Source organism: Triturus cristatus, chromosome 6, assembly GCF_964204655.1.
Source record: "Triturus cristatus chromosome 6, aTriCri1.1, whole genome shotgun sequence".
Taxonomy (NCBI): Eukaryota; Metazoa; Chordata; class Amphibia; order Caudata; family Salamandridae; genus Triturus; species Triturus cristatus.
Window position 1 is genome coordinate 614830035 of NC_140589.1, and position 144179 is coordinate 614974213.

At 43.6% G+C, this 144179-nt stretch overlaps 1 protein-coding gene across 1 annotated transcript; it reads right to left on the minus strand.

Moving 5' to 3' along the window:
• Window positions 1-12787: 12787 nt before the first annotated feature.
• Window positions 12788-69220, minus strand: LOC146817639 (trypsin I-P1-like). Its single transcript, XM_085611100.1, has 5 exons — window positions 69162-69220; window positions 31035-31212; window positions 21065-21324; window positions 20444-20580; window positions 12788-13387 (listed from the first exon to the last, which is right to left on the minus strand). Exons 1-5 carry the CDS (start codon window positions 69202-69204, stop codon window positions 13238-13240), a joined length of 768 nt encoding a protein of 255 aa, XP_085467226.1. The 5' UTR covers window positions 69205-69220; the 3' UTR covers window positions 12788-13237.
• Window positions 69221-144179: the final 74959 nt, after the last annotated feature.

Below are 144179 nucleotides of genomic sequence, written 5' to 3' on the forward strand. Positions count from 1 at the left end.
ACTGGGTATACTACTCACAGCCGGCAGCTGTAGCACTGGGCACACTACACACAGCCGGCAGCAGTACTGGGTATACTATTTACAGCAGGCAATAGCAGTACTTGGTATTATACTCATAGCCCCTTGTAGTAATATTGGGTATTTTACTCACACTTGGCAGTAGTAGCAGTGTGACAATGTGGCAATTGTAATAATGATGTATGTGTTTATATTTGTTTTAATATAGTTTGTAATTTTTTTAATGAAATATGTTTTAATTATTCATTTTTAGATTTAGTAGCTGGTTGGGTTTGGAGGGGATTAAGGTAGTAGGTTTAAAACAATCATTGAAAATGCAATAGGTCTCGCCTTTCATTAAGTTAATGCCATTTGCTTTGCTATACAATACCATTAGCAAAGCAAATGGCTTTAACTTAATCAAAGGCGAGACCTATTGCATTTTCAATGCTTGTTTGTTTGAGTCATCACGAAGAGGAAACCGCGTCATATACTCAGCTGTTGGCGGTTAATACAATTAAGGCACATATATATACAGCGTAAGGAAAGGTGTTCATTCATGGCGATGCAGGAAGAAGGCACGGTCACGGACTACGGTAAGAGAGAGTCTAAGAGGGGCAGTGGATGCTCCATGATCTATGTTCGTTTTTTCTTTTTGTGGTTAGAAAAAACGGACTAAACGGCTACTCGCAGCATGCGTGATTTTTTTATCATTTAAGTAAACCATAAGCTATTACTGTGGTAGGAAAAAGTCTTGGCATTCTTGGATTGGTGGGGTTTGACACCAACTGGCTATTTTTTACTAACAAACAATTTGGGATCTGATTTTAGCCTGTCGTAATGCCACTTTACAGAGTGTGTTTTGGTGACTGCTGGTATGAACTTGATGAATCAAGTGTATCGTTTAAAGCATTTTTGATGACTGGAGCTCAAATATTATGCTTTGGTTAACTGACCTTTTATATAGTACGTTCTTAGTGGTGGCGGACATTATAAAATCGAAACGACCGGTTGTTCTAAACAATTTCTATCAATGCTCGGCAAGCGCAGTGTAACTGGCGGTTAATATATATAAAAAATCTTTTCCATTTGATGCTAGGTGGCTGTTTCCTTCACCCCTGACCGAAAGGATTATTATATCCGGGCCATCCTCTTACACTTTCACCTTCTGATTTAATGATACGGTGAGGAAGGATAGATTTTTAATCATATTGATTATAGTGGTCTATGTGTCACTGATAGGAACTGTACTTTTTTTGGTACACTGTCCGTTTATTGAAAATGGTTGAACTAAGTTTTCTTCAACATGAAAATTGAATCCTTTTTCTTTGTAAATGTATAATATTTTAAGTAATTTTAAAGGCATTCATGTTCACCCCACAGAGATCTAGAGTCGTGGAAAGTAATGGGTTTTTCCCCTTCCTCATGTGTTTAGGTGGTTTTAGTTAACCAATCCAATCGGAAGAAACATACCCTACTTTGAGGATTATTGTGTTGCACAATTCAGCTCTTCAATATGAATTCTACTTTTTAGGTGAGGTTAACGCATATTATGCCACTGTCTTATCCATGCCACTTACTATTGTTTATAAACAACAGTATTTTAATTATTCTCAACCAGTTGAGGATCTACGCAGTATTACTTTCCTGGATGATCTTTAAATCCAGTCACTTCCATTATACCTCAATATCAACTCTTCGAGGTTTAAGGTGAGGAATTCTAATTACATTTATTTAAATACAAGTATGCGTCCCTCTTTTTGACTTGATGTTCATGTTTCCCCACTTCGTACGTTAGATATTCACGTTCCCTTATAAACTTCTTTTAAACTCTTCAATTTTGTTTACACTTTCTTTTTTCCCTCATCCTGTAGGACACTTAATATATTATTTGCCTCAATGGAGGTTTGTCAAATGATTGTGACATCTTATAATTCTTAAAATCTAGAATAAGTTAGTGAGGTAGAGAGCTTACAGAGGCAGCTAGTTTGGGATGGAAGACCGCGCATTGCTCTCGCTAAATTGACCCTACCGTGGTATGACGGTGGCATAGCTCTCCCTGATATTAGACGATATTATTGGGCGTCCCAGTTGGTGGCGGTGAATCATGGGACATACGGCCCGGCGGTGAACCCCGCGTACGAGATGGATAAGCTACTGTTGCCGGGCAGAGATTTCAATAGGGCGCTTTACTCCACGGAGGGAAGTACTAAATTGACCGGTCCTACGAAAAATGCGGTGCGCGCCTGGCACTGCGCCACCGCTGCTACGGGATGGACGGGCCGTCTGTCTCGTGCGACTCCACTGTATGCGTCGGATGCGTTGGGAGGTTTATGGCGTTCGAAAGGCTTTGAGAAGTGGGATTTGATCGGAATTAGTCGTGTGGGGGATCTTTGGACGAAGGGCGCTTTTAAATCGTTTGAAGCTCTTCAGACGGAATATAAGCTGAGCGATTGGGAGTTCTTTCAGTATGCGCAGATGCGCCATGCGCTACTTTCCGCTTTCCCGAATCCTGCAGATATCCCCGAAGCCTCCCCGTTGGAAGATCGTCTGCTTGATGGTTACCTGCCAGATAGTACTATTTCCCTGATCTACAAAAAACTGATTAATACTCGAGCGGACCTTCTCACACATTTGCGAGAGGTCTGGGTCGCTGATGGCCTAGAGTTGGATGACAAGGACTGGGTCGCGGCCGTAGCCTCACCGAGGGAGGTTGCTATACCGCCTCGCCTTCGATTTGTGCAGTTGAAGATACTACATAGGGTCTATGTCACCTGTCCCCGCTTGCTTCACATGGGTTACACAAGTGATGGTCTATGTCGGCGCGTTGTGGCTTGCTTGGTACTTTTCTTCATATTCTGTGGGAGTGCCCGAAGGTGATACGTTTCTGGACTGGTGTACATGCAGTGATGGAGGAGGTTACGGGTGTGGCTCTGCTCCCTGAGGCTCGGCGATGTGTGTTGAATGTGTGGGAACCGACTGACTGCGATGTGGCACAAGAACGTTGGGTGACTTTGGGCAACATGATCGCTAAAAGGGACATTGCGCAGCTTTGGGGGTCCGGTCGGCCCCCCACAGTTACAAAATGGAAAGAAAACATGGATTGGTGCATGTTCCGAGAGAAGACGGTTTACGTGGCCAGGGGCAAACCTAGGGCATGGAGTAAGATGTGGGGTCCCTGGAATTCATATCGGGGGGATATCTGCGCCCCCCCCTTGGTGGTCGCACCAGACGTAACGATGTCCCCTTGACTTTGATGTTCCTGGTCGCTTTGCGGGAGTGATGATCGACCCTCTCCCTGCCCCCCCTGCCCTTTTTCACGCGAATAAATGTGTAATTGGCTGCGTTGTCGCTGTTGTCCCCCGCCCATGAGAGAGCAAGTCCCTGTTAATGGAGTTCTTTTGCCTGGTATAAGTTTTGTTGTTTTTAGTTATGAAAAAGTTAATAAGAAACCTTTCTGTAGTATTATGTTTAGTTGTGGGCGGCTGCAGCCGTTATGCGTGCGGCTCGCTCCGGCTCTTCTGACTGCTGTGTTATTGTCTTCCTCCCTTTTCTTTACATTAGCGGCCGGCCCAGGCGGTTGTAGGCCCATGACTGTGAATATTCGATGTTTCAATAAAGGTTTAAAAAAAAAAAAAAATCTAGAATAAGAAGATTTTTTATAAAAATATTTTTTATGTAATTAGATGTAAATATGGTCACTATCAAATAGACACAAGATTTTTGTATATGCATGTTTGTTTATAGTGTGTTATTCTTTTTTGTCTCTTTGTTTTGTTTTCAATTAATAAGTATGTAAAATGTAGCGCTTTATTATATGATGGAATCAGTATTAATTAGTGTTGTATGTATGTTTGTAATGTCTGAGATTTAAGTTATGTTGGGCAGTTATTGTCATTTTTATGTCGCTTAATGTAATTTCTGAAAATTAAAGTTGTGTTTGGCATTTGTTGTTATTTTTATGTCACTTATAAATGTTTTATGTCACTCTTTGTTACAGCCCTGATGGAGTTCTGAAAGGTTGTACCCTAAAGGAACGAAACGCGTTGGCTGTTTTTATGAACAAATTTTGGAATAAAAGAACGATTTGACAAAGCAAAAAACTGACTACTTGTACTATGTTCAGTGGACCTCCTATTGTTAATAGCATTTTTGGAATCTGTAACCAGGGGCACTAAAAGGTGACAAGTGCTGGAGATTTGTGCACGAGCAATTTGCTATGGTAGCAGAGATAGAGTGATAGTGCTATCCACTAAAGTCCGTCACCTAGGTTTGGTTGTTTGCAGTAGCTACTGCTTTGCCCAGCTGTCTTAAAGCCGTAACTCCCACAGGTGTCAGTATAGAGCAGTGCTAAAGCATTGTTATGGGTCATCCATTGACAGTTCTTGTCTCCCACTCTGTAGAAGTCATGTTAACACGCACCAGAACCCAATATCTCAGCAATAGTCGCCTCACCAAGTTAGAGCAGGTAATACTTGGTGTGGAGAATGTTACTGTGAGGAGATGTACTATACTTAACCCTGCAACTCTCCTGCCAATAGCTGGAAATGAATCTGTTGAAGGTGAATTGAGCATGACTGTCTTGATGTTACTGAACTATGTACCAAGCCAAGCCTGACTTGATGTGCCACTACCTGAATCAGATTATGTGATGTTTGATGACGGCTCCTGCTTATGAGACCATGAAGGGAACCTGAGAGCTGCATATGCAGTCTCTACTGTCTCAGGTGTGGTCAAGGCCTCCTGCTTCAAAGAGTATTTTCAGCACAAGGGGCAGAATTGATTGCTCTTACTAGAGCATGCTGTGTTTCAGATGAGTTGAGAAAGACCATTTTCACTGACAGTATGACTTTGGTGTTCTTCATAACTTCGGACACTTATGGTCACAAAGGGGTTTTATGACCTCATCAGGCTCCCCTATCAGAAATGGGGAGAGTGTCCATAACTTGTTGAAGACTTTATATTTACCTGCTCCGATTGTGGTTGTGAAGTGCTCTGCACACCGTAATGGAATAGACTCTGTGACAGTGGGCAACAGATATGCAGATGAGACCGCATGATACTGTGCTCTGAATGCTTGCACCTTTAGTGGGGAGTACCAAAATGAAACATCAGGTGAAACAAATTCCAATCTGTTGTTAACCGCAGTTGATACTTAGGCAGAAGTTAAGAGGTTACAGGAGGAAGTGTCAGAAGCAGAACAGCAAGGCTGGATTAGAGCTGGTGGTGTCAAAAGAGATGAGAGTGAGATTTGGGTTTCAGGAGTTGGAAGACATGTGTTGTCAGATAGCTTGTTATATCCATTGGTGAGACATTATCATGTGCCTGTACATGTAGGTTAAGATGTCAAAGTATGCTTTTTCAGGCAGTCATGGTGTAAGCCCAGGTTCAGATTGATGGCTGGAGGGTTGTGTCACAGATGTGTTGTGTGCCAGCAGCAAAATGTAGGCAGAAGGACAGCAGTAACACTAAGTCACATAGGGAGATCAGGAGGTTCATTCAACAGGATGCAACTGCATTTTATCGAAATGCCTGTGTGCAATGGGCTGAGCCATGTCCTAGTGATTGTGTGCATCTTTTCACTTTGGGTTGAAGCTTGCCCGAGCAGAAGAAGTGATAGTCTTGCAGTGGCTAAGTCATTGTTAAGGGAGTTAATACCACAGTTCAGTTTACCGACTTCTCAGGAGTCAGACCGAGGAACTAATTTTTATAATGAGGTCCTGAAGATGTTTAGTGCAGCATTACAAGTCAAACAGAGGCTACATTGCAGTTACCGGTAGGAGGCTTCCAGAAATGTGGAGCACGTCAATGGCATTTTAAAATCCAGATTGGCTAAAGTGTGTGCTTCGACATCCCTGAAATGGCCTGATTCTTTGCTTCTTGTGTTGATAAGCCTATGCAGTACTCCAGATAGGAGGACAAGATTGTCTCCCCATAAAATCATCATGGACCAAGCTATGAGATTGCCAGCTGTGCCTGCAAATGTGTTTGTGAACATTACAGATGACATGATTCCTGATTACTGCAAAGGACTGGCTGATGTGTGGTGTATTCTGTGTCTCAAAAGGTTGGAGAGGGTGGAGCCCCACCTCAACAAGAGCTGGGCCATGATCTCAGTCCTAGCGACTGGGTTATGATGAAGAAGCACATGCGCAAGTCATGCTTGGAACCTCATGGCAAGGACCCTACCAGTTTATCTTGGTCACTACAACAGCTTTGAAGTGCAGAGATCTCCCAAACTGGGTGCATTCTGCCCATACTCGCAGAGTCCCTTGTCCCCTTGATTAGATAACAGCAACCCCAGCACTTTTCCATGAAGTGCCGGTGGTTACAGTGAGGTAAAAGGAGACACAGTTTGTCTGAAGTGCATGTGCCACACACTATCCCAAAAGATACTAAAGGATATGGCCTAAGTGACAGTGATGAGGAAGGGCCAGCAGCAAGGAGATCAAAGAGAGCTAGAGTATCCTGTCGGAGGTAATCCTCACCTGAATGGACATACCTAGCTGTCAATGACTGGGAGAGAGCATTTTGCACCGTTTGCTGTTTACATTCAATAGAGCCTCCTTGAACTAAACTTTGTGGCTGAACTGAGTTTTGAAATTGCATTGCCACTAAACAGACTGAGTCAATGTATCCTGGATTTGATCATTAGTGAGTTTGAACTGCGCATTTATTAGAGAAAGAACCTAATAGATTTTGCCCAAACTTCTAAGAAGAGTACAGAGGCCCAAGCCTGCAGAAGGAGCTTAAGGTTATCACTTAGAGGAACATGCAGTAGGGCGAAGAAGGTCGCCCGAAGATAATTTGTACATATTTTGCTGAAAAATCACTCGAATTTTGCTTTGCTATTTGCGCTAAGGGAAACAACTGACAATCTTCAACTTAAACGGTCTAACATCGGAGAACTCATGAAGTCTAATCCTAATACTGTTAGACGTAGATGTTTATGTGTAGGAGTATTTGTCATTGTGACATTAGTACTAATGGCTTTGCTTATAATCTTGCGTTTACCCCACCCATCACAGGTGGAGGAGCTTAGATCTACAAGTGCACCTCAAACATCACTTCCTACTGATACTAGTTTATATGCTATAGATGAGAAAGACTTACAAGTAGATGTATCTAATGGAGATTTTACATTGACTGTTTATTCAAAATTGATTTATGAATATGTTGACACAATGGATTATAGGGATTGCTATATCTGCATGCAGTTACCTGCATAAGTTGCTGATCCAATAACATACCATCACCTCCCCTTGACACATGGAGTTACCTGTAGTTTATTGCTGAGCTTATTCTATGGAAAGGGTCACCTTCAATACTTTTACTCAAATCATGAGTTGTTTTTTTTCAGAAGTTCCTGTGATGAAGCATTTGAACCTGTAGCCTGATGCTAAACACATAGATATTGGGACATTTCTTAGACCCACCATGACATTAGACACTGCTTATGCACACATCATTTAACTTGTTCCTTAGGTGTAGAGAAGAAATTCAGAGCTTCAGTAGAAGACCGCTGAAGAGACATATTGGCTGAAGCAAATCATTCAAAAGTACCAAATGGGCTAAAGCGGAAAGTGAGCATAGTCTAGAGGGCAATTTAACAGCATTAGCTTTAGATTGGCAACACAAAGGGAAATTATGCATATTCATTAGAAAATCCACAGCTGACCCAAATGATGTGGGAAATAGTGAGTGTGATCATACCTTTGAAGTTCATGGAAATTGGGGATTATACTTGGATAGACAAGATCCTGCTTTCCCTGGAGTTTATTACATTTGGGGGAAAAATGCATTTTATAGGTTACCAAAGAGATGGTATAGGAGACAACTTTGCTGCTCTAATACCATCTGTAGGAGGGATGCCAAATTCGCAGAAGATTAGAAAGCTTTCTACTGTAGTTAATACGTTGTCTACTAGTACAGCTCTCGGATTTTTGGTAATAGATACTGAAATGGTTGCAATCACATCCATGGTTTTGCAGAATAGACTTGCATTCGTCGTCCTTCTCACAAACAAGGGCAGAGTCTGTTGGATGTATAAAGTTCAACAATTTTGTACTTACATTCAAGCCGAAAGGAAGGATTTGAAAAAATACATTAAGAACATTACTGACTTAAAGAGAACTTTTAAAGGTTAGAAGCAACAGGTGCTTGGGAAGCAATAGGAAATTGATTTTCTGCTATAGGCAGATGGTTTGGAAACTTAGGGAGAGGAATTTTTGGAAGCATTTTAAAACCGTTAGTGATAATTGGTCTTTGTGGATTATTCTTGTTTGTAATCTATAAAGGGTACTAATGTGCACAAGTGAAAATGGGATCAAAGCGAAAAAGAGCAGACATAGAATTGGAGGATAGGCAAAGCAAATACTATGAAAACATGAAATTCTTGGAGAAATCCATAAGAAAGATAATGAAAACAATCTGATTGTGATTTGTTCATCTAATAAGAAATGCCTATCTTGATGTGATGGCTTTATTTGCCACCGGATGGGGATTGGTGCAGCGTAATTTTGACTCCACCTTTACACGTCACGTAATGTGTGCACTGATGTTTTATATATTGTACTAAAATGTAGTTTTTAGACATACTTAGACATGAACATTCCAGATTTAATTGTATGTTACATGTAAGATTAATTTAATGTATACTGACATGATATATTCATTTGTGCTTAAATGTGCACATGCATATTAAATGTGTCCCATTGAGTTATTACTTTAAAGTTGCCCTGACTAGGCCTGTTTTCCATGATGCATAACATACGGTTTACCATTTTCTGCTTACATGACTTTTCCTTGCAAGTGTAATTCACATGGCTTGTTAGTTTGAGAATAGATGCAAAACTGTACTAGAGATAGAGAGAGCCTGAGAAAAAGACGTTGATGAAGAACATGGAGGGCCAAAACATTAACTGAAAGGTCTTATTTAGCAATATTGCAACATAGAGTGAACAAGGAAGCTATTATTCTCATGTACATTGTCGGGCATTTCGTAAATGTTGCAGCTTACAACATGAGAATGGAAAAGGACAATGGAACCCCAGATGATGCGAACAGAGGGATGTTGCTTATGAGACTCCTGTGTGTTATATCATGTGTTCACACTGTCTGAGGTTACAGCTCTTTCCTTTTATCTTTTGAGAGGTTTAGACTTCTATGCCTACCCTTGATTCTCTGCTAAGGGTAGGTTAGACTGACACGTATTTCCCTGAACCTCTTGACCAAGCTTCTGAAATTATGACACCTTCCGATTTTCCTTGCATTATTCTATTTTACTCCTTTATTGAGTTCCCTAACTTTTGAGATTTTTCTTTTTAGATACAACCATCCTCTTTGGTTTGGACTTTAACTTAGATGATTTTACAATTCCCTATTTATAGAAAAGAGAACCAGAAACTCTTCTCTGAGCATCAAATCTTGTTATTGAGCATTTGTATTTCTGTGGATGAACTTCTTGTTTGCCTAATACTGGTATGCCTAAACTTCTTTAGGAGGTTGGCTTTCCCAGTTGTTATTCTGTACCTTTACAGCACGGTGCTGAGAGTTGTGTACCTTAATTTGACTGCTAATTTGTAATAAATCTTCTTAACTACAGTTACTGATTCCTGGCCCTTATTGTGTGACCAAATGGGTTATACTGTTTATTGAAATGTGATTAATCTAACGTTAACTCCCATCACCTCCCAGACAACTAGAAAGGTGCAGCGGAGGACAAATGATACAAGGTTTGGCCCAGAGCACGGGAGTACTGGCCTGCATATCCATCAGCATTCCACACAAGTCATTGTGTTAGGTTTTAGTGCAGTACCTGCCACCAAAGTCAAGTTGGGACTGTTTTGCCCAAGCTGCAACTCCAGACCCAAGGTAGTCATATTGCATGCCAACTCTCACAAGGAGCATCATAGCAGAGGGTCTCAGCGAGTAGGATCATTTGAGGGGTGCATGCTAGTTTTTTCTGCGCTACCAGAGGCTCGGGATTTTGCACTTACCATCATAGAGAGCCAGAGTATATGTCAAGCAGTCAGACCAGATGGACCTCTCCCAGATTTGAAATATAATTTATCCTTATGTAGGACTCGAGTTTCGGAGGGCAAAGAGGATCTTCACAGCAGGATTTCCAGAGGACCGGGGCTCTGTCTCCACACTCAATTTAACATCCCTCGGACCCTTTTACCACACCAGCTCTCCCCAGTAACTATAGATCAATGCCGGTGTTTCAGCTGTACATTCAGCACCCCTGATGAGCCAGTGTGCTGGCTGAGGTGTTGCAAGGTCTTTGATCACTGCGTCCTATCTGACGTGCAGGAAATACAGCCATGCCATGCCAAGCTAGGCAGCACACCAGGCGCAGAGCTGCCAGCTTGCCTGCCACTCATTCTCATGCAAAAGACACACAAATGATGGGCAGAATGCAGAACAAACCAAACATTCCCCCCAGTCAAGAGATCTGGGTTAAATTCAACGTTCTTTTGCTCACCATTGTAGACCCAGCCATACGCAAATCACTCTTGACCCTGTTCCTCATGGGAACAGTCCAGTCCGAACTGCCAAGCCAGGTCCTTCCTGCACCAGAAACAAGCACCCTGGGACCAGTTTCGGGCTATCACCCCTCATCAGCCAGGCTAGCTTGAATCCAGTGGCACAGTGAACCCGGGGACCCATGTCTGGGTGTACCCGACACACTTAGGACGAGAAAGCAAAAGACACACAAATGATAGACGGAATATGGAACAAATGAAACATTCACCCCCAGTCAAGAGATATGGGTTAAATCCATTGTTCTTTGGCTCACCATGGCACCCTACTTTATACCCAGCCATATGCAAATTAGTCTTGACCCTGCATCTCATGGGAACAGTTCAGCCCGAACTGCCAAGCCAGGTCCTCCCTGGACCAGAAACAAGCATACTGGGATCCCTTTGGGGATATCACCCCTCACCAGAGAGGTTAGATTGAATCCAGTGTCACAGTGAACCCGGGGACCCATGTCTAGCGGAAAAACCCACAAAGGGGTAAAACGTGCTTCACAGGCTTGTAGCTCTTGATTAAAGATAAAAAATAATGTGCGCAGATGTCACAAATATACTGATTGATGAAGCCTGTGTTCGATTTTCTCAGAGCATAATCTTGCCGCACTACAAGAATTCCACGTGTTCAAAATGTTGTTGATTGCCATGGGATTGGAAGCAACTCTATGGTTCCGAAGGCAGTGCTTAATTGGAGCCGGTGGTTTCCGGCACTTCATTCTCAACACTGGTACTTGTCACAGTCTGCTACATGGTGGTGGTGCCTGTCTAATTTAGAGATTATCACAACAACAGTTGTTTATTAATTCAATATAGATTGAAAATGATCATTACCTACTGCCTAAGCCATTCTTATAGCTTTGGGGGCCTTGAATAGTCTGAATTGCTACATTTATAGGATTGTGATGGTTAGTAGTTGTGTTGGCACTATTATTGGCAGTGCTGACAGGGGCAATGTGTAGTGCAAGCTGCAGTGGTCTCTTGACCAGGGCCCAAGCACTTCTTTTTTTTTTTTTTTTTTTTTACAAATTAAGCACTGATTTGGAGTGTCTGATAAAGAGAAGATTTTCATGTTTTCTAACCCAGATGCAGAGTGGACTTTCTTGACTCGAGAGGAGAGAAGCTGTTGCCCCAATGGAATAAGATTATGAGACCTTTCCTGTCTGTTAAATGTGTACTTAGCCTATTAATATTTTTGGGCTTAGTGTGAAGTGTTCCCTTCTATGCGATTCTGTAGTTTTTAGCTTGTACTGTAAAGTATGTACACCTGTATCTGTCAAGAGAGACAGTAAGTGGATGTCTCTCTCTCTCCTATGAATTGCCGAGAGGAAGTCTACTACCTGTGTGCGATAGAGCAGGTGCTGTCTTTGCACCCGAACTTCCCTCACACTGCTTTCTCTAGACCTTGAGTGACCTCATGAATCTGCCACAGAGCCTCTGTATGACCCCCAGAACCTCAAGTCTACTTTTACAGAGCTCTGTCTTCGCAACCCCAAGCAGGTGTGGGTCCTCCAGCTTCTAGCCATGTGTGTGCGCGCTGTTGTTCTCTCTTTCTGTCTCTGGTTTGTGCCTTACAGACGAAAACGCCTTCTACTGACTTGGTCTCTTCCTTTGCAGTCCTGCTGGAGTTGTAGTGGTGCAATGGCGACTAAGGTACGTCGTGTTTCATTCACAGTATATTCCATGATCAGGGTCAGCTTCCGGGTTTAATTGATTAATGGCTGCCAAAAATCCAGATCTTATTTCAACAAGGTGTATCGGCTCAGATGAATTACCTGTTCAAGCAAAGGTAATGCTCATTGGTGGTCGTAGGACATGATTTGTGACCTATGTTCCATCCTCTGTTTCATGTATATTATCTAAATACTAATTGGCGTTTTTGTCTCTTTCCTTTGTTATGTGTTCCATCTATTTTTGAGTGTTCTGACTTCTCAAACAGAACCAGGAGCCTCCAAACATAGTCTGCATCCCTCTACATATAAATGGACTGTAACCAAATCTAACACACAGGGCCGGCCGCGGCCACACTCTAAGAGTTCAGCCCCCACACACAGGGCCTGCGTCCCCTAAAGTTATACCTGTGGCTCCACACACTTCATCTGCAGAGCCTTCATGCCAATCACAGAACTGTCAGACCCCCTTCTTCTTCCAGCACAAACACAGACTGGCTACCACACACCCTTACCTAGCCTTCATCAGGGGTTACACTACTGGTACACCCTCAGAAACACACTTAACAAAAGCACAACAGCCCATTTAAATTCCATGCAATATTTAATCTAGATCAACTACTTAATTATAGCGATAAGGTTACATCTTCTGTATAGCACGTCCCACCATGTATGCTGTACATGTTTCACTGAGGTTCAAATGTGTGTTTTGACATTTCAGACAAAATGTTCAACGTAGGTCGTTCATGGTTCTCTTTTGCAATCGTGTAATAGAAGCAACAATGATGATATAAGTATGTGGGCTAAATATTTGTATCATATTGTAGATGAATATAGCGCATACTACCTCCGAGAAGACACTGAAGCACTTATGACATCAACAAGTGGGTACATCTCATTTCTGACAGGGCCTCCTGGGGTATTGCGTGTTGAATAATTCATGGATACCATGGTAGGATATAATGTATGCTTGGTTGTGCCTTTGCCTGTTTATGTCAATGGTCACTTCAATATTTCCTGTAGTCTTTCAATGCATTAGTTATAATAGATGACGTCATTGATCCAAGCATTGTAGTTGCAGACTTTGGTGTACAGAGGTGGGCGGCCATTTGAGGCGCATGCGTACCCCCAAGAGACAAGTCCCTGAAGCTGTCCGTTGCACACCAGGGGTCCTCCAGAGTCACCCTGCAACACAAACAGAAAAATGATACCTTATAAAACGAAATGTTTCAACAAGTTTCTTAGTATTTAAAAAATGCTGTGATTTGAGATAGCTAAATTCTCTGTTTATGGCATTTATTAACTAATGTAGACATCAGTCAAATCTGGTCGATATCACTACCAATGTATTCTCTAAAAACTATACATTTTAGCCAGATGCAGGCACTTTTGCTCCAACGTACCCGCATTTGTCTGGGTTGCCCAAAAGAAAAGCTGGAATGTATTATGTTAAAGGGCCTCATGCTTACAAGCTGAGTGTGAAGACAACATTTTCATATGCATAAGTATAGCATTATTGCGGAGGGCTGCATGATTCGCAGGTGTTGCAGGCACACCCCTCTGGTCTTGAAAGAAGTCTTTTTAAGTGGATGCAGTAAGTGTGTATCTATTCTAGTATTTCCTAAGACTAGAATCGGCAAAGCACATCCCATATCCTGCCTATACAAAAGAGTGCTTTATGGCGCACGTTTCCTGGCTCTCAGGTAAGCATTTTGGGGCAGATTTACAAGCCCCTTGCGCCACTTTTGCGTCACTTTTCCCATGTTAAAAATGACGCAAAAGTGGCGCAAGGGCCATGTAAATAAGACCCTTTATGTGTCAAGCCTTCAAGGTAAAACATGTACCTGCATATTGGAGTCAACAAAGTCTCAGTTCCTGACCCAGACGTATAAAAGGTGCCCAGAATGTAGGGAGGCTGGGGCTGGATCTCATGATTTCTAACCGAGCCATTGCCAATGCAGACTTTAACCAGTCATCAAATTTCGGGGGGAGGGGATCTTTCCATTTAAGACATATTTCCCTTCGGGCCATCAAAATCAGACATAACAACAGACCTCTGTGGGATTGTTCCATATGAACAGTAGACACCTGATCATTGGCAAAAACAATCAAAGATCCATTCAAAACAATATCGATTCCGAAGGTCATACATAAATATCTACACACCCCTTCCCAAAATGTTTCTAATTTAAAACATTCATAAAAGGTATGTATCTCATTGGCTTTAGGGAGCAAACACCTGGGACATCTCCGTTCGGGGTTTGGGGCAAATTTCGAAATCTTCTCCGCAGTATAGTAGATTCGATTAGTAATAAAAATATGATTTTTCTTCAAACTGGCTGAGTTTGTATATTTATAAAGCAAGATCATGGAAGGTTCCAAAAGATTTCCGATATCTGCTTCAAAAGGAGAATCATTCCAAACTGACACATGATGTGGAATACCTACATCATCTGCGTTAATCAGGAGCCTATACCAAGTAGAGATTTCCTTCTTCAAATGTTGAGTATTTTTAAGCACAGCTTCCACCTCTCCATTGCCCCTTAAATTCTCCTTTTCTGTTTCGAACCAAGATTTTAATTGGATGAACTTAAATCTTGAAAACCCCGGGCCTATTCTTGCTTTTAATACCTCCCAAGGATGTATGCCATTTTCATCCCCCAAGTCAGACCATATAGCAACCCCGGCTCTTTTGATTGGAAGTGCCATACTGTCCTGGAGGCAGAGGGGGGTCCCAGGGGAGTCCCAGATCGGAGCCTGATCAGAGTAATAACCTATCCCACATCTGGAATGAATGCAATACCAGACTTCCAGGGCATTTTTGATCACCTTCAACCTTACTCGTTTAAAAAATGTTGACTCCAATATGCTGATGTTAAGGGTCGATAAATACCATGGTCCTATGATTAACACCTAAATCCCGGATGATAAAAGGGGATTGGTTGGATAACCTAAACAAGCGCAGGCGGTTGGAGGGCACCCCGTTATTAACGTAGACCGGATATGTCCTGTTAGCAGTTTATAGGTGAGATGAGGACAAAAAAAAAAAAAAACATGTACCTGCAGAGATGGAACAGGTACCACCTGTCCAATGCAAAGCAGATTAAGGCATTCTTTTCATTCTTTCTCCTGCGCCAACGAGTGCCTCTGATGGCGAATCCATCCACTCGTGCACCCATTGCAAAAAAGGCCTCGTTGCGACTCAACCTCTTGTGCTGTATGGATTTTCAATGAGCTCCGTTTGGCTATGCTGCTTTCTTGAGCCCTCACTAGTCAGATAAAGCTCCCTTGCTCCTCAGAGGTCCATGTCTGCCTCCAAGACCCCTGCAGATGGTCACACAGAAGCTATCGCCACGGAAGAAGCTGTTATGGTTTGTGCTGGCTTCCCATGCACTCTTGCACTTTCAGTCAGTAAGCAGCGCCTGGACGCAGTCTGTTTTAGAGGAGCCGCCAGGCATGCTGGGATCGTGACGCAGGCTGCCTCTGCCTCTGCCTCTGGGCAGCCACTGAGGCTGGAGACAACCCGTTTCCCCGCGCTCTCAATGGGTGAAGTAGCTGCCTGAGAAGGTGCAGCAGCAGCATGTAGTGTGAGTTAGGAAAGAGCGGGAAAACGTTTTTACCACACAAATACCAGCTATAAGCCTTGGTTATGTTTATCTTTACAGTGCCAAACAAAATCTGTGCACATGCCAGTCGAAGTCTGAACGGGTTTAGAAGCAAGAGGAATATTATCTGGGTATCACGAATTTTATTGGCCAGAGGGACCCCCGACAAAGCGTATGCAGTGAGCTTAGCAAGCAAGAGAACAAAGTACACATGTATAGTGTTTCACATATGGATTTTCAATGAGAATCACTTCGGAGTCTGAGACACAAAGGGAGTGCGCAGGTGCCAGGGCCTGACAACATGAAAAAGAAAGAAAGGCGACCTATAGTTTCTTCAAGAAAGTAAACATTTTCGGCTGAACAAGCAAATAAACGTTTCTTATCCTCCGAGCCAAGATGTGAAAGAGAGGCTTGGAACAGAGATGGCCACTTGTTTCAGGCCTGGCTTAACGTGAGCAAGAAAACATGGCAGCAGCAGTTGTACCTATGCTAATGTCTCACCTTGACAACAGTATAAAACATTTTGGGGTACCTGCTGTCCTTTTTACCTATACTCACTAGTCATTTAATCAGTGAGCTCAGATCAAATGAAAGCAAATGCTTTGCAGCGTGCAAGACTTCAAGATATGATTATGATTTCAAGATATGGGCAGCACAGAACATTCCCTTCCAGTGACACGCTCTGTATGTTTCTGTGCTTAGTAGGTTCTCTCCACATTTCTTTCAGGTTCTTTGGGACAATCTCTGTGGATACAAAGTTCATTATAATTGGTCTGATTGTCAAGGAAAGCCATAGAAGTGCCCTTGCAGGTCTAAGAACTGGCTGTATGTCAGAATATTGTCTAAAGAACTTTGTCTGACAAAGTCATTGCCCTGAATATCATTTACACATGTTTTGGTTCATTGGCCCCACTCTCCTTAAGCAACATGTGTTTATCGATGTTTCATTGAATGTAAGACAGCTGTCTTTATTAAGAATGAGGCAACCTACATGACTACACCATGAAATGGCGACAGACTTAGAAAGAGGTGGAAGCGATACATGGAAACAACGGAACAAGCATACAAAGTGCCCCACATTAAGTTTTGGTCACAGGTCTCACACTAAATTTTGACAAGCCTGCAATTGGTTTTGATATTATCATCCCATTGCTTTGATGCAGTTTTACTGGTGCCACTGGCTGCATTTTCTGTGGGACAGCATTAGTCAACAGTGTGTTTGGGGGGTGTGGGCACGTATGCATGGTGCTGATGTGACTGTGTAACATCAGCTTGGCAGGATGATGTCTCTGACGTCACATTAGAATATTCGGAGAAGAGTGCCACTGAAAGATGCATATGAGGTGTAGGCCTTCAGCAATGCTCTCGGGTATTATTTTGAAGAGCCATTGAACCTGTAGAAGATCCCAGAGCAGTAATAGTTAAAATATGGCCTTCATCAGCTCTCTTCCCCTGTGCTGGCCCACAAACCGACTGCCTAGCACCACACACAACCTTTCCACCATGTTGCAAAGGTGTACCCAGTGCTTAATTTGAGCCAGTGATTTCCGTTGCTCAGCACCGACACTGAATCATCAACATCAGCGCTATTCATGAGACCCAGTTAAGGACACATTTATTTACGGGGATATTAAGTGATTTGTCCAGAATCTCAGGATGTTGAGCCGACGCTGAGACTTGAACTTGGTTCCCCAGCTCTGAAGTCAGCAGCTCTGGCCATTATGCCTCATCCTTTGCCCACTTTCATGGTTAGTAGTTTATTCTTTTTTAGGCGGTGCCAACAGGAGAAATGGGCTGGTGCAAGTTGCCAACTGACGAGAGCCCTGGCACTGGGTTTGCCCTTACGGTCTAGTACATGGTTTGAACTGGAAGCATAGGCTTCCAGTAGAAAATTCAATGCTTAGACAAATTTAGAAACATTCCACACATTGTACCTGTGCTGCACTGTGAAGCAGACATACAATGGGTGGAATGTTTGGCGCAATTAAAACATTTCTCCCTGGTTGCACTCACAGGTGCTGAAAGTAGGGGCATGGTGGGTGCTGCAGCACCCCCACAATAACCATGCTGGAGTTTGGAAGGTGAATGAGAAATAAAAATATCTTTGCATTTTGTTTTTATCTTGTCACATTTGCTGTGCGTTCAAAGACAGGGTCAAATGTCAGGTGGTCTTATGACAAATTGCTGCTTTTTTTTTTAACATGGAGGCTTTCTTTAACTGCAAAGTAAGATAATTTTGTAAAGTGAACTCATAAAGAACTATCTCACAAATTTGCTTGGGTACATTGACTGTGAAGGAAAGGTTGTTCCATTTAAAATAGATGTACAGGGATTCAGAAGTGGATGAAAACAAAGAATCAACATAAATCAAAACATTTTGCTTGGTGATGTGCAAATAGTAAATATTTGCTGGAAACCCATTCCAACACATTTTAGTTTATGCTCTATGGAGTGATATTAGTAACACTTCATGTCAGTGCAAATGTTGTGGCCAAATCAATGGCACGTTTGCTATCTGTAAATGACAGTGCTCTACCACACCATGTTTTACTAATATATTTGCGACAGCGTGCTCAGAAATGAATCCACTCTTTATGCAATGAAAACATCAAATACAAAAAATGCACCACCAGCTACGTACCACAGCAGTTCCGCTATCCTGCTTAATGGGCATGACTCACTTACTATACTTGTTCTTTGGGTGATGCTTGGGTTTTCCTATGACTTTAATGATTATCATTGATGGCTGAGTCCCAACTCTAAATATTGTTCCAGCACCAGTGGTTGCACATGCTTCAAGGAGGCTTTATTTTGTTATCCAAATTTCGATCTGGCTAACTTAGTAGATTGGGCTGTGTGGCTAAAAAATGGGTGGGTGTTCTGATCTGCCCAAGATACACCCAAATAGTGCTTCCTTAGCCAAAATAATGCAAAGTACTATTTGCATCGAGAAAAGGTCACTTTTCTAGCACTAACTAACCTTTTCACCAAAAAGTAAATACCCTTGCAGGACTTTGTACTGTTTGCCTCACTTTGTGTGAAATTTTGCTGGTGCAAACACTTAGGGCCCGATGTAGGTGGCTAAATACCGGTCGATAACCCCGAAATTCGGTCAATTTCAGGGTTACCGACCGATATTTAGCCATTCCTAATGTAGGTGATGATTCGGTAAATACCGAATCTGTATTTACCGAATCGGTATCTACCGAATCTGTACTTACCGAATCGGTAAATGCAATTTAGAAAGCACGTAAAAGAGTGCTTATGTGCTTTAAGAATTCGATAATTACCACCAACTTAAAGTTGGTGGTAATTAACGAATTCCTTTAAAACTTCACTTTTGAATTTCTTTTTAAGTGCCATGTGGCACACATCCATGCCCTTAGGGCATGTATGTGCACCAAATGTGCACACAGGCACATTTCAGGGGTGCAACAGGGTGTCCTTTGGACACCCTGGCACCCTTGAAATACCTCACGGTATTACAGATTCAGTAATACCGAATCGCTAATACAGAATGGCTTTACATTCATTCCTATGGGCCTCCAAGCCCATAGGAATGAATGGGTAGGTATTCCTTATTACCGAATCGGTATTACGGATTCGGTAATAAGGAATAATAAGAAATTGGTATTTCTTACCGATTCATTGCCTACATAAGAAATACCGATTTCTTAATACCGAATCGGTAAAATTCAGTATTAAGAATTCGGTGTTTATGGATTATCTACATCTGGCCCTTTGTGCCTTTTTTAAATCTTGGTGGATGGAATTCTGCGTCACAAACGTGATGAATATCCAGTCTGCCGTATTACGATCTCCATAGGATATAATGGGATTGTAATACGGTATACGGGATATCTGTCACATTTGTGACTAAGTATTCCCCTCTCCAAGATCTAAACCAGGACCTTAATAAATCTGCTCCTGGTTGGTCCGATGCTGAATAATTGCTTATTGTCTCTCCTGGAAGACCCCCTCTCCAGTTTACACCACATGGGACGGTTCCCCATTTCCGCATGGCACCTACCAGCAACTCTGGTAGCACTAGGAGGATTTACTGGGTGAAAACCGGACTTGCTTTACTGGCCCTTCATTGTCAATTACACTGTAAGTATGAGGCCCACCCTGTCATTGGTTGTGGAGTGCTGACGTCCTGGCCCCTAAGCTCTGGAACTCAATGACCACGGAACTGAGACTGCTGAAAGATGAACATAGTTTCAGGAAAAAACTTAAGACATGGCTGTTCCCATGATTTTTCTTTTCCTATCACCTCTGCCTCCTCTCTTCAGCGCTAAGAAGCCCTTGGGCAGCCATGCGTTTTACAAATCCCCCAAACATAAATGTACAACACACTGCTGGAGAGCTGCAGGTAGCCAGGCTAAGCTGCACCTCTCCAATGCCCATCTCTAGATAAAAAGTGTATGTGTCATATACCGAGGGCGAACACTAGCCCACCTCACATGCCCAGTTTTTTCCTTTTTTCCTTTGAGAGTGTGGAATTGTGCAGCAGAATAAGGGAAATGTAGGGGTGGTGCCCACTCAAACTCTCTCATGCACAAACTGCCCCCACACTGTATTGTGGAGTGTAAAGTACTGCACTGCAGCCATGAACAGGGCCGTCTGTTATTCTTACGTGGCATGCGCTCTGTCCTCCCTGCATGAACCCGGAGCACATCATGTTGCTTGTGTATTCCGTTGGATAGGCGTGCTGGCACGCTGCAGTGGAGATGATTGGCTGGTTTAGGCACTGGAGGACATTTGCGTTCACCACTGGAAGGAGAGACACCATTATTTATTTATTTATTTTGAGCCGGCACAGTTTCTCAAAGAAACATCACACATAGCAACACAGTGGTACTTAAGAACATAAGCAGTTAAGTGTTCATATAGAGAGGTGCTCGTGATTATTATTTGAATAAAAATAGCTTCTTGTCACCTAGTACTTCATATCACAGTTTTTGCTTTTTTAGGCACTTGAAATAATCTGAGATCGGTACCATTGAATAGTGCTTAGAAAGAACATACATGTGGTTTGCAGCACTATATTAAAATCTATTTAGTGTTAAAATTAGGAATTTTGTAATTTCATCTACTCTTCTCCCAGATATTGGATACTGAAGATCATACACAGATGGACAGCAGTGTACAGAGAAAACATATTAAAAAGCAATGCCTATACTGCTGCAGAAAAACAAAACAAACATCATGTAATTGTTAATAATGACTCAAACCGAGAAGAATCGTCCAGTTTTACCTCCATTGGTTACAGTATTTCCCCATCCAGATACAGTGCACCAGGTGCCGGCGGCCGCACAGCTGGTCGGAAGAGGAATCGGTTGGACATACTGGTTGTACTGTGCCGGCTTAGCTAGTTTGATCAGCATGATGTCGTTATTGAAAGTTTGGGGATTGTAGTTCGCGTGCTGGATTTGTTTAGCAGCAGCTATTTGTTGTTCCATGCCTTCATACGCAGATAGCACATATTCACCCAGGTGGACTACCATGGTACCGGGTCTACCAAAGAAAAACAGATAAAACATTTGAGAGGGGGAGACATTTAAAGTGTCAGAGAGACATAGACAAATAGAGACAGAGTGGGAGACTTGATGGAGAAAACACTTGGAAACAAAGCCCCACCCTAGTCGCCCTCCATCCCTCTATTCTTGCACAATAAGCAAGAGAGTGGCCAGAAAATTAAAGTACCCTCCACTTTGATCTATATCTCAAAGGCTATCGGATGAGTGAAGCGACTAAGCCCTACCCACTCTAGATGAAGTACCTTCATCCTACCTTCCATCCATATATCTCTCCTTTCTTTATGCTTTTCTTGCCCCATCTATCAATCTGTTCATGCTTCTGTCCACCAATTCATCTATTCACCATTCCATCATCCACCCTTTCATTATTACAGTCTTCCATCCATCTATTTACACTTCCAACCATTTATCCATCCCACCCATCTATTCTTTTTCCTCTCTCCATCAACACACTCTTTTTTTATTAATCCTCCAATCCATCCTTTCACACTTCCATCCAGGTATCCATTCATCTATCCACCCATTCATTCAGCCTTTCATCATTCCTGCCACTTTCTTTCACCCGCCAGTGCAAATTTAGTTTTATCCTTCTATCCATCAAACCTGTCACACACGCATCCATCCTTTCATCCTTTTGGACCCTTGCTTCTTGTCACAGTTTCTTCCTTATTTTCATATGTCCTTCTTTTCACTCTTCATTTCAGCCATCTCTCACTCTCTCTTTTTCTCATAATTTCTTTGCTCTGATTAACTTTGAACCCCAGACCTCTGTTATTGTTTTTCCTTACTTTTGCTTTTTAGGAGCTTTTTTCCGCAGAGCTAAAACATGACAGGCTCATAAATCACTATAATTGTCAACTCCAGCCAGTTGAAGGCTGTTTAAGCATCTGGTGAAAGGGGCAAAGCCTCCATAGATGTATGGACTGCCAGGGGACATGTGCTGGTGTTCTCACATGGTTCCCTGAATACCAACCCAGGACAATAGCAACTTTTTAATTCCAGGGATTCCATCTCTGACAAGTGGATTTCCTGCAGGAATGGTAAGTGTGATTTCTTGATGTCAAGATAATGAAGGACTCTTATCCTTATAATCTAGTGTAACATGAATATTGGACATTGTCACGTCTGTCCCAGGTACCAGATATCCTGGTCGGAATCTACCTGTCTATCCAGTCTGTCTTCTACCACTTCCAGACGTTTCTGTGTTAAATCCAGCTATTTGTGGAAGGTTGAAAAGTCAGCTCTGATAGACTTGATTTTAGTAACTCCTTCTGATATTATAGAATCCAGTGATTAGGAAGCTTATCAATGAGTCTCCTTTCATTATGGATTCCAATGCTATCTCTTACTTTTTGGGTGGGTGATATTAAGGGTGTGTGTTGTAATTTATTAAATATTGTAAGTTCACAGGCATGTTTTTATAATGTCGTATGTATTACCTATGCAATGGTTCGCTCCGCTCCCCCTGCCTGTCCCCAGTTGTTGGTCCCTCCCAGGGAGCTCAAGTTAGAATGTTGGTGTACCATCCTGTGAGATGGAGAGTGGATGATCAGGAATAAAGATACTTGGACTCACCTGTCTTGGAAGCTGTGATTCATTATACCTTATAACACTGGCGACGAGCTGTGAAGCTGTGGAGGGGACAGCTGATCATCTCCCCTTTGTGTTCTCTCCAACGACGTTATCTTTGTGCTGCTCTGCTGGAGTACGATGTACTGACTAGTGGTCCGGTTTGTGAGGAGGGTGCGCCTTGATCTGCCTACACATCTTTTGATCCATTCTTAGGGTATCCGGGGGTGAAAGGCACATTGAGTCTTCCGTCTGGGATTTCTGAGGAGAAATACCTCCAAAGTCTTCACCGGTCCTACTCTTGCTGGGCGCGTGCTACGGCTGGTCAGTGCCTCCAGGAACCGTCCAGTGAACTGAGCGGCGTATGGCAGAGCTAGTCAAGCTTCCAGTACGAGGTACCTCCAACTCCGGAGTTCGCTACCGGCACCTTTGCCCTGGCCGGCTGTAATGCAAGAAGTGCCGTTGTGATCGTGAGGGCATCCGGCACCTAGGGCAGCCGCTGCTTCGGCTAAGGTTGCCGCCCGAGGGCATACGCAGTGGGATGTGCGACTGTGGTATTTCCCTTCGACTCCTTCAAGTCTACCGTGAATCTTTGCTCTGATTACCTCGGGGACCTCAGAGATAGGCAAGTGAAGGGAAGAGGAAGTCTCCTCAGAGTTGATGCTCCACCTCCTGTGCCGGGGGTGTTTCTTCGTCAGTTCCGTCTTGCAATCCGGCGCCTCAGCCTCTGAGGGCCGGGGGAAGCCGAGTCTCCTCTGCGCACCGGAGCCAGTCTTGTGGGCGTGTTGTCACAGGCGTAGAGTTCTTCCGATCCTGCGAAGCTCCGGCGCCCCAACCACTGGAGGGCCGTGCGGTGGTGAGTTTCGAGCGTCTCTGGCACCTGTGGTTCGGCGGCCAGGGAGAGAAGTCGGGGGCTTCAGTGCTACTAGCCAAGGACTCCAGGTTTGGCAGAGGGAGGCGCTGTCCTCGCACATCGTCGGACATCCTGAGGAGATTCTCTCAAGTAAGACGTTGGGGTGGGTGCGCAGAGAGTGTGTCAGCAGCCTCGCACATCGTCGGACATCCTGAGGAGATTACCACAAGTAAGACGTTGGGGTGGGAGCGCAGAGAGTGTGTCAGCCGGAAGTTAGAGCTTATGCTCTACCCACCCCAGAGGAGGACAGGGAATTTAGTAACTTTGTGAATTCCCCAGAGCACCTATAATCTGGAAGTTTGAAGAGGTGCGGAAGGGGCATCTGCCTTTCAAGTCGGCTTGGCATAAGGAACCTGCTAACATCACGGGTAGGATTGAGGGGTGAACTCAAGCTTTCTACCTACCATATAATTCCCGTGGGAGGTTATTTCAGCCGGGGTCTATAAAGGTGGTAACAGTTCTATATCCAATGGGCACCCCAGGTATCAGCCAGCCACCCTCCTTTCTGAATGAATGTGGGGATCCGGAGATACATTGGAAGGATTGGACAAAATTATTCGAATCCTACCTGATTGCAATGGGGGGGGGGAGAAATTCTCTGCCCTCCGGAAACAACACATTCTATTGCATAATTTGGGGGTACATGGTCGCAAAGTATACAAAACTTTACCGGAACCAGAAGTGGATAATGAGGATGAATATGACATTTACGATATCACTCTAATAAAATTGGAGACACACTTAGGGGACAAGGTTAATGTGGTCCTAGAACGACATAAATTTTTTAGCAGAGTGCAAGGGAAAAATGAGTCCATCAACAATTATATTGCGGCTTTGAGGGGCCTCTCCCAGCTGTTTGACTTTGGGGATCTAAATGATTCGCTCATTCGTGATCAGCTGGTCAGATGCACGAACAATAACAGGGTTCAAGAGAAACTACTAGCTAAGAATCCTATGCTAAGGGAGGCTATCTCGATTGCACAATCCATCGAACACACGGCTAAATGTGTAAAGGAGATAAAAGTTAAGGAGGAGGTAGCTTCAGTAGTACAAATGGAGGCCTGTGACAAAAGTGTACATAAGATTCTGGGCAAGTGGGGCACTAAAGATAATGCTACGGTAAAACATAATATGGAAGGGCATGCCTTGAAATGTTTTAGATGCGGAAGCAGCAACCATCTTGCAAACAATCCTGTGTGTACGGCACGTAGTGTTTTATGTAAAAAATGTAACAGGAGAGGGCATTTAGCACGGGTATGTAGAGATGGCGTAAGTAACACAGTCAGTGTGGTTAGCACTCAGGAAGAACCACAGGCCAGATTTGTGTTTCAAGTGAAAGACAGTGATACAGAGTCAAAGATTAACTATCCCAAATGTGTTGGTGTTATTTGATAACAAACCACTGGAAGTGTATGCGGATTCATGTTCACCTTTTACGTTGATAAATGTCAAGGATTTTGAGGGGTCTCTAAAAGGGTGTAAAATGAGGTTATGTACGCCGGATATATCTCCGGAAGGTTACACGAAAGAGCCCATTCCTCTGGTGGGTATGGCAAGCAGCCACATAAATTTTAAAGGGAGGTCCACAGTGGGCAAAGTGTATGTGGTAGAGTGTGGGGCCAACTTGTTAGGGTGGCAACATCAGAAAGAACTGGGGATCATTCTGGATCCAAATGATAGGAATCAAGTACTGCTAGTCAACGTTCCTGTCAGCAACGATCACCTACAAGAGGCGTTCCCAAAGTTGTTCACGGAGAGTCTAGGCAAGTTACGGGACTTTCAACACAAGATTAAGGTCAGGCAAGGGGCTAAACCCGTGGTGCATAAGACACGTCCCGTCCCTTTCCGCCTTAGAGAGATGCTCAAAGCGGAACTGGACAAACTAAGTGAGATGGGGGTCATCCAACCCGTAGAGGCCACAGAATGGCTCGCACCTTTGGTTCTGGCATCCAAAGGCAATGGGCAAGGCATCCGCCTGTGTGTGGATCTCCGCTCACTCAATGACAATATATGGGTGGAGAGGTTTCCCCTTCCCAATATAAATGAAATGTTGAGTACGATGGGGAAGGCCTGTTACTTTTCGGTTATGGATTTGTCCATGGCCAATCACCGGGTCGAACTGCACCCTGAATCAAGACCCCTAACTGCTTTCAGTTTGGGGCATATATGTTCAGTAGGATGCCATTTGGTCTCGCTTCGGCAGCTTCCATCTTTCAAAAAATAATGCAACAAGTACTGCATGGGGTCAGAAACACACTCTGTTTCCAGGATGACATACTGATGTATGGGGATACTGAGGAGGAACATGATAAGACGCTCAACAGGGTGTGTCATAAACTCTCAGAAGCTGGGTTGACAGAACGATTGGATAAGTGCAAGATTAAGGTCACTTTGGTCGACTATTTAGGCCATACAATATCCAAAGAGGGCTTTAGACCTAAATACAGCTTAATTCAAGCAGTTGAGGATGCTCCACACCCATCTAACAAAGATGAGCTGAAATCGTTCTTGGGCTTAGTGGAGTATATGTCAAAGTTTGTGAGGAATTTTTCTGACTTGTGTGAGGTTTTACGAGAGCTCCTCAAGAAAAATGCAGAATTTGTATGGGAGGAAAGGCATGAGGAGATGTTTGAAAGGATAAAACGGCAAATTGTTGAGTCGCCAGCTCTTGGCACGTTTGACCCCAAAAAGAAAACCATACTAACTACAGATGCATCCAATAAAGGCTTGGGCGCCATGCTGTCTCAGAAAGGTGATGGAGAAGAAACAGTCATCGCGTTTGCATCCCGCACTTTGAACTCATCTGAGCGCAATTACTCAGTCATTGAGAGGGAGGCATTGGCGTGTTTTTGGGCGGTGCACCACTTAAGATTTTTTCTGTGGGGCACGAAGTTTGTAATACACACAGACCACAAGCCTCTCACCTTTATGTTCTCACCCAAACAGGCTCAAAGCGTATCTGCACGCATAAGTAAATGGGTCCTAGGGTTAGAAAATTACTGTTTTAAGGTGGAATATTTGCCAGGTCCTGGAAATGTTATAGTGGACTATCTATCGAGGTCACCCTTAGGTGGCAGTCACAGTGAAGAGGGGCTAGATGTTCCCATATTTCCAATCCATCTCACGTCGATTACCAATGATGAGTGGGTGAAGGGAATGAAGGAGGATACAGCCATGGAGACATTAAAGGAATTCATCACCAAAGGATGGCCAGAGAAAATATCGGAAGTTCCTGACAGTATCAGAGACTTTTGGGAAGTGAGACTGGAATTGTTCCTCCTCGCGGGTCGCATACACCGGGGGGATAAAATCATTCCGCCCAGGGATATGAGGAGTAAAATAATTGACTTAGCCCATGAGGGGCATCTGGGCAGGAGCCTCACGAAGAACAAGGTTAGGAGCTGTTATTGGTTTTCTAGGATGGACTCCATGATCGAGGTAAAAGTTAAGGAGTGTATCAGTTGTGCCAGAAGTGATAAAAGTAAAATCCCACACAGAGCTCCATTGGCCCCAGTCAGTGTTCCAATGACCCCATGGACAAAGTTGGCCATGGATATCATTGTACCCATGGATATGTTAGGCCCACAGAAGCGTTTCATGTTTGTGCTGGTGGATTACACCTCCCATTGGGTCAATTTCAAGTTTACTGCATCTACAACGACCAAGAACCTCATCACGTTTTTTAAGAACATCTTTGTATATGAGGGTATCCCAAGCACCTTAGTCACAGACAATGGGGTGCAGTTTGTCTCTGAGACAATGAAGGAGTTTTTGGAGGAGCTTAATATAAGGCATGAGAAGACTGCACTCTATTGTCCGAAAGCCAATGGCTTAGTTGAGAGGGTGAATAGAATGGTGAAGGAACACATTCAACTGGCAATCACCAATGGGTTCAATGTGGAAGACTCGTTAAGAGAGTGGTTGTGGGCATACCACACCGCTCCCAATGTTGTTACAGGAGTGTCTCCCTTTGTGTTCCTAAGAGGGAGGGAGCCCGGTACCAAGATGTATCCCAGGTGGTTGGGAAGTGGGAAAAGTGTCTGTCATGATCTAGACCAGAGCAGAAGGAAAGTTGAGGGTCATCAACAGAAGTACAAAGCCTGGTATGATGTTAAACACGGTGTAAAGGATGTGGATTTCGAGCAAGGTACGCTGGTGAGGGTCAAGAAACCAACACATGTCCCATCAGGTGCGAGTAAGTACGGGGATTCCACACGGGTAGAAAAGGCAGGTAAGAACGTAGTTCACCTGGAAAGTGGGCAGACATGGAGTAAGGATAGAGTTGTGAACGCGACCTGATCAGGGAAGGGCATGCAGCTAGGTGACCACTTACACAGTAAAATGACAATTGGTAATGGGCTCAGGTTTTCCTCCCCTACATAGGGAGATGTGTTGTAATTTATTAAATATTGTAAGTTCACAGGCATGTTTATAATGTCGTATGTATTACCTATGCAATGGTTCGCTCCGCTCCCCCTGCCTGTCCCCAGTTGTTGGTCCCTACCAGGGAGCTCAAGTTAGAATGTTGGTGTACCATCCTGTGAGATGGAGAGTGGATGATCAGGAATAAAGATACTTGGACTCACCTGTCTTGGAAGCTGTGATTCATTATACCTTATAACAGTGTGTTTGGAGGCTGTTAGTGCTTCTGCCTACCGTATTGCCGTGCTGTTCATGACAGACGCGCAGTATGGCCTTTCATAATAAGTGTGTTTGTAGGTTTCAGCAGCAGGTGGTCTTAACCTGTATAGTTCAATAATATGAGAGCATCCACAGGAGACTATTATTACTAGTGTCCTTGTGTAGATGAATGAAGATACCACCATGGATAGTGTCGGTGCTACTGCAGTGCTCCTCAGGTAGCCAAGACAGCAGTGTCTCAGGTCAGTGTTGAAAGTGAAACAATTCTGTACTGCATTTGTGAAAACATTTCTTTGATCGCCAGTTTGTTGATTAATTAGGTGGTAGAGTATCAAAGTGTGGCCAACTCACTCCTGCCTTAGTCTGGAGAAGCAATGTGACTATTACGTAATCGTCAATGGTCAGATCAAATGTTTGAAGAATCTCTCAATAAAATCTTTTTAACCTCTTCAGTGCCCATGACGAGGTAGTCTCGTCATGGAGCACGGTTGCGCTGTGCCCATGACGAGACTATCTCGTCATGAACCCCGCCCGCTAATGCAACGCCCGGCACAGGGCGGGGAAAGGGCGGGGCACTGAAGGGGTTAAAACCTCTCACTTCTATTTATGCAAATATATTGGCAAGAGATGTTTACTTGAGTTTGCACCTAGTGGCACCTCTACAACTACCGTGTAGCCAGTCTTCTCTTGTACCTGATCTGGTGTTATACTCCTTATCACAAGGGCGGTTAGGGGACCAGAGAAAGGATTAACAACTCTTAGACATACAGCATCATCCTACTGGGGTTTCACAGGGACATGAATGACTTGGGGTTATGTGTTTTTTGTTGGTAGGGCAGAGACTTGTTGTCCCTGTAACACAGCCCAGAGAGCTGAATCCATGGGGGAGAGGCAGACTGGTCTGGGGCCCTGATTTTTTACTGTGCCACTGGAATCAAGCTATCCTGGCTGAAGAGGGGTGAAACCCCAAAACCGGTCCTAGGATGCTTGTTTCCGGTCCAGGGAGGACCTGGCTTGGCAGTTCGGGCTGTACTGTTCCCATGAGGCACAGGGTCAAGACTGATTTGCATATGACCAAGTCTAAACTGGGGTGGCATGGTGAGCAAAAGAATGATGGATTTAACCCAGATCTCTTGACTGGGGGTGAATGTTTTAATTTGTTCTGCATTCTGTCCATCAATTGTGTGTCTTTTGCCTGATTTTTCTGACAAGTTTAGTTTTCATTTTGCTGATCCACATTGCTCACGGGCAAACTGTTTTGGTCGTGGCACTGCTATAGGTTGTGTTCTTGCACTTTTCAATTAAATATTTGATATTTTATGCGTGTGCCACTGTCCTAAACATCTTGTCATATTAGAACTTTTGCCTACCTCTCTTCCTTGGTGCATAATCGTTGCTTTAATATCTTTGCCCTGCAGTCATGCCCAATCAGGGCCCCACTTGCTTCCAGTCCAGCTGCTCGGTAAAACATCTGTGCACGTAATCTGTCATTAGTACACTATGAGGCCAAATCCTAAAGGCTATTGCGGTCTTAAGTGTATTATTTGCAGCTGAAAAGGCTTCTATTTAACAGAAATTCACAAAAGGATTCCTGGTAGGTGTAATGATTTTTTTATGTGAATTTCTCCGCCACAAGTGGGAAGAAATCTGCAGTAGTATGGATGACAAAAGATGGGAAGTTGGCAGAACAATGTGTGGTTAGTCTTGTTAATGTTCACTGCAGCCAGGGACTGGGGCAACTTTCCTTCCAGGTTGGGAAGGGGAACAGATCACCTCCAGACTTGGTGAGATGGTTTCAAAAAGGACTTTCTCTAAGAGGTAAAATGGTTTCCCTGCAAAGAAAAAAAAGGAAAAAGAAATGGGTAGGTCAACGCTATGTAGAGTTACCGACAGCAGGAACTGTAGCCCCGGGGGAGATGTCACCTGACATTACCAGTAATACCAGTAGTGAGCATGGAAACATGTGCCTTGTGCAGCTGTCTAGTCTTACTAGTGGTAATTTACGTAAATAGCACAAAGTAATACATCTGCACCCGTAAGTAGCCATGCTTTTACTGGTTCATGATTACTAATATTTTGGCTAATATTGGCTCCTATATCAGCAGGCTCAATGTCACAAATGTTTAATACACTCGAGGCATGCCACCCAGGTTGGTAATCCATCTAAAATAGAAAACAGTCTGAAAATACCAGATGGTTGATTCCATTTTTCCATTGGTTATGGTGGGTGGACATCAAATTCTCAAGCTGTTGATTGATAGTTTGTAATAGACAATTACTAATGTGCGCGGCATGGTAAACCTTGTGGTAAACTTCAGTTATCTACATGTCATAAAATATCTCTCAACATGAATTTTGGAAAATCAAAGTAATATTAAAACAGTTAAACTGACTCAGGTACTGCTTTTGCTGACCACGTATGTACTTTTATAAATGTTACATATTGAGATTACCATGAGCAGACAGTAAAAAGATCTGAGGGGAAAATTTGCTTGAGATAAATGGATCTCATGTCTTCTATTGAACACCTTTAGGCGCGATGTATGTCCATAAATGATACTCACAGCCCCATGCAATGTGCAGCCGATATGACCCACCACTGATTGAGTAGGGATCCTCCACAAAATTTGTCTCCATTGTTTGTCTTGTATGCCAGATAGGCCTGCCAGGGCACGCTGCCCTTAGCACAGTTCATGCCATTGACTACATCATTGATATCTTCTACCTTTGTCGGGTATGCACCTGTAAAACACAAATCAAGAGAAATGTGTAAGCACTTAGGGTAGGTGTTCTAAAAGGCCTTAATTATAATACTTTTCGAGCACCGAAATTCAATGAAGGTGAGAGAAAAGTTGGCATATGTGGGGGTAAATGCCCAATCTTGTAGAAAAAATGATGATTTGCCATCAGCAGACTGTCTGTCAGCCTCTTGTTAGGCATTCAAATAGAAATGTACAATTTTCACAGATTTAGGTGGGCACACCTAGATATTTTTATGTGGCCCTAAAAGCAGCACCCTGTTGAAAATCTTAGGCATTGAGTTCAGGACTATTTTCTGGGCTAATCAACTTAGTAGCAATTGAAACAAATAGTTGCTATATATTCAACAGTGAGCACACACCACAGACCAATTAATGTGCATTAATCTTTTACATGTTTAGAGATTTATATTTATAATCTAGGCTCACTGAAGCTGTGGGGCATATTTACAAGCCCCTATCACCACAAGAACGTCACTTTTTACGACGTTCCTGTGGCGATAGGGGTTGCGCTTGATTTACAAGGCAGCGTACGCCACTTAATGTGGCTTAACGCTACCTTGTAAAAAAGGCCCCCTTTCACGCTGCGCTTACCGTGAAAGGGGAGGGCAATGGGTGTTGCTGTGGGCGTTCCACCACAACCCCCAATGATTCTGACGCTGCCCCCTATTTACAAGGGAGACATAAATAAGAGGCAGCACCAGAATTAAGACCCGGGAAAGCCTGGTCTTACCCTGGTGCAACGAGAAGAAATTTTTCATTTCTCCTAGTTTTTGCTTTTTTCATGTGTGATGTGTTGTGCAGCACACATGAAAACAGCAAGAGGCCAATGATTGTTGAAGTACAGGAAGGTCCCCCTTCCTGCACATAAACAATCATTTTTAAAAAAAATGCCGTTTTGCAACTTCTATCTGTGCTGCATCAAGCAGCACACATAGAAGATATAAAGCGGCATTTAAAGATTGTTTATGTGCAGGAAGGGGGACCTTCCTTCAATGTGTAGTGTTGTCATCACCCAAGATGGCTTAGAAAATGGCAACATAATTCTTTGATTGCCAAGTCTTTAATCAGAGTGGTGCTTCTATTTGACAGTGTACACTTGTATTAGTTGGTGTATTAATCTGGAGTTCAATCTGTCTGGTCGCCTGAATAGGTAAACAGTGAGTTATCATACAAACGTTTTTTTGTAATGCTTCTTACGAGTTACATCTTCACATTGAAAAATTCTGCATATACATTTAAATAAAACCCATTTGAATGAGCACCCAATGTTGAGCTCTGTGTTTGACTTTCTAGGTCCACAGGTCCACATAACAAAATATTCAGCTCAGCATTTTGTAATTTCACGGTCAAAGTGATGAGCAGTAGTTTAGAATGGGCAATAATATTTTCATATACAAATGCTGTAGATAAAGTGAGGTCGAGAAAAGTGCTCTGCTGAAACCTGACAAACTTTGCAAATTACTGTCCAAATAGTATCTGCAACTCACAGAGAAGATCATTAGAAAGGCTGTTGCTAATCAGCTGAAGAAGGAGATCATGAGCAGTGACCTCCTTCAGTTGCGGCTCATTGCAGCCATTCAACTGCACTGTGATACATTTCAGTTCTCTGACAAGAGTGACTCATACAGCCTCATCCTGCTCAGTCTCTCTGTGAAGCGCTCTGACCTGCTTAATTCCATCAATGCAGAATGCAATTGATAGTTAGACCAGTCGTGGTTCACATTCTACAGGAACAGCAAACACCAATGAGGTAGCTGGGTGGCTGTCAGACCTGGGTATTGATGGAACACCATGAGGTAATCTACAATGCCACAACCAGGTAATTAAATGTGTTGAGGGATCAGTAACAGTTAGTCCAGGGAAAATGCTGGATGGATGGGATCTTCTTAAGGAATAAAGTAACTGACATTTTGTAACCCTGCACTCCTTCATGTTATTTATGAAGCAACATACTCAGATTGCCACACTGGCGTAGTCGGCAGGATAAAAGAAACTCTCAACAGCTATGGAGGACTTGGAAATTCGTGAGCCCACGTCTTGATCTCACCTAGAGTGAGACTGCCTTTCTTCAGGACTGATTTGGATGAGATCAGTACTTGTTGTGACTGATCATGGCAGCTTTCTTGGGTTTATGTTTTCCTTTCTCCGTCATCAAGTAAGGAACATAACTTTATTATCTTTATGTTAATTTTAAGGGCTAGACTTTGTTGTGCTTATGTGATTGTCACCCCAATGTGATTTTTCGATGCCCTCCGTTTCCCAAACTGTTGTTGTGGGCTCCCGGCAGCACAATATCGGTGGGGTTGCTGTTGGTTTTCACGCTCTGGCCTTCTCAAGGCCTTGGGGATAGGGCTGAAAGCGGAATCCTCATGCGGGGGGCCCACATGCATGCCGGTTTCAGAGTGCGGCCGGATCTGCTCCACACGTGCACCGGTATCAGAGCGCGGCCAGCTCTACTAGCTGAGCCTTGTGCTGCTGGCAGAGCGTGGACCAACTGATCTCATTTGAGTTACTCACCGTCTCGTTGGTCAACTTCCTTCAGGGCAGGCTCTCCTCTCCTATCCTCCGTAAGTCTTCAAGGCACAGAGCTTCCTGTTGCATTGAGTGCGCATGCTGGGCACGTCCAGGAATGCACTGTGAGTTTAAGTGTCTTCCAGTGTTTCTTTGCAGTGATGCACACACTAGAACACTGACCTGCTTCTTGTTGTGGTGTTAACCTGCTGTTTCATTGCAACGTGTCCTTGCTGTGACGCTAATGCAAGAACGTCAACCTGCTTTCTGTGGCAGCATCTCCCTGCGGTTTCCTTTGCTGATACGCACACTGAAATCCTTTGAAAGCTGATTGCCTTGCAGACTTTTGCGCCTTTGTACATTGTTGGAGTGTGTTCCTGTTGTTTCTTATGCAGTGATACGCACACTGAAATTCAAGTTTCTTCACCTTTGCAGTAATAAGCACACTGATAGACATATTCTAATAGTTTGAAGCATGTCCCTGCTGATTTCCGTGCAGTCATTCGCACACTTACTCATCTTCAAACATTATGCTGTGATATGCATATTTGTAGCCAGAAGTTACAGACTTCTTCTGTCATTGTGTCATATTGTGGTAATGTTTGTATTTCATAAGATACACTGACTGTGTAAACTCTGTGAATTAAGTTGCATTTTTCCCCATTTGTTAAAGTGTACAACTTTTGGGAAGCCGATATTTGTTTATAATATTGTGTAGTTGACTAGTGGTATAGAAATGCAGAATATTCCCACACCTCCTTTCTTTCACACAAGTCCGGGGACGGCACCTTTGAAACGGTAAAAGTGGAAAAAGGTATTTTAGAGGTATGCAAAGGTGTGTTGTGCGTCTTTGAGCGCAGAGAGGAAAACGTCCCTCGTTCTTCAGTGTTTATGCTCAGAGGGTCAGGAAATCTTTGACCATCTTCCAGGGATTTCTCAATCTGATTCTGGTGACTTGAATGAGTATGAGGTATGTATCAAGAAATTGGATAACCACTTTCTACAGAAGGTGAGCATGATCCTAGAACGCTATAATTTAGCAAGAAGGTTTCAAATGAAACAAGAATCAATAGAATGCTATGTCACTGAGTTAAGAAGGCTTGCTGCATCTTGTCAATTTCCAGGAATGGTAGATTAACACAAATGTGATCAATTCATGGTAGGATGTGGAATTGAAAGAGTGAGGGAGGAGCTGTGGTTAAAAGATGAGCCCATTCTTGAGGCAGTTCCATTGGTTTTGAAACATGTCGAGCATTTATTTATTTATTTATTTAATTTATTAGGCGCGCAGCTACCCACAATGGGGTCTCCCGGCGCCGCCGATGACCAGGCGATAAGAGGATCACTATGGCTAAAATGTATTTACGGGGAAATAAACAGGTTTTTAAATTCTTACGAAAGTTCAGATAATGAGGTTCCAGCTTCAAAGACAGAGGAAGTGAATTCCACAGCTTAGGAGCGAGACATGAAAAAGAGCGACCTCCCATTCTAGACAGCCTAAAATGTGGAGTATGAAAATTGCCCAGTGAAGCAGATCTAAGCGAGCGAACAGGGACATAAGGATGAACAAGAGATTGCAGATTTGCAGGGGCAGTCTGATGTTTAATCTTGAACATAATACACAACGTCTTGTGTTCAATGCGCTTGTCAATACGGAGCCAGTGAAGATCATGAAGAAAAGGGGAGACACTAGTCCTACGGGGGATTTTACACAGGAGACGAGCTGCAGAATTTTGAACCAATTGAAGTTTCAGCAGAGTCTCCTGGCAACCCCCTAAGTACAGCACATTTCCATAGTCCAGGCACGATGTTATTAACGCCTGGATGACTGTACGCTTAGTGTTATCAGGGAGCATCCAAAGAATCTTGCGTAGCCATCTCAATATGGTGAAACAAGTGGCTGCCACACTCACCACCTGTTGCCGCATAGAGAGTGAATCGTCCACTATAAAACCAAGGTTCCGCACCTGCTTCACAGGCTGGGGAAGAGAGCCCATTATTGGAGGCCAGTGTCTAGGACCCCAAAGGTGAGTATTCTTGCCGAAGATTAGGACTTCAGTTTTTTCACCGTTCAGTTTTAATAGGTTAGTCTGCATCCACTCAGCCACCTTACCCAGACCATGCTGAAGCGAGGAGGGAGAACTTTCCGCTTCAGCTGAGAGTGAAAAAATGATCTGGGTATCTTCTGCATATGAGTAGAGAGCTAATCCAGAGGCCTCCACAATATCAGCCAGAGGACGTACATAGATGTTAAATAGCAGAGGGCTGTGTGAGGACCCCTGGGGAACTCCATATGCAGATGGGCGAGTGGATGAAGAAGCAGTGGATGAAAAAATTTGAAAAGAACGGTGTTGCAAAAAAGAAGCCAACCAAGACCAAGCTGAACCAACTACCCCTGCTGACCTAAGTGCCTTCAATAGAATGGGGTGCGACACGGTATCGAACGCGGCGCTTAAATCCAAAAGGATAAGCGCCGCCGTTTCTCCTCGGTCAAGTAACAAGCGTAGGTTCTCAATCACTCCCAATAGAGTAGTCTCAGTTGAAAAGTGAGGGCGGAAACCCGATTGCGAGTGATGAAGAAAACCTGAGGATTCAATATGTGACGAAAGATGGAAGCTAACATGTCTCTCAAAAATTTTAGAGAACATAGGAAGCCGGGAAATAGGACGATAGTTCGCTAGAATTTTGGGGTCAGCTGTAGGTTTTTTAAGAAGAGGGACCACCATCACCTGTTTCCAGTCTTCGGGAACCATTGATTCCTGGAGTGAAGCATTTAGCAGATTCTGAATAATAGACAAAGAATCCTGAGAGAGCTGACGCAAGATATTTACCGGAACCGGATCAAGGGGAGAACTGGACTTAACTTTGGATAAGCAGTCAAGTAAGGATTTTTGGTCTAACAAGGGCCATGTAGATAGAGTGGGTCCAAAAGAGACAGAGGCAGACACTAAAATTGCATATTGCATAGAAGGAAAGGGAGGCTGCGAGCCTAAGAGGGAATGATGGATCATTTCTACTTTGACAGTAAAGAAATCAGCGATCTCATTACAGCGAGATTCATCGAGAGATGGTGGCGGTGGAAGGGTCTTACAACCTGCCAAATTTTTTATCATTGAAAATAATGCACGGGGCCGGTTGGAAGATTTATTAATTTCATTAGTTACAAATGTAGATTTTGCTTTCCTACATGCTAGATGATAATGACCAAGTGCTGCTTTGTAGGTAAGCTTTCGTTGAGGGCTATACGTTTTTCTCCACCTGCGCTCCAAGTGCTTGCACTCAGACTTCGCAATTTTTAGGTCATCAGTATACCATGGTGCCGGTGGGTGGTGACCTAAGCTGCGTTTACAGCGCAGGGGCAAGTGCAAATCAATGGCAGTGGACAACCAAGATGTAACTGCTAGATTAAGAGGCAGAAGAGGAAGTTTAGGGTCTGGACACGTACCACATAATGTGGAGTTAAATGCAGTAAGGTCTAATTTTGACCATGCTCTGTAATAACTAGTATTGTCCCTTCCGTTGACTGGCAAGGTTCTCAAGATTTGCAAACTAAAGTAGATAGCATAATGGTCAGACCAATCCAGCGGAATGGGTGACTTACATTCGAAATTAAGAGTAGAAAAGATTGGATCCAAAAGGTGGCCTGCCTGATGGGTAGAGTCATGATTGTGCAAAAAGATGTTCAGTGCCTCCAGGTCCGTCAGGACAGCGCTGATTAACCTGTCCTGTGTATTTTCCAAGTGTAGGTTAAGGTCTCCCACTATAGTAAAATTAGCTGACTTTAGTGCAAAGGGAGCAACCAGCTCAGCCAAAGATGACAGCCAACTTGTGGATTTATCAGGTGGCCGATATATTAATATACCGGAAAAAGTCAACTGAGACGTGACTGCTAATTTAAAAAGGGCAGATTCACACATGGGAAAGGAGAGGGCTTCCAAGGTGCATACCGTATTCGATTTAAAAATTACGGCAATCCCACCACCTCTGCCAGAGCTCCTATCACATCTCACCATTACATAGCCCTCTGGAAGGGCACTGGCCACATCTGGACCGGACCTGGGATGAAGCCATGTTTCAGTCAGAAACACCGCATCCGGCTGCTCCGATACAAGCAGATCGAATATGTGAGCCTTATTTTTAGAAAGGGAACGGCAATTTATACTTAAGAACTTTACAGTTATGTTTGCTGAGTCTCTGGAGGTTTTGGAAGGCAAAGTATGCGGGAAGAATCTTTTTTTTGTGGGTTTGATCGAAAAATTACATTGTGGACACTTACGATGAGATATGTTAGCCATATCCATAGGCTCACACAGTGAAGGGTTACCCCGAAGACGATACAAATCTAGGGTGGAATACACATAGGAAGTTCCACTGTTTGGCTGCACAGAGGTATTATGGCTGGTCGATGGGCGCTCCTGGGCGCGGATGGGCGCAGACGGGCTTGCCTCTGGCGTGCCTCCGGCGCGCCGATGGCGCGCCCGCTCCGCGCGCGCTGCACGCTAGCATCCAGGCGCTTAAATGCGTCCGGTTGACAGGTCAAAGGGCGTGCCCAATCATCCAGCAAAGTCCTCCCTCTCTGTTGATGGTCTAGCAGCGAGAGGGAGGCGACGCCATAAGGAACAGCCAATGATTAAAATAGTAAGTAGATCGGCACAAAATGTACCGTGAAAGTAATTTTTAAAATGCAAGTTTGCGGACAAGAAAGGAACAGTTTTCACCCTTACACCTCAAAGCACAGTGATCCGCTAAGTCACCGCGCGCTAGCATCCAGGCGCTTAAATGCGTCCGGTTGACAGGTCAGAGCATTCAATGGTGTGTGTCCATATAGTTAAAAAGTAATAAGAGAAGTAACAAAGTGTGAGTGTTGTGAAGGGAAAGTTAAAAATCAATGTAAAGCATGAAGAGGGGGGATGTTACAGTTGTGACAAAACTGGTCTTTTAGTCAATGATAAAATTATCCTGCATTGAAGGCTACTTGTGTGAAATGTAAAAGAAAAGGACACTTTGCTGTGGCATGCAGAATGAAAGAATTTAACCCTAAAGTCAAGCAAGTGTGTATAGACGATGATCAGGAGGGTAATTATATAGATTTTGAGTGTGGGCAAATTATTCTTCAAGTAAATACCAAAACCAAAGTTAGACCTAGTCCTGTGGATAAAATTTTGGTTGATGGTCAATCCACTAAAGTATAGTTCGATTCAGAGGCAAAAATCACTATAATCTCCAATAGATGTCATCATAATAAGTTATTGGATAAGGTCACTTTATTTAGACCTTATATCACACCCTGTGCTTATGGGAGGAGTACATGTATATTTCATAGGCCTAATTTAATATAAACAATATTTGGTTTCAGGGAAATTATATGTGTCGAAGAAAAGGGATAGCATCATCAGTTGGATACATCAAGGTGACCTCAGAGTTTTGTTCAATCCTGTCAATGTCTCACCGATTTTCTGAAAGGATAGGGGAGAACTCTGCAGTGTTGAGACGATGTCTAATGGTAAGATGTTGGAACAACTCAAAAATGATTTCCTGAAGGTTTTCAGGAAAGAGCTAGGATGTTTAGGTGGTTATAAGCACATAATACTTTTAGTTTCTGGAGCGCAATCTGTATGTTGCAAAGTGAATAACGTTCCCATAATTATCAGAGAGGAGATGCATGAGGAAATCAACAAACTCAAAGAGAGTGGGATTATAGAAAAAGTTGAGGTAATTGAGTGTCTTGCACCTATCATGTAAGCTAGAAAGTCTAATGGAAGCTTGCGCTTATGTGTTGACTTAAGGCACCTAAACAGGAATGTCATTTTGTATAAGTATTCTCTTCCAAATATTACGGAATTGTTATTGCTTCTGAGTGGTGCTAAGGTTTTTAGTACCGTAGACCTCACCTCAGCTTACCATCAGACGAAATTGAAGGAGTCCTCTAGAAACTACACTGCGTTCATAACACCCTTTGGAACATTAAGGTTTCTGAGGCCGCCATAGGGATTGGTTTCTGGAGCCTCAGTGTTTCAACGTGTGATGGAGAACGTTTTGAAAGGAGCTGAAGGGGTTTGCGTTTACCAAGATGATATCCTGGTTTTTGGCAGGGATACTGAGGAACATGATACTCGCTTGAGAGAGGTGTTGAGAAGATTAGCTGACTGCAATCTCACGATAAGACCGGAAAAATGTCAATTTGATACTGAAACTATCAATTATTTAGGGCATATGATCTTTGGGAGGGTGTTTCCCAAAGCAGAGTTGGTGAACACTACCCTGCACATGATCTTGCCTTCATGCTGTGAGGAGTTAATGAAGTTTTTGGGGATGATAGAGTACTTTGGCAACATTTTAAAGAATTTTTCTGAATTAAGTGCCAATATGAGCAGTCTTTTAAGGAAGTGGGTTGAGTTTACCTGGAATGATATCTGTGAGAAGGAATTCTTGGTGATAAATGAACGGCTTAGCACAGCTCCTAAATGAAAACATTTTGATCATAAAAAATTATCTGTGATGACAACGGATGACAGTCTTAAAGGACTGGGAATAGTGCTACAACAAAAGGGGAAGGATTTAATGAATACCATTATATTAATCTCACGTGGCCTAAAGCATCCTGTGTGTAGGTACTCAGTTATTGAGAGAGAGTCCCTTGCTGTGCACTGGGCAGTCAAGGAGTTGAAAACATTCTTGTTCGTCTTGGACTTTGTAATTAGGACTGATCACTAGCCCCTTTGTGAGGTTTTCAACAAGAAAGGGATGGGTTTGGTGTCAGGAAGGATAACAAAGTGGGTAACTGCTTTACAGGAGTACAATTTTGAAATAGAATACTTACCGGGTGTAAAGAATACCATGGCTGACACACTTTCTAGATTGGTTCAGGAATCTAGTGATAACCAGTTGTGGATGATTTGTTGGATGAGGAAACTGAACTTGTATTTGCAGTGGATTGCAATATCATTTCGGAGGAAAGACGCCGTGAGGAGTTAGGAAATGATAAAGTACTTGATGAAGTGATAAATTCAGTGTGGAAGGAGTAGCTTAGTAAAAAACAAGGGTCTGATGTTGTCAAGCTTATTGGGGCATGAAGGATATTTTGAGGACTAGTAAAGAACTGCTGTTTAGAGGGACCAGACTGATACCACCATGCAGACTCAGAGTAAAGTTGACTAATCTAACACATGAGTTGCATCAAGGAATGTCAAAAAGTAAGAAGAGTTTGTGATCTTCATATTGGTGGCTGGGTATGAAAAAACAGGTTGCGAGAGTGGTGTGAGATTGATTACAGTGTGCACTTAGTGAAAAGTTTAAATAGACTAGGGTGCAACCTATGGTGGTCAGGGAATGTCCTAATGGACCGTGGGAGGGAATTGCAATGTACATTTTAGGTCTGATCCATGGGGAAGACAGCAAATGTATACAATAGTTGTAATAGACATGTTTTCATGATGGCCATAGATTTGTTTGAGAAGCACTATAGAAAGCAAGCATGTGATCAGGTTCTTGAAGGAACGCATGGCGAGGGAAAGGTTTCCAGACACCTTATTTACAGACAATGGAGTCCAACTAACGTCCAAGGAAATTGAAGAATTCCTGAGTAAATAGGATTAAGCAGAAGAAGTGTGCATTATATCACCGGAATGCAAATTGAATGGTTGAGGGGTTGAATAGGGTGCTTAAGGAAACAATCATGTTAGCAAAGTCAAACTCTTTAAATTGGAAAGAGTCAGTGAAGAGTAAGATCTAAATGTATAGAGACATGCCACATAGTACAACAGGAAAACACCCTTTTGAACTGGTTTGGTGAAGGCTTCTCACCAACTCTGTCAAACCTGTCTGGGTTAACAATTATGAGTCTGAGTTGGGGAAGGGAAAAGTGATGAAGTTTGGCTTCAGAGAGAGGAGGAAAATGTGATACTCGGAAAGAAAGGGATTGACATGTGGAAAGCTGTGAAGAAAATTGAGGTGCAAGTAGGTGATTTGGTCATGATCAAACAATCAGTTATAGGGAGTCTTGGTTCTAAGTTTACAAAGCCTATTCAAGTCATCAAGATGTTCAAATGCTGTCAAAACTAAGGACCATCGCATATGAAACCTCAACACAGTTGCCTTGTACAAAGGAACTTTATACAATAACAAAATGGAAAGTGGGGCCGGATATGATGGGGTAGTGGTGATAAGAAAATCTGGTAGATCTGTGGAAAAAAACAGTGAATTTGAAAGACTATGTGTGACCTTTTTAGAGTGCCAGTAAGGGTTAGTTAAACCATCACTATTATACTTTGTGTACTTTTACAAGTGTTCTTCTTAGTTTTAAGTTGTGTGTAAATTTAAAAAAGAGAACTATGATCTGTTTGATATATTAAGGAAAGGGGTGTGTGGTAGCTGGGTAGCTTGATGGCTGTCAGACCTGGGTATTGATGGAACACCATGATGTCACCGAGCACATCAGGACCAGGTGATGGAATGTGTAGAGGAATCAGTGACAGTTACTCCAGGGAAGCTGGTGAATGGGTGGATGGGATCTTCTTTACGAATAAAGTAACTGACTTTTGGTAACCCTGCACTCCTTCGTGTTATTTATAGAGCAACACCAACTCTTTGATGAGCTTCCCCAAAGCTGAGTCTTCTCTGTATCCTGTGGTATCCACCACAGCCACATCAGCTCACCTGGAATCTTTACCCTGTACATGGAGGCATTTAGGAGTCCTATGCACCAACAAAGACACCAAAACCCATGAGGGTATTGAATATCCTAAGCTCCACATGTAGGTAGCCGCAAGGTGTGACATTCCATGCCTGAAAGACTTCCAAACCACGTTCAAGCACGGATAGCAAAAGCCTACCTGAAGCTTAACTCAACAAATACAAAATGTGTACTCATTAGCTGTGTCAGGGAGTAGCAACCACTGCAAAGCTGTCTCTAAGCATTGATTCTTGAGTTGTCTAGCCCAGTGGCACTGATGCTGCAGCACCACCATAAAACTTTAAAGAGTTTAGAGGGACAATGAACACTAAAAGGGTCCTTCGATGTAATCTTCTGTCAGCATTTGTTGTGTTTTCAAAGACAAACTGTCACATATACACTGCCTTTAGTGAGATATTGTCGTTGGCCACTACCCCACTCTAAAAATTGTTTGATCACCACTGTCTGGGTGATACTATCAACACCAAATTCAGCTTCAGGACTCACATCATCCAAAAGCCAAAGTCTTCTTGGGACCAACTGTATCTGCTTCACAAAGTGACGGCCTTTCTACCTGAAAAAAATGATAACAGCTCCTCAAACACTGGTCCTGCCTCATATCACTGGAGGCCCCGTCAGTCCTGCTGATTGGTGTCCCTGAAACAAACGTGACCTCCTTGAAGACTGTTGTCCATTCTACGGCCTACTTAATCAGATGTCTCTGGAGGTACGGCTGAATCATCTGCAGCCTTCGAGAACTCCCTTGAATCCCTCTACCCTGCAACACCTTCAACACATCCTGCATAGTCTACAAGGTGATCAACTCAAGAACTCCACATATCTCCCAATCCAGATAAAGATGTCCAGTGGCTGTGGCAACACCTGCTGCACCCACACCACTGAAAGAAGAGCACCCCACATATCTCCCAATCCAGATGAAGAGGTCCAGTGGCTGTGGCAACACCTGCTGCACCCACACCACTGAAAGAAGAGCACCCCACATATCTCCCAATTCAGACCAAGATGTCCAGTGGCTGTGGCAACACCTGCTGCACCCACACCACTGAAAGAAGAGCACAAGGGAGCATGGCGAAGAAAATAAAGGGCAGGTGGCATGCAGAGTCACCAGCACAAGGGGCCTCTAATTCACAAAGCTATGGTCGGCGATGCACTGTGTCTTACTCTTGAATATTTAGTAGTAGATCACACTACAGCCAGGCATACAACACATCTAACACCTTGTGAATCAGGCCAAATAAGCACAAAAATAGAGGAGACAAACAGTCGGTATATGGACTCAGGGAGGGGTGCAAAGTATTGCAGTCAATCTATGTGCATATAAATATTGTGTGCTAAAGCAAAACACGAGGGGCACACTTGGATAACATCTGTACAGGCACAGCTGTGCCTGTCTGTTACATACAGTGCAGCTGGAAATTAGTTCATATTGAAAATCCCATAATGTCCACCACTGATCCAATGCCAGGTAATGCACTTCAAAATGTCTGTGGCAGAAAACAGAATAACATCTGAACTGGTAATATTTTATTGCCAAGGTTCTGTCAGTGTGCCAGAAAACAGAATACCATCGAAACTGGTAATAATTTATTCTAAGTTGCTGTCAGTGTGCCAGAAAACAGGACAACATCCGAACTGGTAATATTTTATGCCAATGTGCTGTTAGTGTGCCAGAAAACAGAATAACATCAGAACTGGTAATATTTTAAACCAAGGTGCTGTCAGTGTGCCAGAAAACAGAATAACATCAGAACTGGTAATATTTTAAACCAAGGTGCTGTCAGTGTGCCAGAAAATAGAATAACATCAGAACTGGTAATATTTTGTGCCAAGGTGCTGTCAGTGTGCCAGAAAACAGAATAATATCCGAACTGGTAATATTTTGTGCCAAGGTGCTGTCAGCGTGCCAGAAAATAGAATAACATCTGAAGTTGTAAAGTTTTGTGCAAGGTGCTGTCAGTGTGCCAGAAAACAGAATAACATCAGAACTGGTAATATTTTAAACCAAGGTGCTTTCAGTGTGCCAGAAAACAGAATAACATCAGAACTGGTAATATTTTATGCCAAGGTGTTGTCAGTGTGCCAGAAAATAGAATAACATCTGAAATTGTAATGTGTTATGCAAGGTGCTGTCAGTGTGCCAGAAAACAGAACACCATCGGAAGTGGTAATATTTTATGCCGCGGTGCTGTCAGTGTGCCTGAAAACAGAATACCATCGGAAGTGGTAATATTTTATGCCGAGGTGCTGTCAGTGTGCCAGAAAACAGAATACCATCGAAAGTGGTAATATTTTATGCCGAGGTGCTGTCAGTGTGCCTGAAAACAGAATACCATCGGAAATGGTAATATTTTAGGCAAAGGTGCTGTCAGTGTGCCTGAAAACAGAATACCATCGGAAGTGGTAATATTTTATGCCGAGGTGCTGTCAGTGTGCCAGAAAATCAGAATACCATCGGAAGTGGTAATATTTTATGCCGAGGTGCTGTCAGTGTGCCAGAAAACAGAATAACATCAGAACTGGTAATATTTTATGCCAAGGTGTTGTCAGTGTGCCAGAAAATAGAATAACATCTGAAATTGTAATGTGTTATGCAAGGTGCTGTCAGTGTGCCAGAAAACAGAATACCATCAGAAGTGGTAATATTTTATGCCGCGGTGCTGTCAGTGTGCCTGAAAACAGAATACCATCGGAAGTGGTAATATTTTATGCCGAGGTGCTGTCAGTGTGCCAGAAAACAGAATACCATCGAAAGTGGTAATATTTTATGCCGAGGTGCTGTCAGTGTGCCTGAAAACAGAATACCATCGGAAATGGTAATATTTTAGGCAAAGGTGCTGTCAGTGTGCCTGATAACAGAATACCATCGGAAGTGGTAATATTTTATGCCGAGGTGCTGTCAGTGTGCCAGAAAATCAGAATACCATCGGAAGTGGTAATATTTTATGCCGAGGTGCTGTCAGTGTGCCAGAGAACAGAATACCATCGGAAGTGGTAATATTTTATGCCGAGGTGCTGTTAGTGTGCCAAAAAACAGAATACCATCGGAAGTGGTAATATTTTATGGCGAGTTGCTGTCAGTGTGCTAGAAAACAGAATACCATTGGAAGTGGTAATATTTTATGCCGAGGTGCTGTCAGTGTGCCTGAAAACAGAATACCATCGGAAGTGGTAACATTTTATGCCGAGGTGCTGTCAGTGTGCCAGAAAACACATACCATCGGAAGTGGTAATATTTTATGCCGTGGTGCTGCCAGTGTGCCAGAAAACAGAATACCATCGGAAGTGGTAATATTTTATGCTGAGGTGCTGTCAGTGTGCCAGAAAACAGAATACCATCGGAAGTGGTAATATTATATGCCGAGGCGCTGTCAGTGTGCCAGAAAACAGAATACCATCGGAAGTGGTAATATTTTATGCCGAGGTGCTGTCAGTGTGCCTGAAAACAGAATTCCATCGGAAGTGGTACTATTTTATGCCAGAGGTGCTGCCAGTGATACACAAACCATCCAGCATGTGATGCAATGTTTTTTCAGCACTGGAGACACAAGAGCAGTTTAGGAGAAACAGTCTGTTTGGCACTAATGTCTTGGGGTGAATTGAGAGTCGAGGAGACGTGTGGGTTAAAGGGGGGGGAGGGGGTGGCATAGGCTGGAAAGGGAAGGTAGGCAGTCTATGTAATGAAAGAACAGCCAGTGGTTTAACCAAAAATGATTTGTTTTTCTCTCGACTTCACATCACCGCGTTGAAGTTATCTTAAAAAGACTAAACACCTACAAAAAGTAAGTAAATGTCTAATTAGGTTTGGTGTGTTCAGTTAGTTTATGTTAACCCGGTGAACTTTACATTTTACCGAGGGATTCCACCTTCCCAGCACCCTGAGGCGATGCCAGAGCAGCATTAGGCGCTTTAGAAGCTGTACAATCAGCATCACATTGCTTAACTAATGCCCAAAAACAGGCTCTGCAGCTAGAATTAATCTGAGACGGGCCAATGAAACTTCTGGCAGCACAGACTGGCTAAACTCTCCTGTTGATGGCTCTAAATAAATAAACGAAAGTAATCAGCAGTCACTAATTAATGTGAAAGAAAAGGCGTCGAATGCGTTACGCAATCAGAGATCGATTAAATGATCTGTTTCACTTGGTGTATGCTTTTAATTCTGTAATCACAAGTAGCAGTCCTTTGAAGGGCTGGCTCGACTTCAAACTCACGCAAAGAAGGCAGACGCAGCGATCACTGGCATTGCTCCCAGGCAGTGCACCAAATGACGGCCCCTGGCGAGGCCCCGGATGTGCCCTCCCAACTTCCCTCCAGATGCTCCTCTGTGGGGCGGCAACTGGCAAACTTTGCACCTCTACCTGATGGCAGCCGCTATTGCCCTTGCCAAACCAGGAGGCTTTTAAACTCCGCCAGCATTGGCAAAGCCGATAATGGCCTTTGGCCATGTTAAAAGTGTATGTCCTTCACAAGGGTCTTCGCTATGATGGACGTTGCAACGCGAACCTTTACAGAGCATGGAAGTACAACACGGGGCCCTTTGAAAGCGTTTTACAAAAAAGCCCTTGACAGGTCTTGACAAGGCAGGTAAGTATTTTTTTAAATGACAATTTGTCACATAAAAAAGGAGGGTTTAAGGGTTAACGGATGGGGTATTAAGGGTTCAGTAGTGAATAGAAGCAAAGGGGGCAAGGAGTTTTTAGGGTTCAGGGGCTGGTAGAGGTAAAGGGAGCTAAGGAATCTTGATGATACAGATAAAGGGAGGTAAAGGCTCCTTTTGGTTCAGGCATTGGTAGAGATAGAGTGACGTAAGATATCTATCTATCTATCAATCTATCAATCTATCAATCTATCAATCTATCAATCTATCTATCTATCTATCTATCTATCTATCTATCTATCTATCTATCTATCTATCTATCTATCTATCTATCTATCTATCTATCTATCTATCTATCTATCTATCTATCTACCTATCTTTCTATTTATGTGTCAGTCTCGGTCTGTCTGTCTATCTGTCTGTCTGTCTGTCTGTTTGTGAATATATATGTATATATTTTATATATATATTACCTACTGGCAGTCGCCAGTAGGTAGATATAGTTAGGACCTATTTTCCATAGGAAATCCGCAACATTCTATTTGGAATAACGTTGGCGCCGATTGACTAATCTTCGCGAATTTTTTTTTTTTGCCAGCTCCGGTCCGCTCCTATCCTGAGAATTTCACGGTGATTCGTCAAGCGGGAGCCGAGAAAAAAGGGGGGTCCAAAAACGCGTTTTCCCCATGCATTTTCCCATAGGACCTGTTGACACAGCTACAGCCCGAACTGCTGAACGGAATTACACCAAATTTGGCAAAGAGGTAGTCCTCAGTTCAGACTCGTGCTTTTTGCTTAAATGGTGTAAATCCGTTCAGTAGTTCCTGAGAAAATTAGAGTTAAAAAGATAGATATATCTATGGCCTTGGAGAATCCGCGCACCCTCCCAGCACCCAGCGCGCACCCTGCCGTGCACAAGCTGTATTCTAATTGGCTGTCAACACTCCAGATCAGGAAGTGTTGGCAGCCATCTTGTGCCTCGGTAGAACCGAGGCACAAGAAACCTATAAAACAAACGCGAACAATGCAACAAGGGGGCAGGGTAGAAACACCCTGACCCCCTAGGCCTGCTCAGGGGGTCCCACAAGGACCCCCAGGACCAAAAAAAAGCATTTTTTTAAAAAACAAATCGGCGTGATTCACACACCCAGCGCGAATTTCGGCCGAAAAAAAAAATAAGATGCGCGGGGCTCCCGCGCTTCTTTGGTAATTGACCCGGGGGGGGCCAAATCCCAGGGGCAGAAATAAAAAAGTGTGGGGGGTCCCAATCCCCCCCCACACTGCCCTGGGGACTGCCACCCCCCGGGGCTCAGGGGCTCAGAGATACTGTATGCGGGGGGCTCACGACCCCCCTGCAGCCCCGGGGACCACCACCCCCCTGGGCTTATAGAAAATGGGTGGGGGGGCTCCCAGCCCCAGGGACCGCCACCCCCCAGGGCTTGAAATTATTTGCGATGGGGGGCTCTCAGGCCCCCCCATCACCGGGGACCGCCACCCCCCCGGGGCAACTTGTCCGTGTGGGAGGGGGGCCACGCGGCCCCCGTCCTGGAGCCTTGAATAGGCCCTGGGGACCGCCACACCCCAGGGCCGGCTCCTGCAGTGTCCTGGGGTGCCCACCCCCGGGACACTGTAGTTTGCAATGACAGGGCGGGAGCCTCGCGGCTCCCACCCTGCCATTGCAAACTGCTTTGCTTCATATATATGGTATAACACTGTGTTTTGCTGTTTAGAGCCTCCATCGGGGTGTTTATTCCAATGTCTACTCAATCCATTATCCAGGAGGAGCAATATAGTTATTGTTTGTATGCCTATACGCGTATACAAACAGCAAAACACAGTGTTAAACTATATATTATCTATATAAACTACTATACCCACAATGCCTCATAATAGGCTATCAGTGTGCTAAAGTATAAATAACAGAAATAAAGGATGCACTCTGTTTAACTACCGTGAACAAGAACTGGGTGTTCGAAACGCGTAGGAGAGTTACTAATAAATATCTGCATCTGCCAAAAGGAGTGCTGCGTGATTCATTTTTGTGGATAATATATATATATATATATATATATATATATATATATACATATATATATTACCTACTGGCGGTCGCCAGTAGGTAGTTATAGTTAGGACCACGTTTCCATAGGAAATCCGCAACATTCTATTTTGAATAACTTTTGCGCCGGTCGATGAATCCTCGCGAATTTTTCAAAATAGGTGGGGCGCTACGCTCCGCTCCTTCCCTGAAAGTCTCGGGGGGATTCGTCAAGCAGGGGCTGAGATAAAAGGGGGGTCCCAAAACGCGTTTTTCCCATGCATTTTTCCATAGGACCTTTAGACAGGGCTACAGCCCGAACGGCTGAACAGAATTACTAGAAATTTGGCAGAGAGGTAGTCCTCAGGTCAAGGAAGTGCCTTTTGTAGGTTTGGTGTAAATCTGTTCAGTAGATTCTGAGAAAATACCCTTTAAATCAATATATATATCTGAGCCAGCTTACGGTGCGCTTACGGTACGCTTACCGTACGTGTACGGTGGCGTGCGCGAGCGCGATTCTGATTGGCTCTTAGATCTTAGTAAACATTCGAATCGGTCGAAACCAGGAAGCGGCGGCCGCCATTTCGTGTGTTTCACTCAGAAAAAAAAGAGTGATAACAAGAAAAGGGGGCAAGGAGGAGAGTTACAGACCCCCTAACATTTGTAAGGGGGTCAAAGAAGGACAGAAAAGTACAAAGAAAACATTTATTGATTTAAAAAAAAATCACGGGGTACGCGTACGGTAAGCTCAACGTACGCGTCCGGTAGAAAAAAAAAGAAAAAAAGAAATGAAAATCAGATTTAAGTGTTTAGGTATTAGGGGGCTCTAAAAAGAGCCGTTGTGTTTATGAAGTGATTTTTTTGTGGTACCTACAAGTAAGTACCGATGCAGAGTCTAAGGTTCAAGAGGAAGACTCTGTTCCCTTCATCATTGAAGTGTACACCATCTCCTCTATAAATGTCTTGCATGTCATAACGCAAGTTGTTGTGGTAAATGGAACCCATACCATAGTCACGGAGGAAAGCAGAAACAGATTTGTTGACGTGCTTTCTTGCTTTGTCAATCTGCGGACAGAAATGATTGGACCAGTTCCATTTTTGCCTTTGGCATATGTTAGAAAACACAAAGGCAGTTTTAGGGAAAAGTGAAAACAGTTGTGCAAAGGTCTCCTTCATAAGCATTTCCAGACCTACCCCAGTCAAAGTGCCTAGGTCATTGCCACCACAGTGCACTATTATGAGGTCAGGGTGTTGGATGTGCATGAAGGATTTCACCAATGGCATCAATTGGTGCCACTTTAACCCTCTCTGACCAATCCATTTAATGTCTACATTTGGCAAAGCAAGGTCTCTCACCATACCTGTTTTCTCTGCAAACTTTTCACTCCAGAAGACATAGCTGTGCCCTACAATCCACACTGTGAACATCTTCAAAGGAGAACTGGATGCACTCAGGAGGTGTCTTTCAGTAGAATGGCAATATGAAAAGAAAGACAGTTTGGAAATGGAGGCATACATATTTTTTTCAAAAAAAAAAGAACTGATTGGCTGTTTCATACCATTCTAGAATAAAAACTAGGCTGTATGTGTAAATTAATAGAAGCATGTTTTGTATTGGTACAGAAAAATGTGTTACCAAAGAACAGTACTATGGATTTGCTGTTAGGTTTGAAAAGTCAAGCACTCTTGCTCTGTGGAATTGAAACATTGTTTGGCGAACTTCTGACCTGACTCCACACAGCAGTGTTCCATGAGCTGTTGCTATGGTAGCAGGCAGAAGTCAAGTTGGGGGAAGGGTACTTTTGGAAAAGGGTTGGTTTTCAACCAATAGAAATGTGTGATTACATTTGAAAAAAAGGGGCAAGCACTGAGATTTGCAACTAACATGTATATGTGTGGAAAAAGAGAGGGAAAGTTTGCCATTATCTGGTTCTGCTGAGAGGAGAGAGGTGTAGAGAACAGAGATCCTGGCTCTGATAATCTGCTGTTTGAGTGCCACATTTCTTTCACAACTAACTAATTTTAAAGGTGAGTTTAGAGTCTGAGAGGGGATGTATATGGTAAATTAAGAAATGAATAATAGAAATGCAATTCTTTTTGTTGAAGTTGTGTTTATTATTTTCTGTTTTGGGAGAAATTTAAATGTGAGGAACATGTAAAATAATATGGACTATGTTTTCACAATAAATTAAGGTGTACTGGTATAATAAAAGAATAGTTTAAGGGTTTGAGGTTGGACTCAGTAATGCAAATACATTCAGCATCACTAAGGCTGGTTGCCCTTGCTGGAGTGTAGGCAGACACCCAGGTTACAAATGATGCTGGTCTGAAAAAGCAGTTTGGACATGTGCTTTGTAAAAAATCTGAAAAGTGGATTCATAATGTGTCAGTCTGTAAAAGTGTTTATCACTTGCCAAAAAAAAGAGCAGTAAGTGTGCTTTCAAATTGGCAAAGAAATTTCGTTTTGTGACTAATGTGAAAACATGACTCTGTGTGCAAATAGGAATTACAGGCAGAGATTTATTGCGTATTGCTCTGGTGATTTCACAGTTGCATTAGATGGAAAGGGGGAGACATTTTTTGGTGCAGAAGCAGACTCTTAGCACACAGGTAGCTGCTTACCATGTGGAATCATGCACAGTATTCACAAGCGAGTGGGGTTTGAGGTTTCAGTCAGTAATGCAAATACATTCAGCATCACTAAGGCTGGTTGCCCTTGCTGGAGTGTAGGCATACACCCAGGTTACAAATGATGCTGGTCTGAAAAAGCAGTTTGGACATGTGCTTTGTAAAAAATCTGAAAAGTGGATTCATAATGTGTCAGTCTGTAAAAGTGTTTATCACTTGCCAAAAAAAAGAGCAGTAAGTGTGCTTTCAAATTGGCAAAGAAATTTCGTTTTGTGACTAATGTGAAAACATGACTCTGTGTGCAAATAGGAATTACAGGCAGAGATTTATTGCGTATTGCTCTGGTGATTTCACAGTTGCATTAGATGGAAAGGGGGAGACATTTTTTGGTGCAGAAGCAGACTCTTAGCACACAGGTAGCTGCTTACCATGTGGAATCATGCACAGTATTCACAAGCGAGTGGGGTTTGAGGTTTCAGTCAGTAATGCAAATACATTCAGCATCACTAAGGCTGGTTGCCCTTGCTGGAGTGTAGGCAGACACCCAGGTTACAAATGATGCTGGTCTGAAAAAGCAGTTTGGACATGTGCTTTGTAAAAAATCTGAAAAGTGGATTCATAATGTGTCAGTCTGTAAAAGTGTTTATCACTTGCCAAAAAAAAGAGCAGTAAGTGTGCTTTCAAAATGGCAAAGAAATTTCGTTTTGTGACTAATGTGAAAACATGACTCTGTGTGCAAATAGGAATTACAGGCAGAGATTTATTGCGTATTGCTCTGGTGATTTCACAGTTGCATTAGATGGAAAGGGGGAGACATTTTTTGGTGCAGAAGCAGACTCTTAGCACACAGGTAGCTGCTTACCATGTGGAATCATGCACAGTATTCACAAGCGAGTGGGGTTTGAGGTTTCAGTCAGTAATGCAAATACATTCAGCATCACTAAGGCTGGTTGCCCTTGCTGGAGTGTAGGCAGACACCCAGGTTACAAATGATGCTGGTCTGAAAAAGCAGTTTGGACATGTGCTTTGTAAAAAATCTGAAAAGTGGATTCATAATGTGTCAGTCTGTAAAAGTGTTTATTACTTGCCAAAAAAAAGAGCAGTAAGTGCGCTTTCAAATTGGCAAAGAAATTTCGTTTTGTGACTAATGTGAAAACATGACTCTGTGTGCAAATAGGAATTACAGGCAGAGATTTATTGCGTATTGCTCTGGTGATTTCACAGTTGCATTAGAAGGAAAGGGGGAGCCTTTTTTTGGTGCAGAAGCTGACTCTTAGCACCCAGGTAGCTGCTTACCATGTGGAATCATGCACAGTATTCACAAGTGAGTGGGGTTTGAGGTTTCAGTCAGTAATGCAAATACATTCAGCATCACTAAGGCTGGTTGCCCTTGCTGGAGTGTAGGCAGACACCCAGGTTACAAATGATGCAGGTCTGAAAAAGCAGTTTGGACATGTGCTTTGTAAAAAATCTGAAAAGTGGATTCATAATGTGTCAGTCTGTAAAAGTGTTTATCACTTGCCAAAAAAAAGAGCAGTAAGTGTGCTTTCAAATTGGCAAAGACATTTCGTTTTGTGACTAATGTGAAAACATGACTCTGTGTGCAAATAGGAATTACAGGCAGAGATTTATTGCGTATTGCTCTGGTGATTTCACAGTTGCATTAGATGGAAAGGGGGAGACATTTTTTGGTGCAGAAGCAGACTCTTAGCACACAGGTAGCTGCTTACCATGTGGAATCATGCACAGTATTCACAAGCGAGTGGGGTTTGAGGTTTCAGTCAGTAATGCAAATACATTCAGCATCACTAAGGCTGGTTGCCCTTGCTGGAGTGTAGGCAGACACCCAGGTTACAAATGATGCAGGTCTGAAAAAGCAGTTTGGACATGTGCTTTGTAAAAAATCTGAAAAGTGGATTCATAATTTGTCAGTCTGTAAAAGTGTTTATTACTTGCCAAAAAAAAGAGCAGTAAGTGTGCTTTCAAATTGGCAAAGAAATTTCGTTTTGTGACTAATGTGAAAACATGACTCTGTGTCCAAATAGGAATTACAGGCAGAGATTTATTGCGTATTGCTCTGGTGATTTCACAGTTGCATTAGATGGAAAGGGGGAGCCATTTTTTGGTGCAGAAGCAGACTCTTAGCACACAGCCAGCTACTTACCATGTGGAATCATGCACAGTATTCACAAGCGAGTGGGGTTTGAGGTTTCAGTCAGTAATGCAAATACATTCAGCATCACTAAGGCTGGTTGCCCTTGCTGGAGTGTAGGCAGACACCCAGGTTACAAATGATGCTGGTCTGAAAAAGCAGTTTGGACATGTGCTTTGTAAAAAATCTGAAAAGTGGATTCATAATGTGTCAGTCTGTAAAAGTGTTTATTACTTGCCAAAAAAAAGAGCAGTAAGTGTGCTTTCAAATTGGCAAAGAAATTTGGTTTTGTGACTAATGTGAAAACATGACTCTGTGTCCAAATAGGAATTACAGGCAGAGATTTATTGCGTATTGCTCTGGTGATTTCACAGTTGCATTAGATGGAAAGGGGGAGACATTTTTTGGTGCAGAAGCAGACTGTTAGCACACAGGTAGCTGCTTACCATGTGGAATCATGCACAGTATTCACAAGCGAGTGGGGTTTGAGGTTTCAGTCAGTAATGCAAATACATTCAGCATCACTAAGGCTGGTTGCCCTTGCTGGAGTGTAGGCAGACACCCAGGTTACAAATGATGCTGGTCTGAAAAAGCAGTTTGGACATGTGCTTTGTAAAAAATCTGAAAAGTGGATTCATAATGTGTCAGTCTGTAAAAGTGTTTATTACTTGCCAAAAAAAAGAGCAGTAAGTGTGCTTTCAAATTGGCAAAGAAATTTCGTTTTGTGACTAATGTGAAAACATGACTCTGTGTGCAAATAGGAATTACAGGCAGAGATTTATTGCGTATTGCTCTGGTGATTTCACAGTTGCATTAGAAGGAAAGGGGGAGCCTTTTTTTGGTGCAGAAGCTGACTCTTAGCACACAGGTAGCTGCTTACCATGTGGAATCATGCACAGTATTCACAAGCGAGTGGGGTTTGAGGTTTCAGTCAGTAATGCAAATACATTCAGCATCACTAAGGCTGGTTGCCCTTGCTGGAGTGTAGGCAGACACCCAGGTTACAAATGATGCAGGTCTGAAAAAGCAGTTTGGACATGTGCTTTGTAAAAAATCTGAAAAGTGGATTCATAATGTGTCAGTCTGTAAAAGTGTTTATCACTTGCCAAAAAAAAGAGCAGTAAGTGTGCTTTCAAATTGGCAAAGAAATTTCGTTTTGTGACTAATGTGAAAACATGACTCTGTGTCCAAATAGGAATTACAGGCAGAGATTTATTGCGTATTGCTCTGGTGATTTCACAGTTGCATTAGATGGAAAGGGGGAGACATTTTTTGGTGCAGAAGCAGACTCTTAGCACACAGGTAGCTGCTTACCATGTGGAATCATGCACAGTATTCACAAGCGAGTGGGGTTTGAGGTTTCAGTCAGTAATGCAAATACATTCAGCATCACTAAGGCTGGTTGCCCTTGCTGGAGTGTAGGCAGACACCCAGGTTACAAATGATGCTGGTCTGAAAAAGCAGTTTGGACATGTGCTTTGTAAAAAATCTGAAAAGTGGATTCATAATGTGTCAGTCTGTAAAAGTGTTTATTACTTGCCAAAAAAAAGAGCAGTAAGTGTGCTTTCAAATTGGCAAAGAAATTTCGTTTTGTGACTAATGTGAAAACATGACTCTGTGTCCAAATAGGAATTACAGGCAGAGATTTATTGCGTATTGCTCTGGTGATTTCACAGTTGCATTAGATGGAAAGGGGGAGCCATTTTTTGGTGCAGAAGCAGACTCTTAGCACACAGCCAGCTACTTACCATGTGGAATCATGCACAGTATTCACAAGCGAGTGGGGTTTGAGGTTTCAGTCAGTAATGCAAATACATTCAGCATCACTAAGGCTGGTTGCCCTTGCTGGAGTGTAGGCAGACACCCAGGTTACAAATGATGCTGGTCTGAAAAAGCAGTTTGGACATGTGCTTTGTAAAAAATCTGAAAAGTGGATTCATAATGTGTCAGTCTGTAAAAGTGTTTATTACTTGCCAAAAAAAAGAGCAGTAAGTGTGCTTTCAAATTGGCAAAGAAATTTGGTTTTGTGACTAATGTGAAAACATGACTCTGTGTCCAAATAGGAATTACAGGCAGAGATTTATTGCGTATTGCTCTGGTGATTTCACAGTTGCATTAGATGGAAAGGGGGAACCATTTTTTGGTGCAGAAGCAGACTCTTAGCACACAGCCAGCTACTTACCATGTGGAATCATGCACAGTATTCACAAGCGAGTGGAGTTTGAGGTTTCAGTCAGTAATGCAAATACATTCAGCATCACTAAGGCTGGTTGCCCTTGCTGGAGTGTAGGCAGACACCCAGGTTACAAATGATGCTGGTCTGAAAAAGCAGTTTGGACATGTGCTTTTTAAAAAATCTGAAAAGTGGATTCATAATGTGTCAGTCTGTAAAAGTGTTTATCACTTGCCAAAAAAAAGAGTAATAAGTGTGCTTTCAAATTGGCAAAGAAATTTCGTTTTGTGACTAATGTGAAAACAAATGTAGTAATATATTTAAATAAAATAAAGGGATTTTTTTTTAGTTTTTTTCAGGTATTGCTGAAGAGCAGTGAACAAAATTTAAGATGCCTACAAAATCCAGAGTAAAAAAAGAGCAGAAAAAAAACCTATATTTGAAGACAACTGGAGGACCTAAGTTAGTTGAAGATGCTCATGTTGGGAAGAAGAAAAAATCTTCTGGTAAGCAAACAAAAGATTTTCTAAGGAACATATTCAAAAAAAGGAAAAATGTACAAACTGTCTGTACTGGAAAGAATGATTTCAATCGAAAAGGACAGGAAAAAATTGAGAATTTAGTTAATGCAAATATACCTTCTGCAACTAAAAAGATAAACTTAAACAGAAAAACAGCGTTTAAAGAGATACGTAGAAAAATGTTTCAGAGGAGAGTTATGTCCAATTTGATAAAGGATGTGAAGAAATATAAGCAAAAGGCAAAGTTTTATAAGAGAAAAAAAGAAATTGAAGCCATTGCAGCAAATGCATTAGAATTAAAAAGGAAACTATTCATTTTAATTTTGAATAGGATGCGTACATTAGACAAAATGGTTAATGTACTGAAATCACATAGCAAAAGGAAAAGAGTAGTGAACAGAACAAACTTTTGTAAAGTGTTTTTAGGAAAATGGATGCATAGTTCAAGTAGTGAACCTTTTTTTAATGAAGAGAGTTATTTTCAAAGTAATAGTTTGCTGCATGCAGTTGACACCAGAGGTCGTGCTTATGAAGTGAAAAATGGTTGCATAATGGAGAAGGAGATAATGGTTCCAAGAGATGAGGTACAAGTGATGGCAGATGAGGCTATGGGGAGACGTCCTAAAGCCCCAGTGTACACTTGGAATTGTAGTAGTATTTGCACTGTGCGTCAGGAATCTATTGATAAATTTCGTGAGTTTCTAAGAGAATATAGCAAAAAAAGTGTGAAACAGAAGATTAAGGTGCTTCAAAGTCTAGATCCATGCAGAGTGAGAGAGAATACTGGTTTGCAGGGTCATTCTCTGGCTTGTCTATCTAGAAAAGTGTGTAATAGTGTTTTCCATCATTTTAGGATGCTGGCTGTTCATCATACTGAAATGAGAAAGTTTGTGAGACGGTTGTATTTTGCTAAAAGTCCAGCAATAAAGTTAGATGAATTGAATAGGGCTCTGTTCCGTGGAACGGTATCAGATGTAGAGAAGGTTGTTGATGAAATTCAGTTTTGTTACTTTGGTCCTGAACAAAACAGTGCAGAGAAGGACACAGTAAATGAGGAAGAAGTGGAAGAAAATGTAGAACCCTCTGTAAGTAAGACATTTAATGATCACATAACAAAATTTGCAATAATCTCTAATGAAAGACCAAATATTACTTGTATTTGTTGCCGCAGAACTCATTATAGAAAACAAACCAGGTATGTTGATCTCTACAGAAAGAGTGAAAATGAAGATAATTATAAGTGGAAGGATTTGCCACCTATATATTTCTTGAAAATTGTTTTGAATTGGGTGAAGTTCAGCGTATTTGTAAATACTGTTACAACAAGTTAGAGGAAAATAGAATGCCGACCAGAGCTGTACATAATAATTTAGAATTGGATGCTATTCCTGCAGAACTTTCTGAATTAAATACATATGAGTCTATACTCATTCAATGTGTTCATCCGTTCCAGACCATAGTACGTATGGAGCCCAAAACTGGTAAATTACCTCCTTCAGATTTACTGAGAGGTTTAAAAGGTAGAGTGGTGTATTTGCCCTTGGATTTGAAAAAAAATATGGAAACTATTGATGCGGATACTTTGGAAACTGAACCATTAATTATTCTGGTTAATGGTGTACCTACAGAAAATAAGAAGATTTGGCAGGAGCTGGTAGATGTACGGAAAGTACAAAGAGCAAATTTGTATTTGAAAAGGAATAACAAATGGTATGAATCAATTTATATAGAAGAAGAAGAAGAAGAAGATTTACAAGAAGACACAGAAACACCAACTGGACAAATTGAAAAAGTGGACAAGTCAAAGGAAGAAGAAATTTATGAACATTTTAGCATACATCCTCTTCATTCAAAAGAAGTTATGGGAGACAATATTGATCTCTTTCAGATGAAGAAAGCAAAAGGAACTCCCGTGAGTGTATGGGAGGAGAGCTTGGAAGCTCGATGTTTTCCCCAGCTGTTTCCTAAAGGAAAAGGAGGACGATACGATGAACGTCCGGAACAGATTCCAGCTTCTGAGTATCGGACTACAAGACTATATGCTGAAGATCCCAGATTTCGACAAAGTATTCCTTATTTGTTCCATCTTTTATTTGAAAGCAACTTGTCTGCACTGTCTTATGCAGTAAATCACATTTTAAAAAGTGGAGTACATTTACAAAATGTGTCTGCTAAGGATTTTATGGAGAAAGTGAAGCACCGAGATGATCATTTGGAAACACAACTGATCAATCTGATGGCTTGTCAGCGTGGGACAAATGAATATTGGTACCGACGCCATGGTGAATTAAAATGCATGTTATGGAATTTAGGAACTCCAACATGGTTCCTTACCCTAAGCTGTGCCGAGTACGCTTGGGATGATTTACTGGATTTTCTACGAGAGGCAAATTCAAACATTAAAAACATCGAATACAAGACAGCAGGAGAACTCTGCTCATTGGATCCGGTTAATGTTTGCAGATATTTCAATCATAGATTTGAGGCTATGATGTCCTTCATCTGCAATAAAAAAAATCCACCTCTAGGAGAAGTAGTGGATTTCTTTTGGAGAAAAGAGTACCAGGCAAGAGGTGCTCCTCATATTCATATGCTGTTGTGGATCAAGGATGCCCCAAAGTTTGGAACAGATACTGATGAAGCAGTGTTATCTTACATTGAAGAATATGCAACATGTGCTATACCAAAAAGCACAGAAGAGAAAAAGTTAAAGGAGCAAGTTTTACGTTTCCAAAGTCATCGGTGTGGAAAATACTGTCGACGGAAATACAAGAGCAAAGATAAATACTACACTAAATGTCGATTTGGATTTCCTAGACCTGTTCTTTCAAATGGAAGAGTTAACAGTTTTATGTCAGCTGTGAGACATACTATCACAAGAAAATCACCTAAGAATACCTACAACCTTAAAAGAAAAGAAGAATCAAAAAATATAAATGACTACAACCCAGTGATTTTATCCATGTGGAACGCTAACATGGATATACAGTATGTAGCTGACAATTCCATTGCTGTTGCTCGATATGTAACGTCTTACATTACGAAATCAGAAAAAACAGAATTGAAGGAAATGTGGGAAGAGATTTCTCACGAGAAAACTGTCAGTAAGAAGCTGTACAGTTTCAGTTTGAAGATGTTATCGCATCGAGAAATTGGATCCTACGAATGTTCAGATAGGTTATCTTCTGCAAGTCTCTACTCGAAATCAAGAAGAATAATTTGGGCAAGTTTAGGCCTTGCAGCAATGAGAAATCGGGTACTGAAATCTGTTGGAGAAATTGAATATTTGGCCGAGAATGACCCAGAAAGTACAGATATTTTGAAATCAAACATGTTGGATACATATTACCCAAAGAGAAGTCATCATCTGGAGAACATGTGTCTCTATGAAGTGCTGCAGAACTACATTTATTCACGGAAAGCCGCAGAAGACATCAACAATGGAAAATATAAAGTCATTGGTGAGGAAGGATGTTTGGTGAAGCAAACAAAAGGAAGTTTGATAAATCACCGGAAGCTGAGTTGCGACACTACTGACAAAAAGGAATTTTACTACTTGGCTCTTTTACAGCTGTTTAAACCATGGCGTACAGAGGATGAACTACTGGGAGAATTTCAAAGCTATGAAGATTCATTTAATGCTTGCAAAGACAGCATACAATGCAGAACATTCACAACCTATCTGCAAATGTTAAATGAAGAAATTGAACAGGAAACTACAATTGCAGCAGAAATAGCTAGAGACAGTTCTCAGGACAGCCAAAGTTCAGGAACACTCAGTCAAGATCCCCTAGGACAACCAATCGTTGAAAATGAAGCATCAATAGCCATGAATGAAGTGGAAACAGCTATGAATCAAGCTCAAGAAGAATTTATAGACTTACAAAATTTGGAAAGACAACTGAATCAAGAGCAGCAACAAATTTATGAAGAGATCAGAAACAAAATTGATCACGGATTTCTACATGAAAAAAAAGAGTGCTCATGCACATCATTTCATCCAATCAGGATGTATGTAAGCGGACAAGCTGGAACTGGAAAAAGTTTCCTAATAAAAGTCATCAGAAGCTATCTACAGCAAAAAACGGATTCTACTTTGTCTTGTGTGGTTACTGCTCCAACTGGGTTAGCAGCATATAACATAAAAGGAATCACTTTACATCGTTTGCTAATGTTACCAGTGGAGCATGAGAGCAAAATACAATACAACAAGCTAACTGGAGAAGCATGCTTGGAAGTTTCAAGAGTATTGAAGAAGATGCAAGTTCTCATTATTGATGAGGTGAGCATGGTATCGAACTTAATGCTTGCCTTTGTGCATTTAAGAATGCAGCAAATTCTGAAGTCAGACTATGACGTGTTATTTGGAGGAAAACACGTCATAGTTTTTGGAGATCTTTTGCAACTTACTCCAGTTAAAGGACAACCAGTGTTTAATACTGTGACACATGAAGACACGAAGAAGTCATTGGGAAGCATAGGTAATACAAATATTTGGTCCTTCTTTGAGTACAAGGAACTTACAACTAATATGAGGCAAGCAAACGATGAAGAATATGGAAGTATTCTGAAAGATATCAGGATTGGACTACTCACAGAAGCTGGCAAAAAAGCATTACAGACTCGGCTGCTACATAATTTATTTCCAAAGGAAGAAATAGTTGCAGAGAAGATATACAAGAACATTGCAGAAAACAAAAGTGTCATCTGCTTAATGCCAACTCTACGTGAATGCTCAATATTCAATGAGGAGCTTTTGAAATTGGAAAAGGAAGATATCAGGAAATTGGAAGCAGTGGACAAAATTGAGGATGGAAGAATTACTGTCACATTAACAGGCACACTGAAAAATAAATTGGATTCACTAGAGAAGAAGATTTCCAAAACAGCTGGATTAGAAACAAATCTTATATGTTTGCATGAACTGTAGAGTATTTTTAAGGAGAAATTTGGATGTTGAAAAAGGTTTAGTTAATGGAGCTATGGGAAGAGTTGTGGGTTTTATTAATTATCAGAAAAAAGATGGAATTGAATGTTTAAAAATAAAATTTGATCAGATAGAAGAAGTTAAAGATATTTGTCGTTGTACAGTTCGTTTCATGCTTGTGAAAGACTTATATGTACGTAGGAAGCAGTTTCCGTTTTCTCTAGCATATGCTGTAACTATTCACAAGTCTCAAGGATTGACTGTAGATTGTGCATTTGTGAACATTGGTTCAACTGTGTTCAAAGAAGGTATGGCATATGTTGCTTTGTCACGAGTGAAAACATTATCAGGTTTATTCATGATAGACTTTGATGATTCAAAAGTTAGTGCTGATACAAACTGTGTAAAGGAGTATAATAGATTAAGAAGAAGCTATGCTCCTCATTTAGGTCAGTATCCTGTGTTGGAGAAACGTGTAGTTTCTCGTAAAAGGAGAAATGAGAATATCTGTAATGAAGATGTAGAGAGGAGGAAAAAAAAGAGGAGTGATGTAATTGCAAGCAAAAAGAATAAGGAAAATGAAGAACAGGTTGTAGGATGTTATTTTGAAAATAGCTCTGGTGTCAACTGCTACGCTAATGTAGTGCTGAATGTTGCATTTTATCTGGAAAGTTTGCAAGAGCAGATAATAGTAAATCAGGGAAAAAGATTCTGTACTGTGCTGAGTCTCCTTTTTGAAAAGCTGAGTAATGATAAAACTCAAATAGAAAGTGCTACTGAAATTAGAAAAGTTTTAGATGTATGTTCAGGACGAACACAGTTTTCTCAAAATGTACAGCAAGACGCACAGGAATTCTTGATTTATTTTCTTCAGGTACTGGAAGAAGAAGGGGTTAACATTGAAAATTTATTTGGTCTCTCTTATAAATGGGAACATAGTTGTGAAAACTGTTATAATATATGTGGCTCTAATGTTGATTCTGAAAGGTTTATTTATTTAACATTGCCAGAGAGTAAAACAGTCACTTTTGCTAAATTAGTTAAAGATGCTAATCATAGCATGCAATGCAGTGAGTGTAAATCTGACATGTTTTCAACATTAATTTTAAAGGAATACAGACAGCATGTAATTTTAATGATGCAACGATGTAGAGCTGATGGTTCAAAATTGGATACTTTAATAAAGAAGTTTACAGGACAGCAATTATCAATTTCAGGAAAAACTTTTGTAACAGTTGCAATAATTTTCCATGATGGACCTACTGTAACTTCTGGTCATTACACAGTTAATCTTAAATGTGAAAAAGGCTGGACACTGTGTAATGATTCCCAATTGATTTTTAAGCAACGTTTGCCTTTTGATTTAGCAAATTCCTATCTAATCTTCCTGAAACCTAAATTTTAGAGAGATTTGACAACATCTGGAGAAAACAATTTTACCATTTTATTGGATTACCATTTGGAATTTACAAATAAAAAGATTTAACAAATTATCATTTGGCCTAATGGAAAGGTAACCAATTGTAATGTGGAATTTTTCCATTTTTTAAGGAAACTTTGGAAAACCAAAAATTTAGAAAAAATCGGTAACATCTGCACAATTAAAATTTTGGAATGTTATTGGATTGCCATTGGAAATTTTTTCAAAAAAGATTTTTAAAATTACTATTTGGCCATGCGGAAAAGTAAACAATTCTATTGTGGACTTATTTAATTATTAATTAATCTTTCGGAAACCAAAATGTTACAGAGAAACGGTGACATCTGTACAATTTAAACTTTTGTTTTTTATTGGATTACCATTGGAAATTAAACAAAAAAAGAATTTTAAAATTACTATTTGGCCTAAAGGAAATGGAACCAGATGTATTGTGGAGTTATTTGACATATATTATTGTGATTATACTTCTGAAACAAAAATATCAGACGGTATTTTAAAGAAATAAGTATAGATATTAGATGATATTTTTTTAGAATATTATGCATTTCTTTAAAGTTATGTTTATGAAAAAAGAGATTCTGGGCTTTTTTAAAAACAATCTTTGAGATTGTTAATTTTTTTTTGCCTGCTGTTAAATGATGAATGCAATTGCTTTCACAATTTATAGTGAAATGCAATATTTTCTGAAAACAGCAAAAAAAAAGGCAAAAATATTTTTTGAAAAATATTTAAATATGTGTACTGTATTATTAAATGTTTTATTAAATATTAATACTTTTTTCTTTTTTTTCAGATTGAGATAGAAAATTTTCGAAAACTATAACCATTTTAAAAGCAATTAAAAATAAATTAAATGAATAAATCTTTTTTTGAGTGGGTATGGTAAGTCAATAATGTCATGGTCCCTTTTTTCCACTTCTCTACAATCACATTTGCAGTTTTTAATTGTAGTCTCTCAAGGACCTTGTAATGTGATAAATGATTTTTAGTGTTTTTAAAAAAAAAAAAAAAAATTACGCGTACCGTACGCGTACGGTAAAAAAAAAAAAAAAAAAAGTTTTTAAAAAAATATATAAAAAATAGATGAAAGGTAAGGTTGGCTCTTAAAAGAGCCGTTGTGTTCATGCAGGGACAGAGGAAAGAAAGATTGGGAATATTAGACGGTACGACAAGTGTGCTGATCTATTTTACTGTTCACTAGGGAAACACTGGTCTCCCTATAAGTAATTAGATCGTGACAATGGGCGCACCGTACTTCAACCCTCGCAAACCGAGGGTTAATTTCCAGAGGACCAGAAAAAGGAGATGCTCCCCCCACAGATGAAGGGCTCACCTGACCTGCAGAAGAAGGAGTCGGCTCTGCAGATGATGGTCCAGGCTGAGCTGCTGTGGATGTGCTTGGTTGATTTACTGAAGGGTTACCTTCAGTAAGTCGAGCATGTGTCCTTCTGTGTACATCCTTAAGGTGTCTCATCATGGTGTGATTCCCAAAGGAATACTTCCTGTCAGGATTACCTCTTGAAAGTACACGCTTACACAGCTTGCAAGTCACTAAGGGTGCATTTACCTTTTGCTGGCCTTCTGGAAAAGTAAAATAATCCCATACGTAAGAGGTCTTTTGTTTCCTCGCTCTCTGCCTCAAGGTAGTGCTGCTAGCCTCACTCTCAGAAGAGCTCTGCTGTTCTGCCATCGTATCACAAAGACAACCCAGCTCCTTCTCCTAAGGGATCACAAGCAGAAATTAGGGGAATGGGTGTGGTGTAGGAGAGTTCTAGAACTGAAAGTAGTTTCAACCAATCAAAAGTTGTGTTTCATGATCACATGACCTACCGTACGCTTACGGTACTCTTACGGTGCGCTTACGGCAAAAGTACGCATGCGCGTAAAAAAGACACGCGCTTGCGCGCATGCGCATAACAGTCACTCCCCGACACTTCCGCGTAACGTGCGCGTGTAGCGTACACGCGTACGCGCCCCACGCGGAGTACGCGCGGCTACGCAAATTGCGTAACTATACGCAAACAGCGTAGATAAATTACGGACATTGCGTAAACCGTACGCTTACCGTAAGCTTACGGTACGCGTACTAAAAAAAAAATTTAAAAAAAAGGAAAAAATGTATTGCTAATAAATTTTACCTGTTTATTTTATAAAATATATAAAAAAAAACATATTATAGAATTTTAAAAATTTAACCATAGTCTTTAAAAAAGGATAGAAAATTAAAATAAAAATATGTAAAAAAAAATAGAAGAAAAAAAAAAAATTAGCATTTAAAAAACCTTTCAAATTCACTGAAAAAACCATGGGTTTCACACACGTTATAGTTAGGAATTAGCATTTAAAAAACCTTTGAAATTCACTGAAAAAACCATGGGTTTCACACACGTTATAGTTAGGAATTAGCATTTAAAAAACCTTAGAAATTCAATGAAAAAACCAAAGGTTTCACACATGTTATAGTTAGCTGGACATTTCACTCGTAAAAAACCAATGAAATTCCCCCGTTATAGTTAGTTCAGCTAACTATAACTCGCGCGCCCGCAATGCACTACTGATGACGTCACATATTACATCACTCATGACATGGTCAGTGACATCACTCATGACATCACTGATGACATCTCAAATGACATCACTGATGACATTATCCTTGTGACAGAGTGGTAGACCTCCTCTCACCCTAATATAACCTTTGATACAAACATTCAAAAATAGACACTAAAATTTTCAAAACAATGGACATACCAATAACAGTTACAACAACCTATTCAGTAATTCTAAGATCCACATACACATCCACTCATCCACCAACAATCCTATACAGTCACTCATACATGTACTCACACATCATATGTACTCATACACCTAAACATCCTGTAACACAATCCCACTCATCCATAGAGTTACTCACACACATAGTCACTCATGCTAATAAAGAATCAAACATCCATTTACTTGCATATACAGTTATACACACACCAGCACACTTACTTTTACAGAAACTTACACATACTTAGTCTTTTTAACAATCACTTATAGAAACACATACTTATTCATACAGGAACTCTTCCAATCTCTCACTCTCACATATACTCACTTATAAACAACAATAGTCACATATACTAGTTTAAAACATATGTAGTTACTTATGAAGACACTATTGAGACAGTCATTCACTCACTAACACACCCATGCACACACTCATCCACCCATACAGTCCTGCACACATGCTGTCTTCAACACATACAAACAGTGAGTCACTCATTCATGCATCTATGCACTACGTAATACCCCCCACCGCACCATGACGACACTCAGACACTCATACTGATACTCAAAAAACCAACTATTAACCTATATAGACACTCATGTAGCTACTCACCAACCCATGCAGCCACTTATATACAAAGTGAGAGACTGATACAGGTATTTACACATTTAAACATTACTCACTAAGCCATGTATTCAAAAAGATACACTTAATCAGTCAGTTATACAATCAATTTTTCAGAAACAAATCATCAATTTAGACACTTATATACTCATTTATTCTTCCATCGACCTTGAGATATACATATATTAAAACATATTTAATTTTCAGAAAAACACACATTCACTGGATGATGTCATCAGTGATGTCATTTGAGATGTCATCAGTGATGTCATGAGTGATGTCACTGACCATGTCATGAGTGATGTAATATGTGACGTCATCAGTAGTGCATTGCGGGCGCGCGAGTTATAGTTAGCTGAACTAACTATAACGGGGGAATTTCATTGGTTTTTTACGAGTGAAATGTCCAGCTAACTATAACATGTGTGAAACCTTTGGTTTTTTCATTGAATTTCTAAGGTTTTTTAAATGCTAATTCCTAACTATAACGTGTGTGAAACCCATGGTTTTTTCAGTGAATATATATATATATATATATATATATATATATGTATGTATGTATGTATGTATGTATATATATATATATGGGTTTGTCTATGTACGCTCATTATATGTACTCATAACACATAATATCGAATATATATGCGTACACAAAGATACTTATATATATATATGTTTATCCACATATATATATATCAGTTGTTTAAAACATACTACGCTTTCTAAGATACACTGTTGAAAAACACACGTTGCAAATGTCATGTCTTGTAGCAAATGATATTCCTTATATGTATAGATAACAATGAACACATTGCTTTCCATGCTTTCAAGATGGAGGCCAACTTGCATGACACAAAGTTTGTTGCGTCATTACATTGCAGCAGCACGTGATGGCATTTTCCACGTTGGGTCCTGTAATGCTGCCATCTTGAAATATTAGAAAGCAATTCATTGCAAGGTGGTGGCCACTTTAAAAGTATTAAAAACAATATTAAACTGCTTTTTACACTTTTGATGTGCCTGTCAGCATTGGCAAAACTCATCATGTTGCTTACTCACGTCGGTCAACGTTAACAAGCTAGACTGATTTTTTTTTTTTTGTATATTTATATAGCGCGAACTCGACCGAAGGTATTGGAGCGCTTTACATAAGCACCGTATTTACATTACACATTCAGGCACGGGGAGATTAAGTGACTTGCCCAGAATCACAGGATGTGGACGCGACCCCGAGGCTCGAACCCTGGTTTCCAGCACCAAAGTCGGGAGTCTAGACGACGGACCACATCCTCTCCCCTGATTGGCTTTACCAGTGCCACTGCCACTGATTCACTGCGCTTTTGAATAGCAAAAAAACAAAAAATGGCTTCTTAAAATTATTTGGGAGAACCCCAAGATTGTATTACCTTTCCAGCAATGATGCTGACACAATTTGCTGAAGACTCACAGTTTCACATATTTTGCAAAAAGAACGCTTGGGGAAATACTAACCTAAAAACATACAAAAGAGAATGAGTTGCAAGGTTTAACGTCTCACCATCGTGCAGGATTTTTTCAGAGAATTTCTAGGAGTAATCCCGGCCCATTAACCTTTCTGTTATGTTGTTATCGTTAGTGTGGGCAGGCCTGCCAACATACTCTCCTGGATACAAGCCTGGTTCAGAATGCTGTAGTTTGCCTCCATTCACAGGTGGACAGGCAACTAATCACCTGCATTGATTGCCCGCGGCTAGTTCCATAATCTTTAGTGTCTTTCAAAGATAGTACCCCTCATTCCGACATTTCCAACCTATACCCTGCGCTGTCTTCATTGACTGTGCATGAAAACAAGATGAAAACTCAAACTACAAAAGACTGGCACAAAGCATGCTACCTACTTAGCGTAAAAGTTCGCCATTCTGCGACAAACCTTTGGACCTCAGGTTCTGATGTGACGATGCTTTTCATAGGTTGCAAGACCTCCTGCCATTTTGGAAAAATCTTCAAAGCTTTGTTAACTCTGCAGCTTTTAGTCCTCACACCTCCCTATGAGGCACACCCTCCCAGCAACACAGGGAACACCCAAGATTGATCCAACAGCCCTGTATAGGATAGGATAGCATGGGGATTTATAAAGCGCACTAAAACCCGAAGGTGCCAAGGCGCTGAGCAGACGAGAAGAGGAGAGGAGAATGAGAGGCTGCTGACTAAACTGAGAAAAGCCAGGACTTCGGTAGTTTTTTGAACACCAGAAGGGATTCCACCTGGGAGATCGAGGAGGGTAGAGTATTCCAAAGTTTGGCTGCCGCCACCGAGAAGGAGCGTCTGCCCCATCTGGCTTTGCGAACTCTAGGGATGTTCAGTTATGATTGCATGTATTGAAAGTGTAGCCAACCTGCACCCATGCAAACACTCTGATTTAGACAGGCCACTCCTGATTTCTGATGCTAAGCACTGATTGGCCAGAGAGGCCAGCTTGACGGGGCCAGTTTGTGTGCCTTTGGTAACAGAACCAAAAACCGCCCACACCCTGGTCCTTCCAAAGTGGCTCTCTGGCGGTGCCTCAATGCCAGAAGACCCTATAGTTCAGCACAACACTGTTGCTAAGTATGGCTTTATTTTAATCTTCAATGAATTTTCCACCATTTTGGTTTCCAACTCACCCTGTTATCTGTTCCCAAATGTTGGCATTTATAAACCTTATGCCTTATGCCTTATTTCCAAGAATCTGTGATTCAGCCCATGTAAAGGGCTCTTAATAATCACCTGAGATGGTGACAGCGGCCCCCCCTTGTTCCTAAATTTGTGCCCACAGCATTGCTCAAGCTTCATATAAGTAACACCTGGCATTCACTCTCTCTCCGTTCGTTTACCTGCATGCCAGACGGCCAGAACCAGCACGAGAAAGAGCTTCATCTTCTTGGAGGGTTCTAGAACGATTACATCTGGGAGGAAACATTTATATACATTTCTTTATCAAGTCTTGTGCGTCAGAGGTTCCTCAGAATGTGCGTTCCATATCTCGTCCTGATATCAGAATTATTTCCGAATAGAAAACAATTCCTTAATGTGTCCCCTAATCTCACCCGCGCTGACTTTGGCCTTCAAGGACATCAAGTGTTTGCGTTCTAAAAATCACTTGTGATATAAGATTAAGTAAATGCCATAACTCATATACATTTATGAGCAAGAAGGAAATACTTTTGCAAGGGTAAGGAGGACGAGTTGATTTTTTTTCTTGGATAATGTTCCAGCAGTTTAGCACGTGTGCTCTGCTGTAGTTAGGTTTTCCTATCATGAATGACTGCGCTGGCCTTAGCGCAGAACTGTGTGCCACCTTTTATGCTTTTGCTTTGTGTAATGTGCATGCATTTAACTCACAATATCTCCGAATTAATGCGCCAACTGCAGAAACTGCAGCTCAGAAACAGTGAGCAGTGATTGCCTCCCTCTGTTCCCCAGCTTTGATGTCTGCTTCTCTTGCACTAACGTGGAGAAGTTCTGAGTTAAATGTATGCAGTTTAGAAACTGCAAATGCGCAAACAGGTGATCATCTCGACGCTCAACCTTTGCAACTGTTCATTATATGGCCATTAATATTTTAACTTTTATCAAGCTCAAAGCAGGACATAAACAATTGAACAGAAGTATCTACAACATAAAGATCTTATATCAGAAGACATTCACTCCAACATCTGCAGAATCTCCTTTTCGAAGTTTGCATTGTTTACCCCGTATCTCTCTCCACATTGCTATGATCATGGGACTGTTGCCTTTGAGCTCAACTTAAACCTCTCGGTGTTCCTCTATTCTTCCCTCCGGCCATTGGGGGATATTCTCAAAGAAGAGGCGGTGAGAGGCGTTAGCCTTCTTGGCTTAACAACTCTCACCGCCACTTCGGAAACGCCAGGCTGCACCCTATTCTCAAGAATGTGGTGCAGCCTGGCATTTCCCCCTCTCGACGGCGCTAAATCTCACGACTTAACGCCAGAACAGGCACCCTTGTGCCAGAGCGCAAGGGTGTCTGCGAGCAGGAAGGGTTGTTAATGCACAGGAAGGTGTCCCTTCCAGTACATTAACAAACCGAAAATGCCAGTTTGCTTTTTCCATGTGTCCTGCTACATGAGTTTGGCATATATCATATTGTCTACATTTATGAGAGACAGCGGGCAATAGGAGTCACGGCTCATTGGTCTTTGCCAGGTTTTAAGAGCGTTAATATCACTGCCTCACACATAGTGAGTGGGAGGCAACCGGGATTCAAGCGATTCCTGGTAGACATCCAGTAGATGTGGGGCTAGTAAAGTGCCATATGTTTCATAGAAAGATGTGGTCAGGCCATCTAGACCAGGGGCTTTGTCGTTACGGAGGCTATTGATGACCTGTAGAATGTCATCTACAGTATAAGGTTCGTCCAGGTAGTCCCTGTGTGCCTTACCTAGCCATCATAGTTCTAGTGAATCCAGATATGTTTGCAGATCTGCTGATATGTCTGTGGCAGTGGAAGAGTATAGCTCTTTATAAAAGGCTGAGAAGCAATCAAGTGTCTGCTGCGACCCCCTTATTGGTTTGCGGTTTTCATACATAAGTTCTGTTATGTAGGCCAAGTTCCGTGGTGGTCTGAGTGTATTTTCTAGGGTTTTCCCAGGACGATCACCCTCCCAATATCTTCTGGTGGTGTGGTATTTCAATATAACAAAAGAGAGAGAAAGGGATTTCACAACTAAGTTGTAAGGGGTACTCCCAGTCCCCTGAGGTACACAAAATAAACAAAGAAAGGGGTATCCTTAAATGAGAGAAGGTAAAGACCTTCTGTCTGTTTTAATCGTGACCCTGCTGCTCCATATTAAATTTGTTAGGGAGTACAGTAGGATTACTTTTAACTTTATTTCACTCACTCACACACGTCACTTACACGTACTGATATAATAACAAACCTGCTCCGCTGTAATCAGGCGTGGAAGCACACCCGAGTGGTATTCGACTGCTCGGGTGGACCCCGATGATGAACCATGTCACCAACCAGGTTGGTGAGTGAGGGGTTTCATAAAAAAGAAATATTTTCTCTTTTTACTTCTCTGAGAACTCTCTAACAGACAGAAGGTCTTTACCTTCTCTCATTTAAGGATACCCCCTTTATTTGGTGTGGTATTTCCCCAAAAATTTAACTTTGCGGTGCGCCACTTCTTCAAATTCTGATAGGGTTACCCTGAGTACTGCCAAGTGTCCGCTGTCTCCTGTTTTGTAGTATTCCACCTCCCTTTCCTTAATCTGTAGCTCTAGAGTCCGAAGTCGCTGCCTGATTGATTTCAATACGCTGGTCAGTTTAACTATGCAGTTCCTCTGAATCACCACCTTGAAGGCCTCCCAGAGTGTTCCCGCCGAAGATACCGATCCCTCATTCATCGCAAAGTAGTCAGTTATATCTTTCCTTGTTTCCTCCCGAAAGGCTGAGTCTAATAGAACGTGGAGGGGAAGCCTCCAGGTGAAAGCACGTCTATGCGACGTCGGAATGTTAAGTTGCAGCAGGCAGGGGGCGTGATCAGAGAGTGTTTAGAGCAACAGACACACATCGGTCGTCTATGCTGCCAAATCTCCGGAGATCAGCCAGTAGTCCTATCTGGACCAGGAAATATGCTGTGAAGTAATGCAAGTGCCTTTTGCGCTATTGGGATTCCACTGCCCCCAGATATCTACTAGCCCATTTTCCTGAATAAGTATATTGAGAGCCGTGCTGGCTCTAGGGCGCAGCCTACGAGTCGTCTATCCAGGGTATCACTGAGTATAGCCCCCCAAACAATAGTATCACACCCCATCCCTTCAATGTGTGCCCACATATTATAAAAAAATCTGTCTCATCTGTGTTGGGGCCATAAATTGCAGCCATCACCAATTCTGTTCCGCTCAACGAGCCACTGAGTGGTACAAATCTACCCTCTGGCTCCAAGTGTGTTTGTGTCGTGTTCCATTCCAGCCCGCGGCGCGTGAGTATAGACACCCCCCTCGAGTAATTGGAGTAAACTGCTGAGTAGATGTCTCCCAGTATCTATGCCACCATGATGAGGGAGGTGCAGGAGGAACTGATTGTACCAGGGACACTGATGATCCGTGCTACCACGACGGTGGTGTAGCCGAACTGAATTCAACGAGGGGCAGCGGTGATTAGAGCTACCACAAGGGAGGTGCATGAGGGACTGAACCAGCAAGGCTTGCTGCGTCAAATGGAGAATGGCAAGGAATGCACCGTATCCATCAAAACGGACGCTCAGCCCCCCACCCACCCTCCCCCTCGTCTGCGTAGCCTGGGCTGTGCAGCTTCAGATTCCAGGACAGACGCACTTCTTGAGCTGTCATGGGCTTAGCTGAGCTGAGACTGATGCCTCGCACACATTCAAAGTGTTTCACAGATCTTCAAAGGACCATCAATTAACAAGCCTTTGCGTTTGTGTTTTCACTTTTTCCTATGCCCCCTGCCGTTATCTCTTTTAAAGGGCTGTGGCTGCCCACAATGGGAGAATGTATTGCAGGGAACATACAAAAGTGGGCAATCAGATAGCTAAGCAAATTATATGGCTTGTTTCTAAGCAGCTAAACCCCGCCCCAAGCCCCCCAATACGCCATGGGCTCCACCAAGCCTTTGCATCCAACATTTCTGTGCAGCCCCCCCTGCAGTGATGGCAAACCCGCACAGCGCATGTCTCTGCAGCCGTAGCATCTGTTGAAAGCATGTCCCCTGACCCCCTCCGTCCCCCCCAAGCACCGGGGGCTGTCCAGCCTTTCAGGATTGCCAGAAAGGACACAACCTCTCTACTGGGACCTTACGATTGAATCCCATTGAAACGATTGACTGACTGACTACCTCTCTCACTGACTGACTGGCTCTCTCTCACTCTCTCTCTCATTGACTGACTGACAGACACTCACTGACTGACTGACTCACTCACTGACTAGCTGACTCTCTCACTCTCTCACTAACTGACTGACTCTCTCACTGACTGACTGATTCTCTCACTGACTGACTCTCTCTCTCTCTCACTGACTGACTCTCTCACTCTCTCTCACTGACTGACTAACTGAATGACTCTCTCACTGACTGACTGACTCACTTTCTCAATATCTCTCTCACTGGCTGACTCTCACTCTCTCACTGACTGACCCACTCTCTAACTGACTCTCTGGCTGACTGACTGATGCTCTCACTCTCTCTCTCTCTGACTGACTGACTCTCTCACTGACTTGCTGACTGACTGACTCTCTCACTGACTGACTGACTCTCTCACTCACTCTCTCACTGACTGACTAACTCTCTCACTGAGTGACTGACTGACATTCTCACTCTCTCACTGACTGATTGACTCTCTCACTCTCTCTCTCATTGACTGACTGACTCTCTCACTCTCTCTCTCATTGACTGACTGACAGACTCTCACTGACTGACTGACTCACTCACTGACTAGCTGACTCTCTCACTAACTGACTGACTCTCTCACTGACTGACTGACTCTCTCACTCTCTCACTGACTGACTAACTCTCTCACTGAGTGACTGACTGACATTCTCACTCTCTCACTGACTGATTGACTCTCTCACTCTCTCTCTCATTGACTGACTGACTCTCTCACTCTCTCTCTCACTAACTGACTGACTCTCTCACTGACTGACTGAATCTCTCACTGACTGACTAACTCTCTCACTCTCACTCTCACTGACTGACTGACTAACTGACTCTCTCACTGACTGTTATACAGGTTCTATTTCCCAACCTTCACCCTCCTGTTATTTATGCCCACGCCCCATAACAAAAAAAACCATAACAAGCAACCATTGGGACAGGCAGATAGAAGTTGCCAGCATTGAAAGGACAAAAAAAAGTCAAGACATTATTTATTGTTAATACTTTTTTAATATGGTCGTTCAGTTGTACATAATGCTTTCTTGGTCATAAATAAGGTAACAAAAATGCTTCTGACACTTCTTTATTATAACTTTTCAGCATGCTGCAGACTTCTGTACGGCACAGCTTAAAGGCATAGGCAAAGTCAATATCTCTGGATAAACACTTATAAGGTCCCAAAGGCGAGACCTATTGGCTATGCCAATGCTTGTTTTAAGCTTGATTTTACCTCCAGGAGGGTGGACCGGAGGTCGTCACCTTTCGCAGCTGCTCCCTCCCTATTTTCAGTGTCTAGGTCTGGCTCCGAGTCAGTGTGCCTGGTAAGTCTCTTATTTTCAATGGCAACTTGGACTGCTTCGTGTCCGTTTTCCCCATGACTGCAGAAAAGAGCCGCCACGGCTTGCCAGGTCGCAATGCGTGCAATGCAAATGCTGAACTATTACAGGGGTGCCAGGCTGTGCCAGTTCAAATATATTCGTGTCTACAGCCCCCTACGCCGGGTAGAGTAGGTGGAAGGTGATAGTGTCCTGGTATAACCCCAGATGGTAGGCCGGTTACATCTTAGGCTTCTGCTTGAGTACAAAATGGCCGCTTGATGCCGGCAGAGCTCCGCCAAGGGAAATGTGTGTACTTTCTATCACTGACTGACTCTCTGACTGACTGAGTGACTAACTCTCACTGATTCTCTGACTGACTGACTGACTCTCTCACTGACTGACTGACTCATTAACTGACTGACTGACTCTCTCTCACTGGCTGACTGACTGACTCACTCTCTCTCTTTCACTGACTGACTGACTCTCACTCTCTCTCTCACTGACTGATTGACTCTCACTGACTGATTGACTGACTATCTCAATGTCAATCACTGACTGACTGACTGACTGACTCTGTCACTGTTTCACTGATGGACTAACTCTCACTGACTCTAACTGACTGACTGACTGACTCTCTCACTCTCTCTCACTGACTGACTCTTTCACTGACTGACTCTCTCACTGACTGACTGACTAACTCTCTCACTGACTGACTGACTCTCTCACTGACTGACTGACTGATTCTCACTCTCTTTCTCACTGATTGACTAACTCTCTCACTGACTGGCTGACTAACTCTCTCACTGACTATCTAACTGACTAACTGACTCTCTCTCTCACTGACTAACTGACTCTCTCACTGACTGACTGACTGACCCTCTCTCACTCTCTCTCTCACTGACCGACTGACTGACTCTCTCACTGACTGACTGACTACCTCTCTCACTGACTGACTGATTGACTCTCACTCTCTCTCTCACTGACTGACTGACTGACTCTCCCACTGACTGACTGACTGACTCACTCACTGACTAACTGACTCTCTCACTGACTGCCTGACTCTCTCACTATCTCACTAACTGACTGACTCTCTTTCTCACTGACTGACTGAGTATCTCACTGACTGACTGACAGACTCTCTCACTGACTGACTGACACTCACTCTCTCTCTCACTGACTGACTCTCCCACTGATTGACTCTCTCACTATCTCACTAACTGGCTGACTAACTGAGTGACTCTCTCTCTCACTGACTGACTGACTCGCTCGCTCACTGACTGACTGACTCTCTCCCTGATTGACTGACTCTCACTCTCTCTCACTGACTGACTCTCTGACTCTCTCTCTCACTGACTGACTCTCTCACTGACTGATTACCTCTCTCACTGACTGACTCTCACTCTCTCTCTCACTGACTGACTCTCTCACTGACTGACTGACTCACACACTGACTAACTGACTCTCTCACTCTCTCACAGACTGATTGACTGACTGACTCTCTCTCTCACTGACTGACTCTCACTCTCTCAGTGACTGACTGACTCTTTGGCTGACTGATGCTCTCTCTCTCTCTCTCTCTCTCTCTCTCTGACTGACTGACTGTCTCACTGACTGACTGACTCTCACTCTCTGACTGACTGACTCTCACTCACTCTCTCTCACGACTGACTCTCTGACTGACTGACTAACTCTCACTGACTCTCCAACTGACTCTCTCACTGACTGACTGACTTTCTCACTGACTGACTTTCTGACTCTCTCTCTCACTGACTGACTCTCTGACTCTCTCTCTCTCACTGACTCTCTCTCTCACTGACTGACTCTCTCACTGACTGACTCTCTCACTGACTGACTACCTCTCTCACTGACTGACTGACTCTCACTCTCTCTCTCACTGATTGACTGACTCTCACTGACTGACTGACTCTCTCTCTCACTGACTGACTCTGACTCTCTCACTGACTGACTGACTCTCTCACTGACTCTCTGGCTGACTGACTGACGCTCTTTCTCTCACTCTGACTGACTGACTCACTGACTTACTGACTGACTGACTGACTCACTCTCTCTCTCTGACTGACTGCCTCTCTCACTTACTAGCTGATTACCTCTCTCACAGACTGACTGACTGACTCTCACTGACTCTTTGGCTGACTGACTGACGCTCTCACTCTCTCTCTCTCTCTCTGACTGACTGACTGTCTCACTGACTTACTGACTGACTGACTCTCTCACTGACTGACTGACTCTCTCACACTGACTGACTGACTCACTCTCTCTCTCTGACTGACTGACTCTCACTCTCTATCACTGACTGACTCTCTCACTGACTGACTAACTCTCACTGACTCTCTGACTGTCTCTCTCACTGACTGACTGACTTTCTCACTCACTGACTTTCTGACTCTATTCGTGTCTAAAGCCCCCTTCACCGGGTAGAGTAGGTGGAAGGTGATAGTGTCCTGGTATAACCCCAGATGGTAGGCCTGTTACATCTTAGGCTTCCGCACAAAATGGCCAATTGATGCCAGCAGGGCTCTGCCGAGGGAAATGACTGACTGACTGACTCACTGACTCTCTCACTGACTGACTGACTCTCTCACACTGACTGACTGACTCACTCACTCACTCTCTCTGACTTTCCGACTCTCTCACTTACTAGCTGACTACCTCTCTCACTGACTGACTGGCTGACTCTCTCACTGACTCTTTGGCTGACTGACTGACACTCTCACTCTCTCTCTCTGACTGACTGACTGTCTCACTGACTTACTGACTGACTCTCTCACTGACTGACTGACTCTCTCACACTGACTGACTGCCTGACTGACTCACTCTCTCTCTCTGACTGACTGACTCTCACTCTCTCTCACTGACTAACTCACTCACTCACTGAGTAACTCTCACTGGCTCTCTGACTGACTCTTTCACTGACTGACTGACGTTCTCACTGACTGACTTTCTGACTCTATTCGTGTCTACAGCCCCCTTCGCCGGGTAGAGTAGGTGGAAGGTGATAGTGTCCTGGTATAACCCCAGATGTTAGGCTGTTACATCTTAGGCTTCCGTTTGAGTACAAAATGGCCGCTTGATGCCGGCAGGGCTCCACCGAGGGAAATGTGTGTACTCTCTCTCACTGACTGACTCTCTCACTGACTGACTGACTAACTCTCACTGACTCTCTGACTGACTGACTCTCTCACTGACTGACTGACTCATTAACTGACTGACTGACTCTCTCTCACTGACTGACTGACTCACTCACTCTCTCTCTTTCACTGACTGACTGACCCTCACTCTCTCTCTCACTGACTGATTGACTCTCTCACTGACTGACTGACTGACTCTCTCACTCTCTCTCACTGACTGACTCTCTCATTGACTGATTGACTCTCTCACTGACTGACTGACTGACTAACTCTCTCACTGACTGACTGACTCTCTCACCGACTGACTTACTGATTCTCACTCTCTCTCTCACTGATTGACTAACTCTCTCACTGACTGGCTGACTAATTCTCTCACTGACTGACTCACTGACTAACTGACTCTCTTACTCTCTCACTAACTGACTGACTAACTGACTCTCTCTCACTGAGTGACTGACTCTCTCACTGACTGACTGACTACCTATCTCACTGACTGACTGATTGACTCTCACTCTCTCTCTCACTGACTGACTGACTCTCTCACTGACTGACTGACTCTCCCACTGACTGACTGACTGACTCACTGACTAACTGACTCAGTCAGTCAAAAGTCTTTATTCGGTTTAAGTGCAAACCATAAAAGCATGCTACAATATAATGAATAAAAAACACTTAAAAGATACAGGTTTCATTTTGAATAATCAATAGCAGCTAAAAACATATAAAAACAGCTAAATATACAATTTAAAAAAGAGGAACAATTTCATTTTAAAAGCATTTAAAAGAGGACACAATTCAATTCCTCAGAAATCTAATAACAACAGATAAAAAATTCGCAATGTTAAAAGTTTCCCAAACATCAGTTAACATTTGAAGGTGGAGAAGAGCAGGTCTCACCTGCACAAAGCCTTTGTTTTTTAAAATAGGGAGTAAGAAGCGTTTCCTGATATCAATAAAGTGCTCACAGAAGAAAAGAAAGTGAGTGACATCCTGTGGTGAAAAATTATCACAGGAACAAGGGCCGAGATCCTCTACCATTTTCCAACCTTTCTTTTCTCCAAACAGTAGATGTAATTGATTTAATCTAAATCTAGTCAATAAAAAACGGTGATTAGCATTTGTGACATATCCTAGGTATGGTTCCATGGATGGTGTTGTTTTACATAGCTGGTGAGCCCTGACAGTTACCTTTGCCAGCTCATTCCCTTCCCGATCCATAGTAGCTATGTGCATAAAAGTTTCCTTACACCATTTTATGTCTCCCTTTACTAGAGCTTCTGGTGACTGGTATAATTCAGGTCGGCCCAACTTTATTGCCAGTTTCTGAATGTATTTCAACCAGGGTATGCATAACCCATAATCTAGTGACATACAATCTTTCATGATCGTACGATTGAGCTGTAGGTCCGGGTTTAACCAAATGCTGATCCATTTCAATAATGGGGCCACAGCAATAGAGTCTTCTACAAAACCAATTCCAAGCTCCTGATGGGTATTATAATTAGCAGTTGAAATCGGAACTGATAGGAGGTTTTTTAAAAACCTATCCTCAACAATCTGTATACTTTTAACATTTTTAATGCCCCATACCTCGGCTCCATACATTGCTAGAGAGAAGCATTTGGCTCTATATACTTGAATAAGGGCCTTCATTGGCCTGGCGCCTAACTTCCTAGCAAAACCTAAAACAGCCACAGTCGCTCTAGATAAAACAAACTTTTTTGCTGTTATTTGGGTTACCCAGGAACCTTGATCATCGAAAAGAACGCCCCAGTAAGGGAATGATGATACCCTGGATAATGGATGGCCCCCACATTTAAAGGTTTTAATCTTTGAGGATTTTGGTCCAATGGCCATTACATGCGATTTTGAGAAATTGACAGTAAGGTCCAATGCCTTCATAAAACCCGCAAATGAATCTAACAATAGCTGAAGGCCCACCCCCGTTCTTGCAAGTAAGGCGGCATCATCCGCGTATAAAAGTGCGGTAATTAGGCATTTCCCTGCACGCGGAATATCATTACATGAGGTGATTAAGGCATTATCTAATTTATTTATATATAGGGTAAAGAGCAGGGGTGCCAAAATGCACCCCTGTCTAACTCCATTAGATATGGGTATGTCTTCTGTACAGTTGCCCAATTGGTCATACCGGACCTTGGCCGATAAATCCCTATGTAAATCAGCTAAGAAGTAGACAATGTTTTTGTCTACTCCATAGGATAGGAGCAAGGACCACAGTTTTGACCTATTTACACGGTCAAAGGCCGATGACAGGTCCATAAAGGCTACCAATAAGACTCCCTTCTTGGCCACCGTGTATTTGCCTATTAATAGTTGCAGGTTCAGACATTGGTCTATGGTACCCATCCCTTTTCTGAATCCGTACTGAGCCATGGAGAGTGTTCCTGATTCCTCTAACCAACCAGTCAGTTGTGCAAGGACCACCCTACCCAGTACTTTCACAGAAGAATCTATTAGGAATATTGGGCGATAGCAACTCGGGTCACCTCTGTCGCCTTTTTTATATATGGGTATTATAACCGATTTCGCCCGAGTGGGAGGAAGACCCAATTGACAGGCATTAACAAAGACATTAAATAAAATTTTGGACCAAGTTTTTATGTCTGATTTGAAAAGGTCTGCCGGGACTCCATCGGGTCCCGGAGCCTTATTACTTGTCATTTGCATGATGGCATGTGTAACTTCTAGTTCTGTAAAGGACAAAGTATAATTCTCCAAGTTTAGAGTAGGGTCCACCCTTATCCCATCTCCATCATACACATGTTTAAAATGACTAAACCATTTTTTTTCTTGAATACCGCAGTCAAGCTCATTATTACTTTTGCCATGAAAAAAAGGCTTATTGACCACGGACCAAAATTTGGCACTATTTTCAATTACATCTATAGATAAAAGTTAATTCCATGCTTCCTCCCTGATTTCATTTTTACGCTTACTCTGAGCCTTTTTATAAGCTTTCCTAAGTACAGCGATTTCCGCTTTGTCAGATGGCACAGCTTTCAATGCTCTCATTAACTCCCGTTGGGCTATTGAGCAATTGTGATCAAACCATTTCTCCCCATTCATGGGTTGCCCCTTCCATACTTTTTTAAGGTCACTATTGACCTGGGAATTTTTTTTGCCATAGGCTGCCAGGACCTCATCGCCAGTGATCCCGTCTTCCAAACAGGTAGACATTTCATCCCCAACCTTTCCCAACAAATTTTCATTGAAGTCCTTTGGTACCACTCAGCACCATTTCAGACGACGTGTTTGGTCAGTGGGCCTTACATCCAAAATTCCAGCAGCGAGAGTGTCAAATTCTCTTTTCCTTAAGTCGTCGGACAAGGTCACCTGGACAGGATTATGATCACCATAAGTAGACCAATTGACCTTGTACTGACTCACACTGTCTACTAGAATTGTACTTACAAAAATATAATCAATAGTGGAGCCCAAGCCACTTCCTTTGTATGTTGGGATATCAACTGTATGATTAGCGGGATAGACCAAAGCATTTTGAGCGAGGAGCTCCTCTAGGTACATGCCCTGTGGGGTATGTTCAAAATGAGTATTTTCTTGGTTTGATGGACCTAAACTGTCCCACACAAAACAATTGCTTAAACAACGATGAACATTAAAATCACCAAGCACTATAACCGAATAGGGATTCTTATTATTATCATTATACGTTTCCAAGAAATCATATAGACTGACTAAATGTTCATTTGGCGTACTCTTGGCAAAAGAATTATAAAAATTGACAATAAGCCAGTTCCCGTTTGAGTTAGTTTGAATTTCCACTGCGAGGCAATAAGGCGAACCTGTCTCCACTTTACTATAGGTACCCTCAAGTTTCAATGAGATGAGGGTTAAGAGTCCGCCTTTTGCCCTCCCCCTACAAGAGGCCTCCGCAGCTGACTAGAAAGCAGAATACCCATCCAACAAAAAGGTATTTTCCGTGTCCCAGGTCTTGTAGCCCAATAATTTCACAGCCTAATAAGCAGTCCCTCCACAGGGGATCTTGTGCTTTACTGTTAAGCCCGGCTATATTCCAGCTAAGGACCCTCGTACCTAAAAGCTGGGATGGCACTCCAACTGAGCTATCCATATTTCCATCATTAACATTCCTCTCTATAGTCATAACATTTAGGGTGCCCTCAGCCCCCGTACATAATTGGATTTCATTTATCCCCTGGTCCTCCTCCATGGTCAGAATGGGAGCTTCCGTAATGGATATAGGAGGATCCCAATCAAAATCAAGTCAATCATTTGAGTCTAAGTCACTCAGAGGTTGAAAACGATTAAATGTAGCAACACCATGGAGAAACTGCCCTTCAGTGCTGAATACTCTGCCCCTAGAGGGATCATTAATAGATTGCTTTGTTTGATACCTATAAAAATATCCCAGTGGGTGGAGAGTAATACCCTGGTCAGTATGTGGGAGCAAGGAAGCTCTTAATAGAGCATTATTAACTAAGAATGGATTACTGAAGTTTATTATGACACAGTCCCCCTTAGTGTTCTTACGTGAGTGCCCTATCCATGAGACTCTCCTGGTAGTTAATATCTGATGTGATAATTGTACAGGGAACCCACACTGTTTATTTAACCACGAAACAGATTCGTGGGATTCTGATTTATTTATCAAGTCACCGTCCAATAGGGGTGGGACATTAGTCAACACTGCCACAAAAAGGGCACACTCAGGGGGTAAATCTGGTTGAGCACCCACCGTGCGCGTAATCCTGGTTTCCCTCTTGCTCTTTGGGCAAATGTCTAAAGGTGTGGTTTTATTTACTACTGTCATGGGTACAACATCTGGGGATTCGGCTGGATTTGATGCTTCCTTGGGGGACTTGTGTGACTCAATGGTTCCGCAAGTACCCCCAGCTGCAGTACTAGCTTTTACAGATGAATCACTGCGAGGACCCAGAAGGTTTCGTAGACTTTCAATTTCTGCCGATAGTTCACCAATTTTAGTTACTAGGGGTTCGACTATCTTAAGAATTTCAGCCTCCATAATGCCAACCAGACAGTCTAATTGGTCAGGATCTATTATTGTTTTGGGGTTATTTGGTGGAACTTCCCTCAAGGTATCCCCAGTTATGGGCACAGGGCCTATTTTTTTATGACTACTTCGACCACCTCCCCGTTTAGATTGTATGTGTTTACGGGGTCTCAGGACTCTCTGGATTACCGGAACCAAAGACTCCTCTAATGGAGTCTCATTAATGTCTTTTGGGACGTCCATATTAGCTTCGATCAACTCTAAATCGGAAGAAAGAGGAGTTAGATCTACCAGAGTTGCCGGGCCGTGATTTTCAATACTGCAACTCGCACCATGAAATGGCGGAGATAATGTAGTGGGTGTACTGATCAGTAAAGGGGAAATGGTGGTGGGAGTGGAGCCCTGGCCTAGTGATTTGCGTCTTTCACTATTTATTTTAGTAACGACTTTTACTAAATAATTATCTAGTGTTGTAGCAGTGGAAGATTTGTTTCCTAACGTGGATTTCGACATGTTCATGGATACCTCGGGATATGTTAAAAATGTAATTAAACAATACCAGGCTGTGATGACGCCTACACAAAATAAGAGTTAGCCAAAATAATACAATTAAAAAACATCAAGCACTTTCTTATCCTGCAAAATGACACCTCAGTTCGTGGGACAGTACAGTTTACCAGGTCCTGCTAATCTAAGATGAATACCTGACACCTTAGTAAAGTGGCCCGTCCCGGCCTCACTCGGTCCTCTGAGGGCCACAGAGGGCCCGCCCTTTGCCCGGGCTTAGCCCGGCGCGTCCCGCGACGCGGAGGGAGCCTCTCGTTTATGTAGCGCCTCCGGGCGCGCTGGTGACAGGAAGGAATGCGGAAGGCGGAAGCCAGGAGCAGAGGATGACGGGAGCTGTAGTCTCCCCCAACTGCGGCCAACGAAGGTGAGTGGCGGCGAGGGAGACACACAGCGTGGGCGTCCCGTGAAAAGACCGCAGCGTTTTGCCAGGTGAGTCCTCTTGCTTCAAGAAGAAATGCCCCCCGCACCACCGAGGGAGCCTCTCGTTCATGTAGCTGACTCACTCACTGACTAACTGACTATCTCACTATCTCCCTAACTGACTGACTCTCTTTCTCACTGACTGACTGACTGACTGAGTCAAAGAGTTAATCAGTGAGAGAGTCAGTCAGTGAGAGAGAGAGTCAGAGTCAGTCAGTCAGTGAGAGAGTCAGTCAGTCAGTGAGTGAGTCAGTCAGTCAGTGAGAGAGAGTCAGTCAGTTAGTCAGTCAGTTAGTGAGATAGTGAGAGATTCAATCAGTGGGAGAGTCAGTCGGTGAGAGAGAGATTGAGTGTCAGTCAGTCAGTGATAGAGTCAGACAGTCAGTCAGTGAGATAGTCAGTCAGTCAGTGAAAAAGAGAGTCAGTCAGTTAGTCAGTCAGTTAGTGAGATAGTGAGAGAGTCAGGCAGTCAGTGAGTGAGTCAGTTAGTCAGTGAGTGAGTCAGTCAGTCAGAGGGAGAGTCAGTCAGTCAGTCAGTGAGAGAGTCAGTCAGTCAGTGAGAGAGAGAGTGTGAGTCAATCAGGCAGTCAGTGAGAGGGTCAGTCAGTCAGTGAGAGAGTCAGTCAGTGAGAGAGAGAGTGAGAGAGGGTCAGTCAGTCAGTGAGAGAGTCAGTCAGTCAGTGAGAGAGAGAGTCAGTTAGTCAGTCAGTTAGTGAGAGAGTAAGAGAGTCAGTTAGTCAGTGAGTCAGTCAGTTAGTCAGTGAGTCAGTCAGTCAGTCAGTGAGAGAGTTAATCAGCCAGTCAGTGAGAGAGAGAGTGAGAACCAGTCAGTCAGTCAGTGAGAGAGTCAGTCAGTCAGTGAGAGAGTTAGTCAGTCAGTCAATCAGTTAGAGAGTCAGTGAGAGTTAGTCCGTCAGTGAAACCGTGACAGAGTCAGTCAGTCAGTCAGTCAGTGAGAGACATTGAGATAGTCAGTCAGTGAGAGTCAATCAGTCAGTGAGAGAGAGAGTGAGAGTCAGTCAGTCAGTGAAAGAGAGAGAGTCAGTCAGTCAGTCAGTGAGAGAGTCAGTCAGTCAGTTAATGAGTCAGTCAGTCAGTGAGAGAGTCAGTTAGTCAGTCAGAGAGTCAGTGAGAGTTAGTCAGTCAGTCAGTGAGAGAGTCAGTCAGTGAGAGAGAGTACACACATTTCCCTCGGCGGAGCCCTGCCGGCATCAAGCGGCCATTTTGTACTCAAGCGGAAGCCTAAGATGTAACAGGCCTAACATCTGGGGTTATACCAGGACACTATCACCTTCCACCTACTCTACCCGGCGAAGGGGGCTGTAGACACGAATAGAGTAAGAAAGTCAGTCAGTGAGAACATCAGTCAGTCAGTGAAAAAGTCAGTCAGAGAGTCAGTGAGAGTTAGTCAGTTAGTGAGTGAGTCAGTCAGTGAGAGAGAGTGAGAGTCAGTCAGTCAGTGAGAGAGAGTCAGTTAGTCAGTCAGTTAGTGAGAGAGTAAGAGAGTCAGTTAGTCAGTGAGTCAGTCAGTTAGTCAGTGAGCCAGTCAGTCAGTCAGTGAGAGAGTTAATCAGCCAGTCAGTGAGAGAGTTAGTCAATCAGTGAGAGAGAGAGTGAGAATCAGTCAGTCAGTCAGTGAGAGAGTCAGTCAGTCAGTGAGAGAGTTAGTCAGTCAGTCAATCAGTTAGAGAGTCAGTGAGAGTTAGTACATCAGTGAAACAGTGACAGAGTCAGTCAGTCAGTCGGTCAGTGAGAGACATTGAGATAGTCAGTCAGTGAGAGTCAATCAGTCAGTGAGATAGAGAGTGAGAGTCAGTCAGTCAGTGAAAGAGAGAGAGTGAGTCAGTCAGTCAGTGAGAGAGTCAGTCAGTCAGTTAATGAGTCAGTCAGTCAGTGAGAGAGTCAGTTAGTCAGTCAGAGAGTCAGTGAGAGTTAGTCAGTCAGTCAGTGAGAGAGTCAGTCGGTGATAGAGAGTACACACATTTCCCTCGGTGGAGCCCTGCTGGCATCAAGCGGCCATTTTGTACTCAAGAGGAAGCCTAAGATGTAACAGGGTAGAGTAGGTGGAAGGTGATAGTGTCCTGGTATAACCCCAGATGGTAGGCCTGTTACATCTTAGGCTTCCGCTTGAGTGCAAAATGGCCGCTTGATGCCGGCAGGGTTCCACCGAGGGAAATGTGTGTAATCACATCCTGATCCCCACCTGGTTATGTTCAAATTCAGCACCCACCAGCTTCCTCTTCAGCGACACTTCTAAGGGATCTGTTTCAGCCTGGTCAGCAGTATAATGTGTGATGCAGGGGTACCCCTGGGCCGGAGTCAGGCGGGCGGCGTCCGGTGGCCCCGCTGTCCCAGATCTTATAGTTTGGTGAAGGCATATTATTTACAGCCGGAGCTCTCCCAGGTCGTACGGTGTACTTGCCAATCAGTAGCGGCCCCCCTGATAGAACCAGCAGGCCTGATGGTCTCGCACTCCCACCGCGGAGTAACGCTCCTACCTCTGGCTTCTCAACCAGCGAGCTCCGGCCTCACAGTCATGTGGACCGCGTCCGCTCACCAGGATACTTCAGCGTCTGGTCCGCTCTTTCACTGCCGGGGTCTGGATATTACACCGAGCAGTAATGGGGCGAGGCCGATGGATGTTGGTGCAATCAAATTCACCGCTTAGCACAATTCTCCTTCATAGGTCGCTCGCTCCCGTTTGGCTGCGCCGCTCGTGTCAGGGTTCACATCCGGGTTTCCAGGGACGGCCGCAACGGTGCTCGCCACACCAAGCAAGAGCAGCAGCTAGCATTGACAGGTGAGTGGTATCTTCGGCTGGCCATGCGTGTCTCTCTGCCCAATTTAGCCTCCCGTCTTGTCTGATCACAGCTCGCTCTGTTTGGCGCCTCACCGCAGTGCTCCTCCCTTCTCTCATGCAGTGGCTACCCAGGGTCCGGTGATTAATATTGACTGGACCCCATGCCATTTGGGCTTTCAATCGGTGTAGTCAGCCAGTGTTGTTGGCTCCCGGTATCGATACAGTAGGATTATGTTTGGAAAAATGTCTCAGCCGGCAGAGCCCTCTCAACGAGAGGCCATCTTGCTGCTTGGCAAGACCAGGCCCACCTTCCGCATACAAACTTGATTAAATTAATCAACTGGTTTCATTAAGAATACAAGACTAATCAACCAATAATTACTATTGAAAAAGAATACAGTAACCCTGGGTTCCGAACGGCGTGCTACCGGAGGTAAAGCCTCACTAGGGGTAGAAAGTGATATATAATACAGTTACATTACAATACATTATATAACCCTCCTGCTCACCCTAATAGTAGTACCATAACACTCTTCAGTCTCATAATCACCTGTAGTTCATACAGGCTGCATAAGAATTCCCTTATAGTGCTCACATAAGACAAAACTGCTACAGGTCATGCCCATTACCTGGTACTGTACCGGTCCACAGCAATAAACCTCCAAATCACCCACTGAACAGGCATGGAATAACTGAAGAGATCTGCCATATGCTCCTGGCTAACGGGCGACTTTAAATAAGTTAACCGCTGCTGGTCCCAACATGCTACATAGTACAAGCGCTTCTTTACATTTCAGAATGGCATTCAGATTCGGGATGATAAAAACAAAGTCCATCCCAGCACATCTCTCCACCATTACTCCCTCCAGCCTGTACCTGCTCAGGACCACAAACTTTACACAAAATATCACTGAATGGTCTACCCTGTGCATCAACCAGCTAAGTGGATCATGATCACAAGAAATCTCTTAAAAGGACGTGCAGTGCTAGTCGAAGCTGCCAGATTATTGAAAACCATAAACTGCATATCTCTCTCTCTCTCTCTCTCTCTCTCTCTCTCTCTCTCTCTCACACACACACACACACACACACTTTTTCATCCATCACACTGCTTTGTATTTAGGGGTGGGGGCTGCCTGAGATGGGCACGCCAATGCCCCCACCCCTCCTGCAAAATTCCACAAATAGCCCCTGATCTGCCCCCTTGGATGGGGGGTGGGCAGAAAGCCCACTAGATGCCAGGGGTTGATTGTTTTATAGGTAGAGGTGGGGGCTGCCCAAAATGGGTATGCCAATGCCACCACTCCCCAAAGACAAATTGCCACAGCATTTCTGCATCCCCTAGGCAGATGGGGAGAATAGTCCCTAATCTGCCACCCAGGGAGGCAGAAAGCCCACTAGGCAACAGCGATTAGTTTTTTATACGTAGGGGTGGGGGCTGCTGAGAATAGATATGCTCATGCCCCCACTGCCAAAAAAGGCTCTCTGTGCCCCCAGAAGGCAGATCGGGGCAATAGCCCCTTATCTGCCCCATGGGGGGGGGGGCAGAAAGCCCACTATGCACCAGAGATATGTTTATCAGCATGCCAGTGAGAAGCTCTGTAGGCAATGGTCCCTCCCTTTTTTAGGCACATATTTTGGCTGTTTCAGTGATATTTCTATTCTCATCTGCACCCAAGTGGGGGCAGAAAACCACTAGAAACCAGGGAGAGTTTGTGTGTGTGTTTAAACTGGAGTTTGGTTGACGGTCTGCGTGTACTGACCTTTGGCTGGCATTTTGCTGCTGGTGTGTGTGAACCTGCACTTGGCTTATGGTGTGGGTCGACTCACGCTTGATAACTGTGTATGTGGATTGGTGCTTGTCTGGTGGTATGCATAGAGTGACGCTTGTCTGGCAGTGTACGTGGACTGGTGCTTGACTGGCTCTGTGGATGGATGGTGCTTGGCTGCAGGGCCGGACTGGGCGTAGCCGGCACTGGGCGTTTCTCCAGTGGGCCGGAGGGGTGGGGGCCGGTTTTCTGGCTGTGGGGGGGGGTGGTTTTGTCACTGAGTGCCGATTTTGCAGCAGTGCTGCAATATCGGGCCCCAGTAACAAAAGCAGGAGCGGTGCTTTTTACTAGCACGCCTGCCCACCTCCCAGGGCTGGTTGAGTAGCAATCTGCCAGGGCTTGTTGCTGTTCCCAGTCAGGCCCTGCTTGGCTGGCGGTGTGCGGGGATGGCGCTTGGCTGGTGGAGTGCGTGGGTGGGGCTTGACTGGCAGCGTGCATGGATATTGCTTGGCTGACTGTGTGCATTGATAGCATTTGGCTGGAGGTGTACATGGATGGCGCTTGGCTGTCAGTGTGCATGGATGGCACTTGGCTGGTGGTGTGTGGGGATGGCGCTTGGCTGGCGGTGTGTGGGGATGGCGCTTGGCTGGTGGAGTGTGTGGGTGGTGCTTGACTGGCAGCATGCATGGAGATTGCTTGGCTGACTGTGTGCATTAATAGCATTTGGCTGGAGGTGTACATGGATGGTGCTTGGCTGGCAGTGTGCATAAATGGCACTTGGCTGGTGGTGTGTGGGGATGGTGCTTGGTTGGCAGTGTGCGTGGATGGCGCTTGGCTGGTTGTGTGTGTGGATGGAGGTGTGTGTGGATGGCGCTTGACTGGTGGTGTGCGTGGATGGTGGTGTGCGTGTACTGACTCTTGGCTAGTGGTGTGGCTAGCATGGACCCCCCAGCATTTTCTTACCCAGAATCCCCGCAAACCTCAAATTTACTAACAAAGTCACATTTTCATCACATTTCTGTGTGCGTAAGTTGTAGGATCACTGCGCAGGGACACAAGTCCTACTACCCAGCATTTCCCTTGGTCTTCCGAGAAACATGATACCTCACTTTTCTGGGTGCTTAAAATAACGTCAGCCTAAAAACGTATAAACAAACTGCCCTTTTGGACCCTCTTTGGCCCTCCTCAATCTCTACACGTTTTTGGCCCTTCCATGTCTTAGGCACTTCGCCCATCCACACAAGTATGGTATTATTTTTATCAGGAGACTGAGGGGAACGCTGAGTGGTAGGAAATTTATGCCGTGCAGTGATCGCACAACTTTCCCACACAGGTATTAGAGAAAAATTTGACTGTTTAGCTAAATTTGAGGTTTAGAGGGGATTCTGGGTAGGAAAACGTCAGAGGTCCACACAAGCCGTACCTCCCTTGACTCCCCAGGTTGTCTAGTTGTCAGAAATATGTGGGTTTGGTAGGTTTCCTTTGGGAGCGTGGGCCGGATAAACAGACGCAGAGGCTGTACATATTTCTTAATGGTGAGGGTTTATTTAAAGATATTCAGGTTCTTGGGTTTAGGTGGTATGAAGTGTCCTCCGTCCTTCGGGTCTTCTTCTTTCTGGGTGCAACAGCTGGTATCCGCAGTCTTGTCCTCTGCCTTCTGAGTTGAGTGGTCTTTACCGGAGGCTCATAAATGGAGAGAGAAAGAAGCGGTCAGTCACTGATGGGCCATAGGGTTTGAGAGTTGTGTACCTGTCACCACACACGACCCGTGTCATAAAGCAGAAAGAAGGAAACGTGGGGTGTTCTACAGTAAAGAATAGTAATATATACAAGATAGAAAGAAATTTAAGTAACGACAAGCACTCCTGGGGTGCTTCTTCTCAGGACTGCTTTGCTCCTGAGCTTTTGGCGTCCTTCTAATCCCTGACTCTGCACTTCTCCTTTCTAATCAAGAGTAAGTTTCAGGGGTATCAAGGAAGAAAGGTAAGGGGGTAATTTGCCAGCGTTTCATGCATACTATGCGCTCACTGCTTCGTTGCCCTTCTCAATGTGCCAGATGCCCTCCCGTCACCCACAATCCCTTCCCTTCTTTCACCTTTCCCGTGGACACCGGCTCCTGAGTTGCGGCCGCTCTTCAGCATCCTCCGGTGGGTACCACTACTCCTCGCTCCACCGCTCCTCTTCTTCTTCAGTTGCGACTCTGTCCTCTTCTTCAATACCGCCTCCAGGGTCCTCCACGCTATCACCTCCACTCGTCTTCTCTCTGTCTCCTTGATTCGCTTCCTTTTCCTCTTCTAACCAGTCCCTTTTCTCTCTCCGCTGGTCGATCCTTCCGAGGTAAGCTCCTCCTACTTCCGCCGCGTCATACCGCTGTCGTTTCTCCTGTGTGAACACATGACAGGTGGGTGGGGTTATCCTCTCGGCTGGCGTACTGTTGGTGCTGTACATCTGGGTCCCTTTCTCCGGTTGAGATTCAGCTCGAGTACAGTGGTCCGGATGAACAGGTAAGAGTCGGGGCCCGATGGTGCCACCTCACATCTCCCTAGATGACCGCCGATCCTGGAGCCAAAAACCCAGGTGCCCTCCTTGCACAACCAGGTCGTGTTGTGGTAGGTAATTTTGATGTCTCCACAATATGTTTTGTGCCCTTGTCTGGCGCAGGTACTTGGCCCACCCACACGAGTATTGTACCATTTGTTTCAGGAGATTTGGGGGAATGCTAGGTGGTAGGAAATTTGTGTTGGCCCAGTGATCCCACAACTTTCCCCCATAGAAATTTGCGAGAAATTTGATTTTTTTAGCTAAATTTCAGGTTTGCAGGGGATTCTGGGAAGGAACACGTCATGGGGTCCACACAAGCCATACCTCCCTGGACTCCCCTGGGTGTCTACTTTTCAGAAATGTTTGGGTTTGATAGGTTTCCCTAGATGGCCAGCTAGCCGGGGCCAAAAACCCACGTGCCCCCTCTTGCAAAACCAGGTCGTTTTGTCATGGGTAATTTTGATGGCTTCACAATATGTTTTGGGCCCTTCCCTGCCTCGGGCACCTGGCCCACTCACAGAAGTGAGGTGCCATTTTTATTGGGAGACTTTGGAGAATGCAGGGTGAGTGAAAGTTTGTGGATCGACGCAGATTCCAAAACTTTCCATCACAGAAATGGGAGGATTTTTTTTTTTCGTTTTTACAAAGTTTGAGATTTGCAAGGAATTCTGGGTAACAGAACCAGGTGAGAGCTATACAAGCCACCCTATCCTGGATTCGTCTAGTTTTCAAAAATGTATAGGTTTGCTAGTTTTCTCTAGGTGCCGCCAGAGCTAGGGTTCAAAATGCACATGTAGGCACTTTGCAAAAAAAGTGTCTGTGTTCACTGTAAAAATGTGGTGTGTCCACGTTGCATTTTGGCCCGTGTCCTGTCGCGGGCACTAGGCCTATCCACAAAAGGGAGGTACCATTTGCATCGGGAGACCTAGGGGAACACAGAATGTTAAGGAACTGCTATTACCTATTGACTTTCTATGCATTCCTGCCTTCCAATTATAAGACTATGTGTAAAAAAAAGTCACTTTAAAAAATGTCGTATAATTCAAATGCTAGTATGGGTACCCACAATTGTGGAGATGTGCAAATAGCTACTGCTTTTAAACTCTATATTTTCTTCCTATTTTTGGAAATACATAGGTGTCCTTGATACCTTGATACCTATTTTTCATTCTTTATATTTTACCAAATGAATGGCTATATACCCGGTACACAATGAAAAACCATGCAAGACGCAGCTCAGTTATTGGTTCTGGGTTACTTAGGTTCTTTGTGAACCTACAAGTCCTATATATCCCCACAACCAGAAGGGTCCATCGGATGTAATGGTATATTGCTTAAGAAAATCTGTCATACTTAGACAAAGTTACAGGTCAAAATGTTGGCACAAAGGGCTGTTTTTTTCAACTCATTTTCAATATTTCTTATGTTTAATTGTTAGTTTCTATAAAAAAACATTAAAGGAGCTACACAAATGACCCCTTGCTGAATTCAGAATGTTGTCTACGTTTCAGAACTGTATAGTTTTCCAGGATTTATCATTGCTTTCACACCCATTTGTACCACTCACTGGAAGGAGGTCGAAAGCATAAAAAGTAGCAAAAATAGGCTATGTTCAAAACTGTGTAGAAAAATGTGGTTGTCTGACAAAAGTCTGCCTGTCCCTAAAGGCTGGGAAAATAGTCATTTCAGCACCACAAACCCTTTGTTGATACCATGTGCAGGAAAAAAACCAGACACTTTCTTCTGCAGCACTTTTCCCCATTTCCCCCCCAAAAAACAGTGATTTAGCTGTATTTTGGCTCATTTCTGGCTCCCTTCCTGGGGAATCCACAAACCCTGGGTACCTTTAAAGCCCCAATGATGTTGGAAGAAAAGTATTCAAATTTGGCGCAGATACCTTATGTGGACAAAAAGTTAAAGGGGCCTAAGCTCGAACTACCCTAAATAGCCAAAAAAAGGCTTAGCGGGGGGATTAAAAGGCCCAGCAGCGAAAGGGTTAACCTTTGTTTTTTCAGTGAATTGCTAAGGTTTCTTTTAAACAAAAGCAGATATTTTTATCACACCCAACTATAATGTTACCTTAACCTTTCTTTTTTTCAGTGAATATATATTATCTTTGTGGATATTGAAGCCTTAGGAAATCAGAAAGGTTACCTTTTCTAGGCAAATGCCATAACAGGTAAAAACACAATCCCCTTTTCTAACAGGCTGTGGTTATCTTCCTTCTAATGTTGGTAACTGTAGACTATTGAGGGAGGAGAGTGGCTGTGGGTGTGTGTAGTGCAGTTAACCCCTGGACTCAGTTTTGCCTGATGCCCTTTTTGGTATCTTCACAGCTACAAGTTTGGTCTGCCACAGGTAGAATGGGACATAGGTGCGCCCCGTGATTACAATCATACATCATGCTGCTGGGAGAGAAATGCTGGGTGTTCGGGTATGTTAGTGGGATGAGTTGGAACCATGTATTTCAATGTTCCCCTTGCCCTCTCATGCTAGTGATGAATAAATGGTCTCTATTGTAGTTATCCAACATTGCATCTTATATAAGTTGATCATTTTTCACCACAAGATATAACCTTCATGTCTTCCAGGTCCTTCCAATAGTGACTTGATCAGAAGACACTCATTATGATTCACACGCATCTCTTCTTTCACATCTCCAATGTGGATCCTCTCATGGAAGTAAGTTGCTAAGAATTATCATCACAGTGCCAGGGCCATCCTTTAACTAGGTGCAATCAAGCAAAATGTCATAGATCCCCACAAGTGGCAATTATTACCACCATTAAGTGGGGACCAGCATTTTAACACACAAGGGTAAGAGTCTTCTCATGGATGCCCACAAGTTGATAACAATTTTCACCAATGTTCCTGGGGCATTAATTTACCAGGGTGGGCAGTGGGCACATTTGCACATGCATGCACATTCTCAGATATATTTGCATGCATACAGAGCAACAGATGCATGTGTGCACACACAAGGACATGCACTCTTGCACACACAAAAACAAACAAATCAAAAAAACAAATATATATACTACCCTGGTACTGCCATCCTGACTCTTGGTTCTGCTCCTGGCTTAGCTCCCACTCATAGCTGGCTCCTACTCCCAGTCCGTGCTCCAGAGAGGGGGATTGGATAGACAAGAGCCCTCTGATGCATGGACCCAGGGCATGAAGGAGTGTCTTGGGAATCAAGCAGTAGTGCCTGGGGTGGAAGGGATATAGGAAGAGGAATTCCTGAGGTGGGGAAGGGAGCAAGTGGGAGTTCCAATGGGACAGGTGGAAGAGGGTGTGCTTGAGAGATAAAGGAGAAAGTGGCACTGCCTGAGAGTTGGGCAAGAGTCAAACCAAGTGGGATGACGCCTGTGGCAGGGAAGATGCTCCAGCAAACTTTCCTCCTCCGGTAGATGGAATTTTAGTTTTCCCTGTGGTTTAAAAGCTCACGGTGGAAACGCTGTTTTGAACTATTCGTTATTCAGTCAGAATGTTTCCTTAATCTACCTAAAACGAACCCTTATAAGAAAAAAGGAAAATAGGTAGGTTTAATTTACAGAAAACAAAGAAACGATCACAAATGTGTCGGTGCTCACATACATGTACTCTAAAATAAACAAGGAAACCAACTAGAAAAAATATAATTCTCGCGTGTTTTCCTTAAACTAAAAAGCAATTTTTATTCTACAATTGTAAGCATCTATCTCCAGCAACGCAGCGCAACCCCAAAGACAAAGAAAGTATCATGGTCATTTGAAGGATCTTGACCTCTCCAGCACCACATTTGAATTACTAAAATCTATAGAATGAGGTGTAATAGACTTCTCAAAATGGGTCCACTAAACTACAAAGAAGTAAGAAATATCCTTAATTCCTTCCACCATTCCATGAATCTCTCTGAATGACATGCGGCACACACCAAAGCACTTGAATCCCGCCTAGTGAATTGGTAAATCTCATAGGTCAAAAGAAAGATTCAGTCCAGGAGTAACAACAGATCACTTTCACCATAGACTGATTGGTCTCTTTGAACTGCTGTTCTCTGCTTATCCATCTAATGCACACTGACTACTTCATGAAGGCTCCTTCAGGAGGGAAGAAAGATAATAGTAATTGTATTAGGGATTCTGATACATGCTACTGAGTAAAAAGAAGAGGGAACCTCTGATGCTGCAGAACTGCAGATATGCCTGAAGAGTGGTAATGTTGTGGCTGCTCCATGTTTTGCAACTTATGGCTTCAGTGATATAAATTCTTCAAGGGTGCAATGGTGAACAATGGTGTGTTATTTTTAGATGGTAATGGACACTTATGTAGTCATTGCCTTTATAAGTTGAGTAACATCAGAATGATGGTCCAGTGGTAAGAGAGGGATTATTTGTGGTGGACAGACCGAGAGGTAGGCTTTTTACTTAGAGTGAGTTGTGTCTGACACCCTTTTTGTGTATTTATAGCTGTCATTTCGATCATCAAGAGACAGAATTGCACAGGTGAGCAGCTCAGTGACTTTAAGCTTCATACTGTACAATACTAAGGGAGACTGGGTAAATGAGAGGACATGTTAGTGGTGAGGGGATAAACCATACAGTTCATTGTTTCCTTTGCCCCACATCCCTGCATTATTGTTACACATTATTTGTGCAGGACTCCTTTGAAGCTGATATCTGAGGGAAAATCGTACAAGTTAGGCTGCTCAGCTCTGCTATAATGAAACAGCTTCAAGCTAAACATTCACGAAGTGAACTGCTGGGCAAAATAATTAAAAGATTAGAAGAAGTAATGAGGATCTGTGAAGAGCAAAAATGTGCTGCATCAGGATTTACACTCAAAAGTTTGCTTTTAGTGTTCAGAAGGGTGGCAAACTGCTTGCTCTTCAAAAAATGTAAAATGAATCGTGAATCGACTATTGAATCTGGGGAAAAACTATAAGAATCTATTGGAAAAAAACATCAGCCAACCCAGAAAAAAATGCCTTGCTTGGACAGTCTTTAACAAGTTTTATGGGTCAGACATCTGTATGCTGTCTAATTCTTAGTAAAAGCACATCAGTTGAAAATAAACTGATTAACTATGAAATGTGATTGATCTATCAGAAACAAAAGGCAAACTATTTACATTTTGTTCTCCAAATACTTGAGATTAGATTAAAATCATTGTGCTTTAGTCTAGAAGAAACTATCGAGGCGTTACAGGCCATTAAAATGGGTAAAGCCCCTGGCCCTGATAAAATCCCTGGTGATTTACTAAAGCACGATGTGGAAGTCTGGGGGCCCTATATTAATTTTCTTTGTAATTCTACAGTGGCCGGAACACCTATACCTGAATCCTGGAAAGGGGCTGAAATTGTAACAATTTTTAAGAAATGGGATCATTATGATCCGGCCAATTATCGCCCTATAAGTTTAATAGATCTTTTACAAAAAGTTTTTGCCAGACATATTTTAAACAGACTTTTAATATGGATAGAGGGGACTCAGATTTTATCTAAATACCAGGCAGGGTTTAGGCTAAGAACCAGCACGGTTGATCAAGTATTTAGATTCACGTGCATCTGCTGGAAATATATCAACATAAGGAAGGGCAGTTTGTACGTAGCATTTATTGACTTGAGGGCCGCTTTCGACCTTGTACCACGCAAACTGCTGTGGTCCACTCTTGAGAATATGGCGGTCCCTAGTGAGTTACTCAAGGAACTCATCAGACTACACACAGGGAATTACGCTAAAGTTAGATGGGGTAAGGGAGGTGAAATTTCAAAAGCTATTCCAGTAGATCGGGGTGTACGTCAAGGCTGCGTGCTGGCGCCTACACTCTTTTCCTTATATGTCAACGATATACCTACCTATTTAAGAGATTGCAAACATGACTCCCCGAAACTAGGAGATGAGGTGATCACGGCACTACTCTTTGCCGATGATACGATTCTCATCTTACAAACCCCACGGGGTCTACAAAACCTAGTAAATACCTTTAACAACTACTGTGTGGGGAAGGGGTTAGAAATAAATTCATCTAAAACAAAATATATGTCCATAAATCCCCAGAAGTCCTTTAGAAAGAATCTGGCCTTAAACAATCAAAAATTGGAGTATGTGGAGAGTTTTATCTATCTGGAAATTACGCTGGATAATACGCCTTTTTGGAAGGGGCAGTTGGAAAAAAGTAAATTAATCCTAAAACAAAATTCAATGCCTATCCTAAAGGTGCATGGCAGTAGTCAATCTAAAGCGATTACGCCGGCACTTGAATTATTTAAAGCAAAGGCTCAATCAGCGGCATTATATGGTGCTGAAATATGGGGACATTCTTGTAAAAGTAACTTCAAGAAGGAAGAAAATCACTTCATACGTAGGTTGCTCAAAATACCTACAAGAACACCGATAATTCCAGTGTTTATGGATATTAACCTCAAAAGGGACAGACCATCAGGCCATACTAAGGCCACTATTGTACTGGGTTAGATTATGGACAACCCCTGAGCTGAGCGACTATAAGAGCGGACTGACAGAAATAATTCGAATTGATGGATTCAAAAAGATTGCGTGGTTGAAGCACATCTCCCAGTGGTTTACCAGGTTAGGGCTCTCCCACTTTTGGGAAGAACCCCAGAACATGACATCATTCTCTAAAAAACTTGTGAAGTCTGCTTTCTGGACATATATCAAGGACGAACCACTTTCTAGCTCCTTATTAGGTACATTGACCCAGAGATTTTTGATTATAAAGGATACTCCTGTACTCGAACAATTTATGGACGAGATAAGACCACCCCTAGCAAAAACATTATATTTACAATTTAGATATGGGGTCCTACAGACTTCCGCAAATACTAGTAGCTGGGGTTGTAAGGAGGTTAGTGGGTTGTGTACCCTTTGCTCCCAAAAAGCAAAAGAAGATGATGTCCATTTATTGTTTTTTTGCCCAGTTTACAAAAAATCAAGGGATCGTTGGATTAAACCCTTATGCAAAAACATGGGGATTGGGTCTTACAAAGAGGCAGAACGCATACTCAAGTCAAACACCTCGCAACCAGTAGTGTTTAGTATAAGTAGATTTTTATTTAATGTGTATCTTATAAGGAAACAGGCAGGTTGCAAGTTGTAATGTATATATGCTGGTTGCACCATTCCCCGCCTGGCTAGCTATTATGAATTGTACTGATTCCCCCCTTTTTATTATGTTTTTAGGAAAAGTTTTAAAACAAAATCTGGCTTTTTAATTAATTTATAATGTATGTCTTTGTTTTTAAAAACAAAAAGCATAATTGAGATGTGATTAATTGTAGTTTGACCTCCGTATGTATTATCTTGAAGATTTGGACTGTGTATCTGTATATGTTTATTGGAAATGTTTTATGTATGTTTGCTTTTATGGCAATATAAGCTGAAATAAAGCTTAAATGATGATTATGTAGTTGTTCTGTCATAATTGGCAGGCTGTTCAACTTCACATGATTCTTTAAAAATAATATGTAGCTATAATAATCTTCCAACACCCTCTGCCATAATTGTCACTTTTAGCATTGTACCTTGGTGGATGGCATCTTTCATTTCCTTTTATATCTATGAGTCAAGGTGTATTTTCTGCACAGCGGATCAACATAACATTTCCATTCCTCAACCACCAGATTCGGAATTTTTTCAAATGAATAGACAAGCAATTAATCATCTTGCACGTGTAAAAATGTTTTCCAACTCTACCAAGATTGTTTAAACGGGTGTCACTAACCTTGAGGTTTCCGACATTGACAATCAACAGGTCTACAATATGGAGCACATTTACTGGACTCTAGCGAAGCTGAACAAACTGCACCTTCAGTGTGCAATTCCTTATTCAGGACATGCTTATTTATCTATACCCCAGTTTGACAGGATTGACAAATAGTGTGTTTGGTATCCAGTGCTGGTGAATGAGCGACAACAGAATATAGGCTGCTTTGAAATCATGGACCAGTGCTTCGGTTTTGCTACTATTCAAGCTAGCCTGGCTGATGACGGCTGATTAACCAGAAACCAATCCCAGGATGCGTGTTTCCGGTCCAGGGAAGACATGGCTTGGCAGTTCGGGCTGGACTGTTCCCATGAGGCACAGGGTCAGTCTGATTTGCATATGGCCATGTCTGAACTGGGGTGGCGGAGTGAGCTAAAGAATGATGATGGATTAAACCCAGATCAGTTGACTGGGGTTGAGTGCTTGCAATGTTCAACACTCCGTCCATCATCCCCTTTGGTTTTGCTACTATGCATGTAGCTTGATAGCCCATTGCAAAACCAAAATGGATTTTTTAGCCCCAACAATCACGGAATCTCTGTATGAAATAGGTACAGAATAGGTACAGTCGCTCAGTTGGAGTTCTGTATTGCTAAACATGTGGGAAAATCAAAATGCCTGAATAAGCAGGTCTGGTTTAGGGAATGTTCGAGTTCAAGCACATGATTGTTAACTCTTTCTTTCAAACGTAAATTCCCAACTGGGGATACCTTCAAAATGCACATCAACCCTCTCCCTAGACCATCAGGTATAGTATCTCAACTAGCTCCCCCACCTAATACAATGGATGAACTCCTTTCCATTAAATAATTCTAGTTTGGGGCGTTACCAGGAGCGTCAAAATGGCAGTCGCACTTTAGGAGTGCTCTGGACCCCTCAGTCATCCGCTCCTAATCTGCCACCATCGGGACATCCTTCACCCTGAAACCCAACTGCCTGACTACCTTTGGGTTCTGGAGCCCTACTTTGCAGCGATTTTGACGGCGTTTAGGCGTCATAAACTGCCCCTGCTCCGGGAGCCCGGCCTCGTGGCAAAACTAAGATGTCGGGCCTGCGGTGGTGAGCTCCTGATCTGCCTGAGCGCTGAGCCTGGCGCTGCCACTGTGTGGTGCGAGTGACCGGCCTCTGCAGGGCCAATGATGTTATTCTGACTGACGCTGTGGTGCCGATCCCCCTCTTTGCACTGGTGTATACTTGCTGGACCTGGGGCGCTGGGGGCGGCCTGGTGAGGCCTTGCGTGTTACGCAGCAGAGGTGGCTCCTGCGGTGCTTGGGATTGGAGACGTGCGATCGGGCGTCGGTCAGATGGTGGCATGGAACGGTGCTTCTACCCCAGCCCCCCGCTGGCGCTCTACTCATGTGGTCCTTGCCTTGACCCCTGGCTGAGCGTCGGACCTGAGCCCTGGATCCAGTGGTGGCGACAGATCCAATGGCACTGGCATCCTGAGACGTGCATATCGAGGTACGGCACGCGCGATCGGCTGTTGGTCGGGTGGCAGCTCGGAGAGGTGTTTCTGGTCAGTGCCCCGCAGTTGCCTTGGTCTTGCGGAGCTCGCTTTGGCTCCCTGCTGGGTGCTGGTCCTGGATTGGGGCTCTCTGCTCCGAGGGTTGGGCCGCACGCCAGCTACGTAAGACTGACTCCGTGAGGCCTTCGGCTGTCGATCGGACAGCGGCGAGGGGGGTGTGCAGCCCCTCTTTCCCCTCCTGTGGCATTCCGCGAAGACCGGGATGAACGTAGGCCCCTCTTCTGGCAAATAGGCCCTCTCGAGAACTGCAGTATTGCCGAGTGCAGGGGGTGCAGAGATGAGGAGCAAGATCGGCCACTGACTCTGTACCGTTGCGGTGGTTGGCCTGTCCTGGGTGGTGGAGGTTCGGCCGTCAATCCGGGTGGCAGGAGGCCCGTCACTTTCCACGCCAGGGGGCCCCTCGTCCTCATCGTGGCCTAGGACTCTGGAGGTGCAGGGTTCCCTGAGTCCTCTGGCGGGGGGCAGTGGGTCGGGCCGTTAATACTGTGGGTTAGACCAGTTTACCCCACACTCTCCTTCTCGGTGCACTGGGACGAGCGGGAGGTACTTCGGCTGCTACTTCGAGCGGCGGTGGCGTCCTGAGTAGCTGCTTCCTCTCCTGAAGGTAGCTGCGAAGCAGGTGACTGGGGGCAGCCGGAGCTGCTTTTGGGAGATTTCGGCTGCCGCCTCGGGTGGCATCAGTGGAGAGACTTGTTGGTCCCTCTGACCCCACCCACCGGTTGGCACTCTCCGTGCACGCCCCGAGACTGTGCCCCGATCCTTCACCTGAGCCATTCCAAGAGATCCAACCCGAACGTCGACTCCACCCCTCCATTGGGTCCCCTCACATCCGAATTCTCGAGTGGGGTGCGGGTGACCCTGCCAGAGAGGGGTGGTGGCCATTGGCCGGCCAGTGAAGGGACGTGGAGTGGCCGGCCTTCCCCTCCCCTCCTCATCCCTGGACCTCCGACCTTGCTGGGTGGCGGCCATGGGCAGAGACAGGTCGACGAAAACCTCTGCCACTCAGTCTAAAATGGACCGGTTCACCACCACGGACCCTGGGGCAACTGGGGGAACCACAGACAAAGATGCCCCACCTGCAGCGGACCTGTCCACTATCCTTCAGGCTATTCATGCCTCGCAATCTTCGGTGGAGGGAAAGATTGCCAAAGTCCGGGTCGATGTGACCCTTATTCGACAAGACCTTCGGAATGCCACAGCCCTGATTCAAGAAACTGAATCTCGTATATCTGCTGCGGAGGATGAGGTCCTGCAGCTCAAAGGTCAAGTTGCTCATCTCCAGTCTCACACCCAAGAGCTTCACCGGCGGGCTGAGGATGCCGGAAACAGATCCCGTCGCAACAACCTCTGCCTGGTGGGATATCCGGAGGGTGTAGAGCAGGTCCGGACGGCGGACTTTGAGGAGCACTGGTTGCGTTCATGGATGCCTGAGGCTCCCTCTCCCCATGGTTCGCGATTGGACGTGCACACCGCTCACTTGCACCTAAGCCGTCGCTGGGGGCACCTCCCAGGCCAATCATAATGCGTATCCTCAATTTTAAAGACCGCGACTCTGTTCTGAACGAAGCCTGTAAGCAGCAACACCTTGCATAAGAAAAGCACATGATCATGATCTTCCTTGACTATACTCGTGAGGTCCACGGTCAGCGCCGCTCTCTTGGGAAAGTCAAGCAGAAGCTACGCGCTCTCAACATACAATACAAGCTCCTCTTCCCGGCTCGCCTGCGAGTTGTGCGATCAAGACTCTCTTCTTCAACACCCCTGAGGAGGCATGGACATGGGCAACAGAGGAGCGCCCCCTGCAGACCACTGCCCGGAATCCATCATCTGCAAACACCGCGGGGGGTACCCCTCGGGAGATCTCTGTCACCCGGCTGCAAGGCACTCATTCGCGCAGGCGACGAGGTCAGAGACGGTCCCGCTCAGACTCACCATTGGGTCCCTCTGGTCAGATGACGTCTGGGGCGCTCCCCGGGGACCCCCTAACCATGCGGCGCTCTGGTTCCTCCGGCTGCTCGGACCCTGGTGGTGCCTCGCCCCGGCCATCACTACTAGAGTTGCCTGAGGCGGATCTCTCCCGCAGCCCGACACTTCTCAAGGACCCCGCCTGAGCCCACCTTCATCCTCTGGCTGCAACCGGCTCCACCACCAGGAGCCACACATTGGCTCATCATTATTTCAATGGCCGATGGACATAGTTACGTACATCCTACTATGAGAAGGGGTCCTCCATGATTCCCCATTTCCAAGCTTTCTAGTTTGGTTCTCTCTTAGTTCTCCACTGATAAGGTGACAGATGCTTCCGTTCCTGAAGTATAGGGTGGAGGGTTGGGGTTGGATTGGGGGGGGGACTGTTGTCCCGAGTTGTATTTGTTGTTTTCATTGTTTACTGTACCAGCATTTCTCTTCTGCCGCGATGCATGCACACAGAGCCCGACACCACAGACCTACACCAGCTACCCCACACACACGCACCACCTCACCTGCACTCACCCAAGCCGGGTGTCCGCCTTTCCACTCAGCCTCCCCATGTCTGAAAAACTATACTGGACTGGAGTCACTCCACATCATGTCCTGGAATGTTAATGGCCTCTTAGATAAAGTCAAATGCACGGCGGTCCTGCGATATACCCAGCGTCACACTGTGGACATACTGATGCTCCAAGAGACCCACCTGCCCCTTCTTGGTGTGCTATGGTTATGGCGGAATCTGGCACTCTGGATTTACCCAGGGGTCACGAGGAGTAGCTGCCCTGATACGCCGTGCTCTTCCCTTTGTGGCGCTTAAAGTAACCCATGACCCTGAGGGCCGCTTTCTCATCGTAGAGGAGGTCATTGGCGACTGGCCTCTGAATGTACTCACTGTATAATCCCCCCTCCCTGCTATCCCCACACTTCAGCATCTCACTACACTAGTAGCGACCTTGCCTCCGGGAATGACTGTCATTGGAGGAGACTTCAACGCAGTTATGGACCCCAGCCTTGACACTGCCGCGCCTCCTTCCGTCTCCAGAGCGAATTGGTCTAACCTCCTGTCGAATTGGGCTGCCACTTTGGGCCTCGGAGATGCCTGGAGGCTCTGGCACCTGACAACTCGAATGTACACCCACACTTCGGCTTCCCATCACACACATGCCCGGCTCAATTATCTCTTCCTGCCGGCCTTGGACTGTCGAACAATTCAAGCCATCACTATCCTACCCAGGGGCTTATTGGACCATTCCCCAGTGATGATGTGGATGGGCGGTCTCCCGGCATCTTCATGCCCAATCTGGCGGCTGAATGCCTGGTTCCTCCAGGACAAAGACTTCAGAGACCAAATAGGGGACGAGCTTCGTCAATACTTCTCTACTAATCAGGGTACGGTTTCCTCTCCTGGCACTCTTTGGGAGGCCTATGAGGCCACCATTCGGGGCTTTGCCAAAGGCCAACTTGAACTGCAGCGTGCGCAGCAGGACTCCCGGCTCACACTTCTGGAGGCCCTGAGGAGATAACTACAGTCCAAGACAGGAAACTAGCGTTTCTGAGGGATGAGATCAGGCAGACCTCTCTGGAGGCTGCTAATCTGCTGTGGAGGTCCTCTGTAGCACAAGTGTATGGGTGGGGAGACAAAAATGGGAAGCTCTTGCATCGTTTGGCCACCTATCCTATGGCCAACGTATCATACCTGAGGTGGTTGACTCCGATGGGGAGACCCAGCGAACCCACATGGTGGTGGCCCAATGCTTCGCCACATACCACGCTACTCTTTATTCTGTACAGCCTCCCAGTCTCTCACTCCCAGAACTCCTCCAACGTGAACAACTCCCCCTTCTGTGGCTCAGTTAATCTGAGGGGGAAGCGCTTGACCTTCCGCTCACCCCGGAGAAATTACTGACGCTATTTCACGCATGGCCGCGGGTAAGACACCGGGACCGGACGGACTCCCGCAGGAGTTCTATGCGTCCTATCGAGACACGCTTGTTTCCCACCTTCTAGAGGTGTATCATGAAGCGGCTGACCGCGTTTCTTTCCGTCCCGATACAGACCTAAGTCCCAGCCTCCTTCGAAACATTGCTCTGATTACCTCCCCATCTCTCTCATTAATTTGGGGCTTAAAATATTCGCCTCGGTCCTAGCTAATCGCATCCGCCCATATCTGGGCAAGCTGGTCCACCCAGACCAGTGTGGATTCATGCCTTCCCGGGGAACCCTGACACTGCCTTAGACGTCTCCACCTCGCTCTTGCGAATCGACAACAATTAACCCCCTCTCTATCTCTGCTTCTTGGAGACTTTGAGAAGGCCTTCGATTCGGTGGACTGGCGATACCTAGAGGCAGTGTTGACGCAGATGGGTTCTGTGTCACATCCTCTGGTCGGATAAACTGACCTGATATACCCCACTGTGGTGTGGAACACGGCTCCAGGAGGTCGCCCGTCTCTCCGGCTTTAGAGCGTGGGATCTCATTGGGATTTCACAATTGGGGGATGTCTGGGGTGGGAACCACATGCGCACCTTTCGGGATCTACAGACCGGAAACTCCCTCCACGCTTCCCAGTTTTACCGCTATTTACAGCTATGCCATGCCTTCTGCTCTCATATCCCAGAGGACACCTCTCTGCCCGAGTATAGTCCACCGGAGATCCAGGTCATGACTGGCAACTTGGGGAAAGGTGGAGTCTCCCGCATCTATCGGTCCCTCACAAATATCACCCCCAACTCCCTATCCCACCTTAGGGGCAAATGGGAGGGCTTGCTTGGGTCCCTAGATGATACAGATTGGCGCGACGCATTGATGGCTCCTAAATTGGTCACAGCCTCAACAAGGCTTCGACTGGTTCAAATATACTATTTGCACACTGCATACCTCACGCCGCTGCGTCTCCACCATGCTGGACTCAGATTTGATGCATCCTGTCCCTGTTGCGTCTATCCCCAGGCCGATTTCTATCACATGGTATGGCTCTGTCCCGCAATCACGCCCTAAAGGGAGTCAATAACGGGGGAGCTCACTGAGGTCCTGGGTTGGGAGGTTCCCCTTAACCCAATGAATGTGCTCCTGGGTATTACTGAGGGTATGGATGGCTCCAGAGCTGAAAAACGTTTTCTAAACACGGCTATGATGGAGGCCAAAAGGGACATTGCGGCCAACTGGGTGAACTCGACTGCACCCACCATGGCGCGTTGGCGCAGGGGAGTGGATTGATGTGCTGTGCAGGAGCGGCCCATGTATGAGGCCAGAGGCTGCCTGAAGAAGTTTCGTAGAATGTGGGGCAAATGGTTTGGGAAGGGTGGAGGATTGACAATCTCGGACGATCAGTTATGGACTGGGGCGGGTTTGATGCTAATTGCTTCTTGTCTGTGCGATGGTGTAATATTTTCTTGTTTTGTTTTGCACTGATAACTGTACTGTTGGCTGGTAATGTTTTTCTTATGTTCGTCCTCATAAAGTCAATAAAAATTGATTATCAAAAAAAAAAATCTAGTTTTTTTATTTTGTTTTTATTCATATCCTTATTTCATTCTTTTTAAACACCCTAGATATAGAAATTTGGATCTTGATGAGTGAATACAAATGGGAAATCATAACAAAATTATCGTGGGTGCCTCTTCAGCTGAGTGACAGTAATAAACATCAAAAGTATGGGTGTTGATTCTACCTTTTCAAATACTTGCGTATCCTGTGCCAAACAAAAGTCCTCTCTTTCTGCCTACAGTACCATGCTGAGAGTGATTCAGGAGTGACTGCACATTTGAGTGGCCAGGAATACCATGTCTACCAATATTAACATGACTAGTTGGTTTATTTCTAGCAGCCTCAGGAAATACCATACAACTCATTTTCTATACATTGTCTCAGGCTTTCAAGAATTGTATATTAATTGTTGTTCGAAAAAAGTGGACATGTTTATGCAGAAGGCCCAGACTTATGGAATAGTTATTCTATTCATATTAGGTGCATGGTCTTTATCTGACAATGGAGGATATTGAAAGCATGAAAGTTACCAATACTGGAGAAATAGTGAAGATATATATGTTTTTTGTTATCTGCTATCCACCGTGATTTCCCAGAAACGATGTTGATGGTACTGGAGCATGTGTGATTAGGCAGAGTACCAAGACGGGATGAAGAGGGTTGAAATTAGAGGGGAACTTCATGGTTCTTATTTTAAGGAGGGAAGGATTATGAGTGTAGGCAATGGAAGAGGATGTTGGACTAGGTCTTGCCTCAAGGCCTCTCTTTGTTCCATTCACTGTACCCACCCCTCACCACCTCACATGAAACTATGATGCAGAGAACCAATTTTGTACCCTATGCTGTCAGGAGTGAAAGGGTAAGTGAGTGTATTGATAGACAAAACGTCTAAGGGATGGAGCGAGATGAGGTGAATATAAATGTGATGCAATAGAAGCGCATTTGCAATGTGGTAGCCCTGCTGGATAATACTCAGTAATCACTAGCAGCCCATGTAAATGCCTTACACTATGTCTTGCTCTCACTGTGGCATAGGTCTCCTGCTGCACCTCACAGATGGCAAGGCATTTTAGAGTAGCACATGCTCCCATTCAGAGAGGATGTGCCACAGCAGTTTAGGTTGGAACTGTTCCTACTCAGTGTTTAATTTGTAATAGCATAAGTGCTGGTGCCCAAAGCTCTGCTCTGAAGCCCGCACCCCGCGCTATTAAATGTTAAAGCACTGAATAGCATGGGTGCGTAGACTTGAATCCACCACAGACGTCTTTAATCACTGCCAGACACTCTTGCCCCTTTATCCTTCGCTTGCTGGTTCCTTCTTTCTCCTTTGTGATTGTTTTTTCGTCTTTCTCTTCTTCCATCTTTAAACTTTGTGTGTATTTCCCACTCTTGTTCTCTGGAAACGAATGAAGAAGAATAAATAAGTGGAAATCACCAAAATTATTTGCTGGTGCCCCCCACTGGCAACTACCCGCTCACATTAAGCACTGTAGCTACTAGAGTTGGACCCAAGGCTGATTTGCATGTAGTTGGTCTCATATGTAATGGCATAGTGAGCAAAATCAAGCATTAAAGCCATCATTTTGTTGAATTTCTCATTAGATCTTGCCTCGTGCACTTTTTTGCTGCCTTTCATGGTAATCTACCTAACCTGGTAAAGAGAAAAATAAACATTGCACAGCCTTTGTAACTTATACAGGTAGGAGAGAGAGCCTAAGTGAAAGCATGCATGAGTTGGAGAGGGATGAATCATGTGTTGAACCGCGTGTTTGTGTACTTCCTTTGTTCTCCATGCATGAGACTTAGTCCTCTGCCATTGGGCCTCCACAAAATTTGCCCTCATGCCTCATTTATTGCTGTTCCTCCTTAGCTGAAACGGATAAAATCTCCACTCTATCCCTCCTCAAGCACCACTCACTAGGCCGTAATGCTGGCACAAAATGGTTAGGCCTCTTCTACCAGATAAATTACAACTTTTTCACTACATAGCCTTGTTTACATAGGTGAGGAGATGATACAGCGTAAAGTAAAACATTCAAGTTCATCTGCTGAACAAATCCAACTAATTCTTCGTATGTTTTCTTAGTTATTGCTGTCATACCTTCCAAGTTAGCTCAGGGAAACACTCTTCTGGGCTTGCCAGGACTTCCTGCTGGAGAAGTTGTAGCGGATCCAAAATCTTGCAGTCGGCTATTCTGTGGACACAAGAAATACAACCACTTCTCTGATGCCTGTAAGGAACTTCACTGGCTTCTGATTTTGTCCTGCTTCAAATTTAAGTTATTATCATTGCTAATTGCAGCTTTGCTGGAGTCAGAACTCCATGGTTACAACATATGTTCAAGTACTAGATCCTAAGACGAACTCATGACCATGCTGTTGTTTGATCTAAGCTCAGGTGACCTGCACATCCTGTGGAGGATGGCAGGGTTTCTGGGCTGGTCACACTTTAGTCCAGGACGAGACAGTGCTTCACACGTTACAACTGTGACATCGCAAAGTACCAAAACATTTTTCATAGAGCTTTATATTTACTGTGCTCCTCTCAACATGGCAGATAACAGGAAGGACAATTGTTCCAGTTTACTTCTGAGATGGGCAGGACCCTCAGTAGGGTGGAGTTCAGCCCAGGTGTGTGGCTGGCAGCACTGTCCCATCATTGGTGACAGAACAATTGCAGATGCTGCTGAGAACATAATCGAAAAGTGTGCAAATATATTGCACCACAAGGAGCCTTACCCTCCATTCATTGCAAGGGAAATACTTTATGGGGATTAATGTGCATTAGCAAAGGTAAAAGTAGCATTCTACACCCTCAGCCCCCTCTTGCCCACCTGCCTTCAACACGTTGATGTTACCTCCATCCTCCTGAGTTCTGTCTGGGCTGTACTCCGCTCCAGGAGTTTTGACACCGAGCATTGCCGTGACTCCTCAGACCCCGTCGGACCGCTCCCTTGGAAACCCCTTATCAGAAGCTGATTCTCCCGTGCTGAGGACACATCTCTCCCCCTCCATCCCGTCTGGGAGACTGCATTCGCACTACTATATGCGCTGTCAGCGCCTTACCGGACCCACCCGCGTCAACTCCTCAAATACGCCTCGACGCACCCCGCATCGTTATTTTCCCCCAAACGGGCTGAGGGTCTAGGAGCGCCTTGCTGCCCTTTCCCTTCGCTGTCCACGTACAGCAAACTTTCCCAGGCATCTTATCCATCGTTTAGTCCTGAAGAGGTCCCACCACTTCTATGGGGATCAAAACGTCGTCGACTCACGTCTCTAAACTCTTAACTATACGCTGTATTTTATAACCGAGTATGAGATGTTAACTGATTGTGACTTTCTTTATTTTTTATTCTGCAAACACTAAAAAGTCACATTTTAAGTCACTTGCCTGAGGTAAGGAAATCGGCTGATTTCCTTTTAACCTACTCACGGGTTGCTCACTTATCCCACCACATATTACTTGTTTTTCGCCGAATTGTTATTAAATTACATTTATTTCTCTATTCAAGAACGTGTAAAAACCAATTTTTGACTGGGAAATTGTGAAACCATACCCATCCCAGTTGAATGGGACCTTGTTTCTTTTGAAAAAAAAAGTTCTTAAACACACAGCATGATTCTCGTTGCCCATGAACCTCTTCATTGTCTTTACCTTCATGTCTGAATAAATTGTTGCTCATGTTTTCTCTTCCCTGCAGGGCTTTTTCTTGCATCCCATTAATCTAATTTCCATTCTAACCCTAGTCACAGTAAACACATTCATTAGGCAGCACAGTAACCAAATCACATTTGTAGACATTATACCAGATTTGCTTGAAGTATTCATTCATCATCTGACAAAGTTGTCTCACTTAAACATAAGGTTTCTCCATGCTTAGATAACCACCTGTAGGCTGCATGCCAGTAAAAAGCTCATTGTGAACAGAAAGAAAATGTGGGTGCTTGTGGATACAGGAGATGGTCCTTGGACTGGATCATGGATGATGCTGTTTTTACTTTTTTGGTGTCTTCCTAGCAGCCATCCACCCGGCGAACACCCATCGCAACGAAGTGATCACTTCGCAAGGTGATTACAACGCAACTAGGGCATCGCAATTACGGTTACATCGCAAGCCACTGCAACGCTTTAACGTTGACATCGTAAACGATACCAACGTAAGCCATAACAACGCACTTGACCAATTACGTTTACATCGCAAGCCACTGCAGCGCTTTAACCAACGTAAGCCACTTGACGATGTAAACGTTAAAGCGCACTTACAAAAACAAAAGTTTCATGATGCGATGCCACTTTAGGATAGGAAAGAATTAGTAGCGTGGGGAAGGCGGGGGCACACCCACAAACGGCAAATAACATTTAAAAATGTTAGCCTAGCAAAAAAAGGAAAGATTTATACGTTAATACGTTCTGTATGAACACATGAAATACGCTCTGTTGCAGTAAGATGTGTGGGGAAATACAATGGAAAGAATAACTTTGGCCTATAAGACATTTGCATGATGTGAAACGTATACAAAGAACAAAGAACAAAAATATATTAGCACTACAGCGTTGTAGTGGAAATACATTTTTGTTCTTATGCTAAAGTGAGACTGCACATACGAAAATCTGTTGCATCTTGCAGCCCTCCCTTGCAGGTACAGCTATTCGTAGGGATTCGCAGAAGAAATCCTACCTTAGAAATTTTAACGAAGAAGATTTCTTTGATTCGTTGTGAACAGCCCATTTGCCGGACTGGTGGTTCCAACGCAGCACAAACTCTGGCTGGTTCATAGACACTGTGCCAACTGACCCGGCCAGCAAATCTGCTCCATAGTGTGCAAAAAGCAGCTGGCACTTGGTAGCCGTTGGTCTGCAGTCTCTACCATACGCCTGCCATGTGGCATTGCATTGCCCTCGGCTGGTACCAAAACACCCACTAAGCTGTAGGAGCTCTGTGAAGCCTTCTGGCCACTAAATGAGACAATGTTTAAAATGGAAACACAACACTTAACAGAGTGAGACACAATTTCAACCAATGAATGCTTCCAAAGTAGCCCTTCAGATGGTACTTGTCACACAGAAAATGGAGCATTTCAAATGAAAGCCAACAAGCAGTCATAAGTTACTATGAGAATAATGGTCTGACGGTCGTACCCATACACTACTTACTGAATATCAGCAAAATGTAACATTCCACACGTTAAAATCACTTTTTTTACTGCAATGGTCCTTACGAGGATTGAGGAAGGACATCAGTTTGGAATCTCCTTGAATGACATCACTCGCATTGCTACAAGTTACTGATTCCGAGGAAATAATCAGGGGTACGCGTACGGTGAACGTCGCAATCTACGCAGTAGGCCTCTGCAAGTCACATCCTGGAGGAGAAGACAATTCCATTAGTTTCTGTGCAACGACGTCTGGTCAGCTGCACAATTGAGGGGGAAATGGCTGGAGGCACGGTGTGCATCACCATTTGTCCCCCCCAAATACGTTTTTGAAAGGCTGACGGTAACATTTTAAATAATGTATGGTTTGAAATTTACATAATTAGTGGCCAGAAATACACCCCAAAATAAAAAAAACGAGGAATAGGAAGAAAAGAATTGCCGTCGTGGGGAAGGGGGGTGGGAGTGCAGGGGGGGGCAGGGGAGAGGCGGCATCGCAAGTGACGCGATGTAGTGACGTGCGATTTTAGCGTTGGCGATGTTTACTACTTGCCTATAGGTATGCAACAGCGTACGATGTAAAAAATGGCGATGTGTTTGATTGCGCGATGTATTGACCGCGTGGTTAACGCACGCGATGGAATCGTGCGCGATGTATCATCATACATCCATCCACCCTGATGTACTGGAAATGAGACAGAACTCAGGTCTTGTACCCTATGTTTGTGGAAGTCAAAGGATAAGAAACTATAGACTGGTGAAAGTTAGAGAGAGCTCTGTAGGTGGTGAAGTGGATGTGTCATTATTGGTAGCAGTCTTGTCTGATGCTTTTTTGGTATCTTCATAGATGCCATTGTTGTGTACTTTATTTCCATACTTGAATACTGTATCTAACAGCATCCTAAAAGCAACTCTATACCCCCTACATGGCAAGAAGTGAGTATCATACCCATTTACAAAAAGGGAGAAAGAACAAACCCCTCCAACTATAGACCCATTAGCCTGCTGGATAACACACTGAAAATGTTCTGCAGGCAGGTGTTGTTCAGAACAATATCCTAGAAGAGGCGCAAGCAGGGTTTAGATCAAAGATCAGCACACTGGACCAGGTCCTCCACTTCAAGGTGATAGCTTGGAAATATGTCACCTTGAAGCGTGACCATATATATGTCGCTTGCATCGATCTGAGTGCTGCCTTTGACCTGGTCCCAAGGAAAACCTTATGGGACATTTTGGATGGGTATGGCATCCCCCTAGATCTGTTGAGGCTACTGAAAGTTCTACATGCAAATACATATTCAAAGGTCAGGTGGAATAATGCAGGGGACTTGACAGATAGGATCGAGATCAAGCAAGGGGTAAGACAAGAGTGCGTCCTTGCCCTCACCTTTTTTAGCCTATATAATAATGGAGCAGTAGGCAGACTGATGGACTGTAAACACGATGCCCCCAAAATAGCAGGTGTGTCTACTCCTATTCTGATGTTTGCAGATGGCACCGTGCTAATCTCACGAACACCAATGGGGTTGAAAGCAGAACTAAATGCCTTTATCTCCTTTATGAGGAAAGAGGTCTAGAATATTTTTTTTTTTGGAAAACTTTTTATTGATAAACAAACATCAGCATTTCAATCACAGTTCGGAGGAAGTAGTACATCAGGGTTCATGGGAACAATAGGTAATATGCATTACACAGAATATACTTTGGAAGGTCTAGGGTGAAGGGGGATCTTCGTTACTGAGGACGAGGGGCGGTTGACATATATCTCCCCTGTAGGAATTCCACAAGCCCCAAACACGGATCCATTTCTTGGGACATGCCTGGGCAACATACACTGTTTTCTCCCAAAACATTGCCCAATCCAAGTCTTTCTCCCAATCCCCCACTGTAGGAGGGAGCGGCACTCCCCATCGCTGGGCAATGTTTCTCTTGGCGAGTATGAGCCCCAAAGTGACCCACTGTGTCAGGCAGACATTCAAATCTGTTGGCTCCCAGATATTTAATAAGCACATGCGGGCTTCCATACGGAGACGTACGGATAATAATATCGTGAATGTTACGCCAATAGGGTTGGATCAGTTTGCATTTACAAACTATATGCATAAAAGTACTCAACTGGCCACATCCTCATCTACAGTCCCCCCGTCAGCCCTCCCCATCCGCACCAATTGAGGCCCCATCACATATACCCTGTGAAGGAGTTTTAGTTGGACAAGTCGGAGACAAGCTGGTACTGCCACTACTCTGGGCGAGGAGAGTGCCTCCTGCCACTCCTCATCATCCATTTCTATGCCGTCTCTGGACCACTTCTCTCGAAGGGCCCGGAGAGGACCTGACATGTTGTTAACCAGCTTTTTGTATATCAATGAAATGGTGCTGTCAGGAATATGACCATCCAATACTCTATCCTCTAGCGGGGAGGTTTCAGTTGGCGTTGCCCCAGGTTTCAGATGAGTGCGTAATGCATGCCTAACCTGTGTATAGTGGAAGAGTTCCGAGTCGGCTAATTTGAATTGCTGTTGCAAAATGGAAAATGACTTAATGTCTGATTTTTCCCACAGATCACCTATATGGGAAATGCCTTTGAGATCCCACTTGTCGAACCCTTTACTCCTCCACAAATTACCCAGCTTTTCAGAGTCCCATAATGGTGTTGCAAGTGTAAGCCTTAGACGTCTAGAATTAAAATCCATCAAGTGCAAAGTTATGACCATTAATCCTCACAGAACGTATAGAGGAAATCTGACAATTGAGGGGGTCCCCCTTGAGAATGTTTCGTACTTCGATTACCTGGGAGGCAGGTTAAGTGATAGCCAGACTGGGGGCCCTCAGCTAGAAAAAAGTAAAGCTATTCTCCAAATGAAAACCTCAGCTATAGGGAGAAAATACAGGGCTGCCTTGGGGGGTGCTCTGTCACCGGTCATTACTGTATATAGAGCAGCAGCTGTAGCATCTGTGATATAGGGAGCTGAGATTTGGGGTTACGCTTCAGCAGAGACTCTGAAAAAGATCGAAAATAAGTTCATTTGACGTCTTTTTAAACTCCCCCAAGCTCCCCTATCATCTCACTGAGACTTGACTCAGCCCTTAATCCAATACACTTAACAACTCTAGTCAAACCTTAGTTATACCGGGTTAGACTCTGGTCCACCAAAGAATTAGTAACTTATAGGGACTGTGTAAAAGATCTTCTGGCTCTTGACAGTGACCAGAGTACACCCTGGTTGTAGGCTGTAAAAGACATATCATGTAGAATAGGAATGGTTAATTTATGGACCACCCCGGAGCCGATCATTAAAAGTTATGCACAGGAAGTAAAAAATTGTTTCTGAGAGGCAAATTTCTTGCAAACATGAAAAGTATATCAGGGCAACAGTCTAACTGGTCAATTCCTCAACCACAAATGTGTACCCAGCCGCAAGCCTTATATAGACTGAATGCACCCCTACCTTTCCAAATGTTTATATGACTGCATGTTTTTTCTGCCCCCCCGCCCCCGGGGGCATATCATCCTGTTTTTTTGGCCCATTGTTTTGGCCTTTCTGCCCCCAGGCGGGAGCGGGGGCAGAAATCCCTACTAGGCACCAGGGATCTATTTCTTTTGCAAGGGGGCACATTTCTGTCTGCCCCACCTGGGGACAGATCTGCCTGGCAGAAAACTGTTGTGATCTGTACAAGATGACACTTGTAGCCATGTTGTAGGTTTCAAAGCCTTCTTTATTAGTTCCAGTTCCAGATCACTCCAGACAAGGTTCAGCCACGTACCAGCTTCATCATTAGCCTATCTTAGGCCCTTGTTACAGCCTCTAAGTCAGCCCATGTAACAGCCCATATCACGGCCCCACCAGGAGCAGCCTGCCTAGCTGCTCAGCCCATCTCCAACTGTCATCACTCACCCACACAGGCACCCAGGCATTCCATTCATCACAGTCACACCAACATTCCGTAACCATCTCTCACTCTGGCTGAGCAGCTAGGAAGACCTAGGCTGATTACAATTAAGTAAAACTCAGGATATAACATTATCCCTTTCCTTTTAAAATGAAAACAAAGTTTACATTACTACAGCAAAGAACTATACACAAAATAAACCGTAATGTCCATAACTCAAGGATGCAACCAAAAGTAAAACATCACTAAAGCAAGAACAAAGCAAATTAAAGAGAAGATAGGAAAAAACGACATATCATAATATCACATGCATCAACATTACCCATCCTCCCTCATGAAGAGTATTATACCAATTTACAACGCACCTAACACTGCGTACTTTGGGGAAGACTTAACACTGTCTAACTAGCAGTGACCCCCTCCTTCTTTCCCCTGAACATACTAAATACACGTAGTGAAAGATGAACACATACTAAATACACGTAGTGAAAGATAAACACACCACGACAAACACCCGAGGCCATAAACAGACATCAAGGGTGAACCGACACTACAAATACACGTGTACCACAATATGGACCACATAGAGGGTACACACAGTGAGGCGCAGGGCGACTTACACACGACCACAACTGAAGCGCAAGGCGACTTACACAGGACAACACGTGATGCACAAGGCGACTTACACACACAACAACATCTGAAGCGCAGGGTGACTTACACAGGACAACATGTGACGCGCAGGGCGACTTACACACATACAACATCTGAAGCGCAGGGCGACTTACACAGAACAACACGTGAAGCGCAGGACGACTTACACACAACACAAAGAAGTGGGAAACCACCCACAAAGACCATAACCACCCTCACATAAGAGACACTGTGGCATACACAAACAACGTACCCTTGTACATACATCTGGAATAAAACCCACTGGTATAAAGATGATAATCCATATACCTAACCCCATGTAGAGGACACTAACTGGGACACTAACTGGGACTAAAACCCAACCTCACCCCTATTCCTAAGGAATAAACTGTGATGACCACCCACCATGAGACTAAGGTGTCCCAACTAACAACAGCATAAAACAACTGTGGCATCACGACATAAAATGAACACTATAACACATCAGCAACTATACCCAACGCCGGTGAGCGACCTCTCACCCGAGTGCTAAACTAGACATAATGTTCTTGTTCCTCAACTTTGAAATTTTCACAAGTGCTACTTTGACTTTCAAAAGCTAACTGACAGCACTAAAACTAAAGATGCACAACACATCATTGATCCATTGTCAAACCGGCCAGAGTATCACCATAGCTGCGGGGCTCCTTCTGATATCACGTTTCCACACCGTCACTGTTATATTGGCATTGAAATGTATCATCCGCTTTGGTAGCTTACCGGCAAAAACAAAGTTCCATGAGAGTCTGACCTCGTTGTGGAGTCGACATGAGTCTGACAGTCCTCCTTCAAACATTGATGCTTCCATCACGTATAAGTCGCGTTGTACCTAGACTGCATGACGAAACTTTATTTAAAGATAAACGAACAACAGCGTGGTTGGCAGCAAATATCATGCATGGCAATGACGAAGGCAAACACAGCAGATAGCCTCCAAACTCAAGATGGCGGCACGTTTTACGACGTGATTGCCGAGTGGCTTAAGGTGCGTTCATGCACCAAAATGAATCAACATCGCCGAGGCCGCCCTGCACATCAGAGTGCAGATGACGCAGGACACATCGCAGGAGAGGCTGCACGCGCCGAACCAACCGAAAGAAGGTAGGCGCGCGACTTGCTTGACTCGTGCCAGATTTTTAAACTTGAACTACAGTCCAACGGTCAATTTCAAAGTCAAAGTCTTGTACTATTTTCCTTCTGTTTACACTACTGGCAGATTAAATACGTGGCAGTTACCATACCATGTAGACAAGTCTCCAAACTCTCCTCAGAAAAGCTCGTTATGTGCAAGTAGTACGAGTAAAATAGTTCTGTCCTTTTTTCCCTCACAAATTAGCACCTCAGTTCATGTGTCAAAGAGCAAACCTTGCGCAGACTCCAAGATGACCACATGAATCGCTGCGCTTGAGAATTACACAGGTACATTTGTGTTAGAGATGTAGCTTGCATTCACTCCTTGTAAATTTTACTTCCAGGCACAATATTTCCACCTTGTTCACCGACGCTGCCTGTACTTCCTAAGTGCCATAAAAGTACCAATCATAGCAGAACCACACCGCTCCTGTGTGGCACCTGTGAAAACTTCACTGAGTTGGACCACAACTCACATCTAAGAACAGCCACTCTCCTTTACTTCACTGAGTTGGACCACAACTCACATCTTGAACAGCCACCGGATACATCCATACGGCAGATTTAAAAGGAAGTGGTAGGGTGACAAGCAGTCATTTCACACCCTAACATACAGACCATACCTTTGGTCAAGTCCATGGAGTAAGATCAGGCAGGTCACAGATTGGGGCCGTCCGATGACTGGACACTGGTGGGGCCAGCTTGCCTTTTACTCCATACTGTTACATGTACATTTCTTTTTTTTTACTTTGTAGTTGCGCTGGTTCTCACAGTTTCTTTGTAGTTGCGCTGGTTCTCACAGTTTCTTTGTGGTTCCTTGGTTTCTGTTCAGTCCTTAAGTACGCTTGGGTCCAGGCCCGCTCGTCGCCAAAATAAATATGTTGTGATCTGTACAAGATGACACTTGTAGCCATGTTGTAGGTTTCAAAGCCTTCTTTATTAGTTCCAGTTCCAGATCACTCCAGACAAGGTTCAGCCACGTACCAGCTTCATCATTAGCCTATCTTAGGCCCTTGTTACAGCCTCTAAGTCAGCCCATGTAACAGCCCATATCACGGCCCCACCAGGAGCAGCCTGCCTAGCTGCTCAGCCCATCTCCAACTGTCATCACTCACCCACACAGGCACCCAGGCATTCCATTCATCACAGTCACACCAACATTCCGTAACCATCTCTCACTCTGGCTGAGCAGCTAGGAAGACCTAGGCTGATTACAATTAAGTAAAACTCAGGATATAACAAAAACCCTACCATATTCCTTGAGCACGATCACACCCCATTTTTCTCGGCCCTATTCGAAAGCCCATCTGGCAGATTGACCATTTGGATAGTGACATAGCGTGTTATAACGTTAATTGTTTTATTTCTTGTGAATTGCAATTGTAATAATTTATTTCTCCTTTTTATTCTAGTTCAAGGCTTTCACTCTTTGATGTTCCAGGTTACAGCTTCATTACTGGTGGTTTTGTAGTTTGTGTAGTTGCATGTGTTTGGTAAGAGATTTTTTTTTTACTATTTACAAAAAAAAAATATTTATTTATTTGGTTGATTCTTAGAGCGTACAGCTACCCAACAGGGTCTTCCTGCGCTGGACAAGGCGAAGGCAGAGCCACTCGAGTGCTAGGCAGCAGGCCCAAATAAAGAATCAAGCTTAGTGGCTAAAGAAAAAAGTCTTTATGTTCTTGCGGAACACTAGCAGAGAGTGGCAGTTCCTAAGTTGGACTGGGAAAGCGTTCCAGAGTTTAGGCCCTAAGACGGAACCTGGGAACCCGGAACAGTGAGAGGCTGGAAGATCTGAGCTGTCGAGCAGCCATGTAAGGTGTTACCAATCTTTGGATATAAGAGGGAGCCAGGCCAACTTTGGCCCGATACATGTAACATAGAACCTAAAACTCGATGCGCTTGTTCACCTTGGGCCAGTGTACTTGACGAAGCAGAGGTGAAGCAGAAGCGCATCTAGGCAGATGAAAAATAAGACACGCAGCTATATTCTGAATATTCTGCAGCCGATGGACTGAGGCTTTATCTGCCCCCAGGTAGTCCAGCCTGGATATTACCAGAGCCCTGCAAGACCGTTCTCTGAGCTGCTGGTGGAATTAGCCAGAGAATTTCTTTAAGCCATTTGAGAACAGCAAAGCAGGTTGCCATGACCCTAGACACCTGAGATTTGATGGAAAGATTTTTAACAATAATAAAACCCAGGTTTTTAACTTCAGGGACCGAGGCATGCAAAGGGTCCAGAGTGTCAGGTCAATGCTTAATTCCCCAAAGTTCCGGTTTATTACCCAGAACGAGCACCTCTGTTTTAGTGCCATTTAGCTTCAGGGCATATCTGGTCATCCACAAGGAGCTATTACTCGGACCAAACTGAAGCAGGGAGGTATCTTGATGCTGAGCGGGAGAGAGTGAAAAGAGAATCTGTGTATCATTAGCATAAGGAAAGATGGTTAATTCCGACTTCTCAGCGATGTGAGGAAATATGAATTTTGTGATCAGTTATGTCCCCTATCGTAGACCCCAACGGCTCCATGTGCATGCTATACGTACATGTATGTTCCCTCCAGTTCCAGTTTTTAAGACGCAAATACATGTGCGTCCACCATCAACATGTCCTCTTTCAGATCCGCCATGAATGGGTCAGATATTCCATTCCTAAGTATGAAAGGCCACCGACTTTATATGGTTCACTTTCCACATTTTACAGATTCAGGCGAGTAGGCCCTGAATTCTGTCATCAAGCCTTTTCCTGCCTTCTGCCTCTGAAAGCTCCAGTCTGAGCCTGCATCTGCATCCATGAACTTTGTCCTACTCCCTGCGCGGCTAACGGTGCCTGATCCAGCATATTGCCTGCCAAAAACTGTATTTCACCTTCAAGATTATCTACTCCGCTCCTCATCCGATGCATTCCTGTCTAGCAGTTTAGGTAAACATTCCTCCAGCTACCGTGCAAAGGGCCAGGCCTCGCTATCCTCATGCAAGTAATTCATAGGCCCCGTTACCATGGAATATTCCTACTCCCTCGCATCTCATGTAGACACTTAGACGCCTGTACACGCACTAACAGTCAGTATAGAATAGATTCTATCCTAGGGACCTTTCCTTTTGGATAACACAGTTCTTTAAACATAGGATATTAGATATGATTTGGGATTAGGTTGACATGACCCCCAGACTTCTGTCTCCACATGTAGAGCTAAATGTCAAGTCCCCTTCACCCTCTAGTTGCACGTCAATCACACGTCATGCGGCTGCGCGCGCATCTCTGCTAAATATTTCTGCTGACATTGCAGGATTCTTTTATGGATCCACCCACTTGTGACATCATGTATAATGACGTTTATTAGCTTACGCCCATATGACCGCCTTTTATTAGTTACGTATGCACATTTTATCTGTATTATCAGCTGTTACGCCTCTTGCATCTGTCTTCACTGTAATGCATTTTCCTATAAAACCGATTATCTGTCAATAATGTATGCCCTTCCTTCCTGAACTTTCGTGGTGATGGAATAGAAGCCTACAATTCGAATTGCATTCCTTTGTATAGGAATAAAGCCTTTTTAAACCTCTAATACCACGGATTCTGCCTCTTATATTTACTGAGTTATTCTTACTAGACTTTACCGCATAAAAAATAGTACCGGTAATGAAATATTTACCACATAAATTGGCGCCCGAACAGGGACACTTTCTCATCTCAGACGCCGGAGGTGCGTTGCAGGCCCGGTCTCCTGCCACAGCTGAACGGACAAAAACGCGTACCTGCAGGATTTCCTGTATCTCCCTCCGGCCAAGCGGGGGCGACTGAGGCTGCGATCAACACCCAGACGAGGCGGTGAGAAGTGCGAAGTATCCCGACCAGAGCCTAGCTGAGAGAGCAAGATCCGAGGTATACAGAGGCCCACCAGGTTCCGAAGTTCCGAGTCCAATCAAGTCGAGTCCAGTCCGGTCCAGTTTCAGTTCCGTTCCGAGGCCTTCCGTTCCGAGCTACCCGGTGAGTACCATTACCGGGGAGGCATTTAACGTGCACATAGTCTGTGCCGGTCAAGACGGGTTTGGGTACACAAATCCGGTCTGCACTGTTTCAGCAGTGTATCTGTACTGTTTAGCAGTATATATAGTATGTCTTGCATATAAATAAGTATTATCTAGTGTCAGTATTATGTCAGTAACTAGTTTTCTATTAGTTATCATTGTTCGTTAAAACTGTTAAATGTTAAATGTTTTAATACGTTCTATACATTGTGGTGTGAATGACTGTTCATTATTGTGTTTATTGTATAAAGTGTGTTCTAGTAATAAGGTCTAAAAAAATGCCGCTCTTTTCGAAACTAAGACAGATCAAAACCAGAAAAGGGGTACTCGAAGAAGCTGTTCCCATTCCACCTAGGGACACTCCAGGGTACTTTATGTATCATAAGCATGGCCTAGATGCCGTATTATTTCTTGATTTATGGGTGGACTACACCAAAGAATTGCCAGAAAATCAGAGATGGCCCGCAGCAGGGACCTGGGATGCAGATTGCATCATGAGAGTAGAAGAAGAATTATGGAAAAAGAAAGCCAGACAGTCGCAGAAAGATGCCATTGAATTATGGCGTAAAGAATCATACAAACGTACAGAAAAAGCACTCAGACAGGAAGAGAAAGGTAGAGAGAATTCAAATAAAACTCGAGAAAATCTATTAATTGAGGAAGGTACCCGAGTAAAATCAGAACAAGTAGATAGACAAAGAAACACTCTTATGAATGGTATGTATCCTCTTCTGGCCGAAGGGTTACCTAAGGCTATCCCGGAAATACCAAAAGACTTAACTTCTCCATTACTCCCGATAAAAGCACATCCCAAAACACATCCCAAAACAGCAAAGGACGTTTTCCTTTCCACCTATTTAGATGACGTAGCTCCCGAGTATGCTAATGCCATGCCACCCGCACCGCTTGCCGATGGTGTTCAACACCAAGAGCATCCGCCTGTATCCCCGCAACTACAAACTCGTACACAAGTTCCCACAGGTCCGTCCGTTTCTACAGTTTTCCCACATCTACAATCTCTATCCTACGTCCAACGAATCCTTTCGTGCCTAGCACCTCAGATGGTGCTACAGGAGGTACGACAGACATGTTTGCCACCCCGCCGAGAAATAAACAGACCCTTAGAGATTTAGCACTCCAACGTACACCCCAATTAGCGACATCCGACATGTTTAAAGAACAGCTTGTGGATTGTAGATACGATCCAGTGCCAGGTAGACAGGACAAATTGCTCATATCATCACTACGTATACGACGAGCTACATTGTATTTAATGACGATACCAGGAATGGTTGAACACCTAGACAATATATATCGCTTTGTCCAAACAGGGCGAGGTTCAGAAAGTATTAACGAAGCTATGGAATACCAGAAAGTGGATGTACAAAGACAACTACTACGTTTTTTCATAAATTGTGTAATTAGGAATCAAGACAGGCCCGGGGCAGATCATGATACCATGCAAAAACTTGTCAAATGGGGTCAGAACATATCAGAAGAGAAACATGATAGACAGGCGTGTATAATCGCCATGTGTCGAAAAAACGAATACATAAAGAAAGACGAGAAACAGACAGAGTAGAATCAGAAGAAGAGGAGGAGCAAGATTCAGAACAATTGGAGACGATAGCTTACGTAGGTAGAGGAAGACCCCATAATAATACTAGAGGCTTTAATGATCAGATACGTCCAATACGTCCAGAATATAATAGACATTTTCCAAATCCTATGTTAAATACAAAATCCCCCGAGCACCTATTCCAAGCCGCTGATAAATTACTCCGAGATCGAAGGGGGTACCATATGCTCGATTCCATGGACGAACAAGAATTAGCTAGGTCAGCAGTACAATGGGCTGACAGTCCCAGCGACTACAATGATGATGTACTTGCACACACGTTTCTGAATCTTGACCCATACGAACAGCGTTTAGCTAGTATATACATGATTCAACACCTCCTTATATTATATAAAAGCCAACACTCCGATCCAGGACCCTTACCTGACATATTGACAGAACTACTCACGAATATATGGAGAGGGTCAGGTACTGATTTGATTAAAGAGATTCTAGAATTCCGAAACCAATATTTAACTTTCGTATGCCCAGAACACGTTCCAGTTCCCATCATAGGAAGATAAATGTATCACATAGATAGACAGAACCCGTTACGCGAAGTACACCCAATCAGAGGTGACGGTAATAACTTTACACGCGTGTTTGTGTACACGCCTATAACTAAACTGGAATTATTAGAAATGAAGAAAGTAGTACCCAGCCATGACAAGGATCCAGCAGGTTTCCACCGTGAAATAAAAGACATGTTACTCATGGGAGAGTATACCTACCCCGACATTATGAAAATTTTAAAAGTCCTATTACCCGCTGGTGTTTATGAGAAACTTAAAGAAAAGGAATGGGAGGTGGGAGACCAAAAGATAGATTGGACAGCATTAGAAAACGAAGAAAGGGCCCGAGCTGCAGGAGCAGGACTTGGGGAAAAGACTACAGCACTAGCAGGACTACTAGTGCAGGTACTGCCACGTTTATTAACTACGAAAAAGGAAGACTGGGGTGCAATATCAGCCTGTAAACAAAAGCCAGATGAAGACACTAGTGATTTCTATTCCCGATTTGAAAAATGTTTTGGTATAAATAGTGGCATAAAAGCCAGTAGTGAGTCATATCCACATCTGTTTGTGACAAAATTAGTTGAAAATTCTCTGCTGCAAGTCAAGAATAGAGTATTGAAATTCGAAAGTACCTGGCAAGGTAATACCCCATCACAGATGTTACAGATGTTACAATATCACCACAATAGAATTAGAGAAGAACAAGAACACGAACAAAGACGTATGAAAGATACAAAAATGAAAATGCTTGTTGCTCAGTCAGTCCCAGCTGATGGTCATCAAAAGGGTGATTCTGCAGGTCCTACGAAAGGGACATGCAACTATTGTAAACAACCAGGTCATTATATACACGATTGTCCAGTCCTGAAACATAATATTGCTACAGGTAGAACCCAGGAGAGACCACGTCCACCTAGACAGGATCAGAATCAACAACAAATCCCTCAGCATGCACAACCTAGGTTAGCTCCGCAACAACTAGCTCCGCAACAGGGAGCTCCACAACAGACCGTAGCACCACCACAAGCGCAGCCTATTGCTGCAACACAAGCAACAACACAACAGATGTATCAGTATGCACAAGCAGATTATCCCGATTATCAGCGATATACATGAAATAACCTAGAGAGGGAAGTTGGCTTACCCCTTATTGAGGTTCCTGTAGACCAAGAGGGACCTTATGTACATAGTGAACTATTAGGGGAAGACAGAAAGTTTTTACTTGATACAGGGGCAAGCAGAACAACTATAAGACGCAGTGAAGTTCCAGGGGCACCCCTCTCAGGCTCACAGAATATTTCCCTTGGATTCTCAGGAAAACCCATAATTAATGACGTAACACAACCTCTTCCACTGACGGTTGGTCCATTGACACGTACTACAGATTTATTGCTTACTAAATCATGTCCAGAAAACTTGTTAGGTATAAAAACATTGAAAGCTCTAGGAGCCATAATATGTTGTTCTCCGGAAGGAGTACGACTATTTCTACGTGACTTCAAAGGTCACTACGTGTCCAGAGACATGGATCACCGACTGCAGAATTTACCTACACATTTATGGGCACAAGGCCCCACTGATGTTGGTTGCATGAATATTACACCATATCGTGTCACACTAAAAACAGGAGTAATACTACCACGAATGCGACAATACAAGTTACCACCCGATGCTGTTGTGGCTTTGCTGCAAATCATTGACGAGCTCATTGCACAAAGAGTGGTTGTCGAAACCGACTCCAATGTATGTAATTCCCCGATAATTCCGATTCTTAAAAGAACGGATCCAAAAGCACCATCAGTATATCGATTAGTTATTGATCTGCGCGAATTAAATAAATGTATTGTACCACAATACCCCGTGGTCCCAGATATCTCTTCATTATTAACGGCCATAGATTCAGAAGCAACGTTCTTCACTGTAATTGATCTCAAGAATGCTTTCTTTAGCGTCCCAATAGATCCGGAAAGTCAATATCTGTTCGGATTCAGTTTAAATGGACGAAGCTTTAAATTCACACGCGCACCTCAAGGATTTACAGAAAGCCCTAGCATCTATAGCCAAGCACTGAAACGAGAACTTGACAGTATCCACATGCCAGTTAACACTGCCTTGCTTCAATATGTCGATGATCTGCTGATCACCGCCCGAAGCGAACCTGAATGTGAAAAAGCGTCACTGACGGTTTTAAAATTTCTGGCCGACAAGGGGCACAAGGTGTCCCCTTCTAAGCTGCAATTCTGTGTCCAGCGAGTTGTTTACCTTGGGCACTCGCTGTCCAAGGAGGGAAGGCAGCTTACACCCGACCGTATCCAGTTAATCGCTAACATGCCACCACCCAAGACACAAAAAGAGGTGCGGGCTTTTATAGGCCTCACTTCATACTGTAGGCAGTGGATCCCTCAATATGCATTTCTAGCAAAACCACTCATCCAGTTAACAACACAGGAGGCAGCCACATCGACTGTCCTCCCTTGGACTCAAGAACATACACACGCCTTTGAAAGCTTAAAGAAAGCTTTATGCCAAGCACCTGTTTTAGCAACACCATGTTACAGTAAACGGTTTACACTCTTTGTTACAGAACGCGAAGGTACTGCCTTGTCAGTACTCACTCAGGAACAAGCAGGATCACACAAACCATGTGCTTATTTCTCTAGTACATTAGATCCAGTAGCTCAGGCTCTTCCTGCGTGCCTGAAATCGGTGGCAGCAACAGCTTTAGCTATCAGACAAAGCGATGCCATAGTGTTAGGACACCAATTGACAGTACAAGTACCACACGCAGTAGAGGTTCTCTTGAACCGCACACAAACACAACACTTGACTATAGCGAGACTCACTGGTTACGAACTGACATTGTTTCAGCCACATATAGAAATCAGACGTTGTAATACGTTAAACCCTGCCACACTGTTACCAGTGGGCGGAACAGATCCATTGGCACATGATTGTGTCGAAGTCATTACTATTACGACGAAACCCAGACAAGACTTGACAGATATCCCTTTGTCAGATCCAGACTTGACATTGTATGTAGATGGGTCATGTATGAGAACAAGTACAGGAGAGTTAGTGGCCGCTTACGCAGTCACAACAGACACTGAAGTCATTGAAACAAATTGTATTAACACTTTGTCAGCTCAAGCAGCAGAGCTCATCGCTCTGACACAAGCCTGTATTCAAGCCAAAAATAAGAAAGTCAACATATACACAGATTCACGTTATGCATTCGGAGTCGTCCATGACTTCGGCGTACTGTGGCGAGAGAGAGGTTATTTAACTTCTCACGGTGCCCACATCCAACACGGACCCCTCATTCAAGCCCTATTAGACGCGATTCATCTACCTACTGCAATATCGATTATGAAATGCAAAGCCCACACAAAAGTTACCGACATCATTTCTCAGGGTAATGACCTAGCTGACCGAACAGCTAAACAGACTGCTCAGAAACAGACTCACACAACTGACATGACAAAGACAATAGTTCCGACACCAACACATTGCATGACAGTTAAGGATCCCGCCCTTGATGTAATTGACATACAGACACATGCTACACCAGAAGAAATAAAGAAATGGACTGAATTAGGAGGGATCCAAACGGATCAAGGATGGATGACGAAGGAAAAATCTATATGGTTTCTTCCCGACTCCATGGTTCAAGTCATCATTAACACAATACATAGTCCAGCGCACCTAGGAGAGAAAGCTATGCTAGACAGCATTCAACACATTTGGTTCAACAAACACTTGCGAGCAGCAGCTAAACAAAAAGTTCGTACCTGTATGATATGTTGTCAGTTTAATCCAGGTAAAAGCATCCCCGTAGAGCAGGGTGGATTTCAACCTCCCGATCATGCTTTTGAAGTTCTCCAGATGGATTATATCCAGATGGAACGATGTCGAGGATTAAAATATGTTCTCGTAGTTGTCTGTGCTCTTTCCCGTTGGACGGAAGCCTACCCGGTTTCAGATTACACCGCCCCGACTACTGCCAAACAGTTAGTTCGAGAATTCTTCCCACGGTACGGTTTACCACGTGTTGTCTACTCAGATAACGGCCAGCCGTTCTCATCCGAACTAATGAACACGTTTCCCTTTTGTTAGGCTACCAATGGAAATTTCACTGTGTCCGACATCCCGAGGCAGCAGGTCTCGTGGAACGTCATAATCAAACCCTGAAAATTAGATTGTCCAAAATATGTAGGGAAAAAGGTGTCGATTGGATAGTAGCCTTACCAGTTGCGCTCTTTTACATGAGAATGGTAGCACATTCTCGAACAGGGCTATCCCCGTACGAGGTGATCTTCGGTAGACCACCAAATATGTGGGGGACGCCTATACCTCGCAAAATCACTGATGTTGACTGTAATATGCTGACAGATTACCTGGCTTCCTTGATGTCTGCACTACAATCTTGTCGTTCACAGGTAGCCGCAGCTTTTCCCGATAATACTGAGGGGAAGCCCCATGACGTGGTTCCTGGTGACCTGGTTCTGGTCCGGAATTTCGACCGGAAGACCCAACTGGAGCCTAGGTGGAAGTCGCCAAAGCTAGTTCTACTAACTACAAGGACAGCCGTGAAGATCGAGGGACGCAAAGGGTGGTTGCACTCGAGTCACATCAAGAAATTTTATGGACTACCATCCAGTGTGAATACTCAACCTTGTATTCCCTCACAGACAGACTCAAAACTCCCCTTGGTTGAGCAGTCAAAACCAGAACTTTACAAACTAAAATTGAGGTCTAGCAAGTCAGACAATTTGATTGTTTAAGTCCTCTCCAAGGTGAATCGGTTGAATTCGTCTCTGACATGTATCCTCTAGACCGGAATAGAGAAAGAAATCAGCAGATGCAGCTTAAAAAGCATGCGTATTGTAAATCACTTCGTAGTCACTGCACAGTAACACTATTAATTTTGTTTTTTCTAAGCCTTCTGATCATCGTTTTCAGCGTACTATTGCATATGTATTACCCTATTCTTAAGCGTGCTTACAATGTAACTGCAGAACATTCTTTTAGCGAATTACCTCCGCATGAGTTGTCCTATAGATTTGCGCTGCGCAACAACACATTCATTAGTATGTTACATCATTCCCATCAGACCAGCAATGCCACAAATTGTTGGATATGTGGTCGACTCCCTCCCTATCAGAACTATAAGGGAGTTTTGCCCCTCTTTCCATATCCGTTCACACACAATGGCTCCTGTGGAGCATGGTTTAGTTTGATTAATTCCTTAGATTCAAATTCCGCAGTTTATCAAGACAACTGGGTATGGGGAAACCTGAACCTAGTTTTGCTTAAAGTCTGCTACCCTAACAAGGAGGGACTCCCCAAAAGAACAGGAACTGATCTAGAAAATGAAGTATATGGATTAGGTAATTTTACACTTAACCTCATGATCCTGAACGTTGAATCCGAAGCTACACCAATCTTGCCCGCCATGTCAGTATTCCCAGTAAAAGGGGAATTATGTGTAAGAAAGAATGGTTCCATACACATGGGCCATAGTAAATGCACCACTGTAATAAAATTCAGTGACCAAGGCAAGTCTACATTTAGAGCTTCCCATCATTCCTACTTCATATGTGGCCAGACCGCATATATATGTCTACCTTTAGATTGGGATGGTACCTGTTACATAGCATTCCTTCTGCCACCTGTTTTCCTAGCTCCTCCTGATTATCACAGAAATACCCATTTAGTACACAATAGACAGCAGAGAGATCTCCCAATTGTCGATTACACTGAAACAGCATGGGAAAAATACACAGATTTCAATAAAGGTTTCTTTCCCTATATAGGTACAGTCACTAATAGTAAGCTGATACGTAGATTAACCAGAACCCTTGAAGCAGTAGTGAACGAAACTATTTCCGCCTTAGGCAATTTAACAGAAGAGCAGTCTGCTATGCGGATTGTTGTGCTTCAAAATCGTCTTGTCCTTGACGTCATCCTGGCCGATAGGGGCGGAGCTTGTAGGGTCATCGGATCAAGTTGCTGCATTTTCATACCAGAAAATTCGCCGTCAGTATATAAAGCCATAACCCGCCTTCATAAGATTATAAGCCAGATACACCAGAGTCCAGGCACCTGGACTTGGTCCGGTTGGTTCTGGGGCGTGTTGTCAGCCTGGGGATGGAGAATCCTATCCTTCCTAGGTATTGGCTTTCTCATACTATTCAGTTGCTGCTTATGTCTACAATGTGGGCCAGCGATTTGTGGTCTGTGTGCCACATCGTGTATCCCACATCCACGTTTTCGTTCAAGATCCCGGAAGAAGAAAGAAGAACAAATTATGCTATATGAACAGATCGATGGATTGATGAAGATCGATATCTCCTGAGGGTCCGTAGGGGACAAGGAGGGAATGAGGAAATATGAATTTTGTGATCAGTTATGTCCCCTATCGTAGACCCCAACGGCTCCATGTGCATGCTATACGTACATGTATGTTCCCTCCAGTTCCAGTTTTTAAGACGCAAATACATGTGCGTCCACCATCAACATGTCCTCTTTCAGATCCGCCATGAATGGGTCAGATATTCCATTCCTAAGTATGAAAGGCCACCGACTTTATATGGTTCACTTTCCACATTTTACAGATTCAGGCGAGTAGGCCCTGAATTCTGTCATCAAGCCTTTTCCTGCCTTCTGCCTCTGAAAGCTCCAGTCTGAGCCTGCATCTGCATCCATGAACTTTGTCCTACTCCCTGCGCGGCTAACGGTGCCTGATCCAGCATATTGCCTGCCAAAAACTGTATTTCACCTTCAAGATTATCTACTCCGCTCCTCATCCGATGCATTCCTGTCTAGCAGTTTAGGTAAACATTCCTCCAGCTACCGTGCAAAGGGCCAGGCCTCGCTATCCTCATGCAAGTAATTCATAGGCCCCGTTACCATGGAATATTCCTACTCCCTCGCATCTCATGTAGACACTTAGACGCCTGTACACGCACTAACAGTCAGTATAGAATAGATTCTATCCTAGGGACCTTTCCTTTTGGATAACACAGTTCTTTAAACATAGGATATTAGATATGATTTGGGATTAGGTTGACATGACCCCCAGACTTCTGTCTCCACATGTAGAGCTAAATGTCAAGTCCCCTTCACCCTCTAGTTGCACGTCAATCACACGTCATGCGGCTGCGCGCGCATCTCTGCTAAATATTTCTGCTGACATTGCAGGATTCTTTTATGGATCCACCCACTTGTGACATCATGTATAATGACGTTTATTAACTTACGCCTATATGACCGCCTTTTATTAGTTACGTATGCACATTTTATCTGTATTATCAGCTGTTACGCCTCTTGCATCTGTCTTCACTGTAATGCATTTTCCTATAGAACCGATTATCGTCAATAATGTATGCCCTTCCTTCCTGAACTTTCGTGGTGATGGAATAGAAGCCTACAATTCGAATTGCATTCCTTTGTATAGGAATAAAGCCTTTTTAAACCTCTAATACCACGGATTCTGCCTCTTATATTTACTGAGTTATTCTTACTAGACTTTACCGCATAAAAAATAGTACCGGTAATGAAATATTTACCACAGATGTCTGACAGAGGGCGAACATAAATGTTAAAAAGCAAAGGGCTCAAAATAGAACCTTGAGACCCTCCAGAGGTTAACGCTAAAGTATTTGATCTTATGTAATTCGAAAAGACCTAGAAGGTGCGATCTTTTAGAAAGGAGATCAACCACCTTAAAGCCAAACCCTCAATGCCTGAGGCTTCAAGTCTGTCTGCCAGAAAGGAATGTGGCACCATTTCAAAAGCCGCACTTAAGTCTAGCAAAATGAGGGCGGCAGTACCACCGGAGTAGAGTTGTTGCCTGAGATATTCAGTGACCCCGAGAAGGGCAGATTCGGTGCTATGACCCGGTCTAAAACCAGACTGTGAAGGGTGCAACAGATTGTGGATTGTGACAAAAGAGGAGAGTTGGACATTGAAGTGCCGTTTCAGAAATTTTGAAAACTCAGAAAAAAGAGATATCGAGTGAAAATTTGACCAACAGAGAGGATCAAGACTTTCCTTTTTTAGTAGAGGAAGGACAAGAGCATATTACCAGCTCTGAGGTACAAGTCCTGTGCTTAAAGAAGTGTTGAGAAGGTCAAGAATCACAGTAAGGACCGCCTCGTCCAAGTTTAGAGGGAGGAAGGGGATCAAGAGGTGAACCAGACTTGATAGATCTCAGTAATAACTGCAATGTAGTCAATTCCGAAGGGAGCCATGACCTAGTCTGGTGGGTTCCACAGACTCAGAAACCTGGGGAGAAATATTAAGTAGTTTATCAGCTTGGATTATGGGAAACATTAGATTCCTTTGTTGGGAAGCGTCAACATCGAGTTAGCAATGGATGGACTTGACTTTCTTGTAATAGAACGTCGCTAGCTCATCGCATTGATGTTGAGAAAGCTCAGTGAAGAAGGTTGCGCAAGCGGATCTCCAAAGGCCATGGTATTTCTTCAATGCTGCCAATTATTCCGACTTCGCATCAGATAAATAGTGTTTTCTCCATTGTCTTTCTCAGGTTTTAGAGCATTTTTTCTCCTGTTTTAGAGAGTCCGTAAACCAGGATCGGGAGGATGCATTCTGTGCTGTAGTTTGACTGAAAGAGGTAGGGCAGAATCGTTGGTCTCTGTAAGCCTTTGATGCATGGAAAGTTGATCTCGTTCAGGTAGGGATACAAGGGAAGGTTTTTTTTCAAGGAGCAGTTTGTTAGGCACTGGCATATTAAGTTTAGACCAATTTTTGGTTTGAGGCAGTGAAGTCAGCCGGGTAGAAGAAAGGGAGAGAAATTTAATGGTAAAGGATACTTCAAAATGATCCGTCCAGCAAAGTTGGCTTGGTGGCGCAACAGATAAGGTTGAAAGGTTAGAAAAAATAGGGTCCAAAAGGTGCCCCCGCAATGTGAGTGGGTAGAGAGTTGAGGAGCGAAAGATTAAGAGTGTTCAAATCCTCTATAAGTGCAGATGCTGGTTTACCATTGGAGTTCTCAAGGTGGAGGTTGAGATCACCAAGCACAGAAAAATTGGCTACCCGAAGAATATGGGGGGCCAAAAGGTCAGAAAGAGCTAAGCACCAGTTGTATCAAGGCCCGGAGGGCAATAGATAGGAGCACCCAAAAAGGTAAACTTAGGGGGAAAAGGAATAGAGAAAAACAAGGCTTCACAGTTGAGAATCTGGAGGTCCACAATTTTACAGTTGTAATTTTCTTTTTTTTTTTAAATGGTGATACCTCCACCTACTTTAAGGGGTCGATTAATTCCCAACAAGAAAAAATTGTCAGGAAGTGCCAATATAACATCTGGTAGGGACCCGTCATGAAGGTTTCTGTTAAAAAGACCGCATCAGGGTCTACATCAACAAGGAAGTTAAATAGGTAGAGCTGATGTTTAGATAGGGAACGACAGTTTAAACTGGAGCATCGAAATTCACAGGGTGAGGGAGAATCGGTTGGTGCGTTGGAAAGTGAGCGATCTTGGCCTGAGGGTCATGAGCGAGCCCAGGCTGGGAATCAGAAGTACACTCCAACTGGCGACAAGAACATTGAAAATGGAGGGTGTCAGGATTAAGGAACTGGCAAAACACGTTAAAAGTAGGTCTAAGATTGAACAGCGCGAGAGAGGAATAGAATCTAGGGGCTTATTCCCGCGGACCAGGGTTTCTGGCCTCTGGCCCTGGCTGGACGTGAATGGGCATAGACGGGCTTACCTTTGCCGTGTCAGGGGCGCGCCTGCTGCACGTCTGCTTCTGCATCGGGTTAAATAAGGAGGATTGCAGTGAAGATTAGACCGCACCCCGCCCCACCCGGAAGTTGAGGCACAGGCCGGAAGTTGCCGAAAAGGTCGTTACCACGCCCTCCGTGCAAACGGGACACAGCCACGACAGAACAAGGTGGGAGCCACTTAAGGTAAGAGGAGTAGCTAGAAGCGAGAAGCCTAAAAGTGTACAAGTTAAGATAAAATAAATGGAAGAATAAAAACAAGCATAAAAACAGAGGAAAGTTCAAATGGAAGCAAATGAGAGCAGTAAAACTACTTTTATGCTCAGATAATTGTCTTAAGAAGTGAGAAAAGCAGCAGCAGTCTTATCTCAGTTTAATTTCCCTGCATGAATTTGTTTTTATGCAAATGGTGTATTTATAGCAGAATGTTTTGGCTTCTGTTTTTGAGTGTCAAAATCTTTTTGCATTTGTGCTCGATGTGTATTTTGTTGTCTTGTGAGAAATTGGTTTTGTTTTTTCTTTCTAGTGAGATATTGTTGCTTTTTGCTGTGTCTCTGTAGAGTAGGTGCTGATGGGTGTAGCTATCTTTGGCAAGTGAGTGATATTGTTTGTGAGCATATGGATCTTTGTGATAAAGCCACACTTTATTTATTACTTATTTTGCACAGTGTTGGTTTTTGTTGACTTGTTTGTGAAGTCTCCTTTCTTTCTAAGGATTATGGCTAGCCGCAGGATTACTGGCCAGCTGGTTGTTGGTATGCTTTTTGAGTCTTCCTCTGACCATGGTTCAGAGACTGACTCTGCATCTGAGGCAGAGGAGGGAGAAGAAGATTCTGGCAGTGAGTTTTCTGTCCACAAGCATTCATCGGATGATGAAGCCACTCTTAGTGTAGATGAAGTGCCTGTCTTAGAGGAGGACATTGATGTGCCGATAGTGCAGCAAGAGGCATCTGGGTAGCAGCCTGGCTCTGCAAGGCTTCCCACTGGAAGTGCTGACCTCTGGGTTGCCCCAGACATGGTGCTATCGGCATTGCCAGACTTTACTAGTGTTCCGGGGTGTAGAGTGGATACTGAAAACCTTTTACCTAAACATTTTTTTAAGTCGTTTATGGACGATGTATTTTTGGCAGAGATTGTTGAGCAGGCTAATTTGTATGCTGAACAGTATTTGAGGGACAACAGTGCCAGCCTTAGGCCCCACTCTAGAGCCACCCGGTGGACTCCTACAAATCTGAAAGAAATGAAGAAGTTCTTGGGTTTCATTTTTAATGGGCTTGCTAAGAAAGCCATTGATGTCTTCATATTGGTCTACTAGTCCCTTGATGGCAACTGCTATATTTCTGGCAATCATGAGTCGTGATCGGTATTTGCTTCTGCTTCGGATGCTTCATTTTTTCGATAATGGTTTAGCGTTGTCACAAGATCACCCTGATTGTGACCGTCTTTTTAAGATTTGGCCTGTCATTGAACACTTTGTAGATTGATTTTCTGAGATCTATGCTCCAGTGTAAGAAATAGCTGTGGATGAGTCTTTGGTCTTGTTCAAGGGCCACTTGGTTTTTTGGCAGTACATTCGTAGTAAGAGGGCACGCTATGGAATTAAGATGTATATGCTGTGTGACAGTAGGACTGGATATGTCTCTAATTTCAGGGTGTACACTGGTAGGGATTCCAGGAATGACCCCCCTGGTTGTCCGTCCACTTTTAGAGTGAGTGAGAAAATTGTGTGGGAACTTGGCAGGGGACTTTTTAACAAAGGTCACCATTTATATGTAGATAACTTCTACACTGGTGTGCAGTTGTTCAGGGAATTTGCCAAAGTGGACACTGTTGCTTCTGGCACAATCTGCTCTAACCGTAAGGTTTCCCAAAATACCTTGTTTGTCAAAAGCTTGTGCGGGGACAGTGCAGTGCTTTGCGTAGAGAGGAACTTCTAGCTGTGAAGTTTGTAGACAGGAGAGATGTCTACATGCTGACTACCATCCATGATGAAAGAACTTTAGCTGTGAATGTTTGGGGTCAGGTTGCTGAAGTATGCAAACCTGTCTGCATTTTAGACTATAATAGGCACAGGGGTGGTGTTGATAGAGTAAATCAGAGGTTGGAACCTTACACTGTTCTTAGTAAGGCTTATATTTGGTATAAGAAGTTGGCTATCCATATTTTCCACTTGGCATCCTTTAATGCTTTTGTTGTATTTAAGGATTGTTGTCCTGAGTCAACGATGACTTTTGTTAAGTTTCATGAGTCTGTGCTAGGCAGCCTTGTTGTAGTGAAACAGGCAAGTGTTCCTAGATTTGGAGTGGTGGAGGATGTGGCTAGATTGAAAGATCACCACTTTCCTGATCATATTCCACCCACGCCCTCAAAAGACTTTCCCAGTAGGAGATGTAGAGTCTGTTGGCTAAGAGGTATGCGGAAGGAGACTCGTATGTACTGCCCTAAATGTCCTTCTAACCCTGCGCTGTGTGTGCCTGCTTGTTTTAGAATGCACCTCACGCAAAATAATTTTTGAGAGCATCCATGAGTGGTAAAGTGAACTGCCTGATCTATATTGATTTATATTTTTTGTTCAGTTTCAAGGTTGGCATTAGTGCAATGTATTTAGTTTCAGATTTTGTGTTAGTGGATTTATATCTACATACAATTTGTTTGTGTTTTCTTTTTTGTATAAAGAACCCCTAAATGTAATGGTAGTGTGTGTAGGCTGACGCTTGGCTGGCGCTTGGCTGGCTGTGTGCGTTGACTGGCACTGGGTTGGCCATGTGCGCGGATTGGCACACGGCTGGCAGTGTGAATGGACTGACACTTGGCTGGCGGTGTGCGTGAACTGATACCTCACTTGTGTGGGTGGGCCGAGGGCCTGTGACTGGGAAGGGCCAAAAACATAGGGATTAAGGGTGTAGCACAGCAAATTCTGAGTGCTATATTGATTTTAAAATATGTTTTTAGCCGATTCTGCATTGGACAGCCACACAAGTGAGGTCTCATTTTACTTGGGAGACCAAGGGGAATGCTGGGTGGTAGGACATTTGTGCCGACACTGTGATCCCACGCAAACGTGTCTGAAATATGTGATTTTTTTCAGCAAAATTTGAAGTTTGCAGGGGATTATGAGTAGGAAAACGTTGGGGGATCTATACAAGTCATACCTCCCTTGACTTCCCCGGGTCTCTAGTTTTCCTAAATGTGTAGGTTTTGTAAGTTTCCCTAGATGACTGCCGAGCTTGGGGCCAAAAATCTAGGTGACCCTCCTTGCAAAAACAGGTTGATTTGTGATAGGTAATTTTTTTGTCTCCACAATATGTTTTGGGCCCTTGCCTGTCGCAGGTACTTGTCCCAACCACACGAATGAGGTACCATTTTTATTGGGAGACTTTGGAGAATGCGGGGTGGGTGGAAGTTTGTGGACCCACGCAGATTCCAGAACTCTCCATCACAGAAATGTGGGGAAAATGTGTTTTATTTTACAAAGTTTGAGGTTTGCAAGGGATTCTGGGTAACAGAACCATGTGAGAGCCAGACAAGTCACTCCCTCATGGATTCACCTGGGTGCCTAGTTTAAAAAAATATATAGGTTTGCTAGGTTTCTCTAGGTGCTGGCAGAGATAGGGTTAAAATTAACATCTAGGTACTTTGCAAAAAAGGGTCAGTTTTAACTTTAAAAATGTTGTTTGTCCCTGTTGTGTTTTAGCCCGCTTCCTGTCACGGGCACTAGGCATACCCACACAAGTGAGGTACAATTTTTATTGGAATGCTTTGGGGAATGCAGGGCGGTTAGAATTTGGTGGATCCATGCAGATTCCAGAACTTTCTATCAGAAATTTGAGGAAAATGTGTTTTTTGGTGCAAAGTTTGAGGTTTGCAAGGGATTCTGGGTAACAGAACCTGGTGAGAGCCACACAAGTCACCCCCTCTTGGATTCCTCTGGGTGTCTAGTTTAAAAAAATGTATAGGTTTGCTAGGGTTCCCTAGGTAGCGGCAGAGCATTTGGAAAAAGGGTCAGTTTTCACTGTAAAATTGTGGTGTGTCCACATTGCGTTTTGGGCCGTTTCCTGTCGCGGGCACTAGGTCTACCCACACAAGTGAAGTACTGTTTTTATTGGGAGACTTTGGGGAATGCGGGGTGGGTAGAATTTTACGGATCCACACTCATTCCAGAACTTTACATCACAGAAATTAGGTTTCAAGGGATTCTGGGTAACATAACTTGGTGAGAGCCACACAAGTCATCCCATACTGGATTCCACTGGGTGTCAAGTTTTAAAAAATTTATAGGATTGCTGGTTTCTCTAGGTGCTGGCAGAGCTATGTTTCAAAATCTACAGCTAGGCATTTTGCAAAAAAAGGGACAATTTTCACTGTAAAAATGTGGTGTGTCCTTGTTGCGTTTTGGCCCGTTTCCTGTCATGGTCACTAAGCCTACACACACAAGTGGGGTGCTATTTTTATCAGAAGACTTTGGGGAATGCGGGGTGGCCGGAATTTAGTGGATCCACACGGATTCCTGAACTTTCCATCACAGAAATGTGAGGAAAATGTTTTTTTTTTTTTTACAAAGTTTGAGGTTTGCTAGGGATTCTGGGTAACAGAACCTGGTGCGATCCACACAAGTCACCCGATCCCGGATATCCCTGGGTGTCTAATTTTCAAAAATGTATAGGTTTGCTAGGTTTCCTTAGGTGCCGGCAGAGCTAAGGTTTGAAATCTACAGCTAGGCACTTTGCAAAAAAAAGGGTCAGTTTTCACTGTAACAACGTGGTATGTCTATGTTGCGTTTTTGGCCATTTCCTGTCGTGGGCCCTAGGCCTACCCACACAAGTGAGGTACCATTTTTATCGGACGACTTTGGGGAATACGAGGTGGGTGGTATTTATTGGTTCCAAGCAGATTCCAGAACTTTCCATCAGAGAAATTTGAGGGAAATTAATTTTATTTTTACAAAGTTTGAGGCTTGCAAGGGATTCTGGGTAACAGAACCTGGTGAGAGCCACACAAATCATCCCATCCTGGATTCCCCTGGGTGTCTAGTTTTAAAAAATGTATAGGTTTGCTAGGTTTCCCTGGGTGCCGGTAGTGCTTGGGTACAAAATCCACAGCTAGGCCCTTTGAAAAAAAGGTACCATTGGCATCAGGAGACTTATGGGAACACAGAATTGTAGAGCAACTTTTATTACCTTATGACTTTCTATGCTTTTTCTGCCTTCCAAATGTAAGATAATGTGTAAAAAATAAGTCACTTGAGAAATGTCCTGTAATTCACATGCTACTATGGGTACCCATCATTTAGAAGATGTGCAAATAGCTACTGTTCCCAAACTCTATATTTTATTCTCATTTTGGACATTCATAGGTGTCTTCGATACTATTTTTCACTCTTTATATTTTACCAAAGGAATACCCAGTACACAATGAAAAACCATTGCAAGACGCTGCTCAGTTTTTGGCTCTGGGTTTTGCGGGTTCTTGGTAAACCTACAAGTCCTATATATCCCCACAATTAGAAGGATCCAGCAGGTGTAACTGTATATTGCTTTAAAGATCTGTCATACTTAGAAGAAGTTACAGGTAAAAACTTTGGCACAAATGGCTGTTTTTTCAGCTCATTTTTAATTATTCTTATTTTCAACTGTTAGTTTCTATAAAAAACATGAAGGATCTACACAAATGACCCCTTTCTGAATTCAGAATTTTGTCTCCTTTTCAGAAAGGTATATCTTCCTGGGATCCATTATTGCTTTCACACCCATTTCTATTACTAACTGGAAGGAGGTTGAAAGCACAACATGTAGCAAATATAGTCTAGGTCCCAGTAAAATGCCAAAACTGTGTAAAAGGTTTGGTTTTCTTACAAACGTCTGCCTGTACCTGAAAGCTGGGAAGATGGTGATTTCAGCACCACAAACCCTTCATTGATACCATTTGCAGGGAACAAACCAGACACTTTATTCTGCAGCACTTTTTCCCAAATAAAAAAAGAAAAGTTTAGCTGTATTTTGGCTAATTTATTTCTGAGTCCCCATGAGGGGAATCCACAAATCCTGGGCAGCTTTGGAATCCTCAAGATATTGTAAAAAAGGGTGCAAATTTGGCGTGGATACCCTATGTGGACAAAAAGTTACAGGGCCTAAGTGCGAACTACCCCAAATAGCCTTAGCACTGGGGGTTACGTTCAACACCTTCCCTAATGATACACCGACTGGAGTTGGAATAGTAATTACAAAGTCCAGCGCTTCCCTAAAGCAAGTCATTGTAATGACTTGGTTGTAATGGAAGTCATGGTAACAACACAGTTGTGGTATTGACTGTGTTGTTAAGCCACACATGGTTTTGGCATGCATTGTAACATATGCTATTCCTGCCTTTCAGGTAAGCTCAGGGTAACACACTCTGCTGGGTCAGCCAGCCTTCCTGCTGGGTAAGTTGCAGATGATCCAAAATATTTTAGTCAAGTAGTTCTGTGGCCATGAGAAATGCAACCACGTCTCTGAAGCCAATAAAGAACTTCACTGACTTCTAATCTCATCTTCTATTACATTTAAATAATTATTATTGCCAGCTGCAACTTCACCAGCATCAGAACTCTGCTTTTCCAACATATACTTATGTACTCCATCCTAAAATGGATTCTGTGCCCAAAAACTATACTGCCTATGATTGAACTTAAAGGTTTACTAGATGAAGGAGTGAGCGCTTGGATGGTGGTAGTGTAACTGAGTCAATGGATAGATGGCTTGATGAAATGAAATGCACATGAATGGATGAAGAGGCAGGTGCTATATGTGTATGTTCAGGGAGTCTGTAGTAGACAATGACCTTATGAAGAGGCATAGTTAAACTTCTGGGAAGTGGGAAGCTGATAGTAAGGTGATGTTTGTGTGCAGGAACCAGAGCTCAGGAGACGTTAATATGGTGAGGTATGAGAAAGCCACACCCATCCAGAGCCTCATGGAGCACTGGGCAGAGAAGGAGCAGTTCACCAGGTATGCGCAATTCTGAGGGGATGGGAAGGTGGTTGTCCTCTGCTACTGGGCCATGCAGTCCCAGACCCACTTTCTGATGTGCACCAGCTCCTCAGCAGCACAGGAACCAAGGCTCATGGCCTTACTGCTTGATTATCACTGCCCAGGCACACCCCCTACCTTGACCTTTCCTTTACATCTGGGTAAATGGTTGCTCATGTTTTTTTACCCAGAAATATTTCTTCTCGCATACTATCTATCTCATTTCCATTTTAAAGCTATCCACAGTAAACAAATTAATTGGGCAACACATTACCCCAAACTAATTTTGTAGGCACTGTGCCATAATCACTTGGCTTAATCACCCATCATCTTACAATTGGACATCCTTTAGATATGCCATCTCCCTACATAGAGCATCACCTCTAGGCAGTACACCTGTGAAAAGCAAATGGTCTTTCATCGTGGGTAGTGAGAAAAAGACATGTGTGTGGATAGAAGGAATTGTCCTTAGACTTTTATGGTATCTGCACAGTAACAATCCATCCCTGTCACACTAGAAATAGAACAAAGCACAAGCTTTGTACCTTATGCTAGTGGCAGTCAAAGTGTAAATGAAAAGACATGAGTGGATAGGAAATCAATTTGTTTATTTAAATTTGTTCACACTAGCTGTAAAGGAATGGCAGAGATGATTCAATTTCTTCTTTCTTCAGTACCAGAAATTCTAAAACTCTAGCACCCCTCATCCAAGCTTTTTTCTATAAGGGTAACCATAGCCCAATCAAAGAAACCTGACCCCTGCACCCAGACCAGATAATAACTCCTTGGTCAAACCTCTCAATCACCTACAGTTTCCATATTGATGTCAACTCTATCGTTCCCAGCCCAGTTTGGGTGCGTCATCCTTATGTCATAATTCTAAGTGACGAGAACAAAGTTTTGGGCAGATAAAAAAATGCATCTAAAATAATCGCAAAAATAAACCCTTAATTTCAATCTATCTACCTTTCTGCCTAATTGAAAATCAACTGAAGGGAAGCAGGCACTCTTTATGTGAATCCAAGCCCCCAAAGTAGGGGGTCCCCTCCCACACACTGAAGGGCCTTCACAGTTCTTGAAAGAAAGTAGCTTGATAGCAGAAAGTATCAAATTGTGAACTACCTCTACAGGCACTGGGACATTACAGTGCGAGCATTCACAGGGCAGTTGCTGGATACAGACATCAGAAAGCATCATGGCGCTTAAAAATCCCTGGTTTTTTAGGTTGAGCATTTGAGACCTCTTGTATATACTTTAGTATATACTTATATGTGTATGTACTTTGTGGGCTCTGGAGATCAGCCCTAGGACTTGTCTGCTTCCGCTTAGGGACTTTTTTTCTGTTCAACTGCCTCTATTTCACTGTCTTGATAAAAAGTGACCATTAGAGGTCAGTAAAATACCAGAATTGCTTTCTGCTTGTTCAACTGCCTCTATTTAACTGTCTTGATAGAAAACGACCAGTAGAGGTCAGTAAAGTACCAGAATTGCTTTCTGCTGAGAGACCTTTTTATTTTTATTTTTCTGGCAACTGCCTTTATTTAACTCTCTTGATAGAAAACGACCAGCGGAGGTCAGTAAAATACCAGAATCACTTTAGCATTCTCTAAATTCCAGTCCATAGAAATTGTCTTCCACAAGCACCCATAGACAATAATATGTTTTCCAAGTCTTGTATTTTCAGTGATATGACCACCGAAGGCCCTGATTTTATGTTAAAAACAGAGCTTTGGACTATTCCATTTCCTGCTGAAAGGCAATATTTCTCACCATGTGCTCCCATACCTGGCATGCCACGTAGTTTGGTGCTTACTTTCCCTCCATGTTAAAGAACAGTAGATGTTGCAGCACCCAGGCTAATGAGCTGCATAGCTAAATACATATAAGGTCCCAAAGGCGAGACAGATTGCATTGCAAATGCTTGTTTTTTGTATCCCTGGCATTGCAGATCCCTGCATCTCAGAGGTTGCAAGGGCCGTGTTGAGGATCGCAAAGTGAAAGCCATAACGTCCATTGCTTTCAGTGCACTGGTTTCAGGTCATGTAAATTGCCCGTTTGTTATGCAAAAATATACATTTACACATTTTGAAGAGATGTAGGATTCGTTTAACAAGAATCGGTGCCTCACCTTACATCATGAGGATGGGTTTATTTTGTAAGACAATTTAGTGGCACAAGGCCAGTGTCTTGCAGGTGAACAGCAACTGAGAAATAAGTAAGCTTTTTTTAAGCATTTCACATTACCAACATTACAATAATTAAGCATTTTGGTAGCTTCGTATTTAAAATGGCTTTTAGTTTACCATGCTATGTACCAGTTAAGGTACAGTCTAACACCTGAAATACACTTTTTTGTCAAATGTTTATTTTTTGATTTTGCCTCCACCACAGTGTATGATTTTCTTTCACTCAAATAGGTTTTGTGTCTTTTAACAAGCGTTTTTATAGTTCATGAGTTTGTGTTAGCCCTTCGATTAAACACAGAACAAAATATACAAGTGAAAAAACTGGTTGGGCATTGAAGTTATTGACAGAGCCATTGGAATTATGCAGCAGTGTTAAAAAAATTATGCGGCAAGAAAAGGCAAATTATGAGGGAAGAAACGGCAAATTCTGAGGCATAATGTGGCATATTTTGTGATAGTATTACTTCATTATTTGGTCATTTTTACACCTGGTAACAGTGTCAGGGAAAAGAGCTCACTGTATTAGTAATAAATTAACACCCAGATCCAGCAACAAGCAAATTGAAGATGACCAGTCAAACTTTGCAAAAAGTGTTCGGGTGACCCAGGTACCTGAATCGCCAAATGTTTTGTAACCTTTGATGCGTTTGAGATAGAAACAATGTTTTGGGGGGTTAAAATCTGCAAATTATGCACCAGATTATGGATTATATGGCAAATGCGGCAAATCCATAACTATGCGAAAATTGCAGCGGCCCCAAAATCCCATAATCCTAGTGGCCCTGGTTATTGACTATACTGTGTACCACTGACACATGGGGGTAATATATCGCCACTTTCTGCTGGTTTATTACATGAAAACCCATCAGCGATTTTAGGAGCTGCATAAAAACTAGGCCTGGGTGGAGTATATGGAGTTCTGGTACGGGGAACTCCGTGAAGTGCTAAAACATTTCAGCCGCGCTCCGGGAGTTCCGCTAGCAGTGGCAAGTTGCTCCGCTCGTGCTTATTTTTAGCGCTGGGGGTTTGTCCCGCCCTGTAAAATCAGTGTGAATGGCACCACTCACAGCAGGTTCCTTAACGCGAGTGGCAGGTTCCTCAACGCAAGCGGTAGCGACCTGCTGCGACCTCCCTTGTTGACAAAATTTACCTGGAGGTGGTCTAGGGTATTATTTTTCTTGCTCGCGTTTGAAAACTTACTGTTGGTGAGCCGCGCAAGAGAGAAAACTCTGCCCAGTTCGTGAAGTTTTTCAGAATTCCACTCTCCGCTCAGAGCACGGAGTTGGCAAAACTCTGCGAACTCAATCGGCGGAACGGAATTCGTCGCCCACCCCTAATACAAACTAGGGGGCCGATTCACAAAACTAATCTGAGATAAAATCCTAAACTTACTACTTTTGGTATTCATAGAAGGCATTTAGTAGTAGTGAAGTTAGGACTCCTAAATTTACTACTACTAAACTGAGATGAAATCCTAAACTTACTACTTTTGGTATTTACAGATGGCATTTAGTAATCGTAAAGTTAGGACTCCTAACTTTACTACTACTACTAAATGCCTTTTGTGAATACGGAAATTCGTAAAGTTAGAATTTTGTCTCAGTTCAGTAGTAGTAAAGTTAGGAGTCCTAAATTTACTACTACTAAATGCCTTCTGTGAATAACAAAAGTTGTAAGTTTAGGATTTTATCTCAGATTACTTCTGTGAATCGGCCCATAGATGGTTATGTCATAACAGAAAATCCTCCCATTTGTAGAGGGAGTGCTTAATCTAGATGATAATACACTGGTCGAATTTCAGGCATAATAATGGGGCAGTTACTTGGAAAAAATTCAGTTGTCGACTCTCCTCCTTATTTAACATTTCTTTCATAAATCAGAGGTGTTTCCTGTTCTCCTGATTTACAGCTGGGAAGCAATAGAAACCCACCAATATATAGGAGATGTCTGGAAGATATATAAATCTGGAAGAAAGTCCACAAGCCAAATCTCATCCTCAATGCTATTTCTTTTATTAAGCTAATTGTGCTGGTAGATTCTCCTCCTGATATGGTCTATGTGCCTACAAGATAAAGTGACAAGAAATTACAAACTAAAAACTCGGACAAGCCATAAACAGAAGAGTAGGGCTACAAATTGGCACCAACTTTGGGATGGAAGAGGTCCACCAATGACATTACCAATTGACATATAAAAAGGATGAAAGCAGTGCAAAGGTACATAATAAGCAAAATTGGCATTGCATGTTGCCTGTTGTCAGAGAGTAGAAGTGCATTAGTCTTTTAAGAAGGGCACATACAGCATTAATCAAGTGTATGGCCTTGTCAGCAGTGTAACACTTATGATTATCAGAGGTATTGTACTTTTGCTGGTAACTATTTAATGATGCACATGAAGTGCAGACTTGTCTCCATTCCTGGAGCTCACATGGACGGGGCTTTGTTGCCACATTGGTCGATGCAAAACAAAAGCTGGAGTAGCCAATCTGTACCTTGTGGTCTTCTGAGTTGGTAATGCACTCTGAGGCTTTGGAGACCCTTAGTCTAAGGCATGGGTACTCTCAAACTTTCTCTCAGGGGCAGAATTTACAGCCTGGTTTGTGGCCGAGGGCCGCACTGTGGGGGCAGGGTCATTGGGGGAGGGGGCGGGGCTAGAGCAACAAAAAAAAACAGTGACCATGAGGTGGAACACAGGCC

Excerpts from the sequence above, each read along its gene's own strand:
- LOC146817639 (XM_085611100.1), bottom strand. The coding sequence starts at position 69,204 with ATGAAGCTCTTTCTCGTGCTGGTTCTGGCCGTCTGGCATGCAG. Across the intron at positions 31,213-69,161 it reads TCTGGCCGTCTGGCATGCAG|GTGCATACCCGACAAAGGTA; the intron begins GTAAACGAACGG and ends TGTGTTTTACAG. Across the intron at positions 21,325-31,034 it reads GCTGCACATTGCATGGGGCT|ACCCGGTACCATGGTAGTCC; the intron begins GTGAGTATCATT and ends TTTCTTTGGTAG.